The sequence below is a fragment of the Protomyctophum bolini genome (assembly GCF_963924005.1).
Source record: "Protomyctophum bolini genome assembly, chromosome: 17".
Lineage (NCBI taxonomy): Eukaryota > Metazoa > Chordata > Actinopteri > Myctophiformes > Myctophidae > Protomyctophum > Protomyctophum bolini.
Genome location: NC_137878.1, coordinates 22,743,127 through 22,864,772, shown reverse-complemented (window position 1 = coordinate 22,864,772; position 121,646 = coordinate 22,743,127). Strand labels below are relative to the sequence as shown.

Below are 121,646 nucleotides of genomic sequence, written 5' to 3'. Positions count from 1 at the left end.
CTGCTTTACACAATAATTAAACAATTCGTTTGTTTGTTTTGTACCCCTTTAGGAAGGGAAGCACAAGAAGGAAGAGGGGAAGGAGTTCATATATAGGATCCCAAAGGGGAAATATCACAGTAGCCAGACTAGCCACATAAACAAGGCATATCTACAACATTTCCTTGTGACCTTATAGATTTCCCAGAACAATGGGAAATGTGGATAAAAAGCAAATCAGCGTGCTGACACGCACCAGACAGCGGTCCTTCAGAGGTAGTTAGTGCCATAGGTTGGATGGCCCGAAGGGTTTCACTCTCAGTCTCAACTAAAGAATGGTGTTACTTTTTTTTACATCACTTGAAAGTATAAGGCAAGCATGCCAACAGCGAGGCTGTGAGGCGCCTGAGCCTGCCCTGTAAAGCTGTGTGCCCACGTCAAGCAGTCGATGTTTGGCAAGCCATGGTAGGTAGATGGAATAGGTTATTACAGGTTTCAAAATTGCACATACGCAGGACATTAAGTAAAACAAAGTGAGATACTCCTCTTGTTGGCCAAAATGAAAACACAGTGTTGATCGTGAGTCCTACAGTGGAATCAATCAATCATTGTTAGCGTGTGTCAGGCTGACACACGCAAGATTAATTTGGGATTTTTATGGCTTTGTTAGTTTATAGTTAGTTTCATTTATTGTCCATGTGTGGAAATTTGTCTTCGGTCTCAAACTGTAAAAACAAACAGCAATACAACAGCAAAAACACTTACACAATTATATTCATGGCAAAAATGCAGGACAACAGTGGCAAATACATTAAAAACAAGTCTAGCAAGACATGGTATCATTTAGTGCGTTAATGGAATTAGGAATTAAGGAATTCTTAAAGATGTTACGGTTAGCTTTTGATATATTTTGTACTGTCTACTACAGGGATGTAGTTCGAACTCCCTGCAGAATGGATGAGAGGGGTCATAGATACAGTAGGACAGAAGGCACCAGCTAGGTGCCTGGACCGCTACGCCAGTGGTCGAGAACATTCGACTTTTTAATATCGTTACCTTACATTACACATGCACAAGACGACGTATTGAGTACACCGAAAGAGAGATAGAAAAAACTAGTTTACTACATTTTGTACAAAACGGGCCACTCCTGAAAACGGAATCGTAGCCAATCAGGATGGAATATGAGAAATCAAACAGACCCGTCTTGATCACATGACTATAGAGCTCATGTGTACCGATTTGTGTGATATTTGGATACAATATGAAAAAAATGTTTTACATTATGTATCCTGGTGCAGGCGCTATAATGAGCATATGTGAAGAATGCAGGTCAAAGGTTTTTCCTTTGCCTCTAGGGAGTGTGCATGACATTTTACACAGATCGGTGCAGTTATAAGTAAAAACACGAATGGGACAGCTAAAGGGCCACCATGAGGCTGATGTGTAAAATTTCAAGTGGCATTTCTTTTCTTCCTCGGCATAGTGGGAATGTGCATGAAATATCTACCTCAAATTGCACCCTGCGTTCATGATTTGAGACATTTTGTTCAAAATGGACCAATCTTGCAAAATGTGGAAGGCAATCTTAGCCAATGGGGATGGAATATGGGGAAGTGGACAGGTCCGTGTTGATCACATGACTATAGAGATGGTGTATACCGATATGCGTGATGTATGGATAAAATGTGTACGAGTAATGTCTTTTGCAAAAATCTGCCTCATGGTGGCGCTATAACAGGCTGTTGTGGGAAAATTGTGGCAGAGGTTCGTCGTTGGCATCCAGGGAGTGTGTGTGCACAGTTTGGCATCGACTGGGCCAACGGTGCCGGAGAGTAGCTGTACACACACAGACGGACGGACACACGGACGGACACACACGGACGGAGTGCAAAACTGCAAAGTGCAAAAAATGCCTTCAGCTGGTGGAGACAAAAAGGAATGGAAAGATGTCCCTTGTACCTCCAACTACGACTTACTCGTCTTACTGATCATTGCATCACAATGGACTCCCCAATACTGTGCATGGAAGTCGGGTTGAGTCGGAAGCTACCGCATGGAAAAGCGTCATTTGTTAATTCCACATACTTTAGTATATTGATCAGTTTGCATATACAATAGGCATTTAGCAGACACTCTTAATCCAGAGCGATTTACAGTAAGCAAGGGCAAGTGCTATGGTGGAGTCTGAAGAGGTGAGTCTTCAGACTACGGTTTAAGATTGGGAGTGTTGAGTAACTGCAGTTCTAATCGTAATAGGGAGTTCATTCCATAGTTTGATCTACCCTCAAGTCTGGTTCAATTTAAAATAATATAGCAGTAATGCTTGTATATTTCTATATTATTATGTACGTGTACCGATGATGTATACGGTTCTTTTCCATGGTTAATTTAAAAATGTTTCGTGTATTTCACAGAGGTGGGATGGACACTATATCCTACTGTTGATTTAACTCGGAGTGTAAAATGGACCCTTAGGAGACAGAGTGGAAGGTTACAGGCTGTGACAGCAGGAGAGGAGATGAGAGGTCAGGGTCTTCCTGGGTCATCCCTTCATTGTGATGACCCCACTACTTCACTGGTCTCAGACCTGTCAGACTGATCAATGAACACCTAGGCTGGGACCCACCCACCCACGAGTGTGTGTGTGTGTGTGTGTGTGTGTGTGTGTGTGTGTGTGTGTTGAGGGGAGCTGACTTGATTGACTCTGAGATACAGGAGAGGGAAAGCAACAGCTGCTACCTACTGGATAGCACTGGCCCCATCCCGTACTCATGCGCACGCACGCACACATGCACGCACACACACACACACACACACACACACACACACACACACACACACACACACACACACACACACACACACACACACACACACACACACACACACACACACACACACACACACACACACACACACACACACACACACACACACACACACTTTTTAAGACATTAAAGGACCACCTCACAACTTTTCAATCTTCATATAATAGGTCCTCACTAATAAACATGAAAAAATGGCGCAATTTTGTTCTACTCGGTCTGTGTCTCATAGGAGGGCTGTGGGCAGTTCAGAAACCGTCTTCCAGTGACATCATCGATGGAGAATACAAGCTAATAGAAACTGCAGGCTTTCTAGTCCTGAAAAGTTTCTTTGTAAAAAAATCTTGTTTAAAAAAAAGTCTGCCTAATGATGATGTCACTGGAAGACGGTTTCTAAACTGCACACAGCCCTCCTATGAGACACAGACTGAGTAGAAAAAAATCGTGCCATTTTATCATGATTATTAATGAGGAAGATAGGTTGAAAAGTGGTGAAGTGGGCCTTTAACAATTGCTGTGCAGCACATGGATGTGTGGTGTGCCCAAGCACACACACAGATGCACACACTCGCACACTGCCCTCCCAGAGGTTTTTCTCAATAGTCACAAAATGTACAGTATGCATATCAACTTGCCAGTAATGGGTGGGGGAATGTTTTCGTTTTAATTACAAAATCAATGTGAGAAATCAACACATTTCAATTCCAGGAAACCTCTCTCCCTCTCACTTGGGTCTGGTGTAAACATCATCCACAACTGTGTTGCCTAACTGTCTGCCCACATTTCTTTCTCACTGTCTGTCTGCCTATACCTTTCTATCCCGTTTCTATTTTTGTGTCAATATACAGTATACGGTAGGCACTTATAATAATAATTTGTATTTATAACGCACTTTACATTTGAAACAAAGCAGAAATATTTAAATGGAAATTAATAAGCAATCAATTGTGATCACCTAAACAGCTAAAAGGTGAGAAAAAAACACAATCAACGTGACACAACTCTCTCGGCAGACAACATGCTATAGGGTAAACTAACTGAGAGTCATTGATTAGCAGTTATATGGCAATGTATCATTGAGAAAAAACACACAGAATCCAGTAGATATACTGAATAATGAATGAACCAGTCCAGAAGATATGTTGTACTGTTGATGTGCTCAGTGTGTGTGTGTGTGTGTGTGTGTGTGTGTGTGTGTGTGTGTGTGTGTGTGTGTGCTCGTGCGTGCGTGGTGCGTGGTGGTGGTGGGGGGGGGCCGGGGGAGGGAGTTGTGGAGCACTGGCGTGTCACTTGTTTAGTTGATCGTTGATTTTCAGATGCCCAACTGCACTAGTGTGTCACACTCAGTCTAGAATCAAATTAGCTTGACTCGGGCCAGGTGACATCGTAAACCAGACCTCACAGTGTGTTATTGGTGGTATTAAGATAACACCAATAACACACTGTGAGGCTGGTGAAAATCCATAATCCAAGCCATACTGCTTGGAAAGGCCAGGGCGGCTCTGCGGCTCAGCAGATGAGCTCCAGTGGAGGCTTTGGAGGAGTCGCTAGCCGCAGGTAGTTGCTGCACTGCTTCCATGCGGTTTTCAGTCTTAACCGGCCACGCGGGTCGAACAAACGGGATGTCGGACTTATGGGCAGTCCCCCTGCTGGGACTGGTAGCCTGGTTGACTTATGGGCAGTCCCCCTGCTGGGACTGGTAGCCTGGTTGACTTATGGGCAGTCCCCCTGCTGGGACTGGTAGCCTGGTTGACTTATGGGCAGTCCCCCTGCATGGTAGCCTGGTTGACTTATGGGCAGTCCCCCTGCAGGGACTGGTAGCCTGGTTGACTTATGGGCAGTCCCCCTGCAGGGACTGGTAGCCTGGTTGACTTATGGGCAGTCCCCCTGCTGGGACTGGTAGCCTGGTTGACTTATGGGCAGTCCCCCTGCAGGGACTGGTAGCCTGGTTGACTTATGGGCAGTCCCCCTGCAGGGACTGGTAGCCTGGTTGCTGATAACCAGACTGCCCATTCTGTAGGATGAACTCAGCGAATGTACGTCCTCCTCTGGATCAGTAAAAGCTGGCTCATTAATTCCCAGTAACCTAATTCCCACCAAGGTAGGATCAGGCATGATCCATTGAAACACATCATGGAAAGCAAGCTGTTACATATAGCTCTATATGGGCTCTGTCCATCACCGGATTATCATCCAGTTGTAGTACTGCCTCTTCAGCAACTTTGCGACAAAGTTTTCTGCCCAAGTCCATTCCCCTCTTTCAGCCCAGAGATGATCCGCTTCTGATTTGAATGTCTCTGCAGGTCTAAGCACTTTTCTGAAAGCCATTACACTTGGCCAGTAAGATTTGACACCTATGTTTCTATTATCCGAGGTGTTTGTCGCGGGTTCCTCCAGGCCCTTTATCTTTTCACTAATTCGGGCATTCAGTTTAGCTGCAGTCATTTTCCGCTTTCAGCGTCGCTATATCTCATCTAAAGCGTATCATCTAAGCATCTCATCATCATGACACCAACTTTCCCATCAATCATATTACAAATCTATGTCCTAATGAGAAATAACTTTGAATGCATTGAACGTAGCTCGAACTGATAATAGTGATCAGAACTGCCCGGCTGCCCACCCACTGTGGCGGTTTTCTTTGTCAGTAGACAGAGAGCTTTGCCTTCTGGCTCAGCACTCTTTTCGTCACAACAGTGCGGTACAGCGGCTGCAATACCTCCCCTGATGCTCCGATTCTCCGGCTGATCTTCTCCGTCCTCCCCTCACTCGTGAACAAGACCCTGAGATACTCCTTCACCTGGGGTAATGTCTCATTCCCTACTTGGACTGCACAATCCATCGGTTTCCTGCTGAGAACCATATGGCCTCAGATTTGGAGATGCTGATCCTCATCCCAGCCGCCGTGCACTCGACAGGCCAGGTGTGATTTTTTAAATCAACCACCACCGACACGTAGCATGTAGTATTATGTAAATGTGTTTGTGCGTGTTAGTATTGGTGTGTGTCTGTTTATATGTGTGTATGTAATATGTGTGTGTGGGCGTACATCCTCCACAGCCCCTTGTCAGCAGCAGTGATTGACAGGCTGCCGTTACTCACCCCTGACCCCCCCCCCCCTCTTGTGACTTTTATTGCATTCTGGGTAGAATCAATTCTTGCTGAACAGACTGTCAGCACCACGCACGACAACAGTACAGACTGTACCCTGGATGGAGACATGCAGACAGACAAGACACACACACACACACACACACACACACACACACACACACACGCGCTTGTGTGAGTGTGCGTGTCAGGAAGCAGTGATTAACAAGCATGCACAGGGAATGGATAGAGTGTGTTCTAGAGGAGAAGAACTCTGATCGGAATGGGATCGAGGGAGAAGGAGAGTTTATGGGAGAGAGAGAGAGAGAGAGAGAGAGAGAGAGAGAGAGAGAGATTTGGGGAGGTGAGGAGATAGCAGCTTGCAGGAACAGACTTGGAGAAAATGATGCAATTATGTAACTGATATTTGGCAGCGCTGAGATATTTAGCATTCTTGACATATTACACACATCACATCACACACACATCATTAACACTCAATTATACACGTAATAAATAATAATAATAATAATAAGGGTAATAATAATAATAATGCCTAATATAAGCACATTCAGTTACATATAGGCTGGAATCTGGATGCATGTACTGTACACGTCACTGTGTGCTCAGTAGGAGCCTGGGAACACACAAACCATATAGAGAGAGTACAGCTAATCCATGATACAGACATACACGCACTGTGTGGTAATAAATATAAGAGCTAACACAACAAGGCAACTATCATTTCCTAACATACCTCCGGCAGTGTCATTATGTAAACATTTTATAGGATATTGGAATGCGTGCGTGTGTGTGTGTGTGCGTGTGTGTGTGTGTGTGAGAGAGCGTTAACTGACCTGGTTGCCTTTACTTATTTTTTTTAATTATATTTCTTTGGCTTTTTCTGCCTTTATTGATAGGTTGAAAGTAGACTGACAGGAAATGGGGAGAGAGATATGGGGGAAGACACGACAAAGGCCGTCGGGATCGGGAGTCGAACCCGCGGCACGCTGTTAGGCTAGGTGCCCAGATGGTTGAGCTAACCGTCCGGGCCACCTCATTGCCTTTTTTGAACACTAGATTTTCAGGGCGCTATGCAGCCTTCAAATCTAGTATATTGCGGCCGCTGATCATCAGAGCAATAGCCACAGCTAGAGTCATTTGAAGTGTTAAACATGGCAGTAACACTGCTGTAGAACCCCATATGTGTGTATTCTTATTTTATTTTTTTGCTGTGACTATTGTCATGCCAGACACCTGAACAGTGTTTGTACCAAATTTGGTATGGATTGGAGCAATGGTGCGTCTTGGACAACGCAGTAAGCTGGGTTTGGTCTACAACGTGGCCCGTGGCGGCAGTTAGCTGGGTTGTACAACCCGTGGCCCTCGGGAGTTTACCGGAGTTTGTTGGAAAGTTTAACGGGAGTTTCCTGTAATATACACATGGATCCGTATTCCATGCTTTGTGCGCAGTGTGTGGGGGCCCCTGTTGTGACTATAGTCATGGCACACCCCTGAACAGTGACCAATTAGGCAATGTTTGGTGAGGGTTGTGTTGTTCTGTTCTCATAGCATAATATTATAGCTGCTATCTTCACCACCAGCCAGGGGTCACAATGTTTTGGGCATGTTATTATTATAGGGGAAGTTGTTCATAACTAAAAACAAAGTATAAAAGGCTTAACAGAACTTGCATTGGATAAACAGACTGGAAGAGGGCCAGGTGGTTTATTTAACAACCGGTTCACAATGTCTGTAATCGAGGGGTTTTCATTTTTTTATTTTATTTTTTTCTTCATTCTATTTAAAGTCCCAGAAAACAGCAGGTCTGCTACAATTCTCTCTTCTATAAAAGCAAAGCTATAGACCTTTTCTGTTTGCAGCTGCCTTTTACTGAGGTTTTTTAATCATCTCTTCTGCACTGTAATTTAGTTTAGACTTTATTTTGTATTCAAATGTCATTTTATAATGTGTTTCTTTGTGTGAAGCACATTGGGATGCCTTGTTTTTCAAATGGAAATAAACTTGCTTTGCCACCATTTGCTCTTCATTTGAACTTTTATTGCAAAATATTTTATTATGATTTCTTGATATTTTTATAGACTTTTTATTGTTACACTGTTGATGAGTAGTTAGGCTATTTTACTTTTATAGTGATTGTTTGAGCTTGCATTTTGATTGTCACCACCACACTTGATTACAAAGAAGTGGCTCTAATAAACATACATTTCTCTGCCTGCAATCAATGCTGCCACAGCTGTGTTATAATAACAGCATGTTTTTCCTTTAAAGATATATTCTTTGGGCTTTTCTGCCTTCATTGATAATAATAACAGCATGTTAACCTTGTTTTAAGCAAAGCTATTAAGCAAAGCTATATCATTGGCTGATGTATCAAAATGTTATCTAAAATACATAGGCAATGGTATATAGTACGCCCATATGTTTGTTATTTTCGCTGCCATTTAGAGAATAGGTGTCAAGTTTTTTTGCACAGTGTCAAATCTGACTTACTGACTGCATATGAGACCCCTCTGTTCCAGTTTCCCCCACGGCCAGAGAGAGATGCCTTGATGTCAACCTTGGTAGCAGAGTAGCAGGCAGGACAGCAGGTACATACACAGTACACTTCCTGTATGACCATGTTCCATACAGATTAGTACAGTGACACCTGGTGGCCAGCGTTAAAGTTTAGCAATTAACGTCATCGATTGACCATGACAGTGAAAACTCTTAGATGGACTTTATTGTATCTGTACAGTATACAGATACAATAAAGTCCATGTAAGAGTTTTCACTGTCATGGTCAATCGAGGATACACATCACATGCTCAACTGAAGCTTGCCATAAGCAATCTCTGGATTTTGTGTAGTGTACATGTATTTTGCAGGCACAAAAGAAGTCCTTGGTAGATAGTTGCAGAGACAACAGAAAGGAATAAAAATGAAAAATGTTCTACAGAGACATTCCTCGTCGTTGGAGTTGTTGATGAGAGAAAAGAATCACAGATGCAGCCTTGAGCCTTAGCCTTGAGCAGTATTAGTGTTTGCCCACTGACAAGAATGAAGGCTAAAACACAAAATGATTTATGAGACTTACAGTAAGGGCTAAATGAAAATATTTGTAGATGTACTTTCAGCATATGTGCCACCTTCAGCTGGCACATGAACACAGAGAAGCTACTAGTGATAATAAGTGTAAACAGTAGAGAAATCACCAACACATTCTGCCCCAAATACATTTCTTCAATTCGAGAGAATTGAAACACTATCCTTTATAAAGCTCAGTAATAAAAAATAAAAAACAATCACACTTGCGTCAAGTGAAGGGCGCCCACTGTGGCTGCCACATGCAGGGGGCCATGAATAAGACAAACAAAAAAAGTCCATAGACTTTCCTACCACATAACGTCACACACAAAAGCCAGACGTTGGAGGGACTAGCGATCCTCAAAAGAGAGTTTTGAAGATAATGGAAAATCTAGTGGAAATGGCCGTGGTCTATGGGGAGACTTATCATTATCATTATCCAAGGAATCTAGCAAGGGGAAGAACGTTTGTACAACCTAAAGTTCAATAATGGGGCTGTTATAGGGCCAACGTGAGGCCAATTTAACATATTTTGGAGGTTGTTCCTTGGCCTACTGAGAGTTGAAATTGAGTTTGAAATTGCAAAATGTCACGCCGATCAGTCCAGTGGTGCCTGAGGTGATCTGTTCAGAGATGGACAGACGGAATGCGACCGCATGGCTTCTATGTGGATCTCTGCAGTCAAGGTGATGACGTCATATTGATGATGTCATAGGGATGATATGGGCGGCCTGCTAACGTTTGCATTTCGAGGCTTGCACTGAAACGGTTAATGTTGTGTTTGTGATGTCAGACCTCAGCTCCTGTCAGCCTACATAAGGTGTGACGCTCAAGACACGTCGCATTTTAGATCTGTAAATCTGCAATTTTTGCTATATTTGAATTGAAATCCTGATTAAACGATTATTATTATTGTTATTATTTCTCACAATGCAGGATTTGAACAGCATTCAAAACCACACAGGCCAGCCCCAATCAAAAGTCCAATCTCTTGTGGGTGAAACAAACTATTTTACGTTGTAATGGCAAGTAATCGCTGAAAGAAGAGTAATTATCTCTTGGAGTCTTGGAGTCAAAATAAGCATGGTCTGAGAGTGTGACAACGCTCTCTCCATCAGCATGAGAACACATCTACAGGGAAACACAACACCACAGCATATGAAACTTTTAAATGGAATTCCATCACTTCGGGGTATTCGTTTTTTCTCCTACAAACATTACATACACAAATTTAAAGGCAGCAGACAATTGAGCCTTTTATTATTTTTACATTTCAGTTAGTCATTTCATAGTTGTAATAGTCTTGGATTGAGTTGATTGTCGAGAAATATAGTTGCTGGTGTTCTCTCCCGTAACAGAAAATGCGTCACATTCACACAGTCAGAAAGAAACTGGTTCTCCAACTCATACTACCCATCATCGACTATATATGCTGATGTTGTTTACCAGACTGCACCTAAAAATAACCTTATTCCACTCAATACTATTTACAACCGCTTATGCAGATGTATTCTTGGCTGTCCATACATGACTCATCATTGCATCATGTATGAAACCCTTAACTTGCCTTCTCCCTCGGTGAGACGACAGCAGCACAGGGTACAGTTCATTTTTAAATGCATTTATTTGTATTATCCACAATACCTCAAACAGTTTATGGAGCATTACACTTCTAGACATCAACTGAGACATTGTTCACAGGTTTACCCCCCCACCTCTTTGTTGTTGTCTGATTTGTGCTGTTTATGTTTGTCTAGCTGTGCTCTTGTGTTTAGTTTAGTTTTTTATCTATGTTTTGGTATGTATTTTGGATCTCTGGATCCCCTTGAAAACGAGATGGTTCATCTCAAGGGGTTATTCCCAATAAAGAAATTTCAACACAAATGCAGATGCCGGTATGCTTCAAGGACATTACTTTGTGTTGTGTTTTGCACTGTGGGAATGTGGGAGGGTGGATGGTTTTGTGCGTGTGTGTGTGTTTGTGCGTGTGTGTGTGTGTGTGTGTGTGTGTGTGTGTGTGTGTGTGGGGGGGGGGGGTCTTTTGGTGCATGTCTTTCATGAGTGAACCGTTGAATGTTCAGCTCCCACACACAATATGCCACTCTGAAGACCATATATTCATTGGGCTTGAACAGAGAACAGACCTCTCTTCTTTAGGTTAGCTCGCACACACCAAAGGGACTTGTTGCTCACCCCTCACCCTTTGCAAACTTCTCTAAATACACCCTTCCTCTGTCACGACTCACAAGTCACAGAAGTAGGCCTATCTCCTCATTGTCTTCTGCCAGCCCTGCAGGAGTGAAGACACAATGGCTATCTTTAACAATACCCCCTCCTGCTTTTTCTTTTGCAAGACTGGAACACCCATGTGTGCGAGCGTGCTCGTGTGGCATATGGCCCCGCTGATGCCAGGGGCCAGGGGTCACTGACTGCAGGTATTCAAGGCAATTTTGAGAATTTACCATTTCTTTCAATGGTGAGTCATTTCACCCTTTCTGCAACCTCTGCCACATTACATGGCAGAAAGACACATGCATGCACGGCTGCGTGTGTGCACACACACACACACACACACACACACACACAGAGCTTATTTTTCTGTATAGTTGTTTATATTGGTTTTGGGTTGCATTTCTTTTTAGGCCTTGTATATTTTTAAACTTTAAAGTGTGCATGTGGCCTATAGTCGCTTCTTTTCGGCTTGTTTTCTTAGACCTTGTTGCTCATATCTATCGCAAAAAAACAGGCAACACTGGTTGTAACGTCACTAGAATGGAGAAAGGGACAGGAGGAGACTGCTGGGTGGGGAGTTGAAGACTGTCAGTGTGTGATACATGAGGAAACGCAACAATAGAGACAGAGAGGAGCGAGGCACAATGGAATTGGCACACAGGCACAGTTCAGAGAGAAAAAGTTGCTGAAAAGCGAGATAGAAAAAGAGAGAACTGGGGGTGAGAAGAGATGAGGTTAAACACTGCAGTGGGTACTAGGCTACACAGTAAAATACACAATGTTAATTGTGATAATAATAATCATTATAACCTTTATTTAACCAGTAAAATCCATTTGAGACAAATTCTCCTCTATAAGAGCGAGACTCAACGAATACCTAGAGCTCCAAAGGTAGTAGATTAAATACCATACTGTAGGTAAGAAACAAGTTTAAAATAAATAAGAAATTCAGTTTTCAGCTTCAGTGAAAGTGAGTGCTTCTCAAGGTAGGCAAGTGTCTTGCTCAGGGACACCTCGACACATTGCTGGGGCCGAGGATCAAACCTGGAACCTTCTGCTACCCGGATGGGCTCTGGGGGGCGTTGGGGTCAGAGACCCAAGGGGCTGCAATGCCTCACCCCCCACCCAGTTCCAGCCAACACACACAACCCCACCCACTGCTATAGGGCGGGCTAACATGTGTCACCCTTGCTCTGTGACGGATGTCTCTCTCCCTTTTCTCTATCTCTCACCATCTTCTCTGAAGCAGATATGGGAACCAAGAAAATTGATGTACAGCTCTGCGTGTGAGCTTGTTAGATCGGCTATTTTCACTTTGTAGCTTACGGTAAGTAAGTGGTTAATTTGTTGGGTATTTGATCTCAAGCTCAAACGTTTGGGAAAGTTCGGCTGTAAAGGCTTTAGGAAGAGAAGTGAAAAGAAAAGACAACAACGGGGCGGCGGTGGCTCAGGGGTAGAGTGCCTGGATGGGAACCGCAAGGTTGCCAGTTCGAACCCGGGCTCCCCCAGAGTTACTGTCGAAGTGTCCTTGAGCAAGACACTGAACCCCTAATTGCTCCCGATGTGCTAGTTGGTGCCTTGCATGGTTTCCGCTGCCATCGGTGTATGAATGGGTGAATGTAATGCACAATCTATGTAAAGCGCCTTGGATAAAGGCGCTATATAAATGCACCATTTACCACACACACACACACACACACAGGGCTTTTCATGAGCTGCTTCTTTGGGTGTGAGCACACGTGTCTCCACGTGGCCAGCATGGTATTGCATTTAACGGTTTACAATAAATCTTTGACACTGTGTGTGACTGTGTGTGTGTTGCTTCTCTCTCTCCCCCCCCCACACTCATCTCCCTCAGTCACTCCCTCATCCACTTCTCCATTGTCTCTTTGCAATAAGGTTGTGACCATACAGACCTTGGTGAAAACATGTCACTGACGGATAGCGGCAACAGTCACTTGAGTATGTGTGTGTGCAAAACTGTGCATGCATGTGCATGCAAACGTGCATGTGTGCAGGGGCGGGAGGTGGGTTTAGGAGTGTCGGGGTGGATAGGAAGATAGATCAATCACTCTGATTGACAAGCTCAATCTTAGGATCAGTGTCCCTTGAGGATATAGTGAGACCACTGACATCAAATCATCACCACCACATGCAATGCAATACACACATGCGTACATGTACAGTATATTATGTGCACGAGTACACGCAAATATACACACCTATGCATTTGTGCAGTATACACACATGCATGCATACAGACAGACACACACAGCATTCCAGGATTGCTGTCTCGGCTCAATCTGCCCATGGATGTCTGTGTTGGTCCCATCTGTGTCAGTAATGGACTAGAGAAATACTGCCCAGGTACAGAGCTGATAATATGCACCTATAAGTACGTATGGATTTACTGTCACCATCTATACGCACGCACGCACGCACACACACACACACGCACACACACACACTCCCTGCTGACTCATCAGTCAGTCAGTCAGGTCAGCCAAGACATCCCATCCCCCACTAAAGACAAATTGATGGAGATTCTCCATGCTTCCCGGGTCAACTCAACCAGCCGAGCTCCAATCCACTTCAGAAGCCCAGTGCTCAAACAGAATAGCTGAGTTTTCTGAGATATGTGTATAACATGCAAGGAGTATAGGGCATAACAGTGTTGGCCACTTAGTTTGTGGTGCCAGAAAACTCATTCATTTTTCAGATTTCCGACAATATTTATAGAAATGTTTTTAAACCTGGAATCAAGCCATCCAGGCGAACCATGAGAATAAAACATTTGATTGTGTGTCAAAATATTTCAATATTTATATACACTATATTTAAAGGCACTTAAAAGATGTTGGGTCATTTCATCGTCTACTCAGGCTTTTGTGAACCCTGGACAGTTAAGTTGCTTGATTCACTATTTAAATTTGATATTCACGTTAGCTGCCGACAAACTACATTTTAATCATGGATCTTATTTTCAAAAATAAAAAAAACATTGCCCCCTCAACGTATTCAACATCAGTTAGCAGAACCAAGGACGAGTGTTTTAGATTAATCTAACATGGTTAACATTTGAAGTTACAATGGGTATAACAAGGGGGCGGGGCAAGCAACTTAAAAACTGCCCGGGGTGTTCACAAAAGCCTGAGTAGATAATGAAATGCCCTCATCATTTTTTAAAGTGAAATATCCATCCATTATACCATGTTTAGCCTTGTAACGTCTGGCTGTACCACGTGCTGTTTACATTTACAGTATGACAAATAAAGGTAAAGTATCAGTCAGTCAATTAATCAATCAAAAGAACTTCTCTTGCACCACCAGGATTTTCACTATTAATAAGTTTGAGGACTTACAGTATTTGAGGCTGTGGCAGTCAAAGGATGAAAATCCACAGCAGACACCTCCCCATGACAGAACGACTGAATCTACAAATCCCCCTCACCCACTGATCAGTTCATTGTGACACAACTGAAATTGAGGTTACCGTTTAAAACCATCAGTTACATTCAGTTACTTACACTAGAGAGGCAGAAGACATTTTTAAGTTCTAGCTACAGTAAATGTTTGCGATGTTTTAAATTAAAATACCCTTGCCTGTACTCACTTGTTCACTCGTCTCGGTGGCTTACAAGCACCTAATTCATGACAGAATGATGGCATACAATGATCTGAACCATTGTTTATTTCTTATTACAGATGATGAAATGTTGAACCCCGATGAACCATTACTATGGTGGCCGCCAAGTGCTAAACATTTCACAATGCAAAAAAAATGAACAAAAACAAACCTATACCCCATACAATATAATACAAGACATATTGATATTCTTTATGTACACTTAATGTCTAAAACTCACCAATGAAACCATTGTCAGTGAGTACCACAGACAGTATTGTTAGATGAATTCAAAGTCCAATTATTTTTAGCAATCTGGTTCACAAAGCAAGAAGGGATTATGGTTGAGTGAGTTGTTTTGTTTACCATAGTGACATGGCAATGAGCAGCTTTACGAGTGTTAAGCAGAGGGCAATCTAACTGATGTTGCCTCCTTTCAATGTTTTACATGTGATCTGTCCAAGTTTGGTCATCAAATTATATTCTTTCCACTGGGCAACACAGTCCTCTGATACCTTTAGGTCCACCTAGAGAGAGAAGGAAAACAATCTAATTATCTATTTTATATGCAGTAAAATAATACTATGTATTGTATATTGTATATACGGTAGTACAATAACATATTGTTAAGTATAATCCTACTAGCCATCATATTTCTCTTTGTGTGGCAACAGTACACTACATTTAACCACACTAACAGTATAGTTAACTAACCCAACAGACCCAACTGCATGCTAGAACAAAAATGCATCAGGCAGCTTAGCCTGGCCCAGCCAGCGTGCTTTTTTGGTCTAGAGGGGCGGGTAGCGCATGGAGCAAGCGCTGGAGAAATATTGGTTTACCGATCAGAGCCACCCTCCCCGCACGCCCTGGTAGAAAACAGCAGAGAAAACTGACGTCACTATATTGAGAGCGACGCCCCTCTGCACTGTAGTTCACTCCCACTAGACCAAGAAATGTGTTTCGTTCCCCAGGATTTCACTTTTTGAGCCGTAGCAAATGAAAATAAAAGCCTGGGGACCGACAGCTCAACACAACTATAGCAAAGGTGTATTTCCTGATGTTGTAGTAGGTTTTTCAAAAAGAAAATGTCTGGGATGGTGTCACTGATTCTTACCTGTAGTTTCTCCCAAACCTTCTTCTTTGGGTTGAGCTTGTCATCCGGTTTCCCCGCCTCGTATCCTTCTATAAAGACCCGTTCTCCTGGAGATGTACCCTCCGGTGGGTCAAGCGGTTCCACCCTCCTGGGCTCCCCTTCACTACAGGCCAGCCGACCGGAGAGGACAGTAGAAACAATAATGGTTCACGATCAAGGATGAGTGTGTGTGTGTGTGTGTGTGTGTGTGTTTATGTTTAAAGGAAATCCACTTACACTGTGGAACATAGCAGCATGGCTTGAGACTCAATGCCCCGCATTTTCTGAGGCTTCAGATTGCAAAGCAGAAGCACCATTCTGTCCTGCAATTCCTCCTGGGAAATGTAGGCCACCAGCCCGCTGACTACAGTCCTCGGCTCTGCCTCTCCCACGTCGATTTTCTCCAGGTACAGTGAATCAGCATCGGGATGCTGCGACATGGGGAGCAGAGAAAATGGGATGAGGGAAATTATGTAGATCAGCATCAAGTGATGACATTGCCTTTTAAAGGTTGGGATCACTTAACGATTTATCGATACAACTGTGAAATCGTAAAAATCAATTAGTGAATAAATAACTATTAACAAACAAGTTCTCCAAACACTAATCCTGGTTTTCACTCGTAACTGTTGACATAATTGGCACAGTTTTTGACAGTATTAATATTGTCCAGATTTATCGATTCTTCAACATTGATAATTACCCCACTCCTAGTGGCACTGCCATTCAAGTGAGAGAATAAACTGTTGAGCTAACGCGTATTAAAGTTAACCACTAGTTTTGAAACGAGAAACACTGCAAAGTTAGAACATAGTTTGTGTCTTTTAAAATTCCCCAACGGTGGTGGTAAAAGACCCAGAATTATGTTCTGTACTGTGTCTGTGTTGACCTCCTTACCTTCTCCACACTGATGATCTTGCCCACTCTGATGTCCAACCGAGAGGGCTCCAGCTCATCATCTCCTCCTCCTCCTTCTGCTGCTGCTTTAGCACCTTTCCCTGCTGCTGCCTCTAAACATCAAACAAAAGTAGCATTTGGAGGAGAATCTGAAGCATCCTTTTCAGGATAGTCATGAAGGGAATATCAGACATAATGTTCAGCCAGGAATGACATTACTGTAGACTCTACCGTGTAGAGAATTTGGGTTTAAATTGATGAAGAGAGAGGTGGTGATACTGACTTTTCTTTGAGGGGTCGGGGTAGGCCGTGTTGGTCAGTTGGCGGAGCTCAGGTGACTCAAACTTCTTCCTGATTGGGTCCAGAAGTTTGTTGAGTGCAACCTCCACTGAGGCCTTCAAGTCACCCGGGTGGACTGACTAAAACGTGAGTGGCCACAGCGTAATGGGAGATGTGAAGAAAAATAGTACATTCTGATTAAACAGTCGTTGCTATAACGAAAAATCCTTTCAATTGTTTACACCACTAAGGTGTAGGCCGAAAGCATAGATTCAAATAATAATAATGAACGAAAAGTGTTAATGGACATTTTAAAGGCTAGCTAGTTAAGATAGTTAACAGACATTTTATGCTGCTTCCCAGGGGAACGTTTACAAACAGGAAGTTCACAAAGGTTGGAAGACAGAGGTGGCATTCAACAACTCAAAAGTTTGCTACAGTGTACCTCTGCTGCAAAGTCCTGCTCCACCTCCTCAAAGACGGTGTAGACTTTGTCTCCGCCCCACTTGGGGTCTCTTTTGACACAAAATTCTGAAATGGAGCAGAAAGTCAATGATGTATTCTTTTCACATTCTATCAACAAGTAGAAGTAGAGACAAATATGAGAGGGAGATTACTGAAAAAAACAGAGGGGCTGGTCCTCTACCTCCGCAGAGTGGGAAGAGTACGTATTTCACGAAGGATAGCACTCCATTGTTCTCGATGTTGCCTGGCTCACAGAAAGCCTTCTTTAGCTTCTTCTTCACGTCCGCCTTGTTGTCCAGGAGGTCAATCTTTGACTCCTGCAGCCATCAGTAGCAGACGGTTAGTGAAGGGATTAACCAAGAGATAAGAAACATGTATTTTCATCTTTATTCATTTTTGAGCGGTGCATAACCGCTCCAATGACTGGCCACTTGTGTATGTATGTCTGTCTGTTTGGAGTACGAACAGCTGCAATACTGCTGGAAGCCAGCCAGCGGTCTCGTTGAGCAACCTCAACGCTCAGTTCACACGGGTGTGATTTTTGAACTTCCAGCCAATATTGTAACGTGTCTGTCCATACCTCTTCGGAGGAGCTCATTTTGGCCCCCGTCAGTCCTGGCACCATGGGATTCATCAGATGAGCACGCTTGTCATAGCCCAGGGAGGGCAAGTACTGCAAATAAATGACAAATAACAACACAAGTTAGCAAGTTTTTGTAAAACTAATACTTGATAATGTGTCACTACGTTTTGTCTATAAAAAATGAGATACGTTTAAAAAGGGTTGGCAATAAAAGCTTCGGGCTTCATCCTATACCTTTTCACTAACATTGTGTATGTATACAAATATATGTTTGTATGTAAATGTGTTATTTTAAATGGACTGAAATAAAGTTTACTACTCATATAAAAAGTTTTAAATATGGATGAGACAGCCTGGGCCATGGCTCAGTGGTCCAGGCACCTTGGCTGGTAATCCAGTCTGGCAGTGTGCCGCGGGTTCGACTCCCGATCCCGACAGACTTTACTGCATGTCTTCCCCCTATCTCTCTCCCCATTTCCTGTCAGCCTACTGTCTGTCCCTCCATAAAATAAAGGCGAAAGCCAAAAAAATACATTTAAAAAAAATATATATGGAGGAGACACAAGGTTTCTTCCCAACAGCAACGATATAAACATCTGACTTAACATGAGATAAATGACTAATTCTGCTGCAAAAGGCACACCAAACATGTCAAAGAGAGTAAGAAAGTAGAGTGTGTATTGGGTTGAAGATAATTTAAAAGGATATGAAAAACCTTCTCTGCCAGACAGAAAATCTTCCTCTGGTCAACTCCTCCAAACTGAGCATCCACCTTCAGGTACTCCTCATCAAGAGCCTGAGAACAAAGACAACGCACACATCTACTTTTAGTCACTAAAATGACACACTGACTGAATAACTTCGACTGGTGGAATGCAATTAGCTATTAATCAGTTATGCCCCAAACCCAGCACATTTGCTTTTTGGCACAGGACTGTTTTCAGCAGCGTTTTTGAGTCTGGCTTTTTGCAATTACATCATATGGCAGTCTATGTACTTTTAATGTTTGCTTAGAGCACTTTTAACAGAGCGGCAGCCAAGTCTATGGACGTGTTTGTTTACAGCAGTCACAATGTCAAGTCGCTCACAGAAAGAATCCAATGTGAAAAGGTTGTCATTATCAGCGTTCATATACTGTAACTGACACCTTAGAGCAGCGTCTGTGCACTTATGCTTGATTACAGAGGTCCACAGAGGACCAGAGTTTGCATGTATCAGTGACAGCGTAATTTGACTCGATGAGCTTAACAGCAGTGTATGAAGACAGAACTGTTGCTTTAAAATATATCATTTATGTAGTTAGTAGTGAGTTGTGACTGTTAGTTACATCGTTTGGGCTTTACCTGTAGTCCAGGGTACAGCAGACCACTCAGCAAAGGATGCTCCACCTGTTTGACAACCTCAGCTCCAGCCTTCTTCGCATCATGCTCAGTGACCATGGATGACAAACGATACACGTCCAGCGTGTACTCTCTGATAGAGAGGACAGACAAGACAATACTGTTTTTATTTTCCTTTTTTACTCCAGAAGTGCAGTTGTATACAACATAGTTTCAGGAGTAGACCTCCTTCTTCTTAACACGGCCACTCCCCGCTCCCCTCACTATCTCCTCATCAACATCACCTGCCTTCTCTCATCAGCCGGCCAACCACAGTATAAATACACCTGTGAGCTGTCACTTACGTGTTCTTACTACTTCCGTGGTCTTGAACAGTCCCCCCCATCCACCCCTACCACCTCCTTCTCCCCCTTCCTACTCTTTTCACCATCTCTTCCACCGAGTGTGAGTGAGTGAGTGGTAGAGGTTTTGGGTATTGGAATTTGGCTTTAGACATGGAGAAGCTTACCGGCTGAGCTGGAAGTCTGTTCCCTTGACAAACTTCAGTTTATCAAGCGGCACCCCAATGCTCTCCAGCATGGCCTTTATGACTTGTTCATAGTACTGCACCCGGAGCTGCAGCAGCTCCCAGGGAGCCTTCATATTGTCCAGGTAGGCATGCAGGTCTGCAAACAAGATTGTCACCTGCAAAAAAAGGAGTTGGAAAAAAATAATAAAGTATAAATAAAAATTGATAGAATACACAGCATGAAAACACAGTGAGGATGAGATGCTTCAAAATGTCAAAACCACAATAAAGTACACAATAAATAAACAAGCAATTCATTCATACTCTATTGTGCAACTACTGTACATCACAGACACATATCAAATTATAAATCAGGCACAGGGTGCTTTGGGCTATTTAGATAGAATGTGCACTTCCCCATTCCATTGTTACAATGGGAGTCAAGTAGTCAACGATAGTGTCGCCACTCTCTTACTAGATTACTCTGAACACCGCAGACAGTTTTTAAGTTGCTCGAGTCAGTATTTAGATTGTTGATAACTTGATATTAATTTTATCTGCCCAGCCCCTTCCTATCCAAACCCATTGTAACTTCAAACTCCATTTTAACCATGATAGATTCATCCAAAACACCTGGTGACTGATATTGTCCTTCTAATTATCTAATACACGAGATTCCCGTGTTTTTTCATTTACGGTTTTCATTTATTTTGTAATACTAGTAGTCCTTACCCGTTCAAATATATGAACTGCAGGTTTAAAAGTAACCTATGCTGTGGGTTTCAAATCACCCGTGGCTCCCGACATGTGCTGCGGGTTCAAAATAACCCGTGGCAGGTTAAATATCAATGTGCCATCCGTGTGCGGCTAGGGTTTTGGGCAGGGTTTCGGACTCATATGACAATATATAAATACTGAATCAAGCAACTTAAAAACTGTCTGGGGTGAACACATAAGCCTGAGTAGATGATAAAATTACCAAAAGTTTTTTTGAAAGTGAAAGTGAAATAACCCTTTAAAGGTCTACCCACCTCACAGCCTGCCTTGAGGAAGTCTGCGATCTTGGACATTGGCACAAAATAAGCGACATGGGGTTTGCCTGTAGTGGCTGTTCCCCAGTAGACCTTGAGTTCTCTCTCCTTGAGAACCTCCTTAATTTTGTCCTCGCCAAGGAACTCCTGTAAAACAAACACACAACCAAATCCAACACTTAACACATAGGGAAATGAAGAATATGGACATTTCATTTTGTAGTTCCACTCTGAACGGAAAGATGTTCAACCAATCAGAACGTTGCATCCCTCCAGGCAGTCCAGGGTATGGGACGCAGCTCCGCTACATGTGTGTGCACGACGTGTATATCTCGTTTGTGTCCGAGCATAGGCATGGTAACGCCCCGCCTCTGATTGGCCTACCAACACTGCCTGTCTTGACTGTCCTCCGAGATGTATATATAGCTATGCTGGATAGTCTGATGCGAGGTTACTCCGTGGTGGAAAATAGATTAATAATACGTATGATACAAGAGAACTGTAACTTGTAACTTTTATTTTTGTAGAAGAGGCAAACTAATATTGTTTATGCCGTTTGAAGAGGCAAACTAATATTGTTTATGCCGTTTGCTTTGATGGAATAATTGATTGAACATGTGTGTTGACTGTGTTCAAGTATTTGTTTTGATTATTGTGTAATTTATACAGTGTAATATACAGTGTAAACTTGAAACATTATTGTACTGTAAAAAGGTCTCTTTTCCCTTCATCTTTATCCTTTTAGTATAATAGTATTAGTTTACGATAATTAGATTAATACACGATAATCAACACTAACACTTTATTTAGAACACACCAAAAACAAATCATATAGTACACCGTACGTGTTCAATCAATTATTCAATCAAAGCAAACAATATTAGTTTGCCTCTTCTACAAAAAAACGTACAAGTTAGTTACAAGGCTGCGTTCTGTTCTGTCTTGTGTGTGCCAAGCTGTCATTCTCTTATTTCTCAGTCACCACGGAGTAAATAAACCTCGCATCTCGTGGACAGTCAAGACGGGCAGTTTCGGTAGGCCAATCAGAGGCAGTTGGGGCGTTACCATGCCTATGCTCGGACACAAACAAGATATAAACGTGCACGACGTGTGAGTTAAGCTTGTTTGTTTACGTCACAGAGAGACGGGCAGCAAAGCTTGTGGCTTATTTATAACCTATAATGTTTTCAGATACATATTTTAGCGTGCTGATTCAATTTATGAGTAATACCCTGTCTGGATGTCATCTTGAATGAGATAAAAAACTTAGTAGTAAGCAACAGCTGTGTTGAAGGACCGTGCAGCGATGGGAATAAAACATGAATGAAATCAAGTATTGAGGGTTTAAGTAATTCAATGTCTGAAAGCACACGTTTAACATGAATTCACTTTGTAGTGCTGGTCCCTGCTTCATCTTCTCTTAGGTAAGGGTAGGGGTCCCAACCCTGTTATAGATTCTACTACAGATTTGAGGAGCAGAGACAATCAGCCCCCTCAGCAACCCCAGCTATCTAACTATATGCTGCTGCATTGTCTGTAAGGAACATCTTATGTACTGTACTGTACCTGTACACAAGATGTAACAATAAAGTACAACCTTGAACCTATAGAAGACACCAGTGTCTTGTCATCCAAGTATCCACTAACTCAAAAAGAGTTTGCCATCCAAAAATGTATGTTTGTAATAGGTATGTGTATGTGTGTCCGTGTCCATGGATGAGCTGTCGGTACGGCTATCAAGGGTGTCGCCTCGGTAGTTTTGAAGATGCACGCAAGCCCACACAGCCATTCGCAGTGTCACAGCTTGAAAAAACAATGGCCTGGGATGCATATGAATATGTCAACCTGCTAAGTAGCCTACTGTAGGTGTCAGATGTTGTCTGAAGTAGAGTTGGATACTAATACTTGAACTAATTAAATTACAGAGGTGACAGTTGCAAGGCAAATGCATAATTAACACTTAAGTGTCCTCAAGTAAACAAGTAAACAGAATACATGAAATATAGTCAGTATATTGTGGGTTAATAAATACTTTCTTTTTTGACAAGAAGACAGGTTGAGCAAAAAAACCAAAACTCGAACAAAAACACTTTAATAATTATAGGCCTACATTATTACTATTATAATAATTAATAAATAGGCCTACATTAAAGAGATTATTTCAATCTGTGATCGCTCGCGAGCGTGTGGGCGCAACAAAGCCTCACTGTTCAAAACTCCACAGTGCATGTCTCACCTGTAGGTTCCTTGTTATGAGGTTGAACTTCTCATCTGGACTTAGCTCTGCCATGACTCTCGATGATCCTAAATAACCAAACACACATGATGAAATCATCAAACATTATCATCAGAGCCAGTAGCCCCTTTTTCCGAGGCCCTCGGTTTTCTGTATTTTAATACAGAACCAAGGCCAAGGGTCTCGATAGGGGCTACAGAGCCAGCAGACAATGTATCCATGTATCTGTGTGTTTATGTGATTTCAATCTGAACTTTGATTGATTGAATACTTTATTAGTCAGAATAAACAGCAGACATTAAGCTAAAAGGATAGCACAAACAAAAAAGGTCCTGGGGAGTCAGGACTTGTTTCCATTGTGGTTCTATAGGTATAAATCAACATAGCATAATAAGTTAATAACGCAATAATTATAATACATATCAACAAAAAACAGTTAAAAGACTATATGTAAAACTACAAAGGATAAATAGGGGGGAGAATCGGCAGTGAATGACACCGTCGCCGACCTCATTTCTATGGGGATAAATGTGTGTACCTCCCCTATTGTGGCACCTAAGTGAAAGTATTCTGCTTTGTGGTAAATGGCACAATGATAAACAAAGTGGCTGTGTCTCAGGGTTGGCTTTAAACATCCTCTGCTGTGGTTGTTGCATTATCTTAAGGTCCCTGGCAGGGACCTTAAGACTTGTTTACATCAGGGTTCTCCAGGGACTCCCTGCACACTAAACAGTCCAGTGTGCAACCATCTTTAGTGCTTGTACTGGTATTATCCTCGTAGCAGTTTTTTGTATCAACATGTACTGTACTTTCATTTTAACTGTACCCAGGGCCATTGTACAAACTGTGAATACATTTTCAATCAATCACTCAATCAGCCATAGCCAATCAATCTGGACCCTAGCGTTGTAAACAAGTGTAATGCTTTATCATGTTGTCGAATACAAATTTCAATCAATCAGCCATATCCCATATGACACAAATGTAACCATTTGTACACTCTCAGAGTTAAATTAACTTTGATTTTCCAATATACATTGGGGGTCACAGAGATATAAATTCCATTAAATGGGGGTCCGTAGACTAATATGCATGTCAAACTCGGGGCCCTTGAAATTATACGGTTGAGAATCACTGCCAGTACTGTAATAATCTTCTCTTATCCCCCTGGAATGTCCCTGGAATATCTTTTCAAATGGGAGGGGGCTAATTAAGTATTAGTGTCAATTTGGGGGTCCTTGACATGAAAACATTTGTGAACCACTGCCATATGGAACATGATAAGTTACATGTGAAATAATATCCACTCAAGCTTATTTTTTATACTATTTTATAGACGGTGTCGCTTGCCGACGAAAACAGAACTACAACAGAACAGACAAAAGACAAAGACAGACAAGACCGACTTGTCAGCAAGCGACTTCACTAACAGACAGTCCACATGCATCATGCTAACTGGATTAGCCGACACGTTGAAACTACTGAATGGACAGGCTAGCAGTGCACACTACTAGCCATGTGTATATGCGTACTGTGTGTGCCATTAGTAAAGGTGTATACGCGTCAGTAAGATAGATCATATTTTACTCTAATGAAGACTAAAAGAGCCATACATGATTCAGCATCACCTGCTAACTTACCGTAAAGATTAATTTCTCACCGTCAGTTAAGTGTTGCATCAGCGCTTTGGCTCTGTGATCGACTCCTCAGGCACTGAGGCAGGCACTGCGCCCAGGCCAAAGCAGTCAAGTTCAGAGCACAGTCTTAGGCTGCTACTCCCCGCCTGCGCCACTAGATGGCAGACGTACACTATTGTATTGCAATTGCAATACAGTTATTGTTGTGCATTATTTATTCAGCATTTGAGCCACGGGCCACCACTACATGATATTTAGCCTCTCAGACCCAAAACTTATAATTAGAATATTTTGTTAGATTTTTGGCCACATTTCCATGCTGGATTGATGTGTTACCATTATGAGAGATAACAGGCAAACATCAATCAAAATATTAATTCTTCTAACTCTTGAGAGCATATAAAGTAAAATTAAATGCACATTTGGTTTCATTTTACACTCTCAAGAGTAAAAGATCTATAAGGCTACATTTGGTTACTAACTCCATCATTTAGCTGGGAGTGGGGACCACCTAGAACCCCCTCAAGGACCACTGGTGGTCCCTGGACCACTGGTTGAAAACCACTGCTGTAGTACACAGGATAGCCTTGCTCCCAGCCAGCCATCTCAATGTCAAATTTAATTGGCTATTTTGTCAAAAAATGTTTTAAAAAAATGTCATAATCATACTTAATTATATCCTTCAACTTCTTGTTTGTGCCCCAAAATTACGGGATAATGGATCTACAGGTTTATAGCAATTCAATTGTAGAAATATTATACCTTAATTGTTGAGTGTTTAAGCGTGTTATAATCATGTATAGGTATATTTTACATTTATACTTTAAAAAAATCCAGTCTTAAATACACTGAACACCTGGAATAACATCAAAGTCCATTTTAAACTTAAAAAACATTTTTTCACCGTTGGCTCCTATATGGAAGAACCCAGATTTTCTTCCCTCATGTCAGGACCCAGTATTCAGGGTTTGGCATGATACGGGACTGGACCAGCTTGCTAAATTATATAACAGAGGCATAATGGAGTCACTTGAGAGTCTAAGGAATAAATATTCATTACAACAGTCACATTTCTTTAAATTTTTATAAATCCGTCATTATGTAACAAAGAACATGCAAGCCCCTAGGACATCCTTCCTAAAAAATATTCTTACACAACCTGTGCCAGAAAGATTTATTTCCTATCTGTATGAATGTTTTGATGTAAGTTCAAACCACTCCACTGGTCATATTCGAAGGCAGTGGCAGATTGATTTGGAATGTCAGATAGAAGACAATAATTGGACAACAATTATAGGAAATACACTTACTATTTTGAGTTGCAATAATGACAGAGAAAGACAATTCAAAATTTTACACAGACTACATTACACACCTCTACTGAGAAGCAAGCTTGGTCTCAGCTCTTCTAACTGTAATAAATGTGACACAGAAGTTGGTACATATGCACATATGCTTTGGAAATGTACAAAGATACAGGTGTTTTGGAATGAGGTGAAGAATGAGCTGGACACCTTGCTTGGATATAATTTGAACTTCTCACCTCTCCAGTGTGTACTAGCAGCTAAGGTATCCAGTGCAAGGATCAGATACAATGCCAAATTGGTTGGAATACTCTTATACATAGCGAGAAAGACTATACTCAAGCTTTGGATTCATAGACGTTCCTACACTGGATGATTGGTACAGGGAGGTAATGACTGTGGTTACTCTGGAGAAACTGACTTATCTCCTCCGTGATAACATGGAAGGGTTCACGAAGGTATGGGAACCAGTCTTAGATACAGTGGGCCCTTCTAGACTGCGCTTCAATGTACCTTATTGAACGGTCGTGAATAACAAAGACTCTGGTGACCTGTAATGTACAATCATGTCAAGACTGTGGTGTACTCGTTTTGTCTTTTTTTTTTAATTATTTTTTGTCTGTGCACTGTAATATCCGTATTGTGGTTGTTTTCCTATGTTGTGTTTAAACAAGAAAAATGTGTGGTTCTATATACATTGAATGGCGATTGTTCAGCTGTGAAATGTCAGAGCCTCAATAAAAACACATCGAAAAAAAGGAAATAGGTAAGCTGCGACCACGAGACCCGTTTCTGAATTTGTCTATATAGTCTATACACAAAGTATGTCAAAGTTAAATAATTAATTCCGACAGCTCACTTCATTATGAATCAGTATTTATTAACAATCAACATTTCTTTCATATTTTAATCTCAAACATTGTTTCTTAAATAACTACAGTACATCAACGGACATCAGTTCATTTCACTTGCTGTCACAAATATCAAAGATATTTACACACTGTACAATATATACATTATGCACAGGAGGCATGTATACACAAGACTTGTGTGCTTTTCACAGATTGATTAAAGCTCACATATGTTTGCCACAGCCTCAAGAAAGAGACAGGAGGGAAGTTGTCCAACAGTTTCTTAAAACAATACAGACGACAAAGAATATTAAAAATGGCACCATTCTTACAGAGGGAGAAGCCTAATTTATAATTTGCATGCTTTTTTTTTGCAGTAAATATAAATTATTTTTCAGCAAACGTCTCCTGCATGCCTAATTTATGCTTTGTAGTTCGTAGGCACCGCATGACCTAAACACTCACAATGTGTCGCAGATGCAACGAGTTGAGCTTGGATATTTTAGGGTGCACGTTAACATGGCATGGGACAAAAGTATACATTGTGCTTAAGTAAGACAAATAATTAATTAGGCTTAGATGGCACATGTCTACTAAGGGCCAAAGCACCCTTTAGAGGGAAATAAACATTGAGGAAATGTGGCAAATAGATGACATCAAAAAAACATTTCCCGATAACCCTGTCGTCAGAATCAACATGTAACATTATGTATAACATATGACTGCACATGTTCCATATCCGAGATATGAAACCGTCTTTTTTCCCTATGAGATGAATTCAGAAGTAATCTAGCCATTCCTTTAACTGCACATTGATTTTGAAACGTTGACACACAACGCACATACAAACGTCAAAAAATACAAAATTCAACTAAATCCCCAACCTCCTTTTTTTTTTTTACATTTCTTTCCTTCTACAAAATGATGTGCTTCCCTTTCTTTAATGCAGATGGAGGGGAGGGGATTAGCTTCGATAGAGGACATGCATTTAAAAGGCCCATGAATTTTACCAATTAAAACGGTTTTCTCCAACCTTTGAGGCTCCTCAGATTAATACATACATAACATACAAGTCTCCCCTCTACTTCATTCAAAACTTGCTCATTTGGAATAAACTTGGATGCCTTGAACAGGTTAAATACTGTGGAAAACGCGACCTTCCAGCAAACGTGAACTCAAAAACACTAAAATCAATACTAATAAATACTTAAATAATAATATCAGTTGCACTTACGGATCCGCTCAATAAAGTAAATATAAAAGACAATAATCCATGTCTGGTCTTCAGTAGCTGTGCTATAAATGTAAATGTTATTGTTGCTTCATTCTGTCAAGTGCTTGACTGTGCAAAAAACTACTGTCCTATCTTAGTGGTTTCGATACAATGTTAGGGCAATTAAAACTACTAGTGAGCACAGCTTCTACACAGTGCAACCACTTCTTTAAAGACCAGATAGTTTACCATCTCTCTCTTGAGCAAAGTCAGTAGGATGGGGACAGGGAACTGGACGTGCGCACAAAAGTAATTGTTTGAGCTTGTTCTAGAGAAGGGCAACGGAATTATTAAAAATGTCGATGCTGGATGGGTACCAACCAAAATATGTTTGCAGCTTGGTTCCATTTAACCAACATTAGAAGGCCATATTGAGTATCAGATGGTCTAAAATGATACAAATGCCAAAAATAACAAACTCTTTAGAAATGGGAGAGAAACACTTCCAATAGACTTAAAACGTGTTTTATAAATAATCTATCAAAATGTATCAGAATTTGTGAAATTTGTAAAAAGAAAAGTAATGAAATTATGGCATCATTACCATTGTTCAAGTTCTCATGTAGGCCCGAATACACCTCATGGAGTATTTTTAGTGCAGTACTCAAGGTTGTGAATTTCCAGCATGATCTGTGATAAGGTGTATACAGTATATGTCTATTGGGATAGAATAGAACCAACGTTGGCAGTGACCACAAAATGCATCGACATCACAATTCAAGATCTTGTGCAACTTTAACCAAAAAAGAAAGAAAGAAAATAGGCCAATCTCAAAAGCATTTGTAAAACTCCCAACTAGTACTTTGTTCAATGTACAAATAATGTATTTTTTTTCTTTTTCTTTTTTTAAGTTGGCAAAATTGGCAATAAACGTAGATATGGTGGCCTTTAGACCGTGTCACAGTTGAAGAGAGTCAGATATGTATTCCAGAAAGGCGATGGCCAGGCTTGTTGCCATGACATTACGTCATTAAAGAAAGATCTGAAGACATTTAGGAGCAGCAATGTTATTGGACAAGGCAGTGTCACTACAATTCGACAGGTCCACGTCCATTGGTCCCGCCCAGTGCAAATGGCAGTGAGTCACCCGATTGGTCCATGGGTTTAAAAAAAAAAAAAAAAAGGTTCTAGGCAATGTTGGCCAGCTCTGTCGAGTCTGTTTCAGAATCTGCTTCGCTGTCCCTGCAAGAACACAAACGTTTCTTTACTATGGGATTAGCTAAATAGGCGAGTAAACACACAAGCACCAAACTATATAGTAAAAAAGAAAGAAAAAAAGACAATCTACATGCTCACAACGTGCCGTGATGCGATGTGTCGTGAGCTCGCTATTTTTGACATGCGACACCGGTGGGGAAATAAATATAACAAATCAAGCAGACAATGACAACAGCCATACCTTAGTTCTTGGAGCAGTTTGCGGTTGCCTTGCCTCCTTTCCTCATCAATTGGATAAGAGTAGAATATAACCAAGCCAATCAGAATGAGGATGATGGGCGCAGCGGAGACCAGCACTTTTAGGGTTATACCGACCGCCTCTGGTTGTGAACAGCCTCGAGTAATGTAGCCTGCAAAACTAAAAATATGATATGAAAACTGTTATATTACATCATCGTAACTTAAACGCAAAGCATCCAGGAGGTTGAATGAATATATATACAGTATATTTTTTTAAATCTCCCAAAAATAAGTCTCCTGTCTTGATGGCAGACCATCACATGACAGATCAAAAGGCCATCATTCTACAGTAAGTCTAAACATGTGATGCACGCACACTATCCTATTACTTTACTCATTGAGATGAATGGGTATAAGAAGAACTTTGAAGTGGGATTTGTGTCAGACTTCAGTTGGTTAATGGCAAGACCTCCCGACTTGTTTTGAAGGATTAATGGTGCAGATTTTGGGTGACACTGTGTGTGTGTGTGTGTGTGTGTGTGTGAGAGAGAAATAGTGAAAAGTAGCAAAAAGTACAATTAAAAGTGACGAGTCGCATGAAAAGTCAAAAATGTATCTACAAGCTCACAATGTGATGCAAGCTTATAGATCTGCTCTTTCTGCCTCTTTTGTGCAACACTGTAATACAAAATATGAAATGGGGCATTCATTTCTGGAAAAAATAAAAGTAACAAGGTTTCGGCCCCGACAGTGATGAGTGACTTACTCTAAGCTCAGGGTAGAAATGCCCAACGAAACTCCAGATGCAAATTTGGTAAAGAAGACGTAGAATGAGTAGAAGATGGCCTCATGGCCGGTGGAGTCAGGGTTGGCCACCTTGAAGTCATCGACCACATCAGGAAGCATCGACCTACACGTACAGAGAGAGACGCCATCAGTAAGATCACACCATAACCAAATCTATAGCTTGAACAAATGGAGTCAGCATGCGTGTGTGCGCGTGTGTGTGTTTGTCACCGACTGACCATGGCAACAGGAATGCTGCGGCCACGCTCACTCCAGCAGCAAAGGAGACGACGTATGTGACATACAAGTTGCTCTTAACACACACCACCAGAATCATGAAGGGAATAACAGACTAGAGAGAGAGAGAGAGAGAGAGAGGTCAGTCATTAAACGAAGTTACTTCACCAAAGCTTACAGCATTCTTACAGACACCAGATTGCTTGAAGTTACCGTAATGTCACTCTTCAAAATGACTAGAACACTACTACAGTAGAACACTGTTAAAACATAGCGAGTGGTCGGCGGGGTAATATCACTGCAGCCTTACCGTAGTTCCAACAAAAACAGCTGTCTTCTTCCCAAACCGAGTCAGGAACCACTGCCAGAAGGGGATGGTCAGGGTAGCCGAGAGCTGGAGGGGAAATAAAGAAAAACATTATTTTTTAACTGGTTATCCAACCATTTTGTTGACAAAAAACAGTGACAGAACAGCACTTAGTGGTTGTGGACAGGGTTCCACAGAAGTTTGTTTTGGGCTTTTTTGCAAGTGAACCCAATGCTCCATGTTATTGTGATACAACTACTAAAATGTAGTCACAGAGGGACATTCAGGTGTCACAGCTGCAACAGCAAATATAAGTCTACCAAAAGTGAATCAACAAATACATTAACTATGCAACCAACCAAGTCAAGTATCCCCCAAAGGGATTAGCTGTCATTTGGGGCATAACAATACTTCAAAATAATACTTCCAAATGTGTTGATGGAATGAAGAATATGTGACCTCTCAGAGGCCACTCACAACAGACCAGACAATGGAGAGAGTTGTATAGCCCTTCCCAAAACAAATCCTGGTTCAATACAATGGAAGGTTCAGAGATCAGTATCTCAATGACATTAGTTAGGAGACAGGTACCCTTTGACCCCTGATGGCGCAACTAATGACAACAGTCCTCTGTGTGCCACACTAGCTTTCCACATTCGACTGTGAACTGTGGAGCATCCATCCATCCATCTTCAACCGCTTATCCGTAGTCGGGTCGCGGGGGCAACAGCTCCACTAGAGAGCTCCAGACTTCCCTCTCCAGAGCAACATTAGTGACTTCCTCCTGGGGGATCCCAAGAAATCCCTCCATCTGCGCATTGGTCTGCCCGGGGGTCTCCTCCCAATGGGACGTGCATCGAGGACCTCCATAGGGAGACGCCCGAGAGGCATCCTAATCAGATGCCCGAACCACCTCAGCTGGCTCCTTTCCAGGCGAAGGAGCAGTGGCTCTACTCCGAGTCTCTCCCGCTTGACTGAACTTCTCACCCCTCGCCAGCCACCCGTCGGAGAAAACTCATTTCGGCCGCGATATTTCAGTCATGACCCAATCTTCATGACCATAGGTGAGAGTAGATTGCTTGGTAGACAGAGAGCTTTGCCTTCTGGCTGAACTCTCTTTTCGTCACAACAGTGCGGTACAGCTGTGGAGCATAATTATAGTTAATGCTGCAGATATTCTAAAAATGTTAAGTTGTATGCCATTTAGATAGCATGTCGATTAGAGTACTTTAGACAGATGCTAGGTGTTATTTACCTAGTATCCTAGTTTCTCTGAAGCACTAAATTGTTCTCTTACTTGTTTACTTATTACGCGACTATTTGCACTGTTGACATGGGTTCAGGCCTTTTAGACACACTAGATACGAGTATCTGCGATGCCTACCAGGGTCCCCCAGGGGGACATGGTTGGCCACCTTTTCCCCCGTACAACACCAACATTCACTTCACTGAAAGTAGCCGATCCACAAGCACACAATGTTAAAGCAAACGCCTCACTGAGTTTCATCAATGGGCTATATGCACACAGAATAACTCTTCCTACTTCCGGGCCACTTCCCTATTTCCTTCACAGGCTCTGTGCCATTTAGTGTGCAGTGGTTCTTAAACTTTTTAATTTCAGGGACCCCCATAACTCTGGGAGTGTACAAATGGAAGGTTCCAATTGTACAGAATAGACCAGAATAGAACTGAGCCTTCATTAGTAATATCGGTAACACCTGTGAAGGAAGTAGGGAAGGGGCCCAAGTTCTTTCCAAAATGCCATGTGTGCATATAGCCCATTCAGTCCAGTAACTCCAGTTCAATTTGCCGGGCAGCAGGCCCCAAGAAAAAAAGGTCACCCCCTGGCTAGCAACGTGCCCTGGAACGTGCTTGTCTTCCCAAAGTGCCTCAAAGCAACAAACAGAAACACATGGTCCTTTTGTTTGTTTCCATCTGATGAGCCTCCCTCCCTACCGCCCCTTGTACAATGTTTCATTTGTACACCCTCTGCTCTTCCTGTGCGGCCTGGTATTTATCCACCCTCTGCTGTTCCCGTGGACTCCCTATTGAGTTACAGTGTCTTTCGATTATCTAATGCGCTGGAAAAATAACGCCTACCGTGCCTCCGGTTTAATCCGACCTTTTCCCATGGTATTCATAACAATAACACGTATCATGAGGACTGTTCAGAAGTCAGCTTGATGGCTCTCTAACATTAAAGTTGAGGATTAGGGTCACTGGCATGAGATAGAGAATTCACAAAATAGTCAATTTATTAAATTAAAACTTCCATCGCTGAAAAGTCACCCTCTTTGACTGTGTAATCCTTTCCATAAAGTAAAGGATCAGTGCTTCAAATCTGTTCAACCTCGCTGACCCAAAGACAGTTTCTCAGCCTGTAAAGTTACAGTTTGGTAGCTCGCAGCTGAACGCAATACCTGCCAGGATCCTGAACGCTTAAGTCGATTGACCGCATCTGTGTCACTTTAGCGTTTAACCACATTAACTATTGTTTTATACTTTAGCTACTGAGAAATAGCAGATCTACAAGCTCATAGAGCTTGTAGATCTACAAGATCCTGCAGATCTACGAGCTTGTAGATCAGTTTTTTTTATTTTATTATGAAAATATGGCACAAATCTTTTAATATATATATTTGTTCACAGCAAACAGCTTTAACTCATATCTTTGCTTCTTGGGGTCCCTGTAACTAACTATTTTGAGATGCAGATCGGCAGCCAAATGCCTATAATGGAGGCCCTTGACATGAATAGATTTAAGAACCAGATATAGAAACATAGGTTTTCCGGTTTTCCAGAAAACAGAATTCTCTCCCCTGACTTAAGAGAGCCAATGAAAGTATATCAAATCGAACAAAAGGACAGAGACTGTAAAAATGCCAATTCCCACAGCTGAGCAGCCCAACAGCTCTGCTACTGTATGTCTCTGGTGTCAGTGGGAATGGGCTGGCATTTAGACCTGCCAGTCCCGAGTGGTCACACATCACAGTAGCCAGGAGCCACTGGCTCTCACTGGGGAAGTGACTGGCCTGAGAGAATTGATGTCTTCCTTTGTTCATGCTAAGATAATGCTTCTGTTTTTCCTCTGGGTTGATCCAGGGTACATACTGTATTGCTGACAAACTTGGTCGGTACTGTGGGAAACCGTGCACTTATCCAGTTTGTCTGCACTGAAAATGTCATTGTGTGTGTGTGTGTGTGAGAGAGAGCAAAGAGGCTGTGTGCTCACCATGATGACCAGTAGAATGTTCTGGAAGTCATCTTTGAAGCCTAGTGTGTAGATGCAGAACGTTGCGAAGTTCCCCTCCAGAAGCTGTATGATAGAAGCACAGACGTGTTCAGTAAATTGACACACACACACACACACACACACACACACACACACACACACACACACACACACACGGCAGAAACTGTCAAAACGCTCCAAACATTTTACACAAGAAGTGGCTTAGCCCATAAACAAACATACTTTACATATACACACACTCACTCAGCAGCCCTTTCCATATCCACAGAGCAAATCTGGCATGCTGCCTTACGAAGCTTTGGTTAGGTTTTACTACTATATAAAACTGTTCATTTAACCCTGAACTTGTGGAAATGGACACATTTTCACTGTGTATTGAGTGAGGTCACAGTGAAGCGGTGCTATGAAAAGCCGTAAGCATGAATGCATCAGTTATGCATGTGCGTGCGTGCGCGTGTACACGCTCACCATGAAGGCTAACGATGTGAAGAGGAAGCCCATGACCAGTTTGACGTAGGGTCCATGTCCCATCACCATCCTTATGCCCTGGAAGAAACCCATGGGCTTGCACCGGGGACGACTCTGGGCTTCTGTGAGGGTCGGGAAGAAAAGGAGAAGGGGACAAATATGAATTATATGAATTTCTTTTTCAAAATGTTTCAGTTTCTTTTAAAATCGTAAAGAACCAGCAGATCTACAAAGAAAGTTCTTTCACTCGTTCATAATTTTCACGTGCACGCACACACACACACACACACACACACACACGTTTGTAAAGTCCCTTCGCTGTCTGCGGGACTTTAGAAGCATAGCAGCTTGACAGTCGAAATAAAGGGTGTAAGTTAAGGGATGAGTGTCTTGCCTTTTTTCTCTCTCACTCCGAAGAAGAGAACGATGGCACACAGAATGTAGATGGAACAGATGGAACCAGAGGAGATCATGTAGGCAACTTTCTACAAGGAGAAGCAAGGTCAGAGTCCAGAGTTAATTGATAATTTATACACACCTACTATATACTTCATACACTTTACCCCCCTTCCATGTGAAATGTGTCCTCTGCATATTTTAAACCATCCTAAGAATTAGGAGCAGTGGGGTTAGTGCCTTTAATACAGAACCCAGGGAGCAGTTAGGGGTCAAGTGTCTTGCTCATCGAGACTGTGGAGATGCCACAGACTGTGTTTTTATTTTTGTGTGGCTTTCGCCTTTATTTTATATTTTGTATGGAGGGACAGACAGTAGGCTGACAGGAAATGGGGAGAGAGAGACGGGGGGGAAGACATGCAGTAAAGGCCGTCGGGATCGGGAGTCGAACCCGCGGCACACTGCCAGACTGGATTGCCAGCCAAGGTGCCTTTTGATTTGATTGCCAAATGGCCTCCCTCCACCTTCTCAGCTATGGCCGCCCCTGTCGTCACCATGTACTGTTGGCATTCTCATGTTGTGATTACGAACACAAGTTGAGTCACCAGCGGAAGTTTAGATATGGATGAAGTGCTCTAAGAGTGAGTGAGTGAGTGAGTGAGCGTGTGTGTACCGTGTGCTCCAGGTCAGGGTCAGGGTCGGTAGAATTGGCACCGAGCAGGGAGGAATTACTATGGAGACAAGGTGCATTGGCCATGCCCACTATCTGCCCCTGGACAGCTGTACCAATCAGAGTGCCCAGAACCTCCACAGTCATCCCTGGTGTGAGGAGAGAAAAGGGGGGAGGGGGTTAGGTCGTTATACAATGACCTCACACGACCTCACATGAGAGGAAGTTGCTCACAAACTTTAAACAATGGCCATTTGCGTTTGAACATCCTTTATTGCTTTAACCGTGCGGAAATGTTTCAGGTCATGAACTCACTAGTCTGACGTGGCCAGATTGTTTTCAAATTGTTTTCATACAGTCTGGAGCACTGAAACTCTGATCATGAGTAAACGATAAAGCGGAAGTGAAGCCTCCTCCCCACTTCGGTTTCGTCTTTACAGTCACGCAGATTAATCCTAATATAAAGCGAAATCATCTAAGCATAATAACTTGCTGCCTAGCAGTAATAGAAATAAAATAAATATATATATATATATATATATATATATATATATATAGCATTCGGAGATGGTGGAATAGTTGTCTGGCTATCATCACACTTACTGTAAGCGGTGGCCGAGTCCCTCTCCTTCTGCTCTGAGCTGATGAACATGGTGAGGGCGGAGTAAGGCACATGGAAGCACTGGAGAGAACACAGGAGAAGATTGAGATCAAGACTGAAAATGTGCTTTTGAGTCAACCATGTGCAGAGCAGAACATTGGTTCATTATACACAGGACAAGTGAAGGTGCAAAAGAGACTCAGGGCTGTATTTTGCGTGTCTTAAGTACCAGGTCTTATTCCCTAACTTGAGTAAACTAAAGACCTGGAGGCGTGGTCAATGCTCTTTGGCCACTCAGAATAGCCAAATGGCATTGATCACGCCTCCAGGTCTTTAGTTTACTCAAGTTAGGGAATAAGACCTGGTGCGTTTTTACTGGTTAAATAAGGGTTAAAAAAACCGTTTGTGTGTAGGGTGGAGTGTATGTTTGTGTACAGTGTGCGTGCATCTCACTCACAGTTTGTAGGGTCTGGAAGAGGCAATAGAACACCAGGTACCAGATGACCTTGCCGTCCTCAAAAGGGGGAACATACCATATGAGGAAGTAGGTCAGCACGGCGAGTGGAGTGGACAGCACAATCCTAGAAGAGATGACAAGAACACTCAACACAGTGAGTGATCAAGAACGTGACGCTACTCGAACACGTAATGCCAGCACAATAAGACAGTGAACAGAGGCAGGCCGCTCATCATTACATAATGATGTTGTCCCCCTAATCAACTCTAGTGTTGTCGTCATTCGCTTTGAGCCAAATGGCCTCAACTCAACTCTGCAGTTCTCAGATCTCACAACAAAGCCACGCTTGAGTGAAACAGCTTGTAGCGGCACAGAACCATGTCATGTTGTTATAATTGGTAAGAGAGAAAAGGGGATGCAAACTATTCTTGGAAGGGTTACAAACGTGCATATATGTGTGATATTGAGGTTAAAGTAGGTGTGCCTAATGCCACGTTCACACTTCACACTGGCAGATGCAAAAGATATAAAAAAGTAAAGCTACACAGTGCATCTGTAGCTTTGTATCTGAAGTTGAAACCAGCTCAATGTTTTTGTAGCTTTTTCAGCGGCTACAACCTACGGATGTTTCTTCATGTCGCTGGCTTCCATGGAAAATGAATATTAGTCTGCATCTTTGCATCTGGCCGTGTGTCATGAATGGACCTCCTGGTCTTTCACCTTAAAGCACAATTATATTTTGGTAGAGATTGGGGTTTTGTAGTTGCCTTACAAAAGTTCAATTTTGTAGTTACCTTACTAAGTTCAATTGTTCCAAGAAAGAACTAACTTATAAGCACATCACGTAGCTTTCTTCCCTGAGGTTATACTGCAAGTGTATGCCCGAAATTGGTTCAGGAGAGGCAGTTACTTTAACAGGGTATGTCCAGTATGTGTTTACTTAGGAGGTATGCCAAGAACTTTGAAGGATACACAATGTTGATATGAGTGAAAGCATGCCGTTCTAATCATCTCACCACTGCCAGCTCTTCGCAACTCTCCCCCCACCTAATTCTTCCAACTAAAATGGAAATATCTGTAGCCACTTCCTGCCCTACAAAGCTTCTTCCCGTCCATCGCCTGAGCTGTAATCAGCCAATCAGATGAAAGTATGCATGTGGGTTACTGGCAGACACCACACATGCAGGAAGTGCAGTGTAATTCCTCAAACAGAAGTTGCATGGGCGTAGAAACCATCAGCCAAGAGGATATGATGAAATTGCCAGGTCAAATAAGGAAATGAAGGTTGTAGTGTCTGTGTCTTATTTTCCTACAACCAACCTGTACCCTGATCCTTCATGACGTAGAATACATGAACAGTCATGGCTCTGGCATGTTGTGAATAACGTGCTAATAATAAACCAGGACAGACAGACCAGTGCGTGGGTAACACCATGTGGTAGAACAGCCACCGTCTTTCAAAGCAACCCTGATTTCAACAATTAATTTCCCCCCGCGTGTCCAATCCCTTTAGACCAGTTCAACGTTTTTGTCTGCGGACCCCCAGAAATGCGTTGGCCATGTCTCTCGTCTATTTAAAAAAATATATATGCCCGAAATAGGGAGGCTATGGTTAATGTGTTAATCAACCAATCATAAAGCCTGGAACTTCATCATACGACAGTGCCACACATGCTGAAAATAGCCAATCACCAAGCTGAGCTACCATATCCAGTTTCAGCAGCCTTTAGATGTATTACTTTACTTTCACCTGTGAGTGAGATTACAGATCTGGTACAATGGGAGGCATGGTGTGAGTCAAAGCTCCGTAATGCATGTGAAACTGAAGCACGTGAGAGGGGGAGTGCCCTCTGGAGGTAGGAGCTTCAAAGCCTATCCTTATCAAGGGAGCGGCGACCAGTAGCTATGATTATTTCCATGGCCAGTTTCCTCTCTTTGTAGATCAGATATCTTCGGCAAGGACAATTTTGTAGAGGGGAAAAAGGAGGTGGCCTATTATAAAACACGGGGGGACACCACGATGTGAAATTATAGATATGCTTTAGACTAGTAGAGTATGCTTTAGAGTTAGACGTATATAACCAGTGGCAGACACTAATGTCAATCCTAGCATCACATTTCTGTTTTCTAAAATAGCAGCGCTGACTAGGAGTCTGGCTGACTTTTGTCCTAGTCACTAAACTAAACCCCTTAAGTGACAGCCTCAGTTCAAAATGAAGAGCTCTGAGGTGTTAAATTGTGCAATTAAACACTGATACGGTATTTTTATGGGCCAATTCCGATAACGTCACAGTTTCTCTCATGTCTGTGCGTTGACCTAATCTCTCAAGACAGATTCGGAGCTCCGCGACTAGGATGTCTTATTTTTGTTTTCCTATTTTTTGCCGATAGGCATTGACCTACTTGCACTGTATGTACTACTTGCACTGTATGTATACAACAGACATGTGCATACATAATCAATTTGGAAAATTGCTCTAGCCACGTCACCTTTTGTGGTAATGGCTGTATATTGGCTGAGGGCTTAAAAAGTGAGAATAAAAAGTGAGGACAGAAAAGTGAGGACGCCAAAAGTGATTGGCAGGAATGTGATGATGTATGATGATAAGAGCGCCCCTCACTTCACACAAGTGTAATTTGTAATTGGACAAATAGTTTTGATGCATGGTGAAAATAAAGCTAGGTATTTGGCCACTTTATCAAAAATATTTGTTTAAGAAATCATATTAAACTGTGTCAATCTCATTGTATAGGCCTTTACATGCAAAAATTGCATAATTGTTGCCAAAAACTACCAACAGGAAACCTGCAACCCATCATTTCAGTCTATATGCCGGTAAAGTCGACTGCAATAGTACATTTCATTCACATGCTCCCTCTCACTACATGAACTGTAGTAACCCCTTGGATTCCTCACACATTCTATAAAGTCTACAAGGGCCCTTGCTGCTGGAAGCTGCAACACCATTGGCTGAGCCAGGTGGTGTGTTGTGGGTTGGACCAATGGGAAGCAAGCCGGAGCCGTCTCTCATCACCCCTCCCCCTGCTCGCTAGTACACACTGCTTCGGAAGACAGAGGAACTCCTAACTGCATCCTACTCCTCCCTGCCTAAGGCGCAGCTCAAACACGCATCATGCATATCTCAACATAAACGTTGACTGCACAAACTTGCATGCGATTCTTAACTTAAATGTCATCTGCTCTTTTCTCCAGTGGGACTGATCAAAACCACGAAGGGACTGAACTCACCGTTGGCTCTCTCATCATTTCCTCCTAGGAGGTGGACCTCCTCCTACTCTCTTTCTAAAGAAAAAACAGCCAGATTGTATTCAAGATTCTTTTCCCTGCATGACCCACTTTCATATCTTAATGCCATCTTAGGATAGTGATGACATCTCTTCTACTTAACCCTCTCCCACGTTGCTACTTGTTGCAGTTGCGATTATGTATGCACAGCAGCGTAACATCATCACGCATTACATCATATTCATTTTTATTTATTTGACAAAATATGAAAGTCCTGCAATAAGAAATTGCCTAATAGTACATTATACAACACAGGTCTCAAAGGGGGGAAAAAGCTTGGGTATTTCTCTGCAAATGAACACAAGTTCACAGGAAGATCTTGTGTTCCCGTGTGCAAGGTGTTTGCTAAATGCCCTCCAGGGAGACGACACAAACTGATTATGTCATTTGTGCCAGAGGCCCACCTGCTGGGACCTGGGTCCCTCTGCACCCAATAAAAGGTGACTCTGAAGGGGACATTCCACAAGTGTCTTGGGATATGAACAGGAATGCTGTCGCACCCCCTGCGAGTAAACGGAACATTTTGCTCTTTGGGAGACCTTCTGGTAAGCGATTATTTAACAGCAGATACCTTATCTTATTTTGGGGGCCTGGTATGTGTAACCAACTTCAACCCAAATAAACATCTAGTCTAGAAAAGCATCGTTATAGGCCTACAGTTTCACTTTCACCAGAACATTCTTCATCTGCCCCTTTCGGTGTCCCTCTAGCTTTCCAATTAGATCAAGCAGCTTCTAAATGCTTCAGTGTATAGGGAACGCTACTAGGAACTTTTACATAATCAACAGTCCTCACTCCCACCCTGTGCCTTACCACCGTTCTCACATAGAGGGTCATTGACACCCTAAACATGGACCAAGAGCTGCACACAGACAGAACATGTGTAGTGAACATGTTTGACGATTCAGGACTCAGGGGATATAGAATATGCAAGCCACTACAGTCCAAAAGAATAAACCCATAGTCAGTGCAGGCACAGACATGCCATCCAACTAAGGTCACTAGCAGTGGCCTGAAATGGCTGTGGCAGCGTTATATATAATCACCCCATTCTCTCTCCACCACAGAAACACAATCATTACACAGTTGCAGGAAAAGAAAGGGGCATTGCTCCAGGCAATGTAACGCTCAAACAATGGATTTCGTCAAAAGGGATTAAACTGAACAGACTACATTTAAAAAAGAAAAAAATAAGGAAAATAAGATAAAACCTAACAATTATGCATTCAGTAATTATCCAGGCCAAACAATGAGGGTTATCCTTTTCATATATTTAGTCTATTTAAAACAGTGTTTTCCCATATACAGAGATAAAGTCTCACGCTTTTGCAAAATATTCTTTCTCAAAAGATGAGTGGGAGGAAAGTAGAGTGTATGCTTGCTGTGAAAGCTAGACCTTCTAGCAGGCTGGGGTTATATTTATCAACACCATGTCAAAAGGCTATACTGTGGGAATGTGCAAGACCTCCAACCACTCTATATTAAAAACTTAAGACGCACAAATAGCCAATTGTAAAGGGATTTTCTTCACATTCAGGTTTTAGTGTTAAATCTTGGACCAGTGTACAGAAAGCATATTTTCATTAGGATATTTTATTGTTTGCAGAGTTGCAGTAAAACCTTTATGGTGTGTGTGTGTGTGTGTGTGTGTGTGTGTGTGTGTGTGTGTGTGTGAGAGTGTCAGAGAGAGAGAGAATTATGGATGCATTGTGTGGGCAATGAGGAAGAGGCAGGACAATAACGGCATCAGTATGAACCAGAGTAACCCATCAGGGGCTGACGTTAGAATTTCTCATGGCACGAGAGAGACCCCACCCCCGCACGTTCAGTGGACACTTGCACATCAGCTGAGAACACCCCATATGAGCTCTGACTCACCAAGCTCAACCATATGCTCCGCCTCTGGGAATTACAGAGGAAGAGAGAATAGTGGGCATTCCTAGAGTCACACACCTCTCCTCATTGTGTTTAGGATATCATTTTACCTCCCCGTCAATGATATCCTTTTCAAAGCAGGGTCTTATTAGGGACCCTTGAAGGGGTTAATTCACTAGACATTTCTACAATACAAAAATAATACAACTAACATTATCGAGTATATCCCACTTTAAAAAAAAACGAATTTAATTTAAACCAAAGCATATTTCACAGGGTCCATGACATGAACAGGTTTCCAAACTCCTGTAATAGGGCACCAACAGTTGGGGGGGGGGTTGTTGTGTAATGTGTACCTACCAGGGCAGCATGCGTCCCCAACGCGTCCATGGGGTGCGGGAGACCAGGAAGCCCACCGTGGGATCCGTTATTGCATCCCACGCGCGGCCCACGAACAGGATAACGGAAGCATGCCAGGCGCTCACCTGTGATGGAAGGGAACAACATTGTATTTTAGTGAAAATTATCTTTATACCATTCCCGTTTCCTCCCAGCACCCAGACAGCAGGGACGGCAGTGGCTCAGCGAGCAGATACGGCGGCAATCTGGTACCCGGAAGGTTCCCAGTTCGATCCCGACGACCATGCTGCCTTTGCGTGATTGCCTCAGCCGTCAAGTGTGTGAATGTCGACCGCATTAACATTAAAGAATGACTTATTTTCTGGATTAACATGAATTACTGTACTTCTTTTCTATCAATTACTACACGGCCTTGAATTCAAGGAGATTTTTTTCGGATTTCCTTATGAATTTCCTTCATTTTTGGGGTGAAGTATCCCTTTAATGTATAAGTGTGTGTGTGCGCATTTGTCATGTGATTGGCTGGATGTGAGCATTGTAAAGCCTATTTGAGTGGTCTGAAAGATTAGATAAAGTGCAATATATACATTATCCATTTACCCCTTGTTTGCTTATTTTCATTCATTGCCTGGCACTCCTTAAATAGTGGCCAATTGTAATGTCAGTTGTTTAGGAATTTAAGTCATTCTTCTGATGCGTTCTGAGTAATATATTGTCATAACTACATGGAGGTACTCACAATTTTCTGACTCAAAAAACCAGCCATACCTGTTGCTATATAAAACAACTAGCCACTCCTGACATCTCATTTAAAAAGAATTACTGACCGACAGACAACTCATGCTTGGTGGTGTTGCGTTTATATCCTTGACATTTCTCTGATAAACATGCAGCATGTGTTTTTCTTTCATGGCCATCTAATAAATCAAGAGAAAGTCCAGTACGAAACACTGGTAAGGAATAACTTAGCTCCACTGGTTTATTAATTCAACGTTTCGATCACTGGGATCTTCTTCAGGAATGATCTAATAAATCAAATCATGCCTTAATATTAGGCCCATTTATAATTCTGTATTTTAGTAAGATTCAGAATGTTCTATACGTATAATATATGCAATAACCAATGTGCACAATGTAGGGACAGTCTGGAAAGTCAAATGTGAGAGTCAGGTCCAGCAGCAGCTGTGGCCCTCACTGAGGGCCCCTCAGCGGCTCGTGTTCTGCATGTCCTCTCTCTGCCTACTGTGACGAACAGACCCAGTGAAAGCCTGTGTGCAACGACAAATGCGAGACCTCTGCACTGTACAGGCGGCTCCATGCTGTGTCGCCCAATTGACTCATAATCACTGAGCGGTCAGACAAAGCTAGCCCCTGGGAAGCCGTCAACTCACAACGCCGTCTTAGTGTTGACCGCCAGATCAGCGCCAAAGCTCATTAAAGGCAGACCCACCAAATCATACTACTACCCCCCCCCCCCCCCCCCCGCCCCGTACCCTCCTATCCCTGCAGACTTTTTCAACATAAGCTCCTGTAAGCTTGTTGGGTGTTACAGTTTTGAGCCCTGTCATGGAGTTAATCAGCGACACAATAAAAAGGAACCTGTTTTGCCTCATCGTTTTTTCAACGACAATGGCCCTATTGTATAGAGGTGCTACAGAATGAGTGTGTGTGTGTGTGTGCAGGGAGGTAAAAAGATCCATGTCCAGCCATGTGGCTATCCGAATGCCATAGATCTCTGCCCACGTACTGAACCGCGGCAGGACAGTGTAAAGCTGGACAATAATGTGTGCAGTATATTGCCAATTTTGAGGGCCATTAAGGACAAATGGGTGGCTAAAGCAAACGTTTTTGTCGCTCACTGAAATAAATGTCTGAAATCCAGGTTCCTGTTATGAAAGAACTAACATGGAAAGTTATGGTTACAGAAGTGCACACATGGATGGAGGATACCGACTCACCTGAGCCACATCCAGTAGGTAGATCTGCAGGAAGAAGCCCAGGGCACATCCGGTGATCTGGTAAGGCGCTCCACCAATGGCATAGCACAGTTTATTGCAGACTGACAATCTGTTCCTCGTCTCATGCTGAGAAAAGAAAGAAAAAAGGGAAAACAATGGGTTAATTAAAAGAATGAGAATCATATAGGTGACTCGGTGAGCCTTCTGGAAGTTAGAGCTAGAAACGCAACTAGAAAACAGGAATGTAATATGTAATATGTGATGAGCTGCAAACAGCCCTCGGTTTGCACTTGTGCTTGAAAACATTGGACAGGCGAGCCATCCGACCAACAGAGTGGCTTATACTAGTGACTGCAAGGTCACAGCTTAAAGGCTAGACTGTTATGTGTATTATACTGTATGTGACTGCTTAGCTTGTATAATAACCTATATATATGCCTAATAAATGGGCTTGACTCAAGTTGGGAGTCATAAGGCAGCTTTATCCAAATGTAGGTTAATATGGAATGCTTGAAATGCCCCAAGTATTTCTAGCGGTTAAGAGGCATATTTAGGCTTAGACTTTAGCAGAGGCTTGCTATAATGATCCTTGAGTAGCTTAAACAGCACAGTTGACTGTTGCAGGCTCATCCAAGACAAGTTGTAATTTCAAATAATACATTATCTCATTATGTGTCCCTGTTGTTTCAAGTTTGATATCTTACTTCACTTGTCCAGTTTGATATTGAAAACCACTTCCCCTTTTCTAAACAATAATTTCTCACTTTTCCACATTTTCTTTGGATGTCCTTCATGCACAATATGACCTAAATTGACTGAGTAGTCTAGTTGGCAACAAGGCACCGTGTAGATTTTTCAGCTCAGACGAGTGGCTACTGCTGGGAAAACCACTAACCAGACAGCCTCGCATTATGAAATCCGTGACCCGCTTAATTTCTCCACTGGGTGCCTAATTTTCTCCCCTAAGATGAGACGTTTTGCAACAGCAGTGCCAATCTCCGAACCACTTGTGCAAAGGTTACTTAGAACACACAAAACAATCCTCAAGAGAGTCTGGGACGGGTGAGGGTGCCCTCACCACGGATCCACACACCTCTGAAGCGAGATGACAGGAGCTTTGCTCTTACTTTAACTGGCTCACCGCCTTAGAGGGATGCCTGCCAGTGTAAACCAGGACTCCCAACCACTGGCTCTATGGCTAACAGCCAGTCCAGGGCCATGTAAACACACCCTGTCCCCTGTCCAATCAAAAGACCTCCCTGTGTTTTTGGTGCCGTCTAATCTGTGGCGTGCTGACCGGAATGAACACCAATAGATTGCTGCTGTTCAATGACGGACTGGCAACTGTAATAAAGAGAAAGGTGGGCTGACCATTAAAACTTTAGAGAACTGAGCCCTGTGTATTCCATACAGTATGATGCCCTTGTCTGCTAGTCACATATTTACATTCTTGTCAAGGTCATGAAAAACACACTCTAGGAACAGGGGGATAGAGCCATAATTCATATCTGATGAATGCCCCTAAGGCCGAAACGTTGTATTGTTTTCCACTCTGTTGTAAAATAAAAAAAATTGGGAGCTTTTAAAAAAACGGTGTTTCTTTTCCTAGAGCTATAATTTGACACCATTTCTTATAGTGGCTGAGCATAAAAACACCCTCGTGACCACATGTGAATGAACCTCTTGAGATGTTAGAAAATGCATTTCTGTTTAGGTGACAAAAACACTCTGACCGATCGACAACTTGTCACAACAGTGAAAGTTTCAAATTGCAGAAACAATACACAAGAGCCTAACCACACAGCCTGGTGATTCAAACCAAGTGTCGCAACAGAATCTTAGTCCATACAATGTCTCCACCTCATTCTCTGGACATTGTTCAGTAGGAGTGCAAAATGCAAAGTGAGTAGTGAACAGTTGGACAAGTATATCCCATAGATACTTTGCAATTAATCCCTAAATAAATGGCTCTCCTACTTGCAAAATGTCAATGTAGCAACCAAGTGTCACTCATGATGCAACCATGCCATGTGGGAACATGTGTCATGAACGCCACCTAAGACTTGTCGACACCTTTCATTAATGCCATAAGCTGAAAATACACGTTCTTACATAGGCCTAAGACATTCCTTCAATGGTAGTAGTAGAGCAGGACACATTGGACAAATGGACACTGTTGCATGTCCACAATCCCACATCCAAAACTAAGATGCTCCTCTTCAAACACATGGGAGCTTTCTGTGTACAGGGTACATGCACTAAAGAAATTAAGGAACAATTACATATATGCAGAATCAGTAGGCAGCTTTATCACAAGACGTCCTCTGATAAGAAATTACAAGTTATTGGGGTGGTTATTAAAAATAGTAAATGGTTTGAACTTTGAATACATTGGACAGATTAGATTGCTCCAGAGATAGCGAGTGGGGATTTTCACTGAAATGAAACCTCAAATCAACGGCTTGTTGATTTGAGGTTTCACAAAACTCAGATGAGATATGAATTACAGGGGAACCTACACTAAACGGCTGAAGGACACGTAGCATTGCTGTCTGCTGCAGCTGCTCAGGCACAGCCTAAAGACAGACAAGCCTATAATTGGCAGCAATGATGACTGGCTATCACCTCACCATCAAAATAAAAAATAAATATAAATAAAACGAAAATTAAAATAAAACTGAAGCAAACAAAAAAATATATATATTGCAAGTCAAGTCATATATTGTCATATCAATATTGACTATCTGTCAATAATATAGTCTATATACAATTCCATATACAAAGGGCGGGCTGCGGTGCTCATGATTGTTCTGATTAATTAGCCAGCTGTTATGTTTAATTTCCTCTAGTCTAAACAAAGAATGACGCGGTGTAGATTTAAATGTATCAAGAGCGACGCGTGGCGAGTCACGGCACAATACATGTCAGCTCGCCCGTATTTCATTCATTCGTTCACACGTTGATATGATAAATCGTCATTTTATGAACCAATATTTCTGAATGCAGCCGATTGTCTTTGCCTATAATACAAAGCCGCTTTCAACAAATGAACAATGAATGAACTTACCTTCCCAGCAAGCTTGATGCCATCGGAGCAAACCGCCGGTTTATTCAATAAACTCGTGTTGGAATATTTCTCGGCTCCTTCTCCTTTGGCCATAACCACGTTTTGACTTCAACAACGGTAAAAGGTTATCCGAGTCTTATATTCACGAAATCGACGAAAATCTGCACTTTCACAGATATTGAACTGGATCAATTTGAACACTGACTCTCTGATCTGATCTGATCTGATGATGATGCCAGTGCCGGGGATGTAGTAATTTTGTACTCGTGTTCCCCGCCCCTTTTCAACAAGCCATTCACCCCATACTTCACCACGCCCCACACCCACCAGGCAAGGGATTTAAATATACTGTAGAATCCCATAGACTGGAGGGACTGTATGGTGCTATGATTGGTTAGGTGGTTGTCAAGGAAACCCTCGGTGGAGGTAATATAAATAAATACATACCGGTACATACATACATACATACTGATACATACATACATACATGCATAGTTGCATACACACACACACACACACACACACACACACACACACACACACACACACACACACACGCGCACACGCACACACACACACACACACACACACACACACACACACACACACACACAGTACACAAAACTATGTTTGACAGTCGGTTTCTTTGGGAAATAGAATTATTTGATATTTTTTTTAATGTAGACTAGAACCCATGTTTACTTGTTTGAACTTTCAGTAAGTTTGTTAGATACATCGTTATGAGTTTACACAAACTGCATGAATTGCTTGAGATGGGTGCATGCATGGTTTACTGCCTTGCTCAAGAGCTAACTTAAAAATGTTGTGAATTTAATGTCCTTGATTCACTTTCTCCACCTAGATTTTCCCCAATATGTGGAGTCAACTTGCATTTTCTGTTTACACACACATACTCATTTAATTTGAGCTAATGCGGCTGCAATTCATGGCCACCCACCCTATTCTGATTGATGATACTTCACTATGCCTCAAAGTCACCATTTTGGGACTTTACATTTTAAACCTTTTATCGGGCTAAATGCCAAATATGCAAAAAATGGTCAGTTCCTTGTGTGTGATATAGAGAAAACAGTAACTCTTTTCAAGCAGGTTTCTGGAGTCTGTGTACATGCTTTATGGTTTTCTGTGGCTGAAGTTTAGCCATTTACTTCTTTATTTGCCAAGCGTGAGAGGCTAATGTACGTATATATGTTCCCTTTTTAGCTGAGCACACACACCACGCAGCCTACAGTAGACATACATCCTGGGGTATAGCGGCAGTCTGAATACTCATCTGTGTGTTACAGTGAGGGTCCCACACATTTGCCAGAGGCTTATGGATACACACATACATACACACACTTGCAATTTTTCCATAATATTTACTATACATAAACAAATATAGACACACATGCTGTCACACATACACACACACATGTACATACACACTCACACACACTACAGACACACACCCCTAACCACTTTAACTTTAAATCTTTGCGGTGGGAATGTACATGATCATTGGAGCGGAACTTTCCCCCTCACCTTATTCAACATTCGATATTTGAACCAATATAGTAATCTGACCACATATTATACACGTGGTGGATTAGATTAGATAAGACTTCACAAACGGGGCTGTTGTTGGTGTCGTCATGTCTGGACATACTGTAGACATGGACGTGTACAGAAGTTCACATGCATCATAAAGGCCTGATAGTGTCACTTTTACCCCACTTGTCAAGAAGAGCCCATGGTGTTCATTTTGAAAGGAAAATTGGATTTAGTTTCACCATGTTCAGCTGTTTAACCTTTATGCTCATTTGTACATGAGCTTCACTGCTGTGTAAAGATGCATGTTGTTGCTGTGAGGAAAGATAAGTCCAAGAAAGAGGAGCTTCAGTTAATTTGCTGGTGATTATTCTTCAAACACCTGTGTTGAATTATACATAAATGCAGATTTTATGTGTGTGAAAAACACACCCATACCGACAAACATGCACCCACAAGTCTCCAGAACAGGCTGGCTGAGCGAAATCCTCCTCTATACTCCCTAATATCTGTGGGTGAAAAGGCATAATTGTGTGTGTGTGTGTGTGTGTGTGTGTGTGTGTGTGTGTGTGTGTGTGTGTGTGTGTGTGTGTGTGTGTGTGTGTGTGTGTGTGTGTGTGTGTGTGTGTGTGTGTGTGTGTGTGTGCGTGTGTGTGTGCGTGCGTGTGCGTGTGTGTGTGTGTTTTTCCACCAATCAGTTGCAGGTGACATTCCTCTGTCCACTGTCTCATATTGCATAATTAACTCTGCTGTCAGGCAGCTATTAGGTAATGTAATGTTTTTAGAACATCTCCAAAGTGACTGACAGTTTGAGAGGATCCAACAGAGTTAGGAGGTTTAGTCAGAAGTGCATTTAAATACTTTTAATGGGTTCAATATTTGGAAAACCCACACACAGACGGAGGGTTCAATAGCACTGATTTATAAAAATTATAAAAAGTGTGAAAAATGGAACAGCTACGGTATGCAGTGATTGAAGATTTTAAAGGAGTTTAATAACCTGGTTTTGTGAGGTCACATGCAGTAGCCTTGGACCTTATACAGTACAGTACCTCAAATGAGTCCCATGCAGAGGACATTTGTGCCAAACGTTTCTTCAAGGAATGGGCTCTATGCACACAGAATAACTCTTTCTACTTCCAGGCCGCTTCCCTACCTGCTTCACAGGTGTTAACACCCTCAATGGCTTCTGACATACATACTGTAGTAGGGGCGAGGCTTCCATATCTCTTTGTTTGAGTGGCACCGAACACAGAAGCCATGGGTGTCTGGTAACTGACAGAATTACCAGTCTGGTAACTGCCTTTCTGACAGAAATACCATCTGATTAATGCATTTCTGATAGAAATACAGTGTGATAAATTAAATAGTATGTATGTCAAACATTACTCTAACACTAACACTACCACCACTAACCCTAACCTAACCCTAACCTCACAGGGAACGGGAAGCCACGGGTGAGTCTTAACCTGGCAACGTCTAAAACGTTACTTTATCAGACTTTGCTTTTGGCACAAAAATAGTGGCATAAGTAGGATTCGAACTCGGGAGATATGGATTGAAAATCTATTGCCTACGGTGCCATGATGCTACAAGCTGACTGAATGGGTTTCTGGGCTGTGGTAGAATGACAACGCACAACTCATGTAAAAAGAAAGAAAAGCCCCAGCAGGGGTGATCAGCTGAGTTTCAACTGAGTTTCAAAGTGAGTTTCCAAAGAGGTCTTTCCAAATGTGCATATTAGACCCCATTCCCTAGATAATGCATGCACAGTGACCTTGACCTTGGCTTTGACCATCTACTGTACGTCCTACTGCATATCTATTGTCTAATCAGTTGATCCTTGAGTCCAAGTGAATGTTCAGTACCAAATGTTTCTGACACTAGACTTGGCACCCGTTCGCGAGGTCGGGACAGACAGACTGTATAAGTATAATCCAAAAGCAATGTCCACCTGGAGGAGGCATAAAAGATTAGAGTTGGGGGTGGGTTTGGTTGCATGCCAGCGCAGCACCCATGCAGCGCCCAACATCCATTGTTTTTAGTTTGACAAACATCTAAAACTAAGTGGGTGCTGAAGTTATCTACTAGAATCTGACCACTCTGAGCTGGCCTCATTCAATGAATATAGAAACCCAACTCCCGTGCACGTGATTTCAACAAGACAAAGACCACATACTGTAGTTTTCATCCTAAGAGACTTAAACCTAATCCAACCCAACACTTTCCCATGGCTCATCTTACCTCTCCCATCTCGTTCCACCTAATTCTAGTCTAACCCTTTGAAGATGCACTACAAATGGTGCTTGCTTCCCAATAGCAGTTGGTGTGACACTATGATTTAAGGAAAACAATGTTGCTATTTTAAGTCCACACTAATTATCCATAATGTATAAATGATGGATAAGGGGTCAGGACTCAGGACAACGAGGCCTTTTCGTGGAGGGGTCAGAATAAAATTTGGACTTAAACTGGTTTTTCGTCTGTAGTAGGCCTACTCAATTAATGTACGATGACAAGAGCGCCCCTTTTAATTTCTTTAATACTAGAGGTTTGGGCCACTACGAAAATGGAGATCTCCATATTTGGGTGTAGCTGCATTTGGTTTGGAGGCAGGTTAGACATAGCATTGGTTAGACATAGCATTGGTTAGATATAGCATTGGTTAGACATAGCATTGGTCCGACTGGATTAAGGTTGGTGAGGGGTGCGTTAAGACGAGTGATTTCGGGAGGTGTAGTTCCAGACTCTATATAGAATTTGGAGATTGTCGAATAGTTGTCTGGCAAGACTACTGCCCACCCCAACTGTTGCCTATAGGCCTAGGGGAGGTTGTGGACAACCATGTGTCTCCTCTGATACACATGGAGTCACCAGCCACATTGTTTTCACCTGCCGGGAGTAACACCTGCAGAGGAACATGCTATCCCTCCCAGTTCCGTACCCTGCTGAATAGGGAACAACATGTAGGAGGTGCTATTGCTGAGACAAATTAAGGACATAATTGCCTGCCAGCTTCCCACCCGCGAACACGGCCAGTTGTGTTTGTTGCAATCCGGACTCTGCCGGAGGCACCATATGGAGCAATCAAAACCACTCTCCACTCTCCATGGTGGTGGGAACGTTGCGCTACCGCCTACCGTAGCCTACCACTGTGCCAACTGCCAACCCAGACGCCCTGCAGATTGTCATGCTCTTGTACGGGTATGATATTTGTCCAATGTGCATGAAGGAAAGCCGAGTTCACTTGAGGATAAATACACATGGTCAAAGCATTATCATACTGCATACAGTACAATGAACCCACAACAAACACTGGCCTCTTTGTGTTTTGCAAATCTACTTTTGCAATATTTCCCTTTTTTATGAATAAAATGTAATTTTGTCCAATATGTATGGTAGAATATATTAATACAATATAACTTATACATTTGTTGTGGTTGTATTTTATCTCCCTGCTCGGAGACATTAAGATCTAGGTGGGGTGCATACTTAGTTTAGACTAGTCATTGGTTAGACATGGGCTAAGGTTAAGTTTAGTTGTGCTGCCCCGTGGGAGGTTAGGGTTAGGGTGAGGGTTTGAGATAGGTTGTAGTTGTAGGACTAATGACTGGTCTAACCAAATGACTAGTCTAAACCAAGTACTGTCTAAACTAAGTACTGCACCCGTCTAGGTGAGACATGACCTTTGACACGATCCAGTTTCTGGTTTGATACAAATTTTGAATTTGACCTGAACTTGACCGATCCCGACGACCTTTGCTGCGTGTCACTCCCATCTCTCTCCCCCCATTTCCTGTCAACTTACTGTAAAGTATCAAATAAAGGCAGACATAGTGCAGGTTTAAGCCCCTTTGCTGGAGTCATATTATATATATTGCCAAATATTGTACTATACGATGTGTGTGTGTGTCTAGCAGGCTACTGGACAAGTGCCAAACCTCCTGACTTTGTGTGTTTGTTGCTAAACAGACCACATGTGAGCGTGTCTGGGCAGAACGCTATGTGGTGAATGCGGACACTGTCCAGTAGGTCAAGTCTTATGTGCGTCATGACAACAGAGAAATAGCCACAGGTGGGGTGGAAACTCATGAGGGAGGGAAACACACACACACACACACACACACACACACACACACACACACACACACACACACACAGTGAATGTGAACAGTTGGAGCGCGGGCGAGGGGAGTTGTCATGTGTTTTGAATCGGATATTCTATCCTGAACGGCATGAGATTCAGAGAAGGTGTCCTTTAGATGAGCTGGTGTGCAAAGTGCACTCCTTTCAAGAACAAGTTAAGCATTGTTTGTTTCTTTATTGTAGGTCTTTCTCATTATTATTTTTTCCTTTTTTTTCTTCTTACGTTCTTTCTTTCACTCTTATTGTCTTTCTCACTCTCTCGTCTCGCTCATAACTGTCTCTCTCATAGACACACACATACTCGCTCTAATAAAACTGGTACTGTACAAGACAGTAGACAAGCACCTGTAGTTGGCAATGTCAAACTCTGCGATCAGCATTTCTCAGCCCGTTGTAACCTGCAGCTCAGAAAGCTTCTCTGACATTTAATTATGTCATGTGTCGTGTATGTGTGCCAATACAATACTAATATCAGCTGGAGGGGAAAGGGGTGTTGTCATGATGTTTGGAAAGGTGCCATGAGAAGGTGGTTTTACATGAGTGTGCAAGGTGTAATCCTTTCAAGATACTAACCTGTTTGTTTTTTGTACTTTTTCTTTCTTTCTTTCTTTCTTTCTTTCTTTCTATCTTTCTTTCATATATTTTCCTTCTTCTTCTTTCTTTCTTTCTTTCTTTATCTTTCAGTGTTAGAAAAAACTAAAAAGTAATCAAATCTTTAGTAATAGTACCGTATCAATAATGCAATGCAGAGGCGCGGGCCGGCCTAGCGGTCCAGGCACCTAGACTGGTAATCCAGCCTGATGACCATTGATGCGTGTCTTCCCCAGTTCCCATCGCTCTCCCCGTTTCCTACCTACTGCAAAAAGCCCCCAAAAATATCGTAAAAGTAACAGGAATTAAAAATGTAGCCTATAGAAAAGTATTGGTATAAAGATGTACTTAAAGTACCAAAAGTAGAAAGTAGTCATTATACAGAAGGACTTCCAGTTTTCAAATGTATGTACTGTATAAAAAAACCTTTTGAAAATAGCAGATCTACAAGCTGACAATGGCCAAAATGTATATAGGTCTGAAGTGATTAATGTATGTAGAAATAATCATTTTAATCTACAAAATAAATAGTAAAACAAATTCAAATACATGTAGTGGAGTAAAAGTACAATATTTGCATCTAAGATGTAGTGGAGTAGAAGAGAACGTATTGGAAATTGTACAATACCTACAGTCCTTCTAGAAAAATGATGTACTACTTATCTCTCACACACATAAACAGTCTAATCCACACACACATACAAGAACAGCAGCATCTGTCATGTGAATACAGATGTTACTTGCGGCAATGCCAACTGTGCAGGCAACATAACACTACCAGTTGTAACCTGCAAAGAGTCTCCCTCATCCTTTGGAAACAACTTCTTTGATTGTTGACTTTGATCAGGGACGTGCACACATAGACAGCACGACGCGTTGTGAGATTGTAGATCTGCTATTTTTGTAATCCTCAAACTTATAGGCTATAGTGTTACCCAAAGGCTCTTTACATGAGGGGAAAAGGTAGCAACAAAATAAAACCAACTTTATTAGGAAAAATAAATAAACACTAAAAGCTAAGGAATAGAAACATTAAAAGAAGCAATGTTGAAGTGGGTTTTTAGGGCAGTTTTGAAGGTTTTGAGGATGGCAATATGGCATTCCACAGGTTTGGGGCAGCAAAGCCAAAAGCTCTGTCGCCTCACGTACAGAGTTTGGTCTTGGGGACGTCAAGGAGGTTAGTATCACAGTCACCAGACCTGAGGGAGCGGGAGGGGACATGACGTTTGAGGAGATCGCAGAGGTATGGGGGAGCCAGGTTGTTTAGTGCTTTGTGTTGTGAAATGGATTCTTTGTTTGACCGGGAGCCAGTGAAGGTCACGGAGGACTGGTGTAATATGATCTCTGGAACGGGTACTGGTGAGCAGGCGCGGGCTGCTGAGTTCTGGAATTATTGAAGTTTATTGAGGACATGGATGAGTGTTTCAGCTACAGAGAATGACAGAGAGGTAGAGTGGCCATCTTGGAATTATAAGTTTCCCGATTTGATCCCTGTATAGCTGGCTCCTCTTGGCTGTGTGTCAAAGTGTCCTTGAGCAAGACATGTAACCCCTAACTGCTCCCGATTACGTTGGTGCCTTGCACGTTTCCTCTGCTCTCGGTGTGTGAATGTAATGCCAATGTCAAAGCCCTTTGAGGAAATACGCTATATAAAATACACCATTTTACTATCTATTTCTCTATCTCTCACTTTGTGACCTTATTTAGAACAGTAATATAAAGTTTATTGTTGTTATTGTACGTGTTGTTTTAATATAACCCACCAAAAACCTGTATATTTACATACCTGTAGTGTATAATTTATCTTAGTCCTCAGTGACATAACTCTTTTGCAGAAGTCATAAAACACTTAGCGTACTGATAGGATATCGAGGCATTTCCGTAATATATGTGTGCTTAAGGAAAGTCCCTTCCCTGTCATCTGTCAACTGGCTGCACCTGCTCCAACATTCAGACACAAATGCTCTAGATTCAGTCTTACTGCTTATCTCTGTTATGTCTGACTCTTCATACACACACACACACACATAAACACACATATATATAGATATGGGCACCGGTACAGAATGCATATTACAGTAGACAGGCATATAAACACACACACACACACACACACACACACACACACACACACACACACACACACACACACATTAACCATTTATTTATGTCCACACAAAGGAGATGCATACAAGGACACAAATAGTAAAGGTGTTGTAGAGTTATACACTTACAAAATCATGGCATGTGTTTTCATGGTAGGCCTACAAAAGACATGTCACTCGGCATCTATCTATGGGTATAAGTAGGAGCGTCTCCGCCATACAGTACATGACGGCTGCCGATTAGCAGACACTTTGCCAGCCTTTTTGCCTCCTTTTTGGAATCCTCTAACAACCAGTCTGTGCGTATGCCCTAGGCTGCCGATTATAAAAACAAAAAGACTGCACCTATAGCCCAGCTCTGAGATGGTATTTAATGTGTGTGTGTGTGTGTGTGCGCGCGCACGCACACACACACACACACACACACACACACACACACACACACACACACACACACACACACACACACACACACACACACACACACACACACACACACACACACACACACACACACACACACACACACACACACACACACACAGAAAATGGTGTGTGCGTGTGTGGGGGGTGGGGGGGGAGTGTTTGGCATTATACATTTGGACCGCTCAGCTCAGATTCAAAGTCCATGTCTTTGTGTCAATGTGGCAGATTGATGACTTGACCCTGGTCAGGATAAACTGAACCTGGCGATCGTCCCAGAATGATTATGTCACTGATTTTATTTACAATAGTCTCCTGACTGAATAGTAAGTAAGTAACATTAACATCTCCGACAGGCCGAAGGCAAAGGGGAGAGTATATCCTCAGTCCCTGCTTGTTTATTTGTTTGTTTGTTTGTTGTTGGGGTATTTGTCACTGTACATTTTCGTATAGGTCTCTGCGTTTGTTTGTCTGTAGCTCTAATAAATAAAAACACCTGACACCACAAAATCTGATGATACAATCACTTAGTTAAATATGACAAAACAAACCAAGACAAAAGACATACAACGCATACATATGCATACATTCTTTAGTTTGGTATCAGTCACCAAAGTCCTTATGGCCGCAAGACCAACATCTGCAGAGCTCCAGACTCATCCATTATATGAGATAGATCATTGTCCTTGACATACTGAATACATCGCCCCCATATTACTTTTTCAAACAACTCTTCTGTATCTTTTGGAGTGTAAGCAACCACTCCTATAGACAGCTATGTGTGTGTGTGTGTGTGTGTGTGTGTGTGTGTGTGTGTGTGTGTGTGTGTGTGTGTGTGTGTGTGTGTGTGTGTGTGTCTGTGTCCGAGCACGAAAATAGCATAGCCTTTGTTCATCACCAAGTGTCACTGTTGCACAGCCTAACACACAGACACACACAGGCCAGGGAGGGCTTGTACAGTACAGTACAGTACAGTACAGTACAGTACAGTACACTACACTACACTACACTACACTACACTACACTACACTACACTACACTACACTTCCATTAATGAATAAGATCTTCCTTCACTCTTGGGCATGACCACAGGTGCATTATGCTTTTGGTTAGACATACCATTGGTCCGATATCTCAAACCCTCACCCTAACCCTAACCTCCCACGGGGCAGCACACCTAAACCTAACCTTAACCCTCTCCCAACCCTTAACGCACACCTCACCAACCTTAATCCAGTCGTTTTAACGCACCCCTCACCAACCTTAATCCAGTCGTTTTAACGCACCCCTCACAAACCTTAATTCAGTCCTATGCTATATCTAAACAATGCTATGTCTAACCAAAGGATGCCTCCCCATGACCACAAACAATGGAATAGTGTAGCTTTGTCATCTCCACATCTGATATAGGTACCTGGAATATCAGCATTGAATCTAATTAGTTTCTCTGGTGTGATATACACCCTCATCAGTCATTTTAACCAAGTATTAGCCGTCTGGGTTTGAGCCTCCATATAGCTGCACTGTTCCATTGTTAGTTCTCCTTGTAAATCAGAATCCCAGGCATTGAATCTAGATTCGAACGGCTCAGGAAGGAATTCTACCAAGAGAGTATAAAATTCAGATATGCCACTTTCAAAGAGATTCTTGTTAAGAGCTTTCTCCAATACTGACAGAGGAGGGATTAACAAAGAGTGCTATAAAAGCTCCTGAGTTGTAGATACTTAAAGAGGTATTTACAAGGTCGATTGTATTTAGCAACTAGTCCTTAAAATGAAAGCAGATTCCCACTTTGGGAAAACATCCTTTAATTGTTTAACTCCTTTATCTGCCCAATAACTTAAAGCCCCCATCCGCATTGCCTGTGGCGAAACAGCCATTTCCCCAAATTGTGCTGAAGCGATAAATGGGAAGGGTGTACCCTTCAGATGTTTTTTATCATCATCCTGCCAGACTTTAATCATGTTTTTAACAATACGATTAGCAGTAAGTAAACATTTTAAAGCCTTTTAAATACATTTGAGTATAGATAAGTGGGCAGTGGGAGCTTTATGTTTTCAATCTTTTGAAATATTTAACAATAGTTTCAAATTAAACACAAAGCAGTCCAATCGGGCTGAGCCTCTCTGGTTTTTTAAGAATTTCTGCTTGAATGAGACAGAACAGGTTGTGAGGACAAGAATGTGAGTTCTAACATTATTTGATTATTATTTGAGTGTTTGATTTCAAAAGTAAAAAACCACACCTTTGAGAAAGGTTCTCACAGTTACTATTGAAGGTTTATGGGGCGTAGGGCGTTCCGGGAGGGTCAGTAGTCTTTGGCGAGGAGGTCGTTTGCATCGTTGGCGCAGCTTTGTGGACGGTGACCCCCGAAAAGATAACATTAGAGCAACTACTATATATAGGGGATTTTGGCGCCTCTGACCTCTGACCATGGGGATTTGTACCGATGTAGGTCGATACGCTTGGGCAGACCATCACCCTAGCAGTCTGACAGTGGTCCCGGAGGGTAAGGTAAGTGGGGAACATAGAACTCCAAAGCTTACCGAAATCTAACCATAAGGTAAGTGGGGAACATAGAACCCGAAACCTAACCGTAAGGTAAGTGGGGAACCCGAAACCTAACCGTAAGGTAAGTAGGGAACATAGAACCTGGGGAACATAGAGCAGACCCGCCCTGTCCTGGGAAATGTGTTGAAAGTGGATGTTGATCAGTGTTGATTTCGTCGACTAGCTTTTTTCACTGACGAAAAAAACTAAATAGAAACTAAATGAAAACTAAACTATGAAGACGGAAACTAAGACTAAATATATTGACAATTTCGTCAACAAATAAAACTAGGCCTACACTAAAATAAGTCATTTTACACTGGGTTTGCATGCTGAAAATAGCAGATCTACAAGCAGCGCGCCACGTTGTGAGCTTGTAGATCCGACTATTTTCAGCTGTCCGTGGTGTTGACCAGATCGGCGATGTTCGGATGTCTTTTCTGATTATCCGGTGAGCGCGATGGGAACATTGGCGTTTTCTAGGGCAAGGATTGGCCTTATTTTAGCTCGGTAGCATTAACACTAATACTTTAGCATTCAAGATGGAAGCCAAAACCAGACGCGAGTCATAGTGGCCTATCCTACAACATGCAGTCAATATTGCAGGAGCCAAGAAGTTACAGTATAGGTCATGTAGCGCGCACATTATAGTGGCAGAGCTAGGTTGGAGGTCCAGTGAGGACATTTAAAAAAAGAAGTTCATCTGATTAGATGTATGCCTACTGTAAGAGCAAGGTTCAACACCGAGTCAGCAGTAACTTGAAAATGTGCCAAAATGTCTGTATGCAGTCTGTATACTGCAGCAGGGAGACGTGGTTGGAGAATAAAATGTTCTCTGCAGGCATTGGTGGAAAGTAACTTGTACTTAAGTACTTTACTAAAATACAATTTGGAGGTATTTGTACTTTACTTGAGTCTTTCCCAATTTCTAGTACTTTTACTTCTACTCCACTACATTTCAGAGACAAATATTGTACTTTTACTCCACTACATTTATTTGAAAACTTTAGTGACACTAGTTACTTTGTAGATTTGGATTATTATTGCAAAACATACATTAACGACATCAGCCCTATATACATTTTGGCCATTTGAAGATAGCCGAGCTACAAGCTCACAATGCGTCGCGATGCAACGCATTGTGAGCTTGTAGATCAGCTATTTTCAAAAGATTTTGATACATTTGAAAACTTGAAAATGGGACATTCTGCATATGAGTAGCCTACTTTGTGCTTTTGGTACTTCAAGTCCATTTTGATGCCAATACTTTTATGCTTTTACTCAAGTAAGTTTCGAATTCCGGACTTTTACTTAGCAGTAACGTAACAGAGTAGTTATAAGTATTTATACTTTTACTTAAGTAAAACATTTGAGTACTTTTCCCACCGCTGCCTGCAGGAAGGGCGAGGTACACTGTGAGGTGAAGCATGAGGCAATCTTTGGAGTCATAAAAGCAAGATATAACAATTGAAGAGACATCATGTAGAGCCGTAGATGTATCAAACACATCACAGGGCGTGTTTGTAATGTCATCAGGTCCAGGCCTCATGCAGGGACTATATCATGATGAGATGCAGACATTTAAGAAGCTCCAGGGAGGTGCAGCTGGGTTCTCTCCACAGGGAAAGAGAACTGTAGATGGGTGAGAGAGAAAGGAAGACAATGTACACACACACACACACACACACACACACACACACACACACACACACACACACACACACACACACACGCATAATACTGGACCTTCACAAACAAGGGAATAGATATAGCCACAGGAGACGATAAGACAGCGTCAACAGCATATAAGCATCCTGCACGTGTAATTTCCTCTCTCAGGGCTCAGGCTGTTTTCAAAACACGTTTACAGACATGCGAATCGGTACACATTATCTCTATAGTCATGTGAGGTTTGCGGGAGTCACCCGTTTTGAACAAAATGCCTCAGATCATGAACGCATCCTGATTGCCTACGATTGACTTCTACTACCTGGCGTTCCGAGGAGCATATACTTTTCTATAGTTCCCTATAGCTGTCATCTTTGTCATACTTTAACATTCCTGATAACTACACCACACCCCTGTAGGTGACACACCCTCAGTCAGTCTCAATTTACCCAGCACGCCTGCAGTATGTGATGTTCTTTCTGTCTGCCTATACTATGTCACACTGATTTTGTACCGGATGTACTGGAGCCTCCAGAGGCTCCAGTACATTCAAAACAGCGCAGCTAGGATCCTGATGAGAGTGAGAAAATATGATACACTCACCCTCCGTTCTCTCCACTGGTCTTCAGGACTGAATACAAGATCTCCCTTCTTACACACCAGTGCGTCTACGGAAATGCCCCCCCTATCTCAAAGAACTCATCGCCCCTAAACCCGCCACTCGAAGCCTCCGCTCCTTCAACAAACACCCATCTTCTCCCTGTCCCCCACACCAACCTCCGCACCTTGTGCGACCGGGCCTTCGATCCGCCACACAGCCCCATGTCTGTGGAACTCTCTCCCTATGCACCTGAGAGCACCACTGTCCACAGACTCATTAAAGACCCACCTTTTTAAAAGCCACTTGTCATTAGGGTTCATTGTCCTTGTCATGTCTTTGTATATTCAATCTTAATAGTGTTGTGCCTGAGCTGTTTTTATTTTATTTTATTTTATTTTATTTGTTATTATGTTCTTGTTGTATAATGTCTGTTTGTCTTTAAAAAACCAATAAATATACTTTATAAAAAAAAAAAAGACCCACCTTTTTAAGAAAACATGTTGGGTCCCAGGATGTTATTGATCACGCTCCGTATGCTTATGATGTTGCTTAATATGCTTCTTTTATTGTATTTTATTTTTTGCCATGCTTAGCCTTTTAATCTTTGTAGCACTTTGAGATTCGTGAGAATGTAAAGCGCTTTATAAATAAAATGCATTATTATTACTATTATTTTATTATTATTAAATGTAGTCTTTGTGCTGACTGTTTATTTTAAATGTACTTTTATTTAATCAGGGAAGACCATTGAGAGCATGATCTTTTGCAAGGACGTCCCGAGTACAATATTATCACACGTACCAAAAAAAATAACACAATTTTACATAAATAATGTGAAATATAGATGTGCAATATTAAAAAAGACCATCATAACGCTAATACACTGGGGCTACAAATAACAAGTACAGTCGCTATGTGTTGCATCCTCAAGTAGTGGCTTAAATGACTACAGTGACCAGTTTGTCCTAGTTTCAGAGAGTCCACTGTGGACACACTAGGTCCTGTCCTATCATGTCTTAAAGAAACGCATCATGAGAAGGCTTGTGTCTGTGTGACATCTGTACCAGCCCTGACACACATTCATGAATCACGCACTATCATCTATGAACTCACACAATGTGGCTGGCTGGAATGCACACTGAGCCAAAGTGTTTGCACAAATCGCTGAGACTATAACTTGTCTTTGCAGATGTTTAGTACTAGCTAGGCTTACTTTGTGTAATCGTCATAACATACTCACTGTAGGCTACAAGAACGTGCCGTCATACTTAGGGGTGCACAATTATGAAATTATTACCGCTATACGATCTCTGATTATTTGCAGGGTCATGTCTGCCGATACTGATTCTATGACCGATTCCGATATTATACAGAGGACCACAATGGAAACAAGCCTAGGCCCTAGTGGCTTGGCCCAAAGCCTGTTAATAAAGTATTCAGTTAATCAATAAATAGCCTATACACTTTTTTAAGTCTGTTTTCACAACTGAATGACTACTGAACGTAAATGTAAAGTTTACATCATATTTGATTTGGCTTTTGTTATAGAAATCTAGACTATAGGTACTAGACACTTTTGATTTATATTGAACTCATTGACGATTTCTTTACATTTTTAATTAATTCATTCATTTTGCTGGTGAAAGCCGATTAAATAATTGGGATTATTTTGAGACCGATCTGATACTGCATTTTTATGTTGAGTTACACATATGCACTGATTTGGAATAACTTTGTTCACAGTTTGAGGTTGTCACGGTTGCCACTACATCATGAACCACACATGTGAACCACATGTTGACGATGAACTGAGATAGACGGTACAAATCAATAGTATGTCTACAGTATATGGGCCAGACAAACTCTGCTCTTTGAACTGCTGGGAAAACACCGTACACTGTGTGTGGACGCAGAAAGAAGGGGAAAGGGCAACTCCATGACAGATATAGCATATACGTACACACATACACGTGTACACACACACACACACACACACACACACACACACACACACACACACACACACACACACACACACACACACACACACACACACACACACACACACACACACACACACACACACACACACACACACACACACACACACACACACACACACACACACACACACACACACACGAGAGAGAGAGAGAGAGAAAGAGAGAGAGAGAGAGAGAAAGCCGGTTAAAGTCCAGCCAGGTGGCGTTTGGACGGAGAGTTCCATTTTGGCTTCCAAACCTTGTTTTATGGGCTTATGTATTTTCATCATCAGTCATCACTAAAACAATAACCATAAACAGGTCAACATAAAAATTAAATGATATGACAGTACTCAAAGTACAAACCTATAAACCTAGATTGACATTTATAATTACAATTTAGGCATTTAGCAGACACTCTTAATGCAGAGCGATTTACATTAAGCAAGAACAAAAACATGGCAATACAAAAAATTAGTTATCATGAATCATATGTAAGCTAAGAACGTAACAGTGGAATATCTAGATAATGAAACTATGCATATATACTTTATAATGCTATGTCTACATATAATGCTATTATAGTGCTATGTCTACATAAAATGCTATCTAAGTTACATAAATTGAGCCTTTGCATATGCCTGTAAGGTCATTTCTTTGCGGTCAGTGTTTCTCTAATGTGGGACATTTTGACAGCCTTGGCGTTGAATCTCCGAAGCATAGTACAGTAAATCATTATTGTGACGTGATTATCGTAAGTAGGAGGAAGTCATGTGCTCTTGTATGTGCTGTGGTCCACTTTCTCAGTGTGACTTACATGAGATGCCTTACATTACAACAACCCATGGACAAGAGAGCACGTGGTCACAATAATAATAACACTACAGCTGACTGAGTATGGTTATGGTTCTCAGAAGTAGACTGGGTTTATTTACAGTATGTTTAGAATGGAAACTGTGACGTGTGTGACTGTGTGAGTGACACACACACACACACACACACACACACACACACACACACACACACACCCACCCACCCACCCACCCTCTGGTCCTTGGGAGAATATAGACAGGTCAGGGACAGTCAACGGAAACTGTAGGTCACAAGTTCACTGCCATCTGGCTCAACTATAATTTATTATTATGTATGTATGTATAAAGGCAATGTGCAGCGCGCTCTGTTTTTATTTATGTCTGCTCACATGGAGCCAGCAGATTGCATCATTCTCTCTGTAGGCTATAAAGTAATAGAATTGGTAGCAATTTTTTTACAATGGCATCGGGTTGCTGTTCGGAACTAATTCCTTTCCCTGAAATCTTGGCTAAAAAAAGGCATGCAAAACTGGTTAGAGATGAAAGGGTTTATATCGAGGGTGTCAAGCTCATTTCGGGGTAAGGGCCGAATGGTGACTTGATGAGGGCGGCGACCAGTAGTGGACTTTACTTAAGTACTTTAGTAAAAGTTTGAGGTACTTTTACGTTACTGGAGTATTTAAAATATTTAGTAGCCTACGTTTACTTTTACTCATCTACATTTATTTGAAAACTTTTGTTACTATTTTTTTTTTGTAGATTTTGATTATTATTACAAAACATACATTAACCACATTCAGCCCTATATTTTGGCCATTTGAAAATAGCCGATCTACAAGCTCACAATGTGTCACATCGAGACGCATTGTGAGCTTGTAGATCTGCAATTTTCAAAAGACTTTTATACATTTGAAAAGTTGAAATGGGACATTTCTGCATAATGAGTACTTTCTACTTTTGGTTGCCAATAGTACATTTTGAATTCCGTACTTTTACCTTTAACGGGGTAGTTCTAAATTGCAGTATTTATACTTTTACTTAAGTAAAACCTTTGAGTACTTTTTCCACCACTGGTTGCGACCATGTGTAGTCGTGCTCGTGCACATTCACTTCCACAGCTGTCACTTGGCCTGTTGTCTTCACTGCTATATAGCTAACAGTATCCTATACAACTTTAAAATGTTTATTATTAAGAATAGCTGTTTAAATTCTTGAATTTCATTATTGGTAAGGCCTAATACAGTTGTAAACTTGTAGACTACAAGAAATTGGTATGATAGGTGAAAAAAATTGTGTTTAACTAGCCCCAATAAAGCAGTGACTAGTAGTGACTAACTATAACTGAAAATTTGTAAATGGGTGCACGACCTGTTTTTATTTAAATTGATCTTTGAGATAGCACAGCAGAAAGACAGACTTGCAAGGGGAGTCTTGGGCTGTGTGTCTTCTCTCTGCATAGAAGGCTGCCTACAGCAGTGACATTATATAAGCCAAGCATGTCTGCCCTTGTTTGCAAAATAAAGTTTATTTCTTTGTGCAGAGTATGCACTTTGCATGACCTTAGACCCATAGACTAGAGGAACAGTCATGACCATGTGTGCACAGTCCACCACAGTGACCACACCACTAACAACAATGCATCATTTTCTCACTCATTCTGAATTATAGGACACAATTGAATTTAGGATCTAAACTGTATCTTCACACCCTGCCTTCACACTCGTTCAGAATGACCACCATTTATTTGTAATTAATTTAGGCTTTAAGTCCAAATTAATTACATAAATCATTAATTTGATTATATGTTAAAGTTAATTAAGTTTAATTAAATGTGGCCTAATTATTGCAGCCTACCTATGAGGCCTCATTCACACCTACCAAACACCAATCAAGCACATGTTTGGTCATTCTTTTGGGCCACCACAATGCTTTTCCAATGGGAGTCACATGGTTTGACCAAACATTTTTGTTTGATTGCTGAATGCTGGTGGTGTTCTGCTCCTCTCCCCTCATCAAACAAAAATGTTTGGTCAAACCATGTGACTCCCATTGGAAAAGCATTGTGGTGGCCCAAAAAACGACCAAACATTTGCTTGATTGGTGTTTGATCATCACTGTAATCAGCACCTGCTCAGCAGCTCAACCTGAACCAATTTGGGCAGAAACATGCTTACTTTGCTTAGACGTCCTATTTTTACGGTTTTGCTGCCACCTGCTGGAAGATTTGGAGTAGCACTACGAAGACTGCAAACAGTGCAAGCATTTGTTTTGTGATGACCTGTTAACTTATAGGTTTTTCTCCCATTGTTTCATATAATTAGCCAGTTTTATTTTATTGAGGCACTTGATTTAACCTTTATTTGGGGTTAGTGTTTTTCTCTTCCTGCTTTCAGTTTGATTTGAGGAATTTGAACCATGTGAAAATGGTGGTCTTGTCATACATCTACGAGAGTCAAAATTTTAGGCTAGACTTGAACCACAAATGTGCTTACCAACCAACCACTAATTGACCAACCACTGACACTAAATGCCACAGAAGCATGGAAGATGGAAAGGTTGAGATTCGAGAAACAATTTTGCTACACCAGTGGTTCCCAAACTTTGGACCCCCAAATTGACACTAATTAGCCTGCGGACCCCCATTTAAAAAGGTATGCCAGGAGGGACCCCCGTAAGAGAAGATTTTTACGGCTCTAGCAGAGATTCTCAACCCGTTGAATTTAAAGGACCCCCAGTTTGACATGCATTAGTGATTCGATATACGGACCCCCATTTAATGGCCTTTCTAATGGCCTCCCTTTGGGACCCCCAATTTATATTGTAATAAAATCAATAATTAATTTAGAGTGTACAAATGGAACCAAATGGACCCAAATGGATCCATTTGTTTACACTCTCAGAGTTACAGACCCACAAGGTTCCATTTGGTTCCAAACCATCATTTAGCTGGGGACCCCTGGAACTCCCCCAAGGACCCGGACCCCACTTTGGGAACCACTGTCGATCTACCAGCTCACATGCCACTTTGTGATGTGTTGTGAGCTTGTAGATCTGTTATTGCTGAATGTTCACCCCCAGAATAGAACACTAGGGTTCATGTGGTTTAACAATAAAGGACAGGCACAGAGTGGAGGCTCGCTCAGAACGAGCTACTTCCGGTCGCCATTTTCCAGCCTCATTGTCACTATGGCGACAGATATAAGGAAACGGTGCACAACAACATTGACAGTTCTGAACTGAGCGCACACACTACGACGGATTTATCTGTGGATAGATGGCTTGCATGTCTGTTGTTTGGGGTAGGCGCGTGCCGAGCATCACGTTAGGCGATGGACAGTGCAACATGGACCACCCGACCAGACCACCACCCAGTGTATTCATACGTGGGCGGAGTTAACCGCAAATCTTACCTGACGAGTCGCCGTGCCTGTCCTTTATGGAAACGAGAAGGCCATTTGTGGAACATCTATGAAGAACAAACTTGTGCAAAGAATTAGACACATTTAATACACTTTGAATTTATTTATAGAAGTAATAACTGTACATAATTCTTAAGTCATAATCACCAAAAGGTATACCTTTTTCAAAACTCTCAGAAGAGCCTCAAAATAACTCACTAATAAATTTGCTGGGTAAGGGCAGTTTGTGCAAATAGTGACAGGCAAGGTACCAAACAGGCTTTTAGCAAAAAAATTACAAATGCAAAGAGAGGCTGACGATTTCACTTTATTGAGAAAACATCAAGACCTCTCGTTAAGTGTATTCCAGTGTATCAATCATGTAGGTAGGGTTAATCTTTACATCCCCCACGAGTGGTTTCCAGAAGAAAATAATTTGTCATTGGAAGCCTTTCTTCAAATATTCTATTTGTTAGGGAAAGGTGATAAGACTATGCTAACAGTAGAAACAATCAAACATAAATAAATAGGGTAATGTTAGTGTGGTCTTAGCAGAAATATTTCAGATGTGTTGGATTAACCTATTACATCCAAAACAATAGATTGTGCAAATTGTGTGTAGATGCTATTAATTCATGTATTTAAAGATTTATTTATGTTTTGTTTTTGAAATGCTGTGTTTAAAGCCATAAACTGTTTTTCTACTATTGCTTTACAAAAGTGCTTTTCTTCTTTACCGTTGACTAAAATGTGCAGCATCCCTTTTTCTCAAGCACTATCCTGGATCCCTCTATCCAGACTCTCAGAAGCAAGATTTACATTTTGCATCATTGTTTTTGTAGTTTGATCCATAAGCAAAAAATGATATACCATCATGTCAGTCTGAAATTCTCTGAATGTCATCTCATTAGATGAGGATGCTTGTGGTGGATACAACCGTGAGCCTTTCACGATGAAGATGGCGCAAATCCATATAAGAACCACCTATGCCGTTACAACAAAGAAAATACGTTGAAAATATAACCTCATTAGACGATAGGCTCTGTTCCGAAATGTTTTGTCCAAACACTTTGGAGCTGGAGTGACCACTACCAAATTCAGCCTCCTGGAGGAGCTCTTTCCCAATACAAGCCAAAACATAACACAGCCTTCAACCAACTTGCACCATTCCATCCTGAGGGCCCTAGTTGGAGCAGAAAGACACTCGAAAGTTTAGAAAAATACTCCAGAATAAAGCTATCATAAGAAACGGGGACCAACACATTATTTTTTTGCATAAATATGTAGGAAGGCCATTATAGGCTAAGGCTTTTAGAGAAAACGTTGCACACAAGAAAACTCAGTTGAGTTAAATGTCACTCATTGTTTAGACTCCTTGGCCCCTGCTGTTATTTCTCATTCACGTGCTTGTACTGTAGTCCTTTGCTTTGTTCAAATCCGGCATGAGTCCACTTTCTTTAGTTGACACAAAGTAGTTTTTTTCTTCAAAAAAGCGTTTCAATTGTGTCTGGTGTCACTGTTATAGCTGGAGACAAGACAAAAAGACAAGAAATGCCATAAGTCAAGGTATTATTAACAGAATACGTACCAGTTCTCCATTAAAGACATAGGTTCTTTACTTTACATACACACATACATGATATTTCCAACTCCTCATCTTCATTCTGTAACTTTAAACATACTGTAGATTGAGGGCCAGCCTTATGAATCAAGCCTCTTCACTGCTTCTGCCATGTAATGTAGCCTTAATTATTCTGCATACACATACACAGACACACTTACACTTACACTCATGCACAGACTCACACACCCACACATTTGTTGTTTGTTTCATACCATATGTTTTATTACTTTGTCTAACTTACCATTTGTTTATTATTTTAGGTGAGAACCATAAGCCCTTTATGGGTTTCATTTCTCACCTGCACTTATTTTTCTCTTTGAATGATGTTACCTTTTTGTGCTGTTTTTATTGTGCGAATAAATTAAACTAAAATACAGTTACATTAAGGGGTTTTCAGTTCCCTGGCCTAATTCAGCTGGTAAGCCATGATCATGAGCTTTACATTAAGGCAGCTTGAAGCACATGCTTGCACATTAATTTGACAGGAAAGCAAGCAGTGTGTGGTGTTGTTTGTGCGTCGCTTTCTCTTGTTAGTAACCAGAGCACGTTCTATAGGGCTTAACTGCTTAGCTTCTCAGAATCAGCGTAATGCTGGTATTTGCATTCTGTCTTTTCATGACAAGACCTGAGTCATCATTGCTATTGATCTATTGTTGACACCCACCTCTTCAGACTCCATCTTAGCCCGTAGCACTTGCCATAGAACTTGCCCTAGCCCCAACGACCTTACAGGCGTATGCAAAGGATCAACTTATGTACAGTAACTTAGATAGCATTTTATGTAGACATAGCACTATATAGTATGTATGCATAGTTTCATTATATATAGATATTCCACTTAGGTTCTTAGCTTATGCATGATTCATGAATATGACTATTTTTATGTATGTATTACCATGTTTTTGTTCTTGCTTACTGTAATTGTGAATAGGCTACAGTACATCTTTGCAAGTTTGTGTGCTTACTTGTGGTTTCTAGCTCGTTTGGTGTCGTCCCAGGCTGCGCTGCCCCATTAACCTCCGTGCCCAGCTGTGTCTTCGGATGACAAACGGGAGGCTTGTGTGAAGGACTGGCACTTCCATGGAGTGGTTTCTTCGCTACAGGTGGCGGCACTTTATCGGATTTCGCCCCATCACTGCATACATGGGAGGCCTTTGATTGGTCTGAAACCAGCATGAGTTCAGCAGCCAAACTTTGTTTGAGACTTGCCTGAGCTTCCGGGGAGGAAGCAGCAGGCGTTTCTACGACAACCTTTTTTGTGCTCCTGGAGAAGATAAAGCTGGCGGTGGAGGCCGGAGACTTGTGCACATCGCCCCCTTCGAGTGACCTGGGATAAGGAAACCCTGATTCACAGGCACCGCTGCTGCTGATGGAAGGTCTCAGGCCTATCCGGGATGGAAGGCCATCTCTTGAAGACATAGCTGCAGTTTTCATACGGATGGCCTCCTGTAAGCGCATGGAAGGGGCGTTCAACGTCACAGAAGACGCTTTCCCTGCCGGAGATGTGGATTTCTGCGACAGAGACTTGCGGATGGGCTTCTGCGGAGTGCCTTGGGACCCCGGTGTGGATACTGGACAACTCTCCTGAGTTGGGGTCGCTCCTTCGGTCGACCTGCTCTCCTCTGATGGTGCATTCACCGGATCTTCGGCCATGACCGATCTGAGACGAACCATCTGGAGCAAGGAAGGGGTGACAAGGGGTATATTTGCGTCTTCCTTGGGAGGTGTAGTTTTATGTCGTGACAGGAGCTCTTTACTCCTGCTTTCTCGGTTTGCTAGACTGGGCTGCCTCCTGAAACTGATACTGCTACAGGTATGGTTCTCATTCGGAAGAGTGTGTGTTAGAGCAACACTGACCGGAGGTGGAAGTGAGGCACTGACAGGGGGATCGGGGGGCATTTCATCTTCCGTTCGCAGTGGGGGAGGTGGGGGAACACTGGTGGGTGGAGCTAGGGGAGAATTTGATAGTGGCGCTGTAGTCGGCAAAGGTGGGGTCTCCGACGGTGCCGGTGAGACATCATCTGACTGCGTCAAATCCGTCATTACTGGTTCGTATGAGGCTTGCTCGTCCACAGTTTCAACTGCGAAGCCTTGTGTAACAGCGTCTCCTGTTATATCTTCCATAATAGTCTGAGCCACGACGGAGGGCAAATCCGTGCTTTCTTTGGCATCGACAGATTTCCCAGTTTCTTTAGCATCTTCCACTGTCACGCCAGCTTCCTCTGGAGCCACAGGGGACCTGCAGGGAACATCCATCTCAGCAACGCAGCTGTCCACAACATCTGGCAGACTGTCTGCCAGGGGAGGAGGTGGTGGAGGGAAGTCCAACTCCTCCACACCATCAAACACAGGGTCCCCTTCTAACGGAGGCGGTGGAGGTGGCCAGGAAGACTCCAGGACGTGAGTCTCCTCCTCTTGTACCCCTTCTAATTCCTCGGGTGGAGGGGTGGATACCGACGAGGGAGGTGTCTTTCTGGTGGGAGGAGGTGTGGGTTGGTAGGCTGGAGGAGGGGAAGGTGGAGGCGAGACCTTTTTGACTTTGGGGCTATCTACGGAAAGCGTATGCATGGCTGTATCGGGTGTGGGTGGTTCTGGCGCGACCTCACCGTTCATCTCAAACTCGCCTTGATCAACTAACCCCTTGACCTCTGCCTGCGTTGAAGATGTGTCATTCTCAGCAGGCAAGTGGACTTCTATTGTGACGCTGTCAAATGTTGTGTGTTGCTGTCCCTCTACTGATGTCCCTGACACTGATTCCTCCCTAAGACTCACAGACACAGGCTTTTTCATAACTGGAGGGGGCTCTTTCTTTGGCTTTGTCTGTCCACTCTCTATGCCGTTGTCCAGTGGCCTTTGACTCGGCTGCTCCTGTGTCTGAACTTCCATACTTGCTTCAGTCTTGTCTGCGACGGACAGACTTTCGTGCTCTGTACCTGGACTTATCATACTGTCGACCTCCAGGGAGACACCTTCTGTAACTGTTGCTAACACTTTCTCAGGTTTGTCTTGAAATACGCTTTCTTCGCTTTCCGGCAATGGCAATGTGGGTTCCTCCAAGGATGTTTGATTTTCATCCAAACCTTGTGGCTCTCTGCTGGCTCCAGTCTGAGCTACTGTCTTTTTAACCGCACCCTCCTTCAACTGCAGTGGTTTCTGTGACTGGGTCTGTCGAGGACAAGGTCCACAGAGAAGCTCAAAGGTACGCCGGCTGTGAGCCCAGGTTTCCGGAGGGGGAGGGCACGGTGCTTTGACCTTGGGAGGCGGCGGAATGTTGAACAACTCTCTGACAGCCGTGGTTGCAGGTGGAACAGAATTGACCTTTTCTATTTCAGAAACAGAAGGTTGCTGAAGTGGACTGGGGCTATTATTGGCCAGGACCTCTGGGTTGAGAGGCTCAGAAGTAGACGATGACAACGAGGTAAGAGAGGATGACGGGGACGCCGCCGAGGATGAGGCCCTGGAACCGGATCTCTCCGGTTTCACGGGTTTCTTCTTCTGTTTGTCGGGGGAGGCGGGGCAGATCCCTTTGGGAGAGAGGGTCGGCGTGCCACTCTGACTGGAGTAGCCGCTGGAGGGGGACATGGTCCTGTCAAATTTCCCTTCCTCCGATGGGGTTTTCTGTGGAGAAGAACAAGTGGATTCCGGGTGAAGCTCCGGACCACCGGTCCCACCAGAGGTGACCTGCATGGGGATGATAGGGCTGGAGGAGGCTGAACATGCGGGAGTCTTACCGATATCCACAGCAACCATGCTAGCCTCATCCTTTGCCAAACCACGATTCGTGGCCGCTTTCTCCTCTCCAGATACAGAGTCACCGGGATCTGCCAGACCGCTGGAGTCCGTCCTTATCTTGTTGTGATGCAGAGAGTTGGTTCTCCGCGGAGGTGCCGGGGGTAACTTGGTCTTCATAACAGACAGACTACGGGTGAAGGACTGACTGTTTCTAACACTCTCCTGCCCACTACTGCTCACTTCCCCGGCAGAGACCGATCCCGAATCAGAGCCGGGGGCCTTACTGGAATTTGCACTCATAACGCTGGGGCTCCTGGAACGCACATGGTCCTGGTGCCCGGCATGCCGCTTTGGTTGGCTCCCCAGCCCAGCGAGGTCCGCCGCCTGTTGGCTACAGACGTCCAATCTCCGATTTGAGGAGGTTACGGAGGGGTTGGACGTAATGGTCTCAGTAGAATGCGATGGACTCCAGTTAGAGCCCGGAGATTTTGTTTGCATCGCTGCGGAGTCGAGGGAATGCTCGGCATTGGAACCGTCTCCCTCCGATCTCCTCGAGGACACAGAGCTGGCTGACGAGCCCACAGACGCCAGGCTGCTTTTGCTCACGGTGCGGACACTCCCGCCGTGGTTGCCGTTGCCTCCGCGGGCACGGCTGCTTCGGTCAATCTGGATGACGTCAACGGAGGCCGGCAGGACAGCGTTGGGGATGATCTTCGACAGGTAGGTGGCCTGAGGTGAGATGGACATCACTGGACCCTAGAACAGGTGGTCAACACATCGTAATCAATAAAGGGTGATATTCAGCAGTGGGAAAACCTCTACTCTGATATCTTAATTCATTCATTCAAAAGTATCAAAAACCACAATGTAGAAATACTCTGTTACAAGTAAAAGTCCGGTATAAAATATTTACTTTAGTGAAAGTACAAAGGTATCGGCATCAAAATATACTTAGTATTACATAGTACCAAAAGTTAAAGTACTCATCAGGTTTTCAAAATGTATAAAAACCTTTTGAAAATAGCAGATCTACAAGCTCACAATGCGGCGCAAAGTGACTCGTTGTGAGCTTGTAGATTGGCTATTTTCAAATAGCTTAAGTTCTAGGGCTTAGCTGGTTAATGTATGTTTAGTAGAATCTAAAATAAAGATAATTTTCTGACCTGCGGCTCCTGAAGGTAGCCGAACAGAGAGGATGAGGTGGTCATGCCAGGCACAGCTACAGACTTGGGCCTCTGGTTGGAGGTGGCGTGCAGTGGGAACCCAGGTCCCTGGTACTGGTCCTGACCAGGTCCCTGGTACTCGTCATGGTACACTGCGTGTAGATGGTGCCTAAGCAGCTGCTGTTCTCTGGAAGTCTGCTCTCAGGGCACAAGGGAAATGGGAAAAATTAGAAAACATGCACATAGTTGAACACTAAACATCCTTCTTGTCAAATCATCACTAAACTCAGGTATATTTTACCCTATGTAAAATATCCCATAAAAAATAATATTGAAGTACAGCAATACATGGCAATGTGACGTACTCTTCTTTAATATTTCATCATAACCTTTCACAAAACAAAAAAAAAGGCGTGCAAAATCTGTGAAAAACGTGGGTATTATTTAAAAATCACACCTGTGTGAACTGAGTGGTGCAACTCCCCTCTCTCCTCTCTCTCTCTCATTAGCAGGCAACAGTGCAGCACTAATACTATCTCTCTCTCTCTCTCTGGCACAACAGCGCCCCTACTGGTACCCTATAGTCATATACTGGTGCTCATGGCCACATAGGCGCACGCATAGGCGGACACGGACAAAGCTGTTCCTTGGAGTGGTTGCACCACTCAAAAATATTCCGTAACAGTTTTAATGGTGGGATTAAAGTATGGTGTTTCAGGTTTCACTGCCGTGTTTGACCACTGAGTTGCTTGTCATGAAAATCCACTTTAAAACGTTGTAATTGCTTGTCATAGTGTTCAAACATAAGTGCCGACCACAACAACAGAACGGAGCAGGAAGCGCCCCGCACTGCTCCACCCCCACCATTGTAATGAATTGGGACTGAATTGGGACTACATTTCCCATAACCCTTTTGGCCGTGGTTTTAGATATTTTAGATTTTAGAAGTGTCCATGATGTCACACTGGGCTCACCTTTTTCCTGGACTACAATTCTCATAATGCTTTGGTGCACTGCTCCTCCTTGTGGATAGGGGGATGGCTGTCTTACTGAGAGAACATGTAGTCCAAGAAGGAAGTGAGACCAGTGTCTGTGACATCATGGACACTGCTAAAATCTAAAACCACATATTACACATAAGGCCACAGGAAAGTGTCCCTTGAATTTCTTTGGAGAACCTCACCTCAAGGTCTGTGAGGTGCACTCTGGCCCCTTCCTGATTGGCTAACGGAGTCTCTCCATCAATAGTCGGGACGATTACAAGCCCTGATTGGCTATCGCTGGTCTGTCCAAGGCCATTGGGAAGCTGTGTAGGAGCAAGCTGCTGGAATGTGGAGTTCCTCTGCAGAGCTGGAAGGAGAATGAATGCCATCGTTGAAGGATTTTTTTTTTAAGGCATACTATTTGTAATGCAACACAGGTTCCTGAAGCCGATTCAATCTCAGAATTCTCAGGATGTTGCAATTTTGAGGTCCGAGCTGCACTCAATGTGTCAGAATGAATCAATGTGCAAAGGATACTGATGGTGAATGTTCGCATTTCGGTTCCATACATGGGAGTAACAACAAGTCTCAAAATGTGTGCACAGTAAAACAAGTTCTTTTTTAACAAGGTGCTCTTTTGTGGTGGTGCCGAAACATGAATCCAAAAGAGAAGCAACATTATCATTTTGTAGTCTGCAGAGCGGTCTGGCCCAGGCGCTGGGTGGGCGTTTTGCAGAAACCAAAAAGTGGAAGAACCAAAAGCTCAAAAACCTGACGTGTATACTGGCATCATGGAAAGGTATGTCGACATTACTTTGCAAACATTTTAGGGCCATTCTAAAAGTATTATATTTAACGAATCCATGTTTGACGATGGAACCGAAATCCGAATATGGAAAGAATTCTCTATACTGTATAATAACATTGGTTTGGTGGACATACCGAGCTCTTTATATGGAAAGAATTCTCTATACTGTATAATAACATTGGTTTGGTGGACATACCGAGCTCTATACTGTATAATAACATTGGTTTGGTGGACATACCGAGCTCTTTCTGGACCTGCTGGGGTATTCCCATGATGGTGGTCCTTCTGCTCCTCTTCTTGCTCTTATCCGTCGTCTTCACTGGATTCAGAGGCTTGAATGTGGAAGCTGGGAAAGAAAGGACACGACGTTCAGAGGAGGGAGAAGCACTTCAGACTGGAGAAGTTGAAGTTAACGTGGGATTAATGACAAGATGTGTGATGATGCAGGAAACTGGCATTTCTCAAAGGGGATGCTGTTTTACTGCATTAACACACGCACACGTCGCACAGACACACATGGCATGCCTTACCGCCAGCTGTGACATGCCAGGCAGTGGCAGTGTTGGTTTGTCGATGCTCAGAGTATATAAAATAAGCTACAGCTGTGTGTGTGTGTGTGTGTGTGTGTGTGTGTGTGTGTGTGTGTGTGTGTGTGTGTGTGTGTGTGTGTGTGTGTGTGTGTGTGTGTGCACCCCACGCATGAGCGTGTGTGTGCATACTGTATTTCTTTATTTTGTCGCTCTGGCTTTGATTCCACATCATATACCCACAACGGCGCCACATGCTGCTGGGAGTGAGACGTGCATGCCAGATTACGTGCCTCTGCTCTGTCTCATAAAGATCAACCCCGTCCTGCACGCGATGCAGGCCTATGATTAGCACCCCATTATCATGATGAGGCCAACAGGACCCCAATGCTTCCTTTTCAGCAGTGCTGGAAAGCAACTACCGGTAAGTGCATTTAGTGTAATGCACCTAAGTACAATTTTGAGGTACTTTACTGGAGTATTTTCAATTTCCAGTACTTTTACTTCTACTACACTACATCTCAGAGGCAAATATTGTACTTTTACTCCACTAAATTTATTTGAAATCTTTAGTTACTAGTTACTTTGTAGATTTTGATTATTATTACAAAACATACAGTAACAACTCCAGCCCCATATACATTACGGCCATTTGAAAATAGCCGATCTGCAAGCTCGTAGATCTGCTATTTTCCAAAGATTTGTAGACATTTGAAAACTTGAAATAGGACATTCTGCACAATGAGTACTTTTAACTTTTGGGTACTTTAAGACCATTTTGATGCCAATACTTTTTGTACTTTTACTCGCGGAAACCCCCAGGGCTCCTTGAGGGAGTTCCAGGGGGTCCTCAGCTAAATGATAGTTTGGAACCAAATGGACCCTTATGGGTCTGTAACTCTGAGAGTTGTACAAATAGTGGCGGGTTAATCTCACCTTGGCGGGTGAGCACCGGCCTGGCAGACACCGCCGCTGACATGGCGGCGGAGGTGGTCGCCGCGGTGACGGAACTCCCGTCGTCTGAGATTCCACACGGAAAGTTGTCACCTCTGTCTGTGGAGCCGTCCCGCTCAGGCTGGAGATGGTCTGCAGACTGCAGACACACAGACACAGACACAGACACAGACACAGACACAGACACACACACACACACACACACACACACACACACACACACACACACACACACACACACACACACACACACACACACACACACACACACACACACACACACACACACACACACACACACACAAGATCCGCTATTTAATTTGGTTGTATTCTGTTAGTGTATAAAACGGAGATGTCACTCATCAAGCTTTGTTGTACTTACGGCAGTGCTCGTGTCATCGGGAAAGTTGACACCGTTCCTGTGCTCTGTGTGAGAAAAAAAAAATATCTGTCTGTCCGTCCGTCTAATTATCTACTTAATATCTATCACATCTATCCACAATATCATTTAGCTATCTATCATCATATGTGACTCTTTTTGATACAGAGACAGTCATGGCGGCAAGACTAATATTGTTCAGGAGTTTAATTTTTAATTTAATCCAAAATGAGTTATTAGCACAGGCTCTGACTCTTCACATATCATGTCTGAAATAAATGTCAGAGCTGAAATCGACATCGAAAAAAGTATTAAACATGTAGCTAGGTGTAATGTTAGTCCACAGAAGTGAACCTTTCAAGCCTGTTTTTTTTAACTCGCAAACTGAACCAATGTAAATTTGAAGCAACTGTATGATTCCCTGCTTTCATATGACATGAAAAAACGAAAATATAAAAAAAAATCAACGGTCACATATCATATCCATCTAACTCTCCATCAGCATGTTAGCGTGCGTGCGTGCGTAGTCACCTTGCTGCTGTTGTATCTTCAGGCCCTCCTGTGCCTCGGTGTGCAGGTCTTCCAGGTACTGTGGTCTGCTGCCCTCGATGAACACGTTGTTCTCCTGGTGGTGCTGCAGTGAGGCGGTGTAGTGGACCGTCAGCCTCTTCTGCTCCCAGTCGTGACCCCTGGGTCCCGCTGCAACGGAGCAAGGATAGAGACAACATGAGTGGAAAGGTTGACACTTGGGTCCCGCTGCAACGGAGCAAGGATAGAGACAACATGAGTGGAAAGGTTGACCCTTGGGTCCCACTGCAACGGAGCAAGGATAGACAACATGAGTGGAAAGGTTGACACTTGGGTCCCGCTGCAACGGAGCAAGGATAGAAACAACATGAGTGGAAAGGTTGACCCTTGGGTCCCGCTGCAACGGAGCAAGGATAGAGACAACATGAGTGGAAAGGTTGACCCTTGGGTCCCACTGCAACGGAGCAAGGATAGAAACAACATGAGTGGAAAGGTTGACCCTTGGGTCCCACTGCAACGGAGCAAGGATAGAGACAACATGAGTGGAAAGGTTGACCCTTGGGTCCCGCTGCAACGGAGCAAGGATAGAGACAACATGAGTGGAAAGGTTGACCCGTGGGTCCCACTGCAACGGAGCAAGGATAGAGACAACATGAGTGGAAAGGTTGACCCTTGGGTCCCACTGCAACGGAGCAAGGATAGAGACAACATGAGTGGAAAGGTTGACCCTTGGGTCCCACTGCAACGGAGCAAGGATAGAGACAACATGAGTGGAAAGGTTGACCCTTGGGTCCCGCTGCAACGGAGCAAGGATAGAGACAACATGAGTGGAAAGGTTGACCCTTGGGTCCCACTGCAACGGAGCAAGGATAGAGACAACATGAGTGGAAAGGTTGCAACTCCCAAAGATCAGCGGCCGTCATCGGCATGCTGGCGCCTCTCGGTGGAAAGTTTTGTCCGAATTCCATTTTTTGCCACGGACATACAAAATGAGCGGACGATGATAACATCACCAAAAACACATAAAGAGCTAGTCCCTGAATGACCATGACAGGTCGGTAACTCTGAGAGTGTACAAATGGAACCAAATGAACCCGTAAGGGTCCATTTGGTTCCATTTGTACACTCTCAGAGTTAAGGGGGTCCTTGCAAATAAAACATTTGAGAACCAGTTGGACTCCTTATGCTTCTGTGTCGTAGTACGTACGTACAGTAATTGGGTCTTATGATCAAATAAGGACATTATAATGGTGTGTAAAACAGAAAATTCTCCAATTTGCCTGCACGGTTAAGACCAAGACTGTCCGTGACCCCTGCTGAAGATGGATACTATAGTATTATGAATTATTCCTTGCTATTTTTTTATACAAATACCCAACATCGTCCCTGTGAAGCACCAACGCAGAGGCTTGCCCTCTGTCTAGCAATCCGCTCCAGAGCCAGAAGAGGCGTCTACAGTATCTTTCTATGTCTATGGGAGTGTGTGCAGTCAGTGACAATTATCACCCTCCCACACTCCCCCCCCCTCCCCCCCCCCCCCCCCCACACACACACACACACACACACACACACACACACACACACACACACACACACACACACACACACACACACACACACACACACACACACACACACACACACACACACACACACACACACACACACACACACACACACACACACACACACTAAAACGGGTGAACCAGGGCTATATGGGATAATCCTCAGACATATTCCTCTGTGCGAGATAGTGCGAGATACAGGCCCCAAATTGGCCCTGATAACCAGTTATTCAACACAGAGCACACTAGCCAACAACAGAATAAAAAGGAATTTTGAGAACCGAACAGACGATCTTCTAAAAGATTATAAAATTATATCGGCCTACAGAAAAAATAAAAACCTTAAAGATTATCTAGTACACAGCAAGCTAAAAGAAATCAACACACCAGCACGCCAGGGACCAGAATACTTCAAACCCAAACAATTAGTAAAAAATAGAACCACAAAACGCGTCTTGGAGATTAAACAACAAATAACAGCCAGAACCAGCAACTGCATTTATTTAATCACATGTGAAAAATGTGGTTTACAATATGTCGGAGAGACAGGTAAAACAATAGGTACTAGGCTGGGACGACACAGATACAATATTAACAATGCCAAAAAGACAACCACAAGATTGGTGCAACATTTTATGGCGCACGGCATTGGAGCTCTAAAATGCGCTGGACTTCAACACAATCCTAACTGGACAGTAGGACAAAGACGTTTTAATGAAAAACAGTGGATTAAGAACCTCAACACGGATTTTCCTCGAGGCTTAAACATGCCTAAAATTAGATCTTGAACACTAAAAAACTTAAACTCAGGATTAAACTGGAGAAATCTAAAAGTGATTGGATCAGACTTCCTTCGGATACATGGCGAATGCATTTATTCCTTGCATTGTGCCTACACATGTCGCGACCTGCGGTCGCGACATGTGTAGGCACAGTGCACTGAAATCTTTTAATTCCCCCCACACACACACACACACACACACACACACACACACACACACACACACACACACACTAAAACGGGTGAACCAGGGCTATATGGGATAATCCTCAGACATATTCCTCTGCCTATAGACAGTCCCTGGGGGATTAAGTCATCCTGACTTCAACATACTGTAGGTTTAGCTCCATGACAATCAATGACACTAAAGGAGTGAAGGAGGAATTTACAATTAGACATGATTTGTATTAGTTGGGCAGCGTCAAAGTCTTACAGGCAAAGTTACTATATTACTAGTAGTATGTCCCATTTTCCTGAATCAGTAGTCTCATTAATTCTCATCTCATTTAGTAGCAACACTGACTGACCTATATACTGTAGATACAAAGAAGGCTTTTTTCCCCATAAGGGTTTGATGAATTTTAAACTAGTGGACAGTAAGTAAGTAAATGTTCATGTAAATTACGTGAAAAGTTATATCTTGCAGGACCATTTGTTACACTCAGACTTTAATTAATTAATGAACACTCAAGGCTGAATAAATCGCAACACCATTCTTATACATCCTACAGAGTACAGACCCTTCTCTAAGATCTCCACAGATACCGTCTCTGTTAGAGGTCATGGCTCACGGATAAACACTTATGTAGAGTGACCGTTAAGATCCTCTCTGGGTCTCCTCCTGTTTCACTGGCCAAGTACTGTAAAGGTCTGTGTCCGTCAAGGTGTCCTCTTTCCCTCCTTTGTCCAAGTCAACACTTGGCTCTCAGTCTCACCTGGTTAGGTAATACTGTGCATGTGTGTATGCGTGCGTGTGTGTGTGTGGTAAAAGACCCCCTCCCCATATACACAGACACATTTGAATGTGTAGTCATGTTCACAGACACAAAGCCCCCTGCTGTGTGTGGCCGACCGTGGGAACCTGTGCGTCTTACATAAACCAACCAACGGGAGACATTGTCGGGTGAGAGGACAGGTTTTGTGGTGTTCATCGAAACATGGTCCCGGCACGATATCATATATCAATCACACGCAAACGGCCGGTTGGTAACAACCACTTGGAATTGGAACAGGGAGGGACTGGAAGTAGCACTCAATCCCAAAGACCCCCCCACCCCCTATTCTAATAGGTTTAACGGTCTTGGAGTTTAGGGTACGGAGACAGGATTACTCTCTGAAACGTTAATGCGGCCCCCTCATCTCATTAGAGAGGACGTCCCAATCATCATTTGACATTATTAGAACAGTACCTGCTGTGAGTGTATACTGTGTATGTGCGTGTCAGAGAAAGATGAAGACGGTCACGTGTCAAACTAAATCTTTGATTGATTCCAACTTTGTCAAATCACTGTGCAAATAAGAGTCCAAACAAGCCACTAGACAACTAAGTAAGTAGTAAGTGTCTCACTGTGTCATCAACAGTGTACCACAAACCTACGGGTTTCAGAAAATGTTCTATCATCTATATTAAACACTCAAGTCAGGATCTCAAATCCACACCTATATGCAAGAATCAGGCAGCTGCTATAGAGAACAGCTCCTACCATCAGCCTATACCTCAACATCACTCTGTCACTCACCCTTCTTCTTGAAGACCGAGAGCAGAGTGTGGAGGCTCTTCCTCAGGTAAGCCACCATTTCCTATTCCAGAAGCATGGCAGACAGACACTTAGTTATAGGCAGGACAAGCCTCAAAAAGGTTCGATGTTGTAGTTTAGTTTCGTTATCAGTAGACTAAGTCGTCTATCTCGTCCAAGCAGGTAAAGATACTCAAGGAGTGAAATAGTCCTTTAGTTATACAGTGTCCAAAGCTTCTGCAAAGTGACTGAGCGAGACTGGAGAAAAGCTTGTGCACAATAAGATCTACGTCCAGCCATACAGCCTACCCCAGCTGCTTTATCCCCTTGTCTGCTGCCCTCGCCCACCCCCCTCTCTCTCTTTTCTCTCCTCTATCGGAACTCCCCTTCTATTGTGAGATAGAGACACCCCCCACCCAGTGCTGAACGGCTGTCAAAGTTTGGGCTTCAAAGCCCATCCTCAGAAACACACGGACGAGCAGACACCTGCATGCACACATTTGCACATATCGTAATGCACGCACGTGCGCACGCATGCTAGGAGCTAGAGGAGAGGCCAATGCGTTGCCTGTAAATCAGTAAGGGTCATCCACTGGGATCGTGAATCTTGTGCACAGCTAATTGCATCCAGTCAGTATCCTTTTGAGATGATGCTCAGGACCACAGCAGATGGACTGACTGACATAACTGCACAATGTCATTCTTAAAGCCTTGCCAGTAGCGGGTAAACTAAAAACAAAATCTAAACAAGGTCTCTGGTATAACATGCCCCTAAATGATTTCAAATGACAGCATGTCCTCTCCTCTGCACCGTTTCACCCTATCCCCGTCCCTCTACTCTTTATTTTGACATGGCAGACGTCAGCATCACTTTGACTCACTGTCCCGTGAGTGACCCAGGGGTAACAGTGACCCATGTGGACGATGGTGTCCCAAAATTAAACAAAGAGAATCGTACTAGTCTGTATTACACTTTCACTGATGCTCTCTCGGTTTCTCCGTTCCTTTTCTCGAGCATCTGTGTGAGTCCTGTCATCTCTTCGTCTCCCTTGTCCCTTCTGTTCGCCCCTTGGTTTAAAAGCACAGTGGAGTTATAATGTATAAGTAGCTAAAGTTGACTCACTGTGATATCTCTCCTGGTCATTATGTTTGAGCGTTATCGTGTGCCTAGTTACGGTACCAAGATAGTTTACCAAGATAGTTTTCATACCAAACAAACAAACAGTGCAATGTTTGAGGATAATTCAATCGTAACCTTGATTTTCCCCCTGAAAAGGCTGTTTATTCTTTTCTTTTTTCGTAAACACCACAGGGACAGAGTGCCTCAGATAACTGGGACCAGCTGGAGTGATGCCGTTTTAAAACAATTACCTTCATCCAAACTCCCCCTCCCAATGCACCATCCCCACACATGCTGCCTCACCCCAGGGCTCTGGCATTGCCTAAAAAGCCTGGACAAGCAATGTGCGCGGGTGGGAGGTTAAGCTTGGGTATTGTAGGGTGAAGGACGGTAGAAGAAAAGCTGCTACTCCCACCGCACTGTCTTGGGTCAGACTGCAGGTGGACTACTTTGATAACTCTTCAATAACTCCTTGTTTATTTTATAACACTCTCTCAAACACATGTCTTTGAATAATAGGACATGTTTGGAATGTATGTTATATTAAGTGGATAATAAACCAGCTTTGTATTTCAATGACGTGGCCAAACGCTCCCGTTCTCCAGAGCAAATCCCTTTACACACTCCGGCCATATGAAGTGCCCCATGCAGCAGCACAGACCTTTCTCTGCTGCCAATTGATGGGGTCTCTGGCCCGGCTTCTATAGCTCCCCCCCCCCCCCCATGTTAACCAAGACCCCTCATATCAATATTCATTAGCAGGCCTAAAGAGGTACCATCTGGCCTTGAAGGAGAGGGCAGAGGGCTGACAGCCCCGGCTTACATGCCTTCGAATCAACGCACACAATACTGCAGTTCTGCGTAAACAAAACAACACAACACACATATAACCATTGAGAAGAAAAGTGAATTTCTCTAATGTCACCAAGCTGTTCACACATTTCCAATCACCAGTAGCAATGTAGAAAACCACTAATATTATGTGGCCAATAATGTTCCACACCGAAATCCCAAACTGAACTTCCTAAAGCAGTGGTTTTTCATATCAAGGCCCATTCTTTTTTCCGCAATTAAGCCGTGGACCACTATTTGATGAGATTTTGACTCGCAGACGGCCCAAACTGAAGAATATGTTGTTGCCTTTGGATACCTTTTGTCCACAATTCCATGCTGTATTGATGTTGGTACCATAGGAGAGATAACAGGCAAACGTTGATCAAAATTACAATTATTTTTCATGATCTACTTGTGTAAACTTGTAAATTAAGTAGCCTAATGCAGGTGTTTAACAATAGTGTAACTCTTGAGAGCGTAAAATGAAACCAAACGGACCCGTAAGGGTTAATTTGGTTTAATTTTACTCATTTTGGACATTTTGGACTCGGTTAGTTTTAGAGAAATGTCATAAATCTTATAGTATGTGCCCCACAGGGGCAGTCATGTTAACCCTGCCCAATAGAATGCATTGAGAATTCAGGGAGGCAATAAAGCATGCTCGTTAATGTGTCAAAGGTCAAAACAACTTCCACCTTATTTGTCACAGACACAAGGAGTACACTGATTTGGCAACACTTGATCTGGGAACCCATCGGCAAAAAAACAACGGCCTGTTTGTTGTAGCGTATAGCTCCGGAATCTGATTAGGCAACACTTAATCAAACTAAACGATTTAATTGATTATAAAAATGAAAAGAACAAATCTATTATTTCCTGTTGAGTTGACGATGTGATTTCACATTGTCACACCCCTGATGTACTGTACTTTGTTGCTCCACTGGAGGGTGCTGTAATATCACGTGTTACTTGGGTTAGACTGTACTGTAATAGCATACACTGTATATGAGACTGCAGAACCAGGGAGTGATTTGATTGTACTGTTGATCCACGCCACGGTCCATGGTCTGCAGGACACAGCTGGAGTCTGTATGACTCCCATAGGACTGACCAGAGCCCACACCCTGACATTAACACACACACACACACACACACACACATGGTGGAAAATGTGAAAATGCGAGCGCATGGCTCAGATTAGCTCATCTCATGTCCTGAAGTCACCCTCTAATTTCACTGCACAAGGAAGGGAGGACAGAGGGAGGGAGACCAGGGGGAGAGATATCAAGAGACAGAGAGGCTCAAAAGTGAGAGTTGTTCTCTTGCCCTTCCCATAACCTCAACATCAGTATCAGCTGAGAATGGAGACCACTGGGCCATGGCAGCTTACAGAGTTTTCACTTTACGGCTGGTTGGCCATGAGGACTGTTACTCTCTCTCTCTCTCTGTGTGTGTGTGTGTGTGTGTGTGTGTGTGTGTGTGTGTGTGTGTGAGAGAGAGTCACTGTAGACTGACTATAGGGTCAGATCTGGAGGAAGGTGGAAATTATTGATGATTTATTATTTCAGGAAGTGCGGTGACAAGACACCTGTCTCTTAGCTCCAATGCAAAGAGAGAGAGAGAGAGAGAGAGAGAGAGAGAGAGAGAGAGAGAGAGAGAGAGAGAGAGAGAGAACCAGGCTTCTTCTGCAAAGGAACAGATCAATAAGTGCCCTCACGTCCCCAGATTGTCTTACACTCACTGACCTCACCCAGTCTGGGATGCAGAAAGAGAGACAGAGAAACAAAGACAAAGTTAATCCTAAAGAGAGATACTGTAGGAAGTCGGAAACTCCAAGAGTTTGTTAAAAATCAAACACGTAAACACGCTCAAGCATTGGCATACACATCACAAGGTATCCAGTGTTGGCACCTAGCAGATGAGTCATTGCAGACTAGCTTCATTAGACATCGATTTCTTTCAAAGACAGTGAGTCCTCCTGGTTCATGCCAAGCCCCAGGGGGAAAACAGCAGACACTTGAATCTGTGCCATCTGATATAGACGTGACACATGTGTGTCAGTGCACTGGGTGGGACATGGATCGGAGCAGGTAAGTGTTGTGTAGCCAAGGATATACCATCTCTTAAGTGGTGACATGCATCACTTTGCCAAGTGGAAGCAGCGTTTGGCCTAGGGGTGTTTGCGTTACTGCTCCACAACCACAGCATGGCTGTGTGAAAATAAAACAAAAGATGCCTGTTCTCCACACAGACTTGACATACTAGTTTGTCCATTAGCTTTTAGGTCTTTTGTTCTTGCCGTTTCCAGATAAAGCTCACATTGGTCTGTATCAAAGCTCACTCCCTATCCCTGTTTGATCTCCCCTCACTCCTAATTGCCCCGATCTCTCCCTCTCCCTCATTGATATGCAGCCTGTAGAAATCAGAAAGGCAGGTGGTTCATGGGACTTGACTGCTGCTGTACTTTGTGATTGATGTCCTTGCTGTGGCCCTGTATGCTCTGCCGCCACACACACAGCTCTCCTTCCTCCTGTTTAACTCGTCAGATGTCTTACATGTCCTCACTCCTCCTCACCTCTGCGTCGTTCCCCGTTTTGCACCATTTGTGTGGTTTTGTATCGAGCATCGAGTTCAACGATGACTGCACTCGGTGTCATATTTCAACATGAGCAGGGTCCAGGCAGGGTAATACCATACGGTACAGTATCATTAAGTGTTCTACTGTACCGCTCCATGACAGGATGGGGTGGAGCAGGAAGGTGGTCACATGGGAATTAATAAAATAGGATAATAATAATATACGGTAGTCCTCTATGTGAATCACATCTAATGTAAATGGCCTTTTCTTTTTCTATTTTATAAACTTGTGGGATAATAATTTATCCCACGTGTTTTGTAACCCATTTTATCACCCAGTGTCAATTACCTGGGCGCTACACTCCCTTTTTCTGCCTTTATTGATAGGTTGAAAGTAGACTTGACAGGAAATGGGGAGAGAGATGGGGGGAAGACACACGGCTAAGGCCGTCGGGATCGGGAGTCGAGCCCGCGGCACGCCGTCAGGCTGGCTCGGCAGCCTAGGTACCCGGATGGTTGAGCTAACCGTCCGGGCCGACCTCATGCTTCCTTCTATGAATGAGGAGTCGAAGCCGCTTCTTTTCGTTATTCCAACAGTTCCTTTCCCCTCCATCAATAAATTTCCATTACGCGATAGAACGGTTAATAATACTTTGCTAACTGTGTTGAGCATACAACCGTGATGGTGCGATGGCTAACGAAGTAGGTATTCAATGATTGCTTTCACAAACTTGTCATATCAGCACTGTCACAGCCCCACCACAACTACATATGCAAATAATTGTTACCATGCAGTTTTCAAACTGTTACAATAATGTCAGAATAATCATGTACAGCAGTGATTTTCAACCTTTTTCATGTCAAGGTGCATATATTATGTATTGGGCATTTGAGCTACGGACCACCATTTGGTGATATTTAGCCTCTCAGACGCAAAACTAAATTTTTGTATCACTGGATAAGATTTTGTACACAATTCCATGCTGTATTGATGTTGGTACCATGAGAGATAAGGGCAAACGTTGATCAAAATAATAATTATTCTACATTCTCTAAATTGTGTAGAATTCTTGTAAATTAAGTAATGCAGATGTTTAACAATAATTTAACTCTTGAGAGCGTAAAATTAAACCAAATGGACCCGTCCATTTGGGTTAATTTTACGCTCCCAAGAGTTAAAGTTATTATAAGGGTCCATTTGGTTACCAACTCTCCATCATTTAGCTGGGGACCACCTGGAACCCCCTCAAGGACCACTGGTTGAAAACCACTGGTCCTTCATCGTATATTCATGTAGGCCTATGTCTTTGAGCAAGACACGGACTGCTAATAGGATGGTCTGAATGGTATATAGTATATACTGTATGTGCAACTGCAAATGCACTTGACCAGCAATGAATCTTTCCGTTCCATCCCCCAACAGACTCTCTGGTTAATGCTATACCATGCACTCACTGTTAAACAGGTGAGCTCGTAACTCAGAACCACCAGCACCCGCAGAATACAAATGAAGGGAATGCAATGAGCGAAAATAATGGTTCCAGTTAGTGTGTGTGTGTGTGTGTGTGTGTGTGTGTGTGTGTGTGTGTGTGTGTGTGTGTGTGTGTGCGTGTGTGTGTGTGTGTGTGTGTGTGTGTGTGGGGGGGGGGGGGTCTATTATTGGTCACATTTTAACTATGTTGCAGTGTTCTGGCAGTTTCATTACTGCATCTAGAGAGAGTTAGAGAGACAGAGATGAAGACAGAGAAAGAGAGAGTGAGTGAGTAAAGGGATGGTGAGCAAGAAAAAGAGAGGGTTTTTAGGTGGAAAATGAACACAAGCAACAGAAGGTGAAAACTGTGGTGAAACATCACTCACTGACTGTTAGTTTCCTGCATGACTCTCTACACGTGCTTCCATAACCTTTCTGGTCCAGACCCAAAAGAGAGATTAGATATTTGCCATAATTAAAAACAAAATGTAGGAAAATAAAGGGACCTATGATGGATAATTTTTAATTATTAAGACATTAATTGTTTGTGGATGTCGTATTACATGTTCCCTATGACTTAATCATATGCCCCATGTCCTGTATTTAAATTGCCTCAGGTCACGCTGTCCCACTGATTTTGTTCTCACTTCTCCCCTAGCCAGCATGTAGATAAAGAATTGTTTTCTCCCGTTTGCCACAGATCACCCAGTGTATCACCCATGTCTTCCCCCTAAACATTATTTACGTCTTAAACATTATATTCGTCCACTGTTATGTGCATTATGCTTCCTGGTTTGCCGGGATATGACCGGCCCCAACATTGTTCTGACAATGACACGTAGCTCTGTGTCGCTTTCCCAATCTTGATTAAAATGATATATAGGCTAAACCGTGTCCATTTGGTGACTTTTTGTAATTTGGCTGGTATTATTTTTTTTTTTCTAAATTTTTATCCCACGATTTTGTAACCCAGTTTTTCTTATCACCCAGTGCCAATTATCTAATGTAATCCTGGGCGCTACACTTCCTCTGCCAAACTGGGGGGGCAGCGGACTGACCTCATGTCTCCTTCTATGCATGAGGAGTCCAAGCTGCTTCTTTTCACCTGACAGAGGGGAATTTCCCCGGCCGGACGTAGCCGGACACGTTATTCCGACCAGTTCCTTTCCCCTCCATCAGTGGGAGGTAGTTTTAGAGACCAGGATTACGGCATGTTTTTGTGAGGGTTCTAGGGGACACGGGGAGAACATGCAAACTCCACACAGAAAGTGAGTTGGTAACCACAGCCATCTTGCCAGCAAGGTGCTACCTAGGTTCTACTTCCCATAGGCAGCCCATTCATCCAAACAGAAAAGTCCTCTCTAATTATATTAAACAACGTTAAAATCACCAATATTGCAGCTGTAGGGAAAGCTTGAATTATCCTCTTTCTATCTGCAAAATGTTTGTTTCATAAACATTTTATTTTATGAGCTATTTCCTGTCAAGAAATTCCTTGCATGTGATTTTTTTCTAAGTGTTGGAGTTTGGAAAGTACAAGTATAAGTACCTCAAAATTGTACTTTGTACAATTACAATTTAAGTAAATGTATAGTTACTTTCCACCACTGTATCTGGGCTAACCTTGACTGCTCAGTGTAAAAATTGACCCTCAGTTCAATTTCTATATTTTTTGGGGTCCATTCTCATAGTTAGATTATAACAGTCAGGATTTTGCAGGGCCTCTGGTTTCTCTCAGCCAGGAAAGTTGGCAAACCTGATCTGAAGTGATAGTGTGATACCACTCTTAGCACACAAACCAATAACACTAAATGGACAGCACTTTCCCCAGACCACTCAAATGCGCATTCACACACACACACACACACACACACACACACACACACACACACACACACACACACACGCGCACACACACACACACACACACACACACACACACACACACACACACACACATTATGTTTCTGAACACATTCACACACTGATGGTGCATGCAACCAGGCAAGAGTAAGACACTAACCTTTTCTTTTCATCGCTACCGGAGTTGTGTTTTAGAGGACAATCTGTCCAGTGGAGGAGAAAAAAAACGCCAACAAAAGCAATCAGCAAAGTCAACCAAAGAACAAGATTTTGGAGCAAGATCTCCTCCTTACAGTAGGTCAGCTACCATGATGCACCTCATGGTACTGTAGCACCACAAAGGCAGTAAAAACAAGGCTCCAGACCTGTCTAAACAAACTGGTCAGGTTACTGCTTCACCTTACTTCACACCTAGAACTGGCCTGAACTAAACTCTGCCTCATTATGCGTGGGATTATTATGGTGGGACGGCTCAGAGGACAGAGTGAGAGTACAGCGACTTGCAATGGGCAACTGTCTACAACACTGGCTCCCAAACACCGGGTCAAACAATCAACCAATCAATCAATAGCAGTTAGGGTTTCAGTGTCTGGCCACTCTACTGTATGTTCTTCGTATGTCAGTTGATACTATCAATGATAAGACCTACCAACTGAACCCTAGGAGAAGCTCTCGTCATCCTGCTAGATACCTAGACAGATACTGTACCTAACCGACACTGACTTCGCTGATGACATCGCGCTTATCAGTCAATCATTGGAATACTGCTCAGGCTCTCCTTCAGTCTCTTGAGCAGGCCTCCAACTGTGTTGGTCTTTATCTCAACGAGACCAAAACTGAATACGTAAATATATGCAAATCCAACAATAACCACATTATAAAAAAACTTAACAACACTCCTCTGACACAGGTTGATGACTACAAGTATTTGGGTTCATATATATCTTCTTCCCAAAAGGACTTTCAAACTAGGAAGGGTATGGCCTGATCAGCCTGCAATGACATGCATAATCTCTGGTCATCCCAGTTTAGTAAAATGTTAAAAGTAAAAATATTTAGGACGACCTTTGAGCCGATTCTACTCTATGGCTCCAAGACATGGACACTTTCAAAGAAACTAGAGAAACGGTTGGATGGCACTTACACCGCCTTCTAATGACAGCGCAAAATCTGTCTTGGAAGAGCCACCCATCGACTAATCTAATATACGGCAACCTTCCCCGTGTTTCTTCACTAGTCCGATCCAGAAGAACACAGTTTGCCGGCCACTGCTACAGAGCTGACAATGAGTCCACGCTACACTCACAAGTCCACACTACACTGACAACACCAGAGGGAGTTCAACAAACCACGTGCAACCCAGATTCGGCTCAAACAAGGGGTTACATTAATTTCGCTCCTATGCCACTAAAATGTGGAACGCCCTACCAACAGCCATTCAGAAATGTGAATCCCTAGACGCCTTCAAAACTGCACTTCCGGGTGGCTGCAATTCTTTATACTTTCTTTAACTAATGATTTCCTTTTTTTCATAGAAGTGTGTATTTGGTCTTTAAATGTTCTGATGAATTGAAAATGGAGGACCCTCTTTCATCCTCGTAGCATATAAGAGGAGTTGGGTTTCTGGGTGGGAAAGCCGTTTTGCTGCTTGTCTCATTCAGCTTAATAGGCTGACATAGTAGCCTTGCCGAGCCATGAGGCCCATAGGGCAGGAGCCTATCTCCTGTTTCTGTAGCGTGAAGCAGCTTGATGTACAAGTACACCCCCTGGACATGGCGCTAGTATGTCGCAGGGACTTACACCCCAATCCAACCCTTGATGCTGAGTGTCAAGCAGGGAGGCATTGGGTCCCATTTTTAGTCTTTGGTATGACCCGGCCGGGGATCGAACCCCAACCTCCCAGTCTCAGGGCGGACACTATAACCACTAGGCTGACATAGTGAAAACTAACTACAGAGACACAACACAGATGGGTGATCCAGTGTGCTGCTGGCTGCTGCGTTCATATGCAGTCTCAAAACAGGCCAATAAATCTATTCATTGCTAGCTGGTGTGTATGGGAGTGAGGCAAGCAGTCCCTTGGGTGACCCTTGGAAATTATAGGGGGGGACCAGACCAGCCTCCAGCAGTCTTAGAAAGAGAGAGACAGAGACATGCAGCGACAGAGAAAGAGAGATAGAAGGAAATAGAAAGAGAGAACTAAAAGAGAATGACAGAGAGAAAACAGATCATAGTTGTAAAGCATGCACTGTACATTATGCACAGACATTACAGACATGACAAACATAACAGGAAGTGGGACGTACACTGCAAAACCCTGATAGTTCATTTAACTCTGAGAAAGTAAAAATATACACATTTATTCGCACCCTCTCAGAGTTCAGTTAACACCCAGGATTTAGCAGCGTATAGAACCCAAAAATATGCCAAATGACCACATTCTATTTTAAGCTCGTCCACGTCTCTGATGGAGAAGCCGCGTCTCATTAATTATGATTGATGAGGTAATGACCTCAGGAAGGTATAAACTGCTCTCTACTGTAAGAACTGAGCCATCTCAGGGAAGGGCAGGACCTGACAGGCCTATGTCTGTCGCCCTCAGGTCTGACTGAATCCCATGCAAATATACCGGTACCCTCTTTTGTCTCTGGGTGTGTGTGGACATTCCCACGTCTGTCCATTCCAGAATCGACAGTAAAGTCACAGCTTTTACCATGCAAAGAAAGTACAAGTAAAGGGTTTCAGCTTGTTTCACACAAACAGCGCAGCTGTTGGGTTTACAGGCTGTACAGCCATACAACCAAAGGGTCTCTTTTCCACTAGTCTCTCAAGACAGACTGTTGAGGAACAACAGGGGCCGCTGTTTCCCCGAATATTTGACGTTGGGATTCTCAGATTGCTTTTCCACAAATACATTTATACTGTTATACATAGTAACCAATAGTTCCAGCGAGCTGTCAGGGTTATACTCTGCCAGTCTGAACTGGACACAACTACCGGTATACAAGAGACCAGACAGATTTATTACCTAATAATGCCTGATTTATGAGTGGTGGCGTGCCATGTTGCGCGCCAAACACAGCAGATCTACATGCTCACAACGCGTCGCACTGTGACACGTGCCAGCAGGCCAGTAAGGAGAGAGTTACATTAGTCAAGTTTTTATATGACTGGGCTGACTCCTGCGTGGGTGAGGAAGGGTCTAATCCTTCGAAGGTTATAGAGTGCAAACCTACAGGATTGAGTGACCGCTGTAATGTGCGCTTTGAATGAGAGCTGACTGTCCAGGACGACACCAAGGCGCTGTCTATGGGAATAGTTCTCTCCTGCATGGGGCAGGACTTAGCTGGGAAGAACAGAAGCTCAGTCTTGTCTGGGTTCAGCTTGAGGTGCTGAGAAGACATCCACTGTGACTACAATACAAGGGGTCTTGGGAATTGACGTAATGACTACATTTGGAGACAAAGAGGAAGAGGATTAAAAAGAAAGATGCAGGGATTTCAAGACAGAACATTAATTCTGTGTTTAGCACAAGTGCATTCTCCTCAGCTTCTGGAAGGCGCATGATCAAAATGTCACTGTCTGTCTGGTTGGGATCAACATGCAGAGAGATAGAATGTCTTCATTTGACCTTCAGATAAACCAAAATGTCATCAATTCTAAGAGCTCTGCCCATGCCAACCTTTCCATTTCAAGACGGTGACATGTCAGATCCCAACAATCACCCCTTTGTTCCTCTCTGTATACGTGTGCACCCGCTCGTACTGTAGGCTATATGGATTCATCTCATGTGATTCGCATGATTCCACGCTCCGAAACATAGGCAATGAAACAGAAAAAAATGTAGTACTGTAAGTACTGTATGCATTTATCCCTGTCAACCTAAGAATATTAGAATATATTTCCCAAGATCTACATCTTAGCTGGCAAAACAAGAAGCCTTCGCATCTCTTTTGGCTAGGTGGCAAATACTATTTAAATGGAAGGAGAAAATACCACCAACCTTTAAATCTTGGATTAATTATGTTTTACATCATCTGACATTGGAAAAGATTCGCTACTCCACAAGAGGGTACGCCGGTGCCTTAAAATTCTACACCATTTGGCAACCTTTTTTGACATACATTGAGAGGATGAACGCGGCTGACATCAACAATCCTTAACTTGTTACACTGACCCTACTGTAATTGTTTTATTTTATTTTATTATTATTATTTTATATTTATATATATATATATATATTTTATTTTTATTATTATTATTTCTTTGAATACTTCTATTATTCTATTATGTCTATGTATATTTGTATACACCTTTTATTTTCATATGGTGCAAGATACCGGGGTTGTGGCTCTTTCAGAGCGTGAACTCTGGGGGGAGGGGAGGGGGGGAAAAAAGGGGGAAAAAAAATGTTCGAAAAATGTTTGTAAAAATGTGTATAATATTTTCATGTGTGAAAAATTAATAAAAAAATATATAAAAATATATATATAATAAGGGTGGAGGTACAGTATTATACATGTGTGTGTGTTTGGGCCAGTGGGTCAGCACGTACAGTAGAGTTCATCCCAGTTCCATACAGTTGCGATGCAACACGAGAGCTATTTTTGATTCTACAAATGCCTTATAAATCAGTAGTTCTCAAACTTTCATGATTTGTTTTTAAATGTTAAAAAATAGCAGATGTACAAGCTCGCAGAAAGGCACAAAGCGACGACGTGCTTGTATATCTGCTATTTTTGTATAGCCAACGCTAATTTTCAATAGCTAAAGTACAGTATAACATAATGCTTTAAAACACCAAAAGGTGCAAATGTTGAGAATCACTACACGTGAACAGTGCTGATGTCTTGAATGTTGAGCTGTGGGGAACAAGGAGGCAGATTCACAGCTGGAACTCTGAGCAAAGTGAGCATGTGTCGTCTGACTCACACTACACACATTAGCGCTGAATAGACAATGTCTGTATGATGCACACGAGCGTCCTACAGAAATTGTAGGACACGCAGCATGCACGCACGCACGTGTCCGTGTCCAAAAAAGTTCAAATTTGGTACACGCACGCTGTGCCCACTGACACCAGGTGTGCCATGTTGGTATCAGTATATCTCATTCTGCCATCTCCTTGGGTGAAACCCTGTTATGCCCAGCCAGAGACACCGGTAAGCTCCTACTCTGTAAACAAGACGGCTCCCTTTTGACTCAACCTGTTTCAAAGGGGAGTGAATCAGAGTGAAAGGACAGCAACAAGCAACATGCTGCCAACAGCTGGGGCATACAAAGAGTGAGGCGGGTGCAGGCCCTGCTTGGCATGAGTAGCCTTTTATAGCCTCCCTGAATCCTCCCGATATGGGTCCCATGATGACGCTAATATGGTATAACACGTGTCGTTAAGGTTCACCCGATCACCATGGTGTCAAAACAGACTGGAAGAAGCTAAGAAGCTTCATGGACATTTCTCAGTAACCATAAGTGCTGATTTAAAATGTCTTAGTGATTTGACAAGAACTTTGAGATTGTGCAAAATCATAAACAAAGAAAACTAAGAAATATCCTTTTAGTTAAACTCTGGACGATAACTATAAGATTGGTGTGTGTGTGTGTGTGTGTGTGTGTGTATTTCTGTGCATCTCTATGCGTATCTAGAATAGTGGTTTACTGTGCGGTGGACTCTAATGCTTTAACTCAATTTAAGCCCTAATGCAGGAAGCCACTGGCCGAGCACCATTAGCACACCATTCAAACACTGCCGTCTTTATGCCCAGAGACAGCTAGGCTGGTCTGATTCATTGTACTGTATGTACCAGAGATAAACAGTGGCATGCCTGGCTTAGCCTACATAGTCTATATGTGATGGAGCTAGGGCATTCTTCTTAGGATCAATTTATACTACGTCGCACGACAGAGTCTAAACTAGGCATGGTTCAAAACATGTTTATATGAAAAGGATGCCCACATGGGACTATAGCTGTGGTTATTTAGAAGGCATGAGAACCTCAGCAAACGGGAATTCTCTGGAGATCTCGTTCAGTATATATATATAAAAAAATAAATCACGCTGAAGAAAATGGCCACGAACCACAATTGTACACCACCACAGAATTTGCTTTTCACAAGAAAGATTGAACAACAAGGCCCTGCTTCTGCTAACAGAGAACGGGTTGCGCTTCATGCAGCATTCTCCCTTCATCTCTCAGAATAAGGACACCTTTAGGTGTGAAGAGAATGCTAGGTTAGGGTTATAGCGGTAGACCCAAAAGAGTCTCTCTGGGACTAGTGAAAATAGCAGATCTACATTCTCACAGTGCTATTTTCAGTACTAGCCTACTTAAACATTTGTTTTCTAATTTATGGTTATTTTGATTTTATTTCTTCATGGAATTACTGAACCAAATCATTGAATTTGCATGAAATGTAGCTTTTTTTGGGAAATGTTTTTTTAAATAATAATATTAAAAGCAAAATAAAGGAAAATAAAGGGACCCATAAAAATGTGTCCGCGACACACAAATGTGTCCTGACCCACTGGTTGTGAAACGATGCTGTAGGTTAATTACAGTATATAGGTGAGAAAATGCATTGGTGGCATAAAAAACCCCAACTAAAAACGGGTAAGCTTCAAGACAAGCCGTTTTGCCCCCGGGCCCCTCGAGGTCCTGAGAACAAGGTGTCGTAGACAGGCAGCATAAAGCGAAGTGATGAACAACAGGGCTTTCATGGCTCCCCCGACACGCCCGCGTTGCTGAGTGCTCTGTTCTTATTCTACATAACAGAGACGAAACATAAGAGCAGAATATAAAAACTGCTGGGGGGACAGCAGGGAAGCAACGCACTGTATACGGAGAGAGCTGCAGGCGAGATGGGAAGGAGTTGGAGAGCTCGGATGAAAGAGTGCGACTCATTCCGTTTGTTGTCGTTACTTGTGATATAGGACATACCTGTACATTCTGAATGTGTTCGAAGGCCAAAGTTGGAGAAAGTGGTGGTGGGGGACAGAGACTATAGGGACTTACATTAGCTCTATAAAAAGTGAAGGAAGGAAAATAATGGTTACATAACTCTATACACTTGGTTGACACGGGTCCGCCGGTTCGCTAGCATTTCCCTCTACACCAAATCTCTTCGACGGAAACAGTCGATCTACAAGCTTGCTTTACATTGTAAATCGAGATAGTGAATCAACAACTTTGGCCAAATGTTCGCCCCCCAGAATAGGGATGCATAGTTATGGGGGTAACATACATGTTTGGGGGTCGGGGGGGCTTTCATTTTTGTGCACAGGGCCAATTTCTTAATTTTTAATCCGCAGCTCAAAGTGCTCAGGTATCTAGTTTGTCGCTATATGTTTTCAAGATGTTTTGGCCATTGTAGGAAACGTAACTTTGAGTACATTCTGAATCCAAGGTTCCCCATTGGCTCAGGGCCCCTGTGCACGTGGCACAAGCCATAATTCGTCCTTGACGAAAGTATATACTATGTATAGGCTATATTTACTGTGTATTGCCCTACTTCCTCAGTGCAAGGAAAGGAGAGGAACCCAATGAAAAGGCATTACCAGAACATAAAAAGATGCAGTGCAAGAAGGATCAGTGATGGTGAAAGAGGCAGTGGTGGAAAAGGTACTCAAATGTTTTACTTAAGTATCAATACTTGTCAATATGTAGAACTACTCCGTTACAAGTAGAAGTGAGGATTTCAAAATGTACTTGAGTAAAAGTGCAAAAGCAGTGGTATCACAATGTAGTACCAAAAGCAGAAAGTAATCGTTAGGCAGAATGTTTCAAATGTTTCCAATCGGTTATTTTCAACTCGCCGAAATGTACATAGGGCTGAAGTGGCTACTATATGTTTTGTAACAATTGAATTCAAAATCTACAAAGTAACTAGTAAATAAAGTACCCATGCAGGTAAAGTACAAAGACCTCAAAATTGTACTTAAGCACAGTATTTAAGTAAATATACTTGGTTACTTTCCACCACTGTGAAAGTATGAGCAGAGCGAGAGGGCACGTTATCCTCTCTGCAGGGAGCCAGCTGCGATACGGACAGAGGCGAAGCTAAATGGCATCTTCAAAGGAGGCTCTGGGAGAGTGTCTTAGCTGTGGCTATAGCAATCAAAAAAGGGGTTTAGGCGGGATAATGGAATATGGAATAACACCCCATGGGGGAACAGACTTTAAAGGGCTCACGAATCCACCCTAATTAGCGTGACAATATATAATGTACTGCATGGTAGGCCTACATATTTCTCTCCACCGCAATTTGTATGGTTGGTTATTGTTTTCCATTCTCCCCCTCTATGTCTCTCTCTTAGGACTGCAAAGACTGTTCATTTTCTAAGCGATTATTCAACCAATTACTAAATTGATATAATTCAGAAGCACGTATTTAAAAAAAATAAACAAACCATTAGGTCTGATAATCACTTGAGCCCTATTACTTCGGCATACAACAGTGTCGCACAAAAACACAGAAAAACCCCACAGTTGTATTTAATTCAAATAGTTTGGTTCACTTGCACCCCTATTCTCGCACTCTTCTGTCATTTATCTTCCCTCATTCATACTAGTTCTTTTCAGCCGTCGTTCATATGTCACCTCTCTGAAATGCGACAATTTTTCTCCCCATGAAGGGAGGGACTTTTGCACGAGGGGTGCCGTCTCTCGAGCGAACTTGAGCCACGTCAGACACCACCTTGCAAGCTAAAGCGAGCGAGTTGCCGAACGTTGCGAAGTTCCCTTTGAAGCCGACTCAGACCCGTTAGGCAGAGAATAGTAAATCCTCGTCCCCCCCTATGAACACATGAGCGCTCCCTATAACCCACTGACTGGCCCGTCTCACCCAATCACAAGCTGGAAACGATAACAAAGGAAAGTAGTTTTACTGAGAGCACTGCAGGGAAGCTGTCTCTTTGCAGGCCAACCCGGAAGTTAACTTCGCCATGGGTTCCCGTCCCGACAGCAGATTTCCAGTGGAATCCCTGCATTTGGGTTTTGGCTAAAGAAAAGAAGCTCAGTAGCAAACAAACAACAGAGTCTTATGATATTCACGTTTTTCTCAACAAACTACACCCAAATCAAAGCACTTGATGTTTTAATACACACACCCAATGAATATCACTAAAAGAAAACGGTTAGTGTCGCGATATTAATGTCTTGAACGAAATATAATATATAGTGTGACACTGGCAAATCTGACAAGGGAACCCATAACTCACTTCCTGGTCGCAGAGTTTAGCTGGCACGCTATTTGGTGTACAAATTGACCTTTGCTACAGCAATGCGCGAGTAGGGCCGTCTACTTGACGACATGTGCATGCTGCTGATGGTTCCTACGTGCTCTGTGATCAAAGCGGGGGATATATATCTTATATTCCTCTGCACAGTGAGGACAGTTATGAGCAGGTAATATGAAACATCTGGCCGAGCCATCTGCCGTATGGCATGACTTCACAAAACCTCTGAAGGCCTCCATACTCAGGAATGAAAGAATTACTCTGTGTGTGTGTGTGTGTGTGTGTGTGTGTGTGTGTGTGTGTCTGTGTGTCTGTGAATCTGTGACCACATGCATATTAAGTAAAGTGAGTTCAGGGTGAGCTAATCTCGTCTACTGTATATAAACCACACTGTGTTGATGCCCGCTCACAGCAGTGGGTGAATGTGTGTCTTTGTGCTTTGTGGAGTTCAGAAGGCTAACCCCCCCCCTCCCTGCCTGCACACTACATTGTTGCGTCATGCTGTAAATATACAGCGCATCTGTGCGACGCGACGCATTGTGAGCTTGTAGATCGGCCATTTTCAAAACAATTTTAATAGTGATGCACCGAATATTCGGCCGCAGAAAATATTCGGCAGAAAATGGCTAAATATGCATTTTCGGCCTATTCGGTTTCGGCCTAAATAGGCAGAAAATATATCACCGAATAGTGTATGCAATTAATGCATTCAAAGAGCTGAATAAATGTTTTATGGATCCATAATAGTGATTATTATTTAAGTAAAGTTTTGCCATAACCATAACATAACATTTGTAGAATCAAACTCAGGTTAATGGGTTAAGTGAGGATACTAAAACAGCGATATTCAGTTAAACTCCATACCAATTATACTGTGCGGGTGTAGGTATGTTAAGTGATAACCACTTTCAACATGGCATTATAGGCAAAAGCTTTCTAAATCTTTAAAAATTTCCAAACATCTACAAGCTTGTAGGTCAACAATCTTTGCTATTTGTTGTACAACAAAGTATATAGTGCTTAAGTGGCATTCTGGACTAGACCTGTCTGGCTGGAAACATTGTGGTTGCAAGGACTGCATTTCTGACCTTTCAGATACAGGACTGTGTCACAGTCATTACCAGGTGATTGAGAGATTATATATTCTGTACTTACTCTGTATAAACATACTATTTTAACTAGTGATGCTAGTGATTCAGCCGCAGAAAATGTTCGGCAGAAAATGGCAAAAAATTCATTTTAGGCCTATTCGGTTTTGGCCCGAATAGGCATAAAATATATCACCGAATAGTGTATGCAATTAATGCATTCAAAAGGGCTGAATAAATGTTTTATGGGCCCATAATAGTGAGTATTATTTAAGTTAAGTTTTGCCATAACCATTTATTTTGCCATAAATCAGGTAGCTTTAAGGTACGGTTCGGCCAACTGTTTCCTATATTCGGTATTCGGTTTCGGCCAAGAATTAAAATTTCGGTGCATCCCTAAATTTTAATACATACAGACACAATGACCAGTTTTCCTTTTGGTACATTTTGATTCCAATACGTGTGTACTTTTCCAGCACATAAAGTAGTACATTTTGAAGTCCGGACTTTTACCTGTACCAGAGTATTTCTATATCAACATATCAAACATTTGAGTACTTTTTTCCACCACTGTGTGCGCGAGCAATTCCGCCTTCGCATGCCCAGGGAAAACCTCCTCCTCCTTTCCTGAGGATAAATCACTCAACGACACATGGCAGGGTTTAACTAATTGAAATCAGTCCCTCTGGGCACGCTCTCAGGTGTGGAAACGGGCTCTCGCTGAAGGGACCGACTTGGCACATGATATCTGCAGTGAGCAGAACGTCTGTCAGCGCGAGCAGGTCATTAGCCCATTGTTTCGTTTTCACAATGCACGCGTACACAGTGACTTTCATGATGACACCAGCAAAGAGATATTTCCGAGTGGAGATCAAATTGGCCAGCTGGTGGATGTACTATACACCGTAATACAGACTTCTACAGCATTATGCTGTTACAGGATACCGTTTTTTGAGCGGCGTGCACCGCTCCAATAACTGGCTGTGTGTTTCTCTATGTATGTCCGTTAACACAGCTGCAATACTGCTGGTGACCTGAAGTCTCTCACACACACACACACACACACACACACACACACACACACACACACACACACACACACACACACACACACACACACACACACACACACACACACACACACACACACACACACACACACACACACACACACACACACACACACACACACACACACACACACAGATTCACAAAAAGGCTTTGTCAACCCTAATCTCCTGTTCCTCCCTAGCAGCTCTGCCCTGGCCTTTATCAAAGACCTTTGGAGGGATAACACAGCACACAGTGCACCTGCAGATAGCCTTCCAACTTCTACATCAGTGATAATCACCCTCTTTAATTTAATTTAGCCTTCTGGCTCCAATGGAAAGAGACTCACTCCCAATCTTCTGCCGTAGTCTGAAAACCCATCTCTTCAGACTCCATCTTAGCCCGTAGCACTTGCCTTAGAACTTGCCCTATAGCCTCGACGACCTTACAGACGTATGCGAAGGCTAAACTTATATCATTTAGATAGCATTGCATGTAGACATAGCACTCCATAGTGTATACTCTATACAGATTCACTGTACAAATATTCTACTGGCAGATGTTGGGTTCATAGCTTGCTTATGCTTCTGGATCACTATGTATTTGATGTATTACCATTACCATGTGTTGTTCTCACTTACTGTAAGTGGGTCTGGATTAAGATGGGGGCCCCTGGGGGCCCACAGACTCCATGTAAAGAAGTACTGCTCGAAAAGGAAGGCAACGTGGTAACAAATCAAAGCAGTATCAGCAGCAGTGACACTCTTGCACTACGTGTCCTGCTTTCTTCACTCTTATCTCATTTCCTTTTTCAACAGACACCATCACGCGCACACACACACACACACACACACACACACACACACACATTTTATTTCTCAAACCTTCCCACATACTCTAATTGTTACTTTATAAAGTTTTAGAGCAGTGTTGTTACACTCAACTAAAGTGAACACAAAGATCAGCACATTCTGTGAAAGCCGGAAAGTGACTGTGTACGGTATGTGTGTGTGGGTACGTGTGTGTTGGGGGAGTATGGGTGACCATGCGTAAGGAGACAGGCTGGAATGTAGGAATGCATTCACACCCCAAGTTTCTGAATAAACTGGCCTGGCCTTGAATGAAGCAGTTAATACAGGAGAGATCCCCTTGTCTTCATTAAAATGAAGACAAGGACACACACACACACACACACACACACACACACACACACACACACACACACACACACACACACACACACACACACACACACACACACACACACACACACACACACACACACACACACACACACACACACACACACACACACACACACACACACACACACACACACACACACACACACACACACACACACACACACACACACACACACACACACACACACACACACACACACACACACACACACACACACACACACACACACACACACACACACACACACACACACACACACACACACACACACACACACACACACACACACACACACACACACACACACACACACACACACAGCGTGTTCCTGAACTCAGGACGAACAAAGTGATGTTCCGATAAGGGACTTTTCTCCCCTGGCCGGTCTGGTTTGGCTCTGTGTATAGCTGTGTGTGTGTGTGTGTGTGTGTGTGTGTGTGTGTAGCAGAGTGCTCGTGCTGCATAACTACATGTCATTAACAGGACAACAAGGAACGGTTCACTGGGGTCACCTGTTCCCATGGAAACCATTATAGCATCATCATCCACCACTGGATGAGACATTCCATCGCCGACGAGACCAATATAAGGAAATAAAATACGTGTTCACATTTGAAAATATAAAATAAATAATCAAGATTATATACTTAGGCTTTGAATTAGACTAGCCAAAATTCTGATATATATATATATATATAGCACACACACACACACACACACACACACACACACACACAATGGATGAACCAGCAGCAGTGCGTGGGAAGGTACAGACACTGTGTCAGTGTGACTGTGTGTCCAACCTGTTTGTCTGCTGTCTGGTACACTTCAACAACACAATGGACCCCATGCCATTAGCACTGTTTTCATCATGCATGCCATGCAGGTAGGAGGACACTCTCTTACACAATCACAGACACTTACAAGTAAAGGTCCTTGAGTAAAAAGTACAGAAGTATTGGCTTCAAGATGTACTTAAAGTACCCAAAGTAAAAGTACTCATTGTGCAGGATGTCCCATTTCAAGTTTTCAAAATGTATAAACATGTTTTGAAAGTACTAGCCGATCTACAAGCTCGATTTTCAAATGGGCAAAATGTATATAGGGCTGAAGTTTAATGTACGTTTTGTAATAATAATCAAAGTAACTAATGTTTTCAAATAAATGTAGTGGAGTAAACCACTGATCATATAGAATCACACGTAAACACACACACTGTTGAGCTGCAGTGAACCGTATGACTGGAAACATTATCAGTGAATTATCTAACTTGGCTATGTTTCACAATTGTGTTTTTAAAATAAAACACCACGCACACGCACGCATGCACAACGTTGTGCGCACACACACACACACACACACACACACACACACACACACACACACTTTGTGAGGACAAACTACTGTGTTAAAACCCTCTCACAGCACAAAACCCTCTGTCAGCAGAAGGAACAACCTACCGGAACAACTACAAAGACAACACTTTTGAAGACTCACTATCTCACTCACACAACGTGCACGCACGCACCTTTCTGCAGACTTGTGCAATAAGAAGCTGACCTGGAGCTGACTAAGGTAGAGTCAGCATGGGAATATTGTCCTCCTGCTCCTGAATTCAGATTAGGGTCGAACTAACGCACGCACGCCCTAAAGAAAAAGAGATGGTCCGCACAATCATTTATTAACAGAGCGTTTTCTTTGACTTTCTTTGACTTCTGGTCCCCTCAAAGAGGATTATACTGTATGTGGATACAACAACAAAAACCTCAAGGAACACAAGGAAATTCCCCTACAGCGGTGCGTCCTGTTGAATCTCTTCAAAGTATAGTCCAAAACCATAAATAAACCACCCCTTCACTCCACAGTGAATCCTCTAAATAAACATCCAGCCTAGCCGTGCCATCAGAACCTATCAACACATCCACCCCCTACTACTGTCTGTCACTCAGAGCAGCCAAAACACCCGCAGCTACAGACAGGAGCATGCAGCTACAGACAGGAGCATGCAGCTACAGAGTACAGACAGGAGCATGCAGCTACAGACAGGAGCATGCAGCTACAGACAGGAGCATGCAGCTACAGACTGGAGCATGCAGCTACAGAGTACAGACAGGAGCATGCAGCTACAGACAGGAGCATGCAGCTACAGACAGGAGCATGCAGCTACAGACTGGAGCATACAGCTACAGACAGGAGCATGCAGCTACAGACAGGAGCACGCAGCTACAGACTGGAGCACGCAGCTACAGACAGGAGCATGCAGCTACAGACAGGAGCATGCAGCTACAGACAGGAGCACGCAGCTACAGACAGGAGCATACAGCTACAGACAGGAGCACGCAGCTACAGACAGGAGCACGCAGCTACAGACTGGAGCACGCAGCTACAGACAGGAGCATGCAGCTACAGACAGGAGCATGCAGCTACAGACAGGAGCACGCAGCTACAGACAGGAGCATACAGCTACAGACAGGAGCATGCAGCTACAGACAGGAGCACGCAGCTACAGACAGGAGCACGCAGCTACAGACAGGAGCATACAGCTACAGACAGGAGCATGCAGCTACAGACAGGAGCACGCAGCTACAGACTGGAGCACGCAGCTACAGACAGGAGCATGCAGCTACAGACAGGAGCATGCAGCTACAGACAGGAGCACGCAGCTACAGACAGGAGCATACAGCTACAGACAGGAGCACGCAGCTACAGACAGGAGCATGCAGCTACAGACAGGAGCACGCAGCTACAGACAGGAGCATACAGCTACAGACAGGAGCATGCAGCTACAGACAGGAGCACGCAGCTACAGACAGGAGCACGCAGCTACAGACAGGAGCATACAGCTACAGACAGGAGCATGCAGCTACAGACAGGAGCACGCAGCTACAGACTGGAGCACGCAGCTACAGACAGGAGCATGCAGCTACAGACAGGAGCATGCAGCTACAGACAGGAGCACGCAGCTACAGACAGGAGCATACAGCTACAGACAGGAGCATGCAGCTACAGACAGGAGCACGCAGCTACAGACAGGAGCATGCAGCTACAGACAGGAGCATGCAGCTACAGACAGGAGCACGCAGCTACAGACAGGAGCATGCAGCTACAGACAGGAGCATGCAGCTACAGACAGGAGCATGCAGCTACAGACAGGAGCATGCAACTCATACTGTACTTCGAACCAGCCGTTCCCTCCAGTAGTGTTGATTTAGTCGAAAAATATTCGTCGATTTCACTGAGGAAAACTAAGTAAAAACGAAATAAAAACTAAGCTATATATGAGGACTAAAACCTATGACTAAATATGCTGACCATTTCGTCAACTAATAAAAAGTAGACTGAAATGTTAGGGAGAAGAGAGAACTAAAAGGCACGTCACATTATGTTTGGTTGCGTGCTGAAAAAAAGCAGATCTACAAGCTCACAGTGCATCACAGCGCGCCGTGTTGTGAGCTTGTAGATCTGCTATTTTCAGCATGCAGCCAACTTTAAAATCAGTCATTACAGCACCATCAAAGCCCATTTAGTTGACTAAAATCTTATGACAGTTAGTCGTCCTAAAACTAGACTAAACACTAAAACATTTCAGTTGACTAAAGTGTGACTAAAACTACATTTTCTGTCTGTCAAAACCGCCTCTGTCATCATCATCTCGTGTACCTGCTTTCAGCTTGTCCGGCCGGCCGAACAGCCAGAAAAAGCCTACAGGGCTTTTGGGGCTGGGGGTGGCTGGGTGGTGTGAAGAGCCTTTCTTCTTCTCCTCCACCTGCACCAGCTTCTTCTTGTGCACGCTGTTCCCCATGTCTGCAGGGGGGGGGGGGGGGGGGGGGGGTAGTGCTAATCCGTTCACCCCCCGTTAGTGGGGGTCCACCACCATCCCGGGGATCAAGAGGTGTCCATACATCACATCTGGATGGTTTGTGTCGCCTCTGCTGGTGCTTCCCGTCTTCTCCCCCAGTCCCTACACTCACTCAGTCCTACACTGACACACACACACACGCAGTCGAGAAGGAGCCAAACCCTAGCAGATCTCACGCCTCAGACGCCTACAGTATATACTCCTTCTGGCTGAATCGGGAACCCTGGTTTGTGCACGCACACGCGCGCGCGCTCATCCCGATGTAGAGTAACATCTAAAGAGCCACTGACCTCGTTTGAATATGATTGACTGTCAAAATGCGTACACACACAGACACACTCTGTTTGTTGCTTGTCCCAGCCCTGTACATCCAGCCGCTGAAGCGAAGGCAGAGTCCACACTGAGAAACTCACTACTACACCACACGTACGTGTGTGTGTGTGTGTGTGTTATTGAGCATGTGTGAGTGAGTGCCCCTCCCACTCTCTCCTCCTCCGGACGCTGTACAGTATATAGCTGAGCGAGTGCACGCACACACACACACACACACACACACACACACACACACACACACACACACACACACACACACACACTCTCATTATCCATCATTGTTATTATCGTTATCATTTAGGTCATCAGATATTTCCCAATCTCTTTCATTCTCTCTCTCGCTTATTTGGTGACTCACTGACTCACTTCCTGCTGCCTGATTGTGTTGTGACTTTAACGGCATTAACCAGTTGTCTTCACGACAGCATTATAAACACAGGTGTGACAGATCCTGTCAACACAACGAGATATAGGAGCAAACACATACTGCTATATTATTCATACATTCTCTTGCTCTCTTGCACAGACTCACGCGCACGCACACGCACTCTCTTTCTCTCTCTCACAGACACGCACGCACACACGTGTGTGCGTGTGACACACAGCTGTCGAAAACAGAGTAAGTTTATGTTAGGGAATGTTGTGTGTGCTCAATAACAGCACTGTCTTGTACCTCCAATTACAATTTAGTAGAATTTCCCTGTAAGTGCTACAAAGTGACTATAATATATATCAGATTAGACAAAGTATCTATCCAAAATAAATAAATATCTATTTACTATTTACATCACACAGTCGCTCCCACACATAGGGTCAATGAATCTCACTTGAATCCATCCAACCGTCCATCTTCAACCGCTTATACGTAGTCGGGTTGCGGGGGAAAGAGCTGGATCACAGAGGTGGATCACTTTAATCCTTCTAAAATAAAATGAAAAAGGCTACTTGTTGCCTACTGCAGTGCAACAAGCACCAACTCTACTGTCCGATCTGGAAAAATGACACCTGTCAGCACCTTGTCCTTGACATGACAACACTATCCCAATGCACATGCACACGCACACACATGCATACACACAAAACATGCATGGAGACATGTACTGTCTCCACATACCGTACATTAATTCACACACACACATTTAAAAGTTGTAGTATAGAGAGTACACTAGTATGCAGAAACACGCAAATCCTCCCACCCCCACACGCATAAAAAAGCAACAACGAAGAGTCAGACAGACAGACATTGTTTGCTGTATGCCCTAAAAGGAAATACTGAGGTTGATTTAGGCATCATTGCAATGCAACACAGAGATGCAACACAGAGAAGACCAAGGCATTCCAGCGGTGGTTCTATAAGCAGCACGGTGATGGAAGCAGGAAGAGCTCAGGGCAACGTTCACACACAGCGAGCATTTCCAGAGAGAGAGCGTGTGCAACGTCATGCCACACTGGGATGAGGTGTGAAATGATACATATACAGTATTTGTTTTTGTCACCCTTTCATAGCTTTCAGCCACTTTCGACCTGTGGCGGTCTGTATATTTGGGCATGTCAGGTCAACATTTTCAAAGATTCTCAAAAACTTTCAATAATGAGCCGATTCACAATTACAGCTCACGGCACATACTGTATAGCAACACTCAAGGCTATGATAGGTCAGTCTATAGCGTATAGCACCACTCAAGGCTATGATAGGTCCCCCCCCCCTTCACCTATCTCTATCTCTCTCATTAGCAGGCAACAGTGCAGCACTATCCCTCTCTCTGTTTCTGGCACAACAGCGCCCCTACTGGTACTCGGTCATATACTGGTGCTCATTAACGTCACATAGGTGGGTGAACAACACACGGAACAACACACGGACACAGACATTGCTGTTCCTTGGAGTGGTTGCACCACTCAAAAATACATCGCATGGATGCACCTGGGACGTATCCTCAGTGATGTATCCTGAGGTCAACAGGGTTTCGGGTCTTCCAACATCATACCCCTCACTAGGGCAAAACCAGGGCCACACAATCCGTTGGAACTACTCCAGAACTACTCTGCCAGGGCTGGGAGGTACACTTCTGGCTCTGTGGGTTGTCTCCTGTCCGGGCCCCTCCTACGTCTCACCAGGTCCACTCCTGCTCCCACCAGGCTCAGGACCTGTGCGTTGCACCAGAGTCCCAGCACCAGACACTTCATTCAGGAGTGGTGGGCAATGGTTCCGCAGGGAAATGGTGCTGCTGCGGCTCCGCTTGCTGCTTGCATAGCCCTCCTAAAGGCCTCACCGAGGGCTGTTGGGCTTCCTCCTCACGGAGGACACAGGCTGGGGTGCTAACCCATACTGCTCACCCGGGTGCCGTCTACATTCCGGCTGTCACCCGTCTCTCCGGTGGTCACCAGTCTATTCCTATGAGTCACTATAAATAGAAAGTTTGGCAGTATAAAGTATAAAATAGCTCTCAAGTGGTTTCAAGCGCATTCCTTCCCCCTTGCATCTCATGACTTCATACATATTTAATGAAGAAATATCTATTAGCATTAGATCTAGAGCACCAGAACCATGTGATGACTCCACACAGAGACGTCGCCTAGCCTGTGATTAATCGGGGTCTGTCCCACACTGATGATGTCATGACCTCTACTGTCAATCAGTGGCAGGGCGACCCTGCTCCCGTAGCCCGTCAAATAAAACGAGGTCAGGCTGGAGAGATTCTTAAAGGGCGCAGAGAGAGAGAGGGAGAGACACGGAGAGAGAGAGAGAGAGAGAGAAGAGAGAGAGAGAGAGAGAGAGAGAGAGAGAAAGAGAGAGAGAAGAGAGAGAGAGAGAGAGAGAGAGAGAGAGAGAGAGAGAGAGAGAGAGAAAGAGAGAGAGAGAGAAAGAGAGAGAGAGAGAGAGAGAGAGAGGGAGAGAGGGAGAGAGAGAGAGAGAGAGAGAGAGAGAGAGAGAGAGAGAGACGGAGGAAGGAGAAGAGCCATACTGTAATTGAAAACATCATATTAGGACGTACAGTATGTGCACTGCATGGAGTGACAGAGAGAGGTTAAAGGATGGGGATGAGCAGCGGGTTCAGTGATAGTTACAGCAGGTGCTCCCACCAAGCAGGGTTGGAAAAAATACTCACATTTGTTACTTAAGTAAAAGTATCAATACATAGAAATACACCGTTACAAGTAAAAGGCCTGAATTCAAAATTGACTTTAGGAAAAGTGCAAAAGTAGTGGCATCAAAATGTAGTTAAAGTACCAAAAGTAGAAAGTATACTCACTATGCAGATTCAAATGAATATAATTTTTTTGAAAATGGCTGATCTCACAATGCTTTACAGTACTTAAGTAAATGTACTTAGTTACTTTCCACCACTGAGTAAAAGGATGGGGGATGTGAGGAAGCAAACAGCCGAGGGTTCGCTACACTATAGATGTCTCTGCTGTGGGGAAGAAACCACCTTTAACTCCAAAACCTTTGTTTTGCCTCATCAAAGTTGGTGCTGTGACTTTATATATTGTCAATTGCTTCCATGAGAGGGGGAGAGGTGCTGGAGTTAGCTGCTTTAGCAGACAGTGTGAGGGTCCATTGGAATTGAGAGGTTTTGTCAGAAGCGCTTTTTGCTACTTTTCATTGGATCAATATTTTCGAAACAACACACAGACGTAAACAGTGTTCAATATTCACAGATTTATGCAAAATCACCATTATGTGACACCATCACATAATCAGCTCCATCGCAACCCTGTGACACCATCACATAATCAGCTCCATCTCAACCCTGTGACACCATCACATAATCAGCTCCATCTCAACCCTGTGACACCATCACATAATCAGCTCCATCTCAACCCTGTGACACCATCACATAATCAGCTCCATCTCAACCCTGTGACACCATCACATAATCAGCTCCATCTCAACCCTGTGACACCATCACATAATCAGCTCCATCTCAACCCTGTGACACCATCACATAATCAGCTCCATCTCAACCCTGTGACACCATCACATAATCAGCTCCATCTCAACCCTGTGACACCATCACATAATCAGCTCCATCTCAACCCTGTGACACCATCACATAATCAGCTCCATCTCAACCCTGTGACACCATCACATAATCAGCTCCATCTCAACCCTGTGACACCATCACATAATCAGCTCCATCTCAACCCTGTGACACCATCACATCACCAGCAGCGACATGATCGTGGTCACTCTGATGATGGTGAACAGTCAAGACAGGGGGCTGCCGCCTGCTGCTGCTGCTGCTGAGATGAAACGACACTACAGACAGATTTACTGACAGAAACAGAGAGTCAGGCAGGCAGGGGGAGGGAGAGAGATGGAGGATTTATGGCCTCTCGTTTTTTCCAAGACTAGAATCGATCTGTAATTTAAAGAGAGGGAGGAGTGTGTGTGTGTGTGTGTGTGTGTGTGTGTGTGTGTGTGTGTGTGTGTGTGTGTGTGCGAGCAACAGCGAGCTCGCATGTGTGGTCTGTCTGTCTGTTGGTGTGTATGACAGACAGAAAGAGATAAACAGTCCATTGAAAACGTAAATGGGCGCTCATGAAAATGCTCACAGATGCCGGTCCATTATGCTCAGCTCCATCTCAACCACACCCATTGCTACTATAGAGGGCTATCAGGGCATGCTAGCACATCCATTACACAGTTATAGGAGATTCAGACTGATTGCTAGGAGTTTGTGTGTATTGTGTGTGTCAGTGGTGCCGAGCTGTCTCTGCACTTGACAAGTGAGCCATCGCACACATGTATGCGTCAAACATGCTCTAGATACATCCGAGTGTGTGTGTGCACGTGCACACATTTATTTGTGTGCATGTCACCAAGCCACGGTATCATTTTTCAGGAAATAGATATTACAGGCTGTAATACAGTAATACAGGGGACATGGATAAGGAGGTGGTGGTGAGTCCAATGAGAGCATGTACAGTATGTGTGTGTTCTGAAGGCATGCAAATAATGCATGTACTGTACAGCATGCGTGTGTGTGTGCACATACTGTCAAAAGCTGCTGAATAAAGGAATGTGGTTGTCAGGAATTCTACACCCGTTTGCTTACTGGACTGTGGTGTGTGTGTGTGTGTGTGTGTGTGTGTGTGTGTGTGTGTGTGTGTGTGTGTGTGTGTGTGTGTGTGTGTGTGTGTGTGTGTGTGTGCGTGTGCGTGTGCGTGTGCGTGTGTGTGTGTGTGTGTGTGTGTGTATGTGTGCATGCGTGCGTGCATCATGTGTCAAGCATAGGCCTTGGGGGCTCATTTACAGGAACCTGAACTAGATTCTTTAAGAATGTCGAGTCACATCTGTGATTTCAATTCATGAACTGTGTCACTGCCATCCTTCCATTGTGTCTTCCTGGCCTGGCCTGGCTACAGATATCACACTTATCTCACTCTAAATCCAAAATGCAGTGAAAGCTCTTCAAAACCACATCCCTGTTCCAAACTCTGCAAATAACTACCCAGCACTGACCTCGTGTGGCATATCAGTGCTATGACAGAGCAAGAAAATCCATCCACTTATTTTAGGGAAACAATGAATCATGGTAGGTGCAATGATGTAAACTTTGCTAGACCACAGATGAATGGGGTAAAATGTGCAGAAATAGCAGGATGTCACATTAGATTTATAATAAATTAAATAGAAATACAGTTGTGGTCATAAGTTGTGGCTTCTTCAAAACAGCTGCCATTTACATCAATGTCTGCCCAGAATTATTGTACTTTTGGTGAAATGTGTATGTGTGTAATATATTACATGTAAGAAATCTTGACAGCCAAATTAGAATCACTTCATCACTCTATCAATTACACACCTCATGAAGCCTTGAATTCATGTCGATGCTTTAGTTTTTGTCGGATTCCTAAACCAATAATTGTCCTAACGGACAGTCTGCCATTCATCAAATTATTTTTGGGGGGGAAATACTCCTTAGAGTGGATACCTGTGCCAATGAAATTAAATTCCCCAGGTGTTCGCGCTCATGAGATTAGGACGGACGTGAAGTCACAGTGACCTTGGACATCAATACAAATAATAATAATAACTTTAAAAAGTTACATTGATGGGTCAAAGTGGATGTTTGTGGCAAACTTGACAGAATTCCTGGTGGAAAGTAAGTAGGTACATTCACTTAAGTACTATTTGTATTTTACTTGAGTATTTCCAATTTCCAATACATTTACTTCTACTCCACTACATCTCAGAGGCAAATATCTATTTGAAAACTTTAGTTACTTTAATTATTATTTATTATTAATTATACACATACATTATCCACTTCATGCCTTATATACATAACGTCCATTTGAAATATCAAAAGATATTTTATACATTTGAAAACAAATTTTGATGCCAATACTTTTGTACTTTTAGTCAAGTAAAACAATGTAATACTTTGAATACTGCTGATGTCATATGTTCGTTCAGGAGAATACTTGAATACTTTGAATACTGCTGATGTCATATGTTCGTTCAGGAGAATGGGACGGACAGTCTGATGTCATATGTTCGTTCAGGAGAATGGGACGGACAGTATGATGTCATATGTTCGTTCAGGAGAATGGGACGGACAGTATGATGTCATATGTTCGTTCAGGAGAAAGGGACGGACAGTCTGAGACATACATATAAGCACAGTGGTGGAAAAAGTACCTAAATGTTTTACTTAAGTGAAAGTATCAATACATACTGCAATATACTGTAGAACAAGTAAAAGTCCAGAATACAAAATGTGCTTGAGTACAAAGTAAAAGCACAAAAGCATTGGTATCAAAATATACTCAAAGTACAAAAGTAAAGTAAGTAAAGTAAAGTAAGTAAATCATTATGCATATGTCCCATTTCACACATTTTCAAAAAAATCTTTTGAAAATAGCCTGATCTTTCAAATGGCCTAAATGTATGTTTTGGAATACCGCAATAATCAAAATCTACAAAGTGACTATAGTAACAAAAGTTTTCAAATAAATAAAGTGGAGTAAAAGTGCAATATTTGTCTCTGAGATGTATAGAGAGTGGAAGTAAAAGTCTTGGAAAATTGGCAAAATCAAGTAAAGTACACATACCTAAGTACAGTACTAAGTAAATGTTAAGTAGCCTTAGTTACTTTCCACAACTGCATAGGCATGTACAACAGACAGTACACAATCACATGGATGGAAAACATATACGTCTGCGGCATGTTGCTGGCGGATCTGCACTCAGCTTATATCCTCCACAGCTGTATCAGATAAACAGTGCTCAACAGGTGTATCTAGTACTTATGGTTACATAATGGCAGCCGCCGCCCCCCCACCACCACCACGCACGCACACACGCACCCTCTCTCTTTAGGGAAAAATCACTGTAGTGTAGTGTGCACAGTCAGTCACCCACTCCCCTCAGTCCCACACTGATGTCTCCCAGCTGCCTGAGTCTCCACATCAAACACACTTCTCAACGCGTCTCATGAAACAAACCATTAGCTTTCATTCCATAAACAGTATACCTCTGGAAAAGAAACACCCGTGTTTGGAACACAGATGACAGTGGTTTCAATTAGCCCTGCCCATTTATAGTATAAGCATGTGCTTTGTGTGTGTGTGTGTGTGTGTGTGTGTGTGTGTGTGTGTGTGTGTGTGTGTGTGTGTGTGTGTGTGTGTGTGCGTGTGTGTGTGCGTGTGTGTGTGCGCGTGTGTGTGTATTGTATGTGTGTGAATAGTTGAATGTAATGCACAATCTATGTAAAGCGCTAAATACACCATTTATGATACCATTTATGTGAATGTGTGTATCTTATAACAACTTAAACCCTACATACTTTGTCTTCACCGTGCTGTTGCAAACGTTTGCCTAATTATGACATGATGCCCAGAATGGGGATGCTAGGGTATATGGGGTTCATTGGTTAGGTTAATGAAGCTAACTTTGCAACTACAATCCTCCCAGTTTTTTCTAGACTCTTGAGGGTGGGGTCAATAGGCTGTCATCGTGAACACAGAACTAGCTGGGGTCATGGCCTCATGCTATCATCTTCCATTCCGTGCTCTATCCCCCCCCCCCCCCCCCCCCCCCAAAACGCGTGTTAGAGATTAAACAACAAATAACAGCCAGAACCAGCAACTGCATTTACTTAATCACATGTGAAAAATGTGGTTTACAATATGTGGGAGAAACGGGTAAAACAATAGGTACTAGGCTGGGACGACACAGATACAATATTAACAATGCCAAAAAGACAACCACAAGATTTGTGCAACATTTCATGGCTCACGAAATTGAAGCTCTAAAATGCGCTGGACTTCAACACAATCCCAACTGGACAGTAGGACAACAGTGGATTAAGAACCTCCGGTCACAACATGTGTAGGCACAGTGCACTGAAGTTTTTTAATTCCCCCCCATCATCCCCTTGGAAGTGCAATGCCACTGTGGGAAAAAGGTGACAATGGCGACTGTAGGGTTTCGCTTTGTGACATCACGACAGAATCATTATGACCTCAACCTCTCGTGTCACCGTGCAGAAACAGACTGTCGTGCGCGCCTCGAAACGGCCCGTTGCCCGGGTGACGTTTACCTCCGGAGGCGGAGTGATGAATGGAGTGTTTCCAGGTATTCGTTTACACAGGTGAAATGACCTGCGCCCGTCTAAAGGCCAGGGGCACGGCGAGAGAGACAATGTGTGTGGCTGGAGAGCATTAAACATTCACGTCCCCTCCCTTTTTCTAGTCCGACACACGCCTTCTCTGCACTTCTCTCCACTGTACATTTGAAGTATTTTTACTTTACTTGAGTATTTCCAATTTACATTACTTTTACTTCTACTCCACTACATTTCAGAGGCAAATATTGTACTTTTACTCCACTACATTTATTAGAAAACTTTAGTTACTATAGTTACTTTGCAGATTTTGATTATTGTAACAAAACATGCATTACCCACTTCAGTACAATACATTTCGATCATTTGAAAGAAGCGGAATGACCTCATGCTTCCTTCTATGCATGAGGAGTCCAAGCTTCTTCTTTTCACCTGACAGGGGGGATTTTCCCCGGCCGGATGTAGCGCGTGGAAGGAACACGTTATTCCGACCAGTTCCTTTCCCCTCCATCAGGCACCCCGGCTGGCCATGGAGGGAGGTAGTTTAGAGACCAGGATTACTGCATGTTTTTGTGAGGGTACCTACCCTAGGGGACACAGGGGGAGAACATGCAAACTCCACACAGAAAGGCCCTTTCGCCAACCCCGCCCCCAGGACCTTCTAGCTGTGAGGCCACTCACACACTGTAGGCCTACATTTTGATGCCAATACTTCTCAAGTATACATTTTGAATTCCGGACTTTTACTTGTAACGGAGTATTTCTATATTGCAGTATTGATACTTTTACTTAAGTAAAACCTTGAAGTACTTTTCCCACCACTGCTTCTCTCTCCGTGTGCCTTCCTCCTCCTGGATGGCAGCGTGTGGCCTGTAATAGAGCGCTGTGTAAATTTAGAGCCAATTACCGAGGAGTGAACGCGCTGTTTACTCTTCCCCGTTGGTCTGTAATCTGCGCGCAAGCGAGGGCTTGGTGAACCCACACGTCGAGCGTTTATTCTGACACAGAATGAGGTTCTGTGTCTGCGTGTGTCTGACATAGTGAAATGCACGCTACAACAAGCGCACGCAGCAGTGAATGCGCACAAAGGCAGGCACACACACACACACACACACACACACACACATACACACTAGTGCATGGAATCCCGGGGATTGTGCTGAATGACCTCACAGCTGAAACAGCCAGTAGAACTGAAGATGGGGCTGTAACTGGACAAAGCAGGTAGTGGCAGAGGCTCTGTGCGTGTCTGTGTGTGTGTGTGTGTGTGTGTGTGTGTGTGTGTGCGTGTGTGTGTGTGGGGGGGGGGGTGATGTAATGAGTGCCAGTGTTGGGTCGGCGCCGTCCTAAGCCCTAGCAGTGTGCTTGTAGCACACAAACACAGAGATACTCTCTGACATGGGGGAACCGTGACACACACACACACACACACACACACACACACACACACACACACACACACACACACACACACACACACACACACACACACACACACACACACACACACACACACACACACACACACACACACACACACACACACACACGTTCGTGTGTAGGCTTAAACCATACTCTGACTACATAATAAGCAATTAAGATAAACACACCCACAATTGTACTGAATAGAGGCAGTTATAAGTAAACTGCAAACCAAATGAAAAACAGTAATATGCCGTAATGAGTAGGCAAAGAGAAGGGAGAGACCAAGAAAGAGGCAGAAATAGAGGTGTGTGTGCGTGCATGCGTTTTTGTGCTTCCATGAGTAGGTAGTTCATAGTGTGGTTGTGTGTTTGCACCCACGTGTACGTGTGTGTGTGTGTGTGTGTGTGTGTGTGTGTGTGTGTGTGTGTGTGTGTGTGTGTGTGTGTGTGTGTGTGTGTGTGTGTGTGTGTGTGTGTGTGTGTACTTGTGTGTGCGTGGATGTGTACGCGCATGTGTGTGTGTGCGTGTGTGTGTAGTTGTTGCTCTAATTAAAAAAGCATTGAGAGAGTGTTCCCTAAAAAAGAGTCCTCTCAAAGCTGAATGAAGCTTTGTGATTCAATGTAATCTCCTCTCTCCATCGCATAACTCTAGCCCAAGTCTGGCAACCTCTCTCTCTCTCTGCTCCCAGGAATCCAGCACATCAAAGAAGCGTATTTCTTTTCTTTTTCATATTAGAGGAATCTCTCTATAACTTACAGAGGGCACATTGCTGCTGGACAGCCCTATAGCTGCAGTCAGAGCTTAGCCAGTCTCCAGGAATGACAGCGCCAATGTAAATCTACCGCAAGAAACAGGACTACAATGCACGCAAAGCACCATGCACATAAAACCCTTAGCTGAATGCCGCGGTGCAGTCACCAAGCAGTAACAGTCAGACTCAAGCAAATGGGAACCATATAAAGTGTTCAATGTTCATTTATTTTTTATAGTCCGAGAGCAAACAAAATGAAACCAAATGGATCTGTGACTCTGACAATGTACATCTGTGTGTGTGTGTGTGTGTGTGTGTGTGTGTGTGTGTGTGTGTGTGTGGTGATTATACCACACGTGTTGTGTGGTAATAAAAAATAAGCAGGCAAAGAGGCAAAGTCTTGGTCTCGTCAGGTCGGGACGGCGAAGTCATCCGACGGGTTTTTATGAAGTGAACAAAGAGGAAAATAAAGGTTTTGATGTATTGTACGTCTCCTGGTGGGAACTGGCCTTTCTTGCTCTCTGTCTCATTATCTCTCTCTCTCTCTCTCTCTCCCTCTCTCTCTCCCTGACAAAGAGCAGTGAGGAAACCGGGAGGGAGTTCAGACAAGACGGCCTATTCACACACACGCAGGTGTGGAAAAACTCAATTAAACGGAACAACACAACATGAACAACTGACCTTGGTTGAATGAAAAGGACAAATCATCCCCTCAGATCAACTCACTGCTCTTTTTGTGTGTGTATGTATGTATGTATGTATATATATTTAAAATAATTGGACGACCCTGAAGAACGGACCACATGTTCTTGCAGAAAGGAGGTTAAAGTTCATGTGAAAGGTCATTGGGTCATATATAAATGTCTGCATCTGACAATAGGTTGTCTTCCGTGCATATTTTATTTTTAAATCTTTGCCATCTTTGTCCATCCATGTTAAAAACGACAATCAGTGGGAAACGTGAATATAAATAAATGTGTTTCCCATACATTCCTACATCTGATTCCACCACATTCCATGCCTGGGGAATATTAGCTTTATTTCGAGTTAATCTGTGTGGTTTGAGACAGAGTCACTGTCTATTATTTGTAGTCCTTGTAGACCTTGTGGAAGGCCACAATTCAAGACATAAAAAGGGATTTTGAAAGCCTCTTCCACGGGGAACAACTACAGACCACAGCCACAGCCACGCACTCATTTAAACATGGAAATTCAACAAAAGAGCATGAACTTGTGCTTCCAAGATTTGCTGGACAGAAGACAGAAAAGGCATAGCATTTGCATGTCTCGTGTCTCACACACACACGTACGCATCCACGTACGCACACGAGTATACGCGCACGCACGCACGCACGCACACACACACACACACACACACACAAGGAGAAAGGAGGGCAGCTTTAGAGATGGAAGAAAAACAGGAAGTGGCGATTGTGGGTAAATGTCTCTGTGCCACCAACCAAGCAAGTGCATCAGTACATTCAAGAGGGGGATTCGACCATTCAGACACAAAGAAAGATGTCCTCAAGATGACAACATTCACCTGAGTGACCTCACGATGACAACATTCATTTGAGTGACCTTTCTATGATTGTATAAAATACAACTGCAAATGACACACAAATTAGCCGCAATATCATCATGCCATCATAAACTAAACAAAATGATCATCCTGCCGAACACGCACAATAAGACAACTGTAGTGTCCACATTGCTCAAGTGAGTCATCCGTTTACCTCAAGTTGACCTTAATAGAGGAAATTCATTCTGCATTCAGGAGGAATTGGTAAACACTACTCTTATAACCATGGAGAGAGAGCCCAAACAGTCTGATATTTGGATGATCTCATGATGGTGATCAAGTGACAATGAGACCTTACCATCTTGTAGAGAGAGCAGAGGAGAAGATAGATAGATAGATAGATAGATAGATAGATAATCTTTATTGTCCCGAAGGACGGACAGACAGACAGATGTGGATCTTAACTCACCTTTCCCGGGGTCGTGGTGGTTGTGATATCCCAGCTTTGCCTCCGTCACTCCTATCCCAGAGCCGTTCAGGCCGTTGCCTGTGCTCTTCTTCTTGCGGCTGCCCTTCAGCCAGCCGAAGGCCTGCCCCAGGGAGCCGGCCTGCTTCCTCGGCCCGCGCTGGGCCTTCCCCTCCCGGGCTAGGATCTCAGAGATGTCCCTGGGTACCAGGTCACCCGCCGAGCTCCTCCGGGACATGCTGGGGTTACCCTGGGGGGTGGTACTGGTGGTGCTGGAGCTTGGTTCTTTGTCCCCGCCCGGCTTGTTGCTTTGGGTGGGCCACGGGGGGATCTGTATCCTCCCCCCCCCACCACCACCCCACCCTTACAGCTCTCGGGGTATACTGAGAAGTGGGAACCCCCTTTGTCCCCCTTTCTCTCTCGCTTGATTCAAACTGTTTCCCCGTCCGAAACCACCTGGGACAACATTAAGATCAGTCAGGTCAGGGAATGAAGGACGGCGGGGGGCTGGAAAGAAAGGAAAAAATAGGAAGGGGGGGGTCATTCATTTCTATATACAGTATCTGAATAAAACAACATTTCAAGGGACGATAGGCATTGCAATTACAATGGGGAGGATTCAGTCATTGCTAGTTTTTATACAACTGAGGCAGACGAGATGAGAGGGGAGGACAGAGGGAAAAAAAGGGAAAGGAGTGAAGAATGAAGCCAGGACCTGCGATGGCTGACTGAGCTTCAGTCTGCTGTTACAACACTGTATCAAACAACGTTCCCACATTCCCACACTGTCCTACTAAAAGTTCTCTCCCTCGCACGCCCCCACCTTCCTGCTTTCTATTCTTTCATTTGTGTGTGTGTCTGTAGCTAGGAAGCCCTATAGGACAGTACAGCCAGTACAGTGTCTGTGTGTGTGTGTAGTGTACAGTATGTGTGTAACATGTGGTTCACATCAGCAGAAACATGTGTAACAGTGAGTGTGAGTGTGTGTGTTGCGTGTGTGTGTGTTGCGTGTGCGTGTGTGTGTGCTGTTTCCACTGCACACATGTCCTTTTTGTTGCCCTGTTTATTATTATGTATTGTTGTTTTTGCCCTTGGTATTTTACTTTTTTTTAGTGTACAAGCACTTTGTTTCAACTCTGTTGTTTTAAACGTGCTAATCCAATAAAGTCGATTGGAATGGATTGTGTACTGTGAACGAGTCAGAACTGTTAAAGACATATACCCTAGATACAAATATACGGTAGATACACTGCATGGAAAACAGGCTAGTCATTGCTGCTAGTGAGCATGCTGAGCTGCTCTTCACTTTAAGAAGATGAAATCCATTTCCAGATTGTGGAAAAGGAAGACACACACACACACAAGCATGCACAGTGATACACTCATATACCCATAATGCACAAACACAAGCATGCACTCTCGCAGACAAGACACACACTACATGCACAAACTCTCTCTCTCACACACACACACACACACACACACACACACACACACACACACACACACACACACACACACACACACACACACACACACACACACACACACACACACACACACACACACACACACACACACACACACACACACACACACACACACACACACACACACCTCTACCCGTTTTCAATCGCTATAACAACGGAACCTTTCCATTTCAAAAACACAATTTGTACAACTTACTTGGGGGTGGACTCGCCTCGTCCTCTAGCTCAGGTCCGCACGCTTTTCTCTCTTTCTCTTACTCCCTCTGCGCTGCCTGTGTGTGTGTGTGTTTAGCAGTGTGAATGAAGCTCCATGCGCTCGAGGCAGACAGTCCCCTCCCTCCCTCCCTCCCTCCCTGGGTCAGGCCTCTCCTCCCACCTCTCACAGTACTGTCAGTGGTTGGCGGCGAGCTGAGCTCCACCAGCCTGGCCTCATCATACAGCAAACACCTGAGCTCCTGCATCAGCCTCGGTGGCAATTTGTTACCCCATTTTGACCTGAGATCAGATTCAAAAAATGTCTTCTACATCCTGACAGTTTTCTGAAAAAGCTATGTCAGTCTTTCTTCGATTTTTCAAAAGCTAAAGCATAACATAATGCTAACACCAAAAGGGGTTGAAGTGCACTCAGCATTGCCAGGCAGCTTCTT

The 121,646-nt window shown here is 43.2% G+C and overlaps 3 protein-coding genes across 5 annotated transcripts; all 3 read right to left on the bottom strand.

The window, feature by feature from the left end:
* Positions 1–14,887: 14,887 nt before the first annotated feature.
* Positions 14,888–25,024, bottom strand: yars1 (tyrosyl-tRNA synthetase 1). Of its 2 annotated transcripts, none has more exons than XM_080787498.1 (14): positions 24,959–25,024; positions 23,319–23,386; positions 21,083–21,229; positions 20,052–20,227; positions 19,547–19,676; positions 18,919–18,999; positions 18,201–18,293; positions 17,802–17,937; positions 17,601–17,686; positions 17,160–17,295; positions 16,877–16,989; positions 16,217–16,410; positions 15,962–16,103; positions 14,888–15,371 (listed from the first exon to the last, which is right to left on the bottom strand). In XM_080787498.1, exons 2-14 carry the CDS (start codon positions 23,370–23,372, stop codon positions 15,261–15,263), a joined length of 1,599 nt encoding a protein of 532 aa, XP_080643624.1. In that variant the 5' UTR covers positions 23,373–23,386; positions 24,959–25,024; the 3' UTR covers positions 14,888–15,260. The 2 variants fall into 2 exon arrangements, with proteins under 2 accessions (XP_080643624.1, XP_080643623.1); XM_080787497.1 differs by having other exon boundaries at positions 24,979–25,015.
* A 2,104-nt stretch (positions 25,025–27,128) lies between these two features.
* mfsd2ab (MFSD2 lysolipid transporter A, lysophospholipid b) lies at positions 27,129–47,733 on the bottom strand. Its single transcript, XM_080788072.1, has 14 exons — positions 47,524–47,733; positions 44,457–44,582; positions 42,499–42,623; positions 36,957–37,080; positions 36,502–36,580; positions 35,902–36,047; positions 35,227–35,317; positions 34,833–34,954; positions 34,344–34,427; positions 31,115–31,198; positions 30,807–30,919; positions 30,548–30,691; positions 29,783–29,959; positions 27,129–29,565 (listed from the first exon to the last, which is right to left on the bottom strand). Exons 1-14 carry the CDS (start codon positions 47,614–47,616, stop codon positions 29,511–29,513), a joined length of 1,563 nt encoding a protein of 520 aa, XP_080644198.1. The 5' UTR covers positions 47,617–47,733; the 3' UTR covers positions 27,129–29,510.
* Positions 47,734–67,454: 19,721 nt separating this feature from the next.
* On the bottom strand, positions 67,455–121,316 carry nhsl3 (NHS like 3). Of its 2 annotated transcripts, XM_080787475.1 has the most exons (10): positions 121,196–121,316; positions 119,513–120,016; positions 78,052–78,219; positions 77,524–77,567; positions 77,124–77,280; positions 75,899–76,006; positions 75,053–75,219; positions 73,870–74,064; positions 69,940–73,462; positions 67,455–68,875 (listed from the first exon to the last, which is right to left on the bottom strand). In XM_080787475.1, the coding sequence occupies exons 2-10, from the start codon at positions 119,745–119,747 to the stop codon at positions 68,835–68,837; spliced, it is 4,638 nt and encodes a 1,545-aa protein (XP_080643601.1). In that variant the 5' UTR covers positions 119,748–120,016; positions 121,196–121,316; the 3' UTR covers positions 67,455–68,834. The 2 variants fall into 2 exon arrangements, with proteins under 2 accessions (XP_080643601.1, XP_080643602.1); XM_080787476.1 differs by lacking the exons at positions 119,513–120,016; positions 121,196–121,316 and adding an exon at positions 106,235–106,848.
* Between the last annotated feature and the right edge of the window lie 330 nt (positions 121,317–121,646).

Bases quoted from the DNA above. Each gene is read 5' to 3' on its own strand.
- yars1 (XM_080787497.1), bottom strand. The intron at 18,294-18,918 runs GTTTTTCATATC...ATTTATTTGCAG, and splicing joins TTTTCTGTCTGGCAGAGAAG to TACTTGCCCTCCCTGGGCTA. The intron at 15,372-15,961 runs GTAAGAATCAGT...TTCTCTCTCTAG, and splicing joins AGGTTTGGGAGAAACTACAG to GTGGACCTAAAGGTATCAGA.
- mfsd2ab (XM_080788072.1), bottom strand. From the start codon at position 47,616: ATGGCCAAAGGAGAAGGAGCCGAGAAATATTCCAACACGAGTTTATTG. The intron at 44,583-47,523 runs GTAAGTTCATTC...TTCTTTTCTCAG, and splicing joins GCATCAAGCTTGCTGGGAAG to CATGAGACGAGGAACAGATT. The intron at 37,081-42,498 runs GTAGGTACACAT...CATCTCTTCTAG, and splicing joins TGGGGACGCATGCTGCCCTG to GATTGTGCTGTCCACTCCAC.
- nhsl3 (XM_080787475.1), bottom strand. From the start codon at position 119,747: ATGTCCCGGAGGAGCTCGGCGGGTGACCTGGTACCCAGGGACATCTCT. The intron at 77,568-78,051 runs GTGACTACGCAC...TTTCTCACACAG, and splicing joins GAAGATACAACAGCAGCAAG to AGCACAGGAACGGTGTCAAC. The intron at 77,281-77,523 runs GTAAGTACAACA...GTGTGTCTGCAG, and splicing joins CCGATGACACGAGCACTGCC to TCTGCAGACCATCTCCAGCC.